The 144,179-nt window shown below is 42.5% G+C and overlaps 4 protein-coding genes across 7 annotated transcripts in view; 3 read left to right on the forward strand and 1 right to left on the reverse strand.

Moving 5' to 3' along the window:
* The window catches only part of ism2b (isthmin 2b), a 14,109-nt gene extending 9,759 nt beyond the window's left edge, over nt 1–4,350 (forward strand). The window contains exons 4-6 of the mRNA XM_079525788.1: nt 2,735–2,872; nt 3,123–3,194; nt 3,615–4,350. Coding sequence (XP_079381914.1) covers nt 2,735–2,872; nt 3,123–3,194; nt 3,615–4,132 — 728 coding nt within the window. The 3' untranslated portion in view covers nt 4,133–4,350. The remainder of the gene's footprint in view (nt 1–2,734; nt 2,873–3,122; nt 3,195–3,614) is intronic.
* Nucleotides 4,351–16,066: 11,716 nt separating this feature from the next.
* LOC306940631 (uncharacterized protein) lies at nt 16,067–46,593 on the forward strand. The gene is made up of 30 exons (XM_079525730.1): nt 16,067–16,382; nt 16,479–16,556; nt 20,480–20,561; nt 20,746–20,819; nt 22,675–22,761; nt 23,716–23,854; nt 24,400–24,513; nt 24,609–24,771; nt 25,775–25,837; nt 27,540–27,612; nt 29,314–29,398; nt 29,517–29,630; nt 30,669–30,757; nt 31,463–31,529; nt 32,153–32,295; nt 33,866–34,075; nt 34,170–34,247; nt 34,781–34,862; nt 35,415–35,488; nt 36,188–36,274; nt 38,266–38,404; nt 39,412–39,525; nt 39,934–40,096; nt 40,598–40,663; nt 41,347–41,419; nt 43,893–43,977; nt 44,146–44,256; nt 44,451–44,539; nt 45,289–45,355; nt 45,813–46,593. Exons 1-30 carry the CDS (start codon nt 16,234–16,236, stop codon nt 45,954–45,956), a joined length of 3,102 nt encoding a protein of 1,033 aa, XP_079381856.1. The 5' UTR covers nt 16,067–16,233; the 3' UTR covers nt 45,957–46,593.
* Nucleotides 46,594–48,561: 1,968 nt separating this feature from the next.
* ccdc85cb (coiled-coil domain containing 85C, b) lies at nt 48,562–112,825 on the forward strand. Of its 2 annotated transcripts, none has more exons than XM_079526952.1 (8): nt 48,562–49,486; nt 50,163–50,703; nt 95,232–95,311; nt 97,483–97,524; nt 101,795–101,899; nt 106,466–106,558; nt 107,756–107,854; nt 109,647–112,825. In XM_079526952.1, the coding sequence occupies exons 1-8, from the start codon at nt 49,295–49,297 to the stop codon at nt 109,734–109,736; spliced, it is 1,242 nt and encodes a 413-aa protein (XP_079383078.1). In that variant the 5' UTR covers nt 48,562–49,294; the 3' UTR covers nt 109,737–112,825. The 2 variants fall into 2 exon arrangements, with proteins under 2 accessions (XP_079383078.1, XP_079383079.1); XM_079526953.1 differs by having other exon boundaries at nt 101,798–101,899.
* Nucleotides 112,826–130,126: 17,301 nt separating this feature from the next.
* The window catches only part of ccnk (cyclin K), a 21,289-nt gene continuing 7,236 nt past the window's right edge, over nt 130,127–144,179 (reverse strand). Inside the window, exons 2-11 of one of the 3 annotated variants that reach the window (XM_079525587.1) lie at nt 142,326–142,561; nt 141,957–142,038; nt 141,710–141,841; nt 140,455–140,560; nt 140,291–140,348; nt 139,054–139,223; nt 136,622–136,848; nt 135,494–135,524; nt 134,583–134,654; nt 130,127–132,099 (exon numbers count right to left, since the gene is read on the reverse strand). In XM_079525587.1, coding sequence (XP_079381713.1) covers nt 131,546–132,099; nt 134,583–134,654; nt 135,494–135,524; nt 136,622–136,848; nt 139,054–139,223; nt 140,291–140,348; nt 140,455–140,560; nt 141,710–141,841; nt 141,957–142,038; nt 142,326–142,561 — 1,668 coding nt within the window. In that variant the 3' untranslated portion in view covers nt 130,127–131,545. Of the gene's footprint in view, nt 132,100–134,582; nt 134,655–135,493; nt 135,525–136,621; nt 136,849–139,053; nt 139,224–140,290; nt 140,349–140,454; nt 140,594–141,709; nt 141,842–141,956; nt 142,039–142,325; nt 142,562–144,179 lie in introns of all 3 variants that reach the window. The other 2 variants (XM_079525586.1, XM_079525585.1) reach the window with 2 other exon arrangements.

Consider the following 144,179-nt stretch of genomic DNA (forward strand, 5'->3'; position numbering starts at 1 on the left):
TTAGCTTGTAGCGAATGAGAATGAAGTGAGGTTGAACGTGGAGAGACAGGCTGACTTGTGGGAGTATGTATGAATGAACTTTTTTGCGAATGAATGGGGGCTCGGGGGAGAGTGAGCTAGCAATGTTCACCTCCTGCCTTCCGTGCTTATAGCTGAAGTATCGCTACGCTGGATTGTTCAATTTGGTAGATTTAGCTTCCTCAGGCCTGGTCTGGTAACACAATACAGCAAATTGACTGCATCTGGCCACTTTTAGAAGAATTTAATGTTTTTCATTGATCGTGATACAGAAGAGAGGTTTTAAATGGAAAGTCTCGGTGTGAAGTTAGGTCATTGATGAATTGTATGATGGAAGGGACAGGAATGTTTGAGGGTAAGAGAGAGAGACAGACAGACAGACAGACAGACAGACAGACAGACAGACAGACAGACAGACACAGAGGACAACAGAGTGGCTCGGTAGCATAGGGGCTGTCCTGAGTGAGTCTGCCGATGCCAGGCCAGAGGGGCAATGCGAGCACTCGACCGTCAGCGCATTGTGGGCTTCAGGCACTTTGAAGTAGACAGTGGTCGCGGAGGCCTGCCTTTTGAAGATGGGCCCGTTGCGCTCGCTAATGGCAGCGAGAGGCCGGCACTGTTCTCTGGGACAAAACAGCCCACTGCTTGTGGACAATTAGAGGGCAGATTGGGAACATAGAATGACAGGGCCCATTCGACTGGCCTTTTATCTATCCCAGGCAACCCCCCTAGCCCAACACCCGTGCCCCGCCAACCCCCCTCCCCCCCCAAACCCAGACCCCGGCAGCCCTCGCTGCCCTCCACGGCTCGGCCCTTTGAGCCAGGGCCTGGCATAATTGATGGCTTTAGCATTTATTTATTTACGTTTCTCCTCTGATTTCCTCTGGGGGCTGTATGGCAAGTGAATGGATAGACCTTATTGGGTGGCAGTGACAGAGAAAGAGAATAGGAAAAGAGAGGAATGAGAGGATAAATGAATTAAGACTGGGGTAACTGAGGTAAAAACCCTTTTTTTGTGATATTTCAACATCTTTTCGAATGCTTCCATTCAAGGTTTTTTATGCGCAAATACACATACAAACTGGTTGATAGAAACCACACAGAGAGCGAGGAGGAGAGAGAGAGATTGAGTGATTGCATTGAGAGAGACAGAGGGTTGTGGGGCGTTGTGCTGGTCATGGCTCAAAACCTATGGAGAAGATGTAGTCTTTCAGAGGAGTAGGCCTATTCATCTAAACCTATGGAGAAGCTGTAGTCTTTCAGAGGAGTAGGCCTATTCATCTAAACCTATGGAGAAGCTGTAGTCTTTCAGAGGAGTAGGCCTATTCATCAAAGAGGCTGTTTTTTTAGTGACTCACCTGTAAATTACACACATTCAGCCTGCCCATTGATTTTGTTGATTCCCTTTTTGCATGTTGGACTAATAGCACACAGCTGTGTCGTGTGAAAACCATGCTACTGTAGTTCAAGACATGCAGGCTTTCCTAAATCCATGTGAACTATATTAGAACAGACTCACATAAAGCTCGACTGTATAAGTGAAGTGGATGTGTGGACTAGCCGGCAAAAGGGCAACAATGCCTCTTAAGTGGTCAGATCTAAAGATTCGGTGAGCATAAATCAACGATGCCCGCATGGGCCTTTCCTGTAATTACGGCTCTCCTGGGACGCTGTTCCCGTGTGGTCGAATGGCGAGCTGGCAGCGCCCACATAGGCGAAATGAGCGTTCGCCGTTCGCTACACCCAAGCTGGTATTTCTGCACCCACCTCGCCTTTAATCCAGAACAACTTGTTTTCAGTATCATTAACACCATGAGGAAACGTGGTGGCGTGGGTGGATCAACTCCCCCCCCCCCCCCCCCCTCTCTCTCTAATTTGACAGAATCTCGCTTCAAAACACCATGGCTTTGCATGAGAATAGTTATAACAGGAGAAAATTGGCTGCTATATCGACTTGGGCAGACTAGAAATGAATGCTTATTCTGGATTAGGGAGGTTCAAGAATATACTGTATGCTCAAACCCACAACCAGTGTCTGCAAATTATCCTTCAGCTGAAATAAGTTGTTTTACTTAGTTTTTTTTTTCACACGCATGCACATACGCGTACACGCGTACACGCACGCACGCACGCACGCACGCACGCACGCACGCACGCACGCACGCACGCACGCACGCACGCACGCACGCACGCACGCACACACACACACACACACACACACACACACACACACACACACACACACACAAATCTCAACCAGCCCTTTGAGCCTGTTATTTTCCTCTTCCTTAGTAGCTCGTTAAACGCATGTGGTGAACGAGAATCAAATGTTGCCCATGACCGCAAACATATCACTGTGCCCCTGCCTTTTTCTATCCTAGCCCTTGGGGGCTATTTCTGCTTTATTTGTGACTGTACTGTAAAGTGATGGTAGACAAGTACAGCGATGCAGATGCTGATGCTTAATGCGCGCGTGTGTGTCAAGTGGGAGATATGGACGATGCTGCCAGGACGCTGCAGTGCAGCTAGCAAGAAAGGAATTTCACAATTAGTTTTCTTAATTAGATTAGATTTCCAAGCTCTTTCTGTTTTTCTCTTTTTCTTTATAACAATCTTTAGTCATTTTCAGAGTTAAATTAACCGGATTTTACAGTGTAGGACTGTGGGCTGAGTTTGAGGGACGGGCCGTCCTCATGAACTGCCTCTTCTCCCACAGATAAGGAGACAGATGAGTGGACCACCTGGTCTCCCTGCTCGGTCACCTGTGGACACGGCGAGAGGAAGAGGACAAAGTCCTGCGGCTACTCCTGCACTCTGACAGAGGCCTCCAAATGTGACCTGGAACCGTGTCCAGGTGAGATACCATTCACACTTTGCCTGGACTCCGGCCTGGTTCCATATATGTATTATGATAGGACCATAATTCTCCATAGGTCCATATCTCCATACCTGTACGTCCATAGATCTGGGTCCCTGTACTGTAGATCTTCATCTAGATCTCTATTGACTTTTGCTCTAGCCATCTTCATTAATGCAACTCATACAGGAAAAAAGAGTAGGCATGTACCTGTTATGTGTGTTAAATATGTGACTCTTCTTTGTAGATGATGGCAACACTGTGGTGGTGGAACCTTTCCCCTTCGAGAAGGAGAACGGCACAGAACCATTTGGCACAGGTCAGTTGAAAGCGAATACCTTACTATTCCTTACCCAGTGATGTGTGCACCCAAACTATATGCAGACTTTTGGGTTAAGTGCTCGGTAATATGCTTAGCTGCGTTTTTCTGCCGTTTTTCAGAAAAGCGCGCCCAGTCTGCAACGACCTTAAGAGTATAATTATTCTATGTATAAAACTCTTATATAGCATACAAATTAAAGTCAGGTTGAACTTATTCCGGTGGTAGAATTACCAACATATTTCTTAAGCTACTTCTGAGCTAACTTGATTGCTAGCACATGTCTCTATGATGCCACTATACACACACAGACCTCTAGGCATCTCTCTCTAGACGTATTATCCAAGAGGAAACTATATAGTATTTTCTAGCATGATAGACACCTCTAACGCCACTTCGTCTGACATGCTACCCTTCCAGATGTGGACAGCTGTGAGAAATGGCTGAACTGTAAGAGTGAGTTCCTCCAGAGGTACCTCCACCAGGTCGTATCTGAGCTCCCCGGCTGTCCCTGCTCCTACCCCTCTGAGGCGGCCTACACCGTGGTCAGTGTTTTCGACGACACCCACGACCGGACCTTCCGGTGGCGCGACGACAGTGGCCCCAAGGCGCGGCTGGACATCTACAAGCCGTCGGCTCGCAGCTGCCTAAGGTCGGCACTCTCCAGCGACTCGTCCACGCTGGCAGCGCAGCACTGCTGCTACGACGACCGCGGGAGGCTGATCACGCGGGGGAAGGGCGCGGGCACGCCCAACCTCATCAGCACCGAGTTCTCACCCGAGCTGCACTTCAAAGTGGACGTGCTTCCCTGGATCCTGTGCAAGGGGGACTGGAGCCGCTTCCACGCGGTGCGGCCGCCCAACAACGGGCTGACGTGCCCGGAGAACCCCCACGAAGACGTGTTCATGAACGAGCTGGAAGAAGCCAGGGAGTACTGAGGGACCGCAGCCAAAACTTACCACTTCAACCTAGCGAGACAGTGGCCCAATCCTAACTTGAGAAGGTAGTGCCTACCTTCGAGAAAGAAAAAGAAACGTCATATTATGTCTACATCTTGCATCCGCCGTGGACAGCACGTTGATGTCTCAGACAGAGCCTCTGAGTCAGAGGTCATGGAGGAGATGTATGGTTGTCTCAAGTTAGGATTCGGCACAGCATCCTGACATCAGACTTAACTGAACTGAATTACATGAATGGAAACTAATGCAGTATTCTCCCAATGCTTTCCAAGCTGTTATACATCCAGCATGACATAGAGCTGTCTATTTTTTTTATTCTGTACACTCTCGTGTGTACGTGTACGCGTGATGTCTACCTGCTGGCTTTGTTATTGGTGATCTGGAGTTTAGTGGGTTAATAATCGCAACATGTGGAAATCATCTTGATCCTGCTTCCGTACAGATTAGGAAACACATGATTAAGTGGCTAGTTATACTGATAGAGATAAGAAAGAATGGGCAGAGTCCAACTAATTAAGAATCTTAACTATGCTGCTAATAATAAATGAACATACTTCAGGTTTGAAAGATACTAAGGGTGATGCTTTGAAAATACACGCCTACATTTTATAGGGAGGATATCTGTCCTGTACCACAGTAAACTACAGTGTTAGTTTATCTCGGAGATTGTAAAAACAACTGAGTTAAGTGAACACTTTAGATTTGACTGTGTTTACAGAAATGGATAAATGAAAAGTTCCCATTTGGTCTCGCATGCAGGCACATTAATGTATTTCAGTTAATGTACAGTGTGGGGACTCGATTCCTTTGGGTCATGTTAAAAAGGATCTTCAAGCTAATGTGTCGAGGATGTGGAACGGCGGCAGCTTGAAGATCTGTTTTTGTCAGAAATTCACATTGTTGTACGAGTGCGTATAAATTAAGCATAAGACTACTATCATATTTCTGTACTGCCAAGAGATATGAATCAGATTATTGGTACCTGCGTCCATCTGGCCTATACTTAGTATCTGCAGTGTAAAATTATAGGCCAAAATGGTCCTAAACTGAGCATTATTGTGTTTCATGGATGTTTCTCCACAACGTTCTCAGGGGGACGGACTGACCATGATGATAAAAATCTGTCCACTTACCTCCGACAGGGGTGTGCCATATTGGACCCTTGTACTAAGTGTGTGTGTGTATTTGGGTAGTGATTGACAGAAGGGCGTGGAACGTGTAAAGCAGATTGAGATGAACAATGAACACCATACAGCAGTCACTGAATTAACGGAATAATGCTTTTGTGCGGTTTTGACAAGCAACTCAACTCTTGATACAATTATTATATCTCTGTTGTTGTTTTTTTTGGTTAAGAAAAAAGGAGTTTCTGCTGTCAAGACTGCAGCTTGAAGTCTATATGAGCATAGGCATGGTGCTGGAATGGATAGAACCGACCATTCCAGTTCAGATTAACGTTCTTGACTGGAACTTTCAGAAGTTCATAATCGTCCTGGTCCTAGGGAGTCGGGACCTTTAGTATAGAGCTGATTCTTACCTAACCTACCAGGAAGTTTGCATTCACACCTGTCATTATAGGTGCCTAATTAGCAGTGGTGGGAAAAGTACTCAAATGTTTTACTTAAGTAAAAGTATCAATACTGTAATACAGAAATACGCTTGTCCGGAATACAAAATGTACTGTGCAAAAGTATTGTCATCAAAATGTACTTCTCCTACAAGCTCACAATGCGGCGATGCATTGTGAGCTTGTAGATCTGCTATTTTCAAATGGCCGAAATGTATATAGGGGCTGAAGTGGTTAATGTATGTTTTGTAATAAAGTATTCAAAATCTACAAAGTAACTAGTAACTAAAGTTTTCAAATAAATGTAGTGTAGTAAAAGTACAATAATGTGCCTCTGAGGTGTATAGTGGAGTAGAAGTAAAAATACTGGAAATTGGAAATACTCTGATTAATTTACTGTAAGTAAAGTACAAATACCTCAAACAATTTAAATGTACTTGGTTACGTTCCACCACTGCTAGTAATTCGGGACTATTTAGACGTGTTATACCAGGTGAATGCAACATGGTAAGATGGAAAACCACTAGGACTGGTCCCTGTGTCCCAGAGTTGGAAATTATTGCTATAGGTGGTGTTCCAATGGCTGATATTGAATGTACATCAAAATGGTGTCCCTATTGGAATGTCATCATAGGTGAAATGTTCCAATTTCTTTATTTTATTTTACAAAATGGCAAAAAAAACAATACTAGCGCATTCTGGGCGGGAACCCCTTTTGGTGTTTTACCCCCTCAGGCCGGGAACCCATTTTTGGGTTCTGTACAGTATGTACAGTATTCAAAAATGTAAGTTTTTCAGAAAACTTAGGTCAGGATATAGAGGCGTTTTTTAGAATCTGCCTCAGGCCTAAATGGGCTAGTACATCTATAATAAGCTCACAGCACATGCGTTTTTTGCTATTTTTAGCAAAGTATATCAAAGCTTAGTAGGTTAATGACATTGACCTGGAGGGGAGCACTGCTATAATGCAGTGGTTTAATGACATTGACATGGAGGGGAGCACTGCTATAATGCAGTGGTTTTCAATCTTTTTCATATCAAGGCCCATTATTTATTTGGCATTTGAACCACAGAGCACCATTTGAGCCTCTCGGACCCAAAACGTTGAATATTTTGTTGTCGTTGATCAAAATAACAATTCTTCTACATTCTCTAATTGTGCAGACTTCTTGTAAATTAAGTAACGCAGATGTTTAACAAGAATGCTATTTTCAAAATATATTTATACATTTGAAAACTTGTGTAATTGGACATTCTACATAATGAGTACTTTTGGTACTTTAATTAAGTACATTTTGATGCCACAGACCTTTTTTAAAACTTGTAAGGGGCGACTCACACCTTTAAAACATTGATGCATGCGTGTTGTATGAATGTTGTAAGTGTCATGGCCGCCCCAATGCATTTCCAATGGAAGTCACATGGTTTGATACAACATTTTGGACTACAAGCTGTGTTTCGACTGCCCCTCTCCCCCTCATACAACACAAATGTTGTGTCAAACCATGTGACTCCCATTGGAAATGCATTGAGAGCTTACAACAAGCATACATCTCATACAACAAGCATACATCAATCTGTTGTGACCGTGTGAGTCACCCCTAACAGGGTATTTCTACATTGCAGTATTGATACTTTTACTCAACTAATTAATGTGAGTATACTTTTTCCACCACTGCAAAAGGAATCATTTGAGTCAGGTTCCAGGTGTATTACTGAAGCATTCCTTCCCTCCTGGTACAAATACTATGACGAAAAATGTTCCTCGACTACCTTTTTTCACTGACGAAAGCTAAATGGGAAACTTAATTGAAAACTAAGATGTGACCACTAAAACTAAGACTAAATATATCGACAATTTCGTCAACAAATAAAAACTAGACTAAAATGTTAGGAAGGGACTAGTGGATAAGAGATCCAGTAGGTCATTTTACACTTGGTTGCATGCTGAAAATAGCTGATACTACATGCTCACAACGTGTCGCAGTCACTACGGCGGCATCAAGGCCCGCCAAAATACATTTTAGACGACTAAATTAACTGTAGATTTGGTCGACTAAAACTAGACTAACACTAAAACACTCCAGGTGACTAAAATGTGACTAAAAACTAAATGAAAACTATTCAAATCAAGAGACTATGACTAAAACTAAAATCAAAATGTGCTGTCAAAATCAACAGTGGTCTCACGCACACTGTCCCTACATGAAACAATAAGGTTCATTCCATCCAGACATTGGCTTACAGTACATTCAATGGCAGCCATCTGAGAATACTACGCTACTTCAGGATTAGCCCACTCTGTCTGTTCCACAAAGTATTAATTTAACTCTGCAATGGGTAAAGCTTTTTGCACTTTCAGAGATAAATTAACACTCCAGATTCTACTGTGTAATCAATGGATGTTGTTTGTGCTGTTTGTTTTTTTGTTTGTTTGTTTGTTTGTTTGTTTTTTTACTCCAAACCTCTTTCAGGAATTTCTATTTTGGGATGTATGTATGCAAATGCGCACTTAATAATACATTATGAAACCACCAATCTTAAAAGAAGGCACTTTATTTAAGGTATATTGTGTGTATACATACAGTATATATACTGCATATATAGCCTATACAGTATATACAGTATGTATGTGTGTGTGTATATACACACACACACACACACACACACACACACACACACACACACACACTCACACACACACACACACACACACACACACACACACACACACACACACACACACACACGCGCACACACACACACACACACACACACACACAGGTATATATATCAGAAGACATATATGAATATGTACTCATGTTTGCCATTTGTTGATGATATAGTGTCGTGGCGAAAGGACAAGATAACTTGCCAGGAATGCTGCATTGTTCAAGTGCGTATTATCAAGTGTTCTGTTACAAAAAGCATGTTCTTTTTTTGTGATTTCTGAACCTAGTATTACATATATGGTCTTGTACAGTATTTATTTGTCAGTTCTTTGTTTATTTTTTAAAGTTTTGCTGAAGCTTTGAAATGACTCTACTCAACATGGTGCACTACTCGGACTGAGAAATGCGGGCGCTCGACGACAAAAGGGAAACCGCTGGCCTCACATTACATCAAAACATCAAAATCAAGTGTCTGTATTTCACTCTTACATTGTATTTCAGTGCTCTGTGAATATGATGTTGCAATTATGATGAAGAAATATATAAAGACTTTGCATTGATTGCCTTGCTCATTTTTACCGTGTCATTATTCGTGGCTCATACTGCATTTATTATATTCATATGTCACACATCATGTCCACCCCACAGACGAGCTCAACTGACTGACTTTAGATGTCTTTGTTTTGACTCTCAAGAGTCATGATACCCATAACCATAACAATCTACACATCAGCAGGTGATCTTACTACCATAGAGCAGGGGTTCTCAACCCGTGGGTCGCGACCCCTTGGGGGGTCGCCAAATTATTTTAGGGGGTCCCCAAATTATTTTTTTTAAATTTTATTTTCACGATTTTTCAAAAATAGCAGACCTACAAGCTCGTAGCGCGCCACTCGGTGGCGCGCTATGAGCTTGTAGATCTGCTATTTTTCAATAGCTAAATTATAACAATGCTTAAAACACCAAAAGGGGTTCCCGCCCAAAATGGTTTAAGGTTATTGTAGCAGTCAATTTATATTGGGGGTCGAGAGGGGGCGGGGCGGGGGTCCCGAGACATTGCCAAAGCATTTCCGGGGGTCCCCGGCCAAAAACGTTGAGAACCCCTGCCATAGAGAACCTTAGTATTATTTGTCCACCGATCTGGATGAACAATACTTCCAGGCCCCCTCAGTAAGTTCTGAATCTACAAGCATGAGAGCACTGACTGTGCACGACAGAGAGAGGACAGCCAGGGGTTATTTCACATTCCCAGCCAAAGTGTTCTGTCCAGCAACCATATTGAAAACCAAGAATGTAAAACCATCAAAAGCTGTTTTCTGTATGTAACATACTTTATACGTCTTTGCCCACGTCTTTGATAATATTAATCACATATAAAATACATCATCAACTCTTTTTAATCTCTATTTGATGTGTTTATTTATTCATTTTTCCTTTTTTTTTTATCTACATGACCTTTTCTGCCATCAAAAGACCTTTGTAAAGGTAGTAATCGATTAGGTGTCATGGCACATTTGTGATGACAGTGCATGTATGAACTATGTGCAAATGTTGTTGTGGTTTTATTGAACCACCCAATGAATCAACAGCATCAAGCGCTTCCCTCATTTGTTCTGTGTTACTGATGGAGTGCTCTTGGCATAACATCATATTGGGTCTATGTCTGCTGTTCAAAAGCACCATTAACCATATCTATCAGACATGTCAGGAGAAGCTTTTCTCAAACCATGAGTCATCATTCCAAAAAACGGGTCCCGGGCCAACTCCTGCATGGTGAGTTACATGACCGACACAACTTTGATGAGCATAGATCCCTCAGCAAGATCACTCATCTCGGTCCCAGGTGAAAAAACATAATAATAATAATAATAATAACATTTGAAGATACAGAGCTGGCTCGGAGTCTCTTTGTATTCAGATTCCAACTGAATGTATGCATGATACCAAACAGAGAACCAGAGTATTTTCTAATCAACTCTAAGTGTACAGGCTTGTACATCTGGTATTTATTTCTTTTTGAGTGGTGCAACCACTCCTATAGACAGCTATGTGTGTGTGTGTGTCTGTGTCCGAGCACGAAAATGTGTCTGAGCACGAAAATGTGTCCGAGCACGAAAATAGCGTTATAGCCTGTGTTCACCACCAAGTGTCACTGTTGCACAGCCTAACACACAGACACACACATGCCAGGGAGGAGGGATTGTACAGTACAGTACAGTACAGTACAGTACAGTACAGTACAGTACAGTACAGTACAGTACAGTACAGTACAGTACAGTACAGTACAGTACAGTACAGTACAGTACAGCACCACTCACTTCAGTTTTCTTCTTTTTTTTAAGATTTGTTTTTGGCTTTTTGCCTTTATTATTGTTATTAGTGAAGATAGACAGGAAAGTGAGGGAAGGGAGAGAAGGGGAGAGACATGTAGAAAAGGTCGTCATGAACTGGACTCGAACACACAACACACGTCAGGCCAGACAGAGCCTATATGTGGCATGCGCCTGGACCACTAGGCCAGCGGGCACCCCCGTGCATCTGCTATTTCTTAATTGTCTTTTTTTTTATCTTGAAAGTGTGAGAACTACTGATTTAGGAGGCATTTATAGAATCGGAATCAGGTCTTAATGGGTTACGGTGTGAAGACTGGCAGTCAGGCCGTGTTTGTCCCCAGTGATTCAATCTAGTTTACATCCACCATCCGTGTTGTTGTCTGTCTCTGGCTGCTCTGGTTTTCTAGGCTGTTCTGCACATATAATCGCAGTGATGTCTGAGGGTATACTCTTACAAGAGGATTAAATAACATCAAGATTAAAGGTTCAAGGGTCAGGGTAATGCAAATCCACAGGCTTAGGTAATCCAAATACCCCTCTTAAATACTCTAATTCCTGTAGGTCATGATGACGCCCATTCTGCTCTCAATGACCCCATAGAGAGAAAGGGAAAAAACCCAGACCTATACCTATTTCCATTTTTCCGAACATTAGGTCAGAATTGGGACGCAGGTGGGACAGAGTAAACTCATCGCTTGTGCATGCATAATTAAAGCTGAGCAGAAACATCCGTCTAACGAACACACGTAGGCATCCGTGTGCACGACCACAATGATAAAGCATTCAGCGCGTCTACTGTAGTTCTGTAGCGATTCAGAAGTGGACTACATATGAGTGCTGGGTGGAAGGCAGCCAGACACATGTTGACCACATTGCTGCTGCAGCATAACAGATAAATAACCGCAGATGTGTAGCCTGCACCCAAAGGCCTGCGCACGACAGAAAGGAGAGGGGAGAGTGAGTGAGAGGGGAGGCTGAGAAACAGGAGAGAAGAAAGAACATAAAATAGACAGGAGAGGTTTCAGGGCTGACCTGAATTCTTGAATTGAAGAGTTGTTTGGAAAATAGATTTGAAAACTGGATGGATACATCTGGCAGGGCATGCCACAACATGCCACAGAATGTTTTATTCATCATCATTGCTTATACAAGCCAAAAACACAGATGTAAAATGTGACCCACAAGACATTATACTGTATTTAAAATACATTATTAGGTAAGAAGATACAAAATATGGTACAGGGAAAAATAAATAGTGAACATGGCATCCTAAACCCTTGTTCTGAAGTGACAGATGTGCATTGTAACAGCGGGTTAGTGAGGCGCTAAGATGTGTGTATGAAGCAGTGGCGTATCCAGGAATTACGTTTTGGGCAGGCAAGATCATGTGTTAATTGTCGTCTCCCCGTGCACAATCGTAGGCAGCACTAAAGGTTTTCAAAGAGATATACCTGCCAGACGAGTAGGATACAAAGGCTGAAAGGCATGCATTTATATTCCAATGGGTGATTGAGGGTCGCGCTCTACCGCAACGGCCAATCAGCTGTCCATTAATAGTTCTCAGGTCTTGTTTTTGTCTTCTTTTTTTCTCATTTTGGCCAGGCCAGAAATGGATTTGGACAGGCGGACGCCTGCCCTCGCCTTATTGTAGATACACCTCTGGTATGAAGGACTATATGCTTGTGTGTGTATGAGTGCAAACACCTGTGTGTGAACTGTTGGGACTAAAGAAGGTTAGCCAATGGAATACAACCACCCTAAGGACTATAGCAGTATCAAATAGTAGAAAACCACTAGACCGGTACTGCACAATATGTAAACAGAGCTGCTACCTTTAAACACATCTTGTATACTATTTAAATAGTCTTGAGAAGAAATGCTGCTATTTGTCCCAAAGTGACTAAAAGAAAGATAGCTGGTATTTGTTTCAAAGTACTTTATACCCTGTATATCATGTATAATGATGCAATGTAACATAGCTGTGTTTACAAAATGCTGTACCCCCTCCAACTGTATATACTTTCCCCATTTTCAACTGTTTTTATTATATTTTGACACTTCCTTTGGCAATGTAAACGTATGTTTTCTCATGCCAATAAAGTTCCACTGAATTGTTTGCGTGTGCGTGTGCGTGTGCGTGTGTGTGTGTGTGTGTGTGTGTGTGTGTGTGTGTGTGTGTGTGTGCGCGTGCATGTGTTTCTCTGTGTGTGGTGTGATGTGTTCCTGCCTTTAGTTGTAGTGCTGGTGGCCTGGGCTGTGTGCCATCTCTCGTGGTTACAGATCTGTTTACTCTTGTAGGCTCGGCTGGCAGGAACATGAGATTTCCTCTGGGTGTGCTGTGGCTGGTCGACGGGCAAAACAGCATCATGGCTCTCAGCCACTCCCTATACCGTGACCGTGTCCCTGTACCACACGCTGTCTGTGACCAGGGCTGGAAAGTAACTAAGTACATTGACTCAAGTGGGCCTACTGTTAAGAAGTTAAGAACAGTTTCTTCTGTACTTTTCTTTACTGGAGTATTTCCATTTTTTATACTACACGATTTTACTCCAATACATATAGCAACATTTTTACTTTTTACTCCACTACAATTATTTGACAGCTTTAGTTACTTTGCAGATTTAGATTACTACTAGTGTTATAGATTACCCATGTCACACTGCCAATCCGACCAATATGTCTGAGTCATATAGCGTTGGAGTCTTTGTCAGAGTACCCGTCTGTCTGTGTTCCTTTTGTGCCCATATCTGTTTCTGTCTGTCTACCTGTGTCCCTTTGTTGCACACATATGGAAATCCCTGATGTCATTATTAAGGTTAGACAACTGCACTCAACTCACCACACACATGGGCATGCCCCTTTTGTGCCCATATATGGAGCTGACTGATTTCTTTGCGGCTGATGCCATGAGGACACATTGAGGTTAGACAACACTCTCCATATTTGGGCGTGGCTGCATAGGTAACTCCTTATATGGTTATGGCTAAGTCAGAGTGAAGTCAGGGGTCCGCCGGCCGGCCCTTTTATTAGTCCATTTATTTTATCAATTAGTAAAACATGCATTAACCACTTAAGCCGATTTTGAACTTTGGCTATTCAGAAATAGCTGATCTACAAGCTCACAAGTATGTTTATTTTGTGGTATATATTGTTACTTCACTTGGGTAGGCTACTACTTGCACTGCTGACTGTGACTCTATCCTCCGCTGTGGATCACATAGTGGAGTGGAACATTAAAGGGCTGTGAGCACACAGGCACACAAACACACAATGGGTCAATGTGTTCAGTCAAAAGCCACTCACTGTTATTGTGCTTCTGTCTGTGCACGCACTCAGGTGCACACGCACCCCTAATGTGCTGTACATAAAGAAAGATGTGTGTGCATGCACACACACAACTCACTCGTGTCGTTAAACACACATGCAATAAGGGTACAGTGGTACACACAAACATAACATGAGACAAACCCACACCCACATACAAACATAAACTCTTCTTACACACACACACACACACACACACACACACACACACACACACACACACACTTCAGTCTTGAGTCTTGCTCAAGGACACCTCGACACTAACTCATGGGGAGCCCAGGATCGAGCTGGGGGCCTCATGGTTCCCATCCAGCCGGTCGATATATGAATCTAAGATACATGTCATTATGCCATTTATTTGTAGTGATATTAATCCAGATACTTTAAACTCATGAGTATGCCTCATTGCCTCACTCTGTCATGAGCCTATAATGACCCATGCAGGCCTTATTGTACTGCCTCCTCACTGTCACAGACTGAGACTCAAGCACAACGTATTTTAGGAACCAACAACAAGAACAGTGAGTGAGCACAATAAAGCCTGGCCATCAATATCCTCAGACAAGTCTGAATATCTGAAATTCCTCAAAGGAATGAGATTATAACATCTTTTTTGTTTGTTATTGTTTGCCCATGTTCAGTGGGAGTCTTATAATTTTTTTTCTCTTTCTCTGTTGATAATGTAGGCCTAATCACAAGAGCAGCCAGCAAAAACAATACCTTTGGACATGAGAGGAGCCCTAGTGCAGTGCAGAGCCGGGCAGCCTACAACTGAGAAGGCAGACAGCCAGCCATAACAACATCAAACAGCATGCAGCCTGCAGCGCTTACACAGAGCCAAGACCCTGGACCAAAAATATGATATGTCCTGTGTCTTGAAGATAAGAATGCAGACAAGCTTGAAGGTTATATTGGAAGCAATATGTGCAGGTATGAAGCACTCACAAAATTGAGTCACAGTCACTGGTTCATTAATCCGAGTTCCCAAAAGTTTTCGAGAAGTGTAGGCAGGGATAAAATATGACATCTACCGCCTATGTGATGATAGGCCTAATGCATTTTGTGACTCAGCTGAAAGGTGGAACCCTGCAGCAGGACTGCTATAATTGACATTCGAACGACATTCAAAAGCACATCATTGTGGCATTTGGGATAGTAACTTATCACATGTGACTTTCGGTTCTAAATCGGCAGTTTTGAAACACGGGTAGACTAAAAGATCTGTACAATTTTAAGAACTGGTACAGATCGAGGGATCACCTTTGGGATATAATAATAACTCGTCATCATGTGAAGTGATGGTTCTCTAAAGTCTAAACGACAGTTTGTAAACATTGGTATAGTAGATATCGTGACTTTGGAAATTTTAAGAACTGGTACAGAGCACCCCCTGCTGGTCACCCTGCCCACGTACATCTGTAAAGGGACAGGATAAACTGAGGATAAGATAAGTTCCGTGGGCACTAGAGTGGGCCACCGGCTCCATGTAAAATTGGCTAAAATATGGCTTCCTGGTTTGCTTGTGGGTAGGCCATTGGATTTTAATATGGGAATCATCTGACAATGCGCAATGAGGTGTGTTTGTAATCATCATATTCGGATAATATCCTAGAAAAATACATTCTATCGCAGGCCCCAGCGAGGATCGAACTCGCGACCCCTGGTTTACAAGACCAGTGCTCTAACCACTGAGCTATGGAGCCAATGTTGCGCCATTATGAGATTGCATGGCGATTAATCAGATTATCCGACCGAGGCTATGTCCATTGAATTTTGATTGATTGATTGAAGTATTTATTAACAGTTTGCAGAATTACAGTACATATTTCAAGCACAACTCAATACAAAAACTGTCAACTGTGAGTGGACGATCCAATAAAGCATTACACTTGTTTACAAGAGGGTCCACCTTGTTCAATGCATCAAAGTAGAAAGGAGAATGACTTCCTCAAACTTCTGAATGCGTATGCGCCATAGGTATGCGCCTAGAGACCCATGCCCTATATTTATGGGCGGCGGTCAACTTGGTTCAACTCGCCTTCCGTGTTTATGCGAGAACTTATGACCCTATGCTGTGTGAACTCAGCTTCAGATCACTAGAAAGCAGCGCCTTGCTCCTTGTTGTGTCGTAAAGCTGACCCTCTCTACTTCAGAGTAATTTTACCGTATTGTAGGTTGACAGACATGGAGTTTTTCCCTCTAGTTTCGTCCTTTTGCTGTTATGCACTTTTGTTTGTGTCTGTTTTTATTTTAGTGGCATTTATCCGGCTTTGTTGTCTTATCAAGTACAGTCATTGGAAGTATGATCACATTCCTGGACCCCCGAGAGACAGGTGATGTTAAAGTTAGGAACATTTTTTGCTCGTTTGTTCTCACTTCTCACTGTATAATAATTGTATTCACATGTACATTTATTTGTCCCTGAACAGTTTTTTCCTCGGACATATACCATCAGTAATGAGGGCGACGACAGTAAGGGGAAATTTGCACGCACAATTCTTGGAATGGTGAGAAATGTCTTAATGAACATCCAGTTTTCAGTTGCAATATATCACCTTAAACATAAAGTAAACATGCAGAGGTCACCTAGGGTGCGCGACATGAAAACGCTAAGGTGGTGCTATGGTTTTATTTTAAATATATGAACATGTTATACCAATATATGGCAAGTATATGCATCATATAGCCTATGCTGCATATATAAGCCATATTCAGGTTCATATATGTGCATATAGGAAATATATGTCTATGCAATTTTTATTTCCATGTGTGTGGGGGGGGGGGGGGGGGGGGGGTGTCAACTAGGTCGGGAGGGATTACTGTGAGGAGAACTTATTGATTAATTGACTGATTGATTGAATACTTTATTAGACAGAAATGTAAACAGCAACAGAGTACCGTCAAACACTTGGTCTTAATTAATTTTCAAAAAGGCTAAATCGGTATTAGTGGGCACCGTCTACAGACCGCCTGACCAACATGGGTTCTATGATATACTTGAGGGGTGCTTAGCTGGGGAGGAATGTGTAGAGAAAATCCTGATTGGCGACTACAATACAGACATGCAACGTAAGGAAGCACCTGTGTTTCAGTCATTCAGTAAGTTCTGTGATCTACATAGTGTCAGTCAGCTAATTACCCAACCCACTAGAGAGTGTGATTCTACTCAAACTGTCATTGATCTCATTCTGTCCTCGGACAAATCCAGAATCTCCAAGAAAGGGGTTATTGTATGTGGGCTTAGTGATCATTTTATGATATTCTGTACCCGCAAAATACAAAAACTTAAGACCGGCTGCCACAAAACAGTCATATCAAGGGACCTCAAAACCTACTCTAGTGAGGTCTTTAACCAAGTATTGGAGAGTCTGGATTGGTCCGATGAGCTTAAAAGCACACTTGTCGAAGTAGCTTGGCTTGGCTTCAAAACCAAATATACATCAGTACTGAACAACATGGCTCCTTTGAGAACCACCAGGGGCAAAACCCGCTCGGAACCATGGATGAATTCGGACATACTGGCTGCAATGAAAGCCAGAGACAAAAAATGCTCTGAATTTCTAAAATGCAAGTCAAAGCTAGCCAAGCGCTTCGACAGTGTTCGCCAATCTCGTTTGAACAACCTAAATACCCAACGAATCAAGCTAAGAAACAGTGTAACTGCCATGACCAAATCAGCTAAAAGTAACTTCATCAATGATAAAGCACAGGAAAACAAAAACAATCCTCGTGAGCTCTGGAAGCTACTAAACTGCGCTCAGAAACTAAAAACCAGGTTTTCAAACATAAACATCAAATCGGACAACACTCTCATCACTGACAACCTTGATGTGGCCAACTGCTTGAATATCTTCTTTACAAACATAGCAACAACTCTGGTTAACAAACTGCCCTCCCACTCTGGGCTCTTTGGTGTAGAGCACATTACAACCTTCTACAGAAACCTAGGTGTTTGTAAAGACGATTTTAAACTAGTTATGGTAACAACTGATGAGGTAATTAAGAAACTGAGTGCCCTCCAACCCCACAAGGCCACAGGCCATGACAATATTCCCTCCAAATTTCTCAGAGACTCAGCCATCTCTATAGCTCCAATCATCACCCACATAGTAAACCTCTCCATCAAACAGGGACAGGTCCCCCAAGATTTCAAACTGGCCAAAGTAACCCCCTTGCACAAGAAAGGGAGTAAATTAGACCCCGGCAACTACCGCCCTATTTCTATTCTTAGCTCCATCTCGAAAGTGATGGAAAAAATAGTCTATGAACAGGTTGAAAAGTATCTTGCCACTAATAAATTAATGTACGAGTTCCAATCTGGCTTCAGAACGTCCCACTCCACTGACACATGCCTTCTCTATTTGAGCGACCACATCAAACATGAGGTGGATGCTGGCAAATACTGCGGCATGGTCATGCTGGACCTCCAAAAGGCTTTTGACACTGTGAACCACTCCATACTGGTTAACAAGCTAAAGGCAATTGGTTTCGATAGCACATCAGTGAGCTGGATGCAATCCTACCTGGAGGGGAGAGAACAGATGGTGGAGGTGAATGGAACACTGTCCCCCCCCCTCCCAGTGAGCTGTGGCGTTCCACAAGGGAGCATACTAGGACCATTACTGTTCCTAATATATGTTAACGACATGACTTCAGCTTGTGACTGCAACTTGTTCCTGTTCGCAGATGACTCGGCACTGCTGGTCTCGGACAGGGACAAACTGCAGGTTGAAAAGGCCCTCAGCTCTGAACTCGGTAGAATCTGCACCTGGCTCGCTGATAACAAACTATCTTTACACCTGGGAAAAACTGAATCCATTCTCTTTGGCTCTAATAGTAATCTCAGCAAGGCAAATGGCTTCTTGGTTAGAGTGGGTGACAATGTTATCACACGTAAAGATGAAATTACCTACCTAGGTTCCATCCTGGAGGCTAATCTTTCCGGTGATAAAATGGCCACCAACGTAATCAAAAAGGTCAACCATAGAACAAGATTCCTTTACAGGATCTCCTCACTGGTCAACAAAAACACCTTGAAGACCTTAACAGGAGCCCTTGTACAGGGTTTCTTTGACTATGCATGCACCTCCTGGTACCACAGCACCTCAAAGGCCCTTAAAACCAGGCTCCAGACTTCCCAAAACAAACTGGTCAGGCTCCTACTTGACCTCGCCCCCCGAACCCACCTCACCCCTGCCCACTTCGACAGGCTGGAATGGCTTAGGGTCGACGACAGAGTACAGCATCTTGCAATGGGTCTGGTCCACAAGATTCGATACACCACCAAGATACCCATGTACCTGTCTAGATACTTCCTTAATGTTAACGAAGTCCACACCCACAACACCAGAGGGAGTGCAACGAACCATGTACAACCCAGATTCGGCACAAACAAGGGACTAAATTCTTTTCGCTCCTATGCCACCAAAATGTGGAACGCCCTACCAACTGTCATTAAGACATGCGAATCCCTTGACTCCTTCAAAACCGCTCTCAAAGGGCACCTACGGACGGCTGCAATTCGAAACTGGCCCCTGTAAAATCTGAATCCCTCAAACACGAACGCAAGGACAACAAAGAGACGGTCGCGGCCACACAGCCAACTCAAGGTATGGCCACTGAGCCGACTTGGGGACCCAACGCAAGGACAACACAAGAGACGGTCACGGCCACACAGCCAACTCAAGGTACGGCCACGGAGCCGACTTGGGGACCCAACGCAGCTCCTCCAAGGAAAACAAACAAATTAACGGAGCTGAACGTGAATCCCCCCCACCGCCCACCCCTTTTTTTCCCTCACTGTATATGTTTCTTTTCCCTTTTTACCTCCTTTATGCTGAATTCCTGTTCTGTCTATAGAAGTGTCTATTTGTACGTCTCTAAATGTTTTGATGATTTGATCATGGTGGACCCTATTGGAAACAAGTGTAATGCTTAATTGGGTCGTCCACTCACAGTTAACAGCCTTTGTATTGAGTTTGTGCTTGAAATGTACTGTAATTCTGCAAACTGTTAATACATTCTTCAATCAATCAATCAATCAATCAAAGTCTAAAAGGATAGCATAGAACAACAACAACTTGTTTCCATTCGGGTCCTACATGTATTCAATTCAAAACAAAATTCAATATTACCACAAAATATAAAACACTTTTGTGCAGAGTGGAAGAAAAAATAAGGGGGTGTAAAGAGGAGGGTGAAAGGTTTGTGGTTAGACCTTAGCCCTGGTCCAGTGCTTACAGCGAGTAGAGCGAGAGAGAGACTCGCTCTACTCGCTGTAAGCACTGGACCAGGGCTAGTTAGACCTCTGGTATGGATTTGCAGGAATTGCAAAAACGGGGCCCATTAATCACATAATTTCATACTAGATCACCACCAATCCTGGTGGAAAGTCAAAAAACTTTGATGACATGCTGCTCTCTACATACAGGACTCAGAGCTATGGACCAGTGTACAGGATCAACATGTTGAATACTGTCATGCTGGGTGTGAGCTGTCCAGAGGCGACCAAGGTAAACACCTGGGCTTAAAGTATGAACGAGGGACCTGCTGAGTGCTGGCACATGAAAAGCAAACATCAATGCTAGTGTACTGTCATGTACAGGTTAACCCAATTTGTCATAACAATGTGTCAAAAAAAGAAAAAGAAGAAAGTTATTCTTTGGATTGGCCCTCTGTTATTGTTCTTTGTTGCAGGAAATCCTCATGTCCTCAAAGTACCCCAAAGATAAGATGGTCTACCAGAAGGCGTTCGGTCTGTTTGGGCAGAGGTACAGTAATTCACTAGTCCAGGAACTCCTGTTAGGACATGATATGATATTGTAATTTATTGTCAGTTCACACTGAAATTTGGCCAGGAGCCATGTATGCAGAAACACATTTGACATAGCACAAAGAACAAAACAATATTACATACATAAAGACATGAAGACAAGAACAATGTTCACCACTCAACTAACCCCTGGCTACAACTCCTGATTAAGTGTCAAAGTCGATTGGTAGGACAGCCTCTTTGAAGTATTACAATATGAAGAGCAGTGTCAAATATAACAACAAATAATTTCCTTAGTTTGTCTATATTTTGTCTTTCAACCATATAAAGAAAAGAAATTGCCAAATCTTCTTAAAATCTTGTCTTTTCAGTGCTTCTACCTTGAATCCCAATTATTTTGTCTCAGGGTAAAACCTGTAAATAACCTTTTCATCCAAGGCACCCCTGAGTTACATTGTTACTTTATATAATTTTACATTTATTACAATTTACAATTTAGGCATTTAGCAGACGCTCTTAATCCAGAGCGACTTACATTAGGCAAGAACAAAAGTATGGGAATACATCACATATAAAATGCATTTATCAAGAAACATGCGTAAGCTAAGAACGTAACTAGAACATATCTATATAATGCTATACATATGTACTATGATGTGCTATGACTACATACAATGCAATTATTGTGCTGTCTACATGACATGCTATAAGTCTGTTTCAAATGCTATCTAAGTCTAAAAAGTGCTATCTAAGGGGGTAGGATAAGTGCTATGGGCCATGATGGAGTCTGAAAAGGTGGGTCTTCAGACTACGGCGGAAGATTGGGAGTGATGCTGCAGTTCTGATTGCAACGGGGAGTGCATTCCACAGTTTTGGGGCCAGAAGGGAGAAGAGTTTGGGACGTGTGGAGCGTTGTCCCGGCGTTTTTAGTGAGGGTACTTCCAGCTTTCCTGCGTTGGCTGATCTGAGTGCGCGGGAGGGTTTGTAGGGTTCAATCATGCTTGCAAGATATGGGGGAGCCATACCTTTGGTTGCTTTGAATGCCAGCATCAGAGTTTTGTATTCTGTGCGGGCAGCGACTGGGAGCCAGTGCAGGGAGTCATATTGCTGTACGTAAATATGTAAATCTTTCTCCCTAAGATACAGTGTGTGTCACGAGGAAAATTCAATAGTAGTTTCCAGCATGACAAATTGAAAATAACTCCATACTTGTCTAACCACCACCTGAACCTTTAGTGGTTAAACTGAAGTGATATTGATTAATTCCAAATATTAGCAAAGTATCCTGAGGCACCCCTGGACTTGCGTCACGGCACCCTAGGCTGCCACGGCGGGGAGGTGGGCGCTTTTCAGACAGGGCATTAGTCCGACAATCATCCGCATGTCGGACTAGCGTCTGCTCCCATGCTTGCGGTTATGGTTAGGTCGTTAGGAGATGAGGTGGGTTGTCATTTGTCGGACCTACGTCTAGTTCAGACTTGTCTGAACTAGACGTAGGTACTGCACCCGTACTGCACCCGCCACGGCGCCCACTTTGAGAACCAGTGCTGTGGAGTGAGTCAGCTGGGCGAGGTTCACTGTAATCCTTTCCATTATGCCCTGGTTGTGGGCAGGGAGGACAACATTGTTTAGATAGCGGAAGTATGTCAAAATGATTGAAACATCTGATATAGTTTAGACCTATCTTTTATTTTCCATGGGAAAGTAGCTTAGCTAGGGTGCTCACTGGCACGCACGCACGCACGCACGCACGCACGCACGCACGCACACACACACACACACACACACACACACACACACACACACACACACTCATTTCCCTATCTAGAGCCTGACTATTATCTCTCCACAAGGTTCCTTGGCAGTGGATTGCTTACAACACAGAACCATGACCAATGGTACAAACAGCGGCGCATGATCGACCCTGCCTTCAGCAGCCTGTAAGACATCTCTGCAATTCATTTTTTTTGTAATAATAATAATAATAATAATAAAACATCTCTGCCATTCACAGCTGTTAACAGTACAGGGAACAAGAGTGGTAAGACTTGCACAACTACAAAACGTTTAAGGATGACTCCTTAGACAGACTAGAAAAATACAGTGAATTCTTTATTTTTTACATGCTCTCACACAAAAGTGTGCAGTATTATGAAGGCTTCATTGTGTGGGTAACCAGTTCATTACAGTAAAATTGTCTGTTTGAAGTTTTTTACATTTATGATGTGGTGTACAACTTTAATAATTGCAGTAATGGTTGACTGTAACAATAATAACAATAGAAATATTTGTATGGCACTTCTCAAAAGCAGAATTACAAAGTTCTTCATGCAATAAATAAAATACACACATATAATTCAAATAGGAAGATGAACCATTACAAAACTTGTATTTTAAGAAGGGATTTAAAACATGCACCTCTCGGTGGGCCCCTGGCTTAGCAGTCCAGGCGCGTACCACAGCACATTCATTTGTAGTCCTATCTTGCGCTCGGTGGCTAAACCACTTCTGACACTAACTTTTGGGGCAGCGGTGGCCGAACAGTTTGCGGAGCGGTCTTGTTATCGGAAGGTCGCCAGTTCGAATCCCCGGACCGGCACGTTAAAATTACCACCACTGAAGTGCCCTTGAGCAAGGCATTGAACCCCTACCATTAAATGTTCTATGAGCAGGGTCTGGCTGTAAACAAGCATCTCGAGCTTAGTCCATTCACCCTGGGTAAACAAAGAACTTTGCTTTACTTTGCTTACCATTTGTATCTTAGAAGAAAGACTGGATGGGGCAGCAGTGGCCTAAAGGTTAGAGGAGCGCCCTTGTTGCCGAAATGTTGCCACAACATACTGTATACGAATGTGCACTGAGCTAATTGCTGCTTGCTTTTTTTCTCCTTGTAGATACCTTAGAGGTTTGACAGGCACCTTCAATGACACCTCAGAGAAGTTCATGAATAAACTTGAAGAAGCTGCAGATAGCAAAATAGAAGTCAACATGCTCCACCTACTCAACGGTGTTACACTTGACATTATTACCAGGGTAAGGTGCCCTTAGTGGTCCTGACATATACTTTTTGACAGCATCTATATCGCAACAGTTTTTAAGACAAACATTTAAACAGTGCACATCAGATTACCTTCATGGCATAGAGTAGACTATACATTTGTAGACTTATGCAGGTACATGCTTTTCTTCAGTTTACCAACTTAAAGCACCATTTCTTGATACGCACTCCCAATGTAAAAAGGGAATTGCAACAAGAACAGAACTGTTTCAATTCGGCCGCACTTTATTGCCCCTGAGACACTTCCTCCCAATATTTCACTGTTGATGTGCCATTGAGCAAGGCATGGAACCTCCAACTGCTCCAGTGGAGCTACTCAGTGGCCAACAGTATGCTATAAGACTAGTTAGGTGTACTGGCCAGCTCCCATGTTTATTGTGTGTTTATGCAGAGCGTGGAAATTGAAATTAAGCTACCTCCCTGGGTAAATACAGTAAAAACATAAAAGAAGAAATAGGGTGTGAGAAGACTGACGACGGTTAAATTCCTTTATGTGTGGCCTCTATTGTTTGAAATGAAGGTTGCATTTGGGGTGGATTTAGACCTGCTGAGGAAAGCTGAGTCACCATTACCCAAATCCATTGAGCTCTGCCTGAAGGGGATGGTTGTATCTATCCGATCTATACTTTTTCAGGTATGCATTCATGGCACATTTACCTAAGATGAATTGAAAAGATTAGATAATCCATGTATCAGTGTACCATATTCATGAGTTTGAGTCCTTTCCAGTACAACCCAAAGAACTGGGCATTTGTCAATGAGGTGAAGCAGGCATGCAAGTTTCTGCGGACCACAGGAGCAAAGTGGATTAACGACAGAAAGGTTGCCGTGCACAGTGGTGAAGATGTGCCCAAGGACATCCTCACACAGATCATTAAATCTGCTGGCAAAGGTTGCACATCTTTAATAATTTACAATAAACATTAAGGCTGGGAAATATATCTGTTACCGGTATATCAATATTGTGATATGAGACTGGGATTCTACATTCTACATTCTACAATGTCTACATTGATGTAGGCATATTTATTTGGTCAAATATATCATTATATTATCCTATATTACATTTCCCACAATTGCACACGCACAATTGCTCACATTTTTGTACCCATCCTATATGTGCACAATCATTTTATTTTTACGGGTGGCGCTAGATGTGAGCATGCCAAAGGCGTGTGTGAACCACTAGTTTATTATATTTTGTCCATATCGCCAAGTCCTAGTAACAAGTGTGCAGTTCATGCTATTGCTGGATTCGTACATCTAATTTTGGTATTATTCAATGTTGTCAAATTAATATAGGTTAAATATTAGATATACGTATTATATACGTATTAAATTAAGTTTTAATTTCAGCATTTATATTACTTGAACCAATTCAAACGGCAATTCCGTAACTTTTATGTCTTTCATGTTATGTGTATTAGTTAGTTTGTTGGAATACCCAATTTAGAAGAGACTGGAAGTAGTACAGACGTGCTTTAATCACCATCACAAAAAGACAGGAGCTCCAACACAGATGACAACCAAATCTGTTTGTTACTGGCAACCTTTTATACTCAGTTGAGGCAATTAGTTTCGACTCCACCATGTGAAGGGGTAGATTAACAAATAATACAAATACATAAATACAAGAACTCTCATAAAATATATTAAAACTCCCTGAACTACACCACTAATGATATGTCTCAAACATGAAAGGAGAAATTGTGCTTTGACCTTCATGCAATCAATACATCTTGTCGTCAACCAGTAGTGGTCCTATATCTGAACACAGGATCTGCATTTCTCAATAGAAGAACAGAGAGACCAACTCATAGATTGGTCAAAATAACATTTTATTCACTAAAAAGGTTATGGATTGCAGCTTTAACTCACTTTATTTGTCATTACAGAGGAAACCACGAAAGAGGATGACGAAGTGATGGTGGACAACTTTATGACTTTCTTCATTGCGGGTGAGTTTGATTGATATGATTGATTGAAGTATTTATTAACAGAATTACAGTACATTTCAAGCACAACTCGATACAAACACGACCCAATAAAGCATTACACTTGTTTACAAGAGGGTCCACCTTGTTCAATTCATCAAAACATTTAGAGACGTATAAATATACACTTCTATTTAGCCAAAGAACAGAACAGGAATTCATCATAATGGAGGTAAAAAGGGAAAAGAAACATATACAGTGAGGGGGAAAAGGGGTGGATGGGGGGGGTTTTGAAGGAGTCAAGGGATTCGCATGTCTTAATGACTGTTTGTAGGGCGTTCCACTTTTTGGTGGCATAGGAGCGAAAAGAATTTAGTCCCTTGTTTGTGCCGAATCTGGGTTGCACATGGTTTGTTGAACTCTTTCTGGTGTTGTGGGTGTGGACTTCATTGACATGTACATGGGTATCTTGGTGGTGTATCGAATCTTGTGGACCATACCCATTGCAAGATGCTGTACTCTGTCGTCAACACTAAGCCATTCCAGCTTGTCAAAGTGGGCAGGTGTGAGGTGGGTTCGGGGGGTGAGGCCCAGTAGAAGCCTGACCAGTTTGTTTGGGGAAGTCCGGAGCCTTGTTTTAAGGGCCTTTTGAGGTGATGTGGTACCAAGGTGCATGCATAGTCGAAGAAACCTTGTACTAGGGCTCCTTTTAGGGTCTTAAAGGTGTTTTTGTTGACCAGTGAGGAGATCCTGTGTAGGAATCTTGTTCTTTGGTTGATTTTTTGATTACGTTGGTGGCCATTTTATCACCGGAAAGATTTGCCTCCAGGATGGAACCTAGGTAGGTAATTTCATCTTTTCGTGTGATAATATTGTCACCCACTCTAACCGAGAAGCCATCTGCCTTGCTGAGATTACTATTTGATCCAAAAAGAATGGATTCAGTTTTTCCCAGGTGTAAAGACAGTTTGTTATCAGCGAGCCAGGTGCAGATTCTACCGAGTTCAGAGCTGAGGGCATTTTCAATCTGCAGTTTGTTCCTGTCCGAGACCAGCAGTGCTGAGTCATCTGCGAACAGGAACAAGTTGCAGTCACAAGCTGATGTCATGTCGTTTACATATATTAGGAACAGTAAAGGCCCTAGTATGCTTATGCTTTCTTGTGGAATGCCACAGCTCACTGGGAGGGGGGGGGGGGGGGGGCAGTGTTCCGTTCACCTCCACCATCTGTTCTCTCCCCTCCAGGTAGGATCGCATCCAGCTCACTGATGTGCTATGAAAACCAATTGCTTTTAGCTTGTTAACCAGTATGGAGCGGTTCATGGTGTCAAGGTCCAGCATGACCATGACACAGTATTTACCAGCATCCACCTCGTGTTTGATGTGGTCACTCAAATAGAGGAGGCATGTGTCAGTGGAGTGGGATGTTCTGAAGCCGGATTGAAATTCGTACATTAATTGCTCACACCGACCAACTCATTGGAGGCAATGTAGGGTTCAGTGTCTTGCCCAAGGACACTTGTGGACATGTGGACAGGAGGAGCCGGGATTTGAACCGCCGACCTGCTCTACCTCCTGAGCCACAGCCGACCTGGTTATTCAATCCAATATACCATTTTGGAATCTTTGGACAATTTCCGCCTATAATGCGCCACCCTCAAAATCACCAGGTAGCTAGTGTTTGTCTTACGTTACCGATTCAAGTATTAATATTTAATCTTTTTTAGGGCAAGAAACAACTGCTAATCAACTTGGCTTTTGCATCATGGAGCTAGGAAGACACCCTGACATACTAGAGAAGTAAGACATGATAAGAGGCTAAATGTATTCATTTAAGTTCTATCCACTAGACTGTAGTGACGAGAGGGTGCTTGTGTTCACTTGCTCAACTGTGACATGCACAGACTTTATTATGACGTCTACTGTGAAGCTAGCATAAAATAACCTGGAAAAATATCTGTAAGTAATGTCAACCATTTCCTCAAGTACCATAGGTATACTCGTGTATCTAATGTGCGGCTGAGCATAGACATGGTAACGCCCCACCTGCCTCTGATTGGCCTACCGACAATGCCCGTCTTGACTGTCCACTGAGGTGGATATAGCTGCGCTGGATAGTCTGATCTCTGCTGCGAGGTGGTGGAAAATAATACAAGTATACGGTATCGGTATTATACAAGAGAACTGCCTGTAACTTGTACGTTTTATTTTTGTAGAATAGGCAAACTAATATTGTTTATGCTGTTTGCTTTGATTGAATGATTGATTGTACGCCGTGTAATTATTGTGTAATTTCTTTGTATGTGTAAACGTGAAACATTATTGTCCCTTCACCTTTTTAGTATAATATTAGTTATAATTAGATTAATACACGATAATCAACACTAACACTTTATTTAGAAGTACACACCCAAATCAAATCATAGTACATAGTACATCGTACACGTGTGTTCAATCAATTATTCAATCAAAGAAAACGGCAATATTAGTTTGGCTCTTCTACAAAAATGTGTTTGTAAAAGTTAGTTAAAATTAAGGCTGCATTCTGTCTGTTTTGGGTGTAATTGAGGTCATAAAACCTAAAAGAAAAACGAAAAATAACTAATTTACGTCACAAAATCTTTAAGAAGAGTGCATTTCATGGCCACCACAGAAATATATGATTGCAATAATACACTATAGGATTCACATGTGCTTAAAGGGGAATACCACTCATTTTCAACATTTTACTATGTCATTAATATACCTTAGAGTAACATTATGTAACATTATGAAGTACATCTTTGGGATGTCACTGAGTTGAACTTCATAATGATACTGATATTTTTCAGACTGCCAGTTCTAGGCATCACAGAATGGGGGGACTTTTTTTTATTATTTCCTCTAAGGTATATTAATGACATAGTAAAATGTTGAAAATGGGTGGAACTTTTCAAAACAGGCTACCTCAGGCATACAGTATTGCGTTAAACAAATATTATAGCATTATTTCAAACATTTCCTGCAGATATTTCAATGTTCTCTTATGCTAGCAACACAGAGTGGAAATGTTAAGTTGCTGTCTTTAGTTGAAAACATGAACACTAACACTCTCTGGTGGATAGAAATTACATTGCCCATTAACTTTCTTTCCCTTTGAAATGTCATATTGCAATTGCAGCAGTATACCTGGATTAGGTTACAAAAGAGTTTCATGCCTTGACAGTTTGTTTAGTAGACAATGTGTCACTCCCTGGAATAATTTGTTTCGGCTGTCAACGTTTTTTATTATATGAGTTTAGTGCTCAACATTAAAATGGACTCTCACTAGATAAACATAAATGATAATACAAATGTATGCTTTGCCGCACAACACTTTTGCTTGACAGAAATGTGTTTTTTATTGTATTTTTTTCAACTGGACACTGTTGAAAATACAGTTTTGGTACATTTCGGTTAAGTGATAGTCATGTAACAGAGTATAAATTAGAGTAAGCCATTACCTATTACCTGATTTCTCAGAGCAAAGAAAGAGGTGGATGATGTTATCGGAATGAAGCGGGAGATTGCCTATGAGGACCTGGGCAAACTAACCTACCTTTCACAGGTACAGTACATATCAGAGTTACAAATGCTTTCCTCTAAAAATAGAACAATTTCATTGCCTGTTCTAGCTCAAGCATGGCTTTCTCTTAGGATTTCTCTCCTTACAATTTCCCCATCAGGTACTAAAAGAAACTCTCAGACTATATCCCACAGCTCCAATCACATCTCGTGCCATAATGGAAGACATCGTCATCAATGGAATAACCATTCCTGGAGGCGCCGCGTGTGCCTTCGTGAGTCTCTTAGCTACAAATGTTGTCCTGTAAAGCAACATGTCTTCAGCTGAAGGTTTAAGGAAGCTAAAATGGGTATCTGATTTTATTTAGCTTTTTCATAATTTCTTTAAGACCGTGACAGAACTTGAAACAAAAAATAACAAGAAAACAATACAAATACCCCTCCAAAATAAATAAATAAATAAAAAGAGAAAAAACAAGCAAGGACAAAATCATGTAAAGACAAACAACGAACAGAACGGTATACGTATGCATGCATACTGCAATACATGCTGTACACAAAACTTATACGCACACATACTGTACGCACACCCAAACAAGCAAGATACAAGGTTTGCATTGCACATCTCAACCCAAAACGACGCATCACTGGCTCACTCACTCAGTCCACACCATGCAGCACATGACAGAATACATCAGTGGTTCCCAAAGTGGGGTCCAGGGACCCCCTGGGGTCCTTGAGGAGTCCCAGGGGGTCCCCAGCTAAATATTGGAACCAGATAGACCATTACGGGTCTGTAACTGGGTCCATTTGGTTCCATTTGTACACTCTCAGAGTTAAATTAACATTGATCTTACAATATAAATTGAGGGTCCCAGAGATAGAAATGCCATTAAATGGGGGTCCGTAGCCTATTGCATGTCAAACTGGGGGTTCTTGAAATTAAACGGGTTGAGAATCACTGCTAGAGCCGTAAAAATCTTCTCTTATGGGGGTCCCTGGCATATCTCTTCAAATGGGGGTCCGTGGGCTAATAAGTGTCAATTTGGGGGTCCTTGACATGAAAAAGTTTGGGAACCACTGGAATACATTACATTGATGTGCCGCCCTGGTCTCCTCAACTATCAATACCCAAAGAGGATTGAGACCCCAGACCAGCCTGGGGTTTTAGAGAGTTTGACAGATTTTAGAGAATCCCTGTCATAAAGAATGGTGCTGGGTGCCTGGGTTCTTGGAAGGCATATATAGTATAGTGTATATATAGTGATTTAAATTTCATAGAAAGATGTCAACTTTTCCCATGACATTCACAGTTCAGTTCCTATGTGGCCCAGAGACTGGAACAACATTTTGAGGACCCATTGAGGTTTGATCCGGACAGATTCCACCCAGATGTTCCCAAGTAAGTCACTAACAATGACATTTTTTACATGGTAATAAATGTAACCACTTATTTTATACTTTGTCTTACAAGGGTGTTGTGTGGTGAAAATAGCCATAATAATACAGATGGCAGATGGTACAGGTAAAATACAGTCTGGGTGAAAACAATCCCTCACTACCATCCAAACCATTCCATTTCTGAATCATGGCAACGCTGCTTTGATTCAGAAATTGAATGGTTTCAATTTGGCTTTCAATTTGGCTAGGCACTCCAAAAAACACAAAGTTTGCGGGTGGGAAACTTTGTGTCGCTGCATTAGCCAGTCCTACTGATCCTACTGAAATGATGATGAAATGAAATGATTACTATATTTACCCAGGGTATCTGGGCTAAGCTTAAGAACTTGTTTCCAGCCAGGCCCTGCTCATAGAACATTTCATCGTAGTGGTTCAATGCCTTGTTCAAGGGCACTTCAGCGGTGGTAATTTTAACGTGTCGGACCGCTGATTCGAACTGGCGACCTTCCGGTATCAAGACCGCTCCGCAATCCGTTCGGCCACCGCTGCCACAACTACTGGCACATGTGGTAAAAAGAAGACCTGAGGCCAAGGATTTACAGTGCACACACTGTAAATTCCTCAATGATGATTGAAGTTTTATCTTTGCATACACCCCCATATCACTTTATTGTGTAATAACAAGTTGTGTCATCTGTTTTACAAGGCCTTACTACTGCTACTATCCCTTTTCTCTGGGAGCACGATCATGTGTGGGACAGAATTTTGCTCAGGTATGGACGCGGATGCACACACACACACAGATGCACACGTGCACACACATAAATTGTGTTCGTTTTAGTTAGTTTTGCTTTGCTCATTTTCGTTTTTGAGGGGCGTACAGGTTTAATGTTTGTTTTAAAAACGCCATTGACAATGGAGGGAAGATTTACGTCAGGTTGTCCCTAACACAAACATTAAATGCCATTAACAATAAAGATAATTTAATGTTTGTTTTGTTACCGTTTGTTTTACATCACCTAATCATAGCAACATGAGTTAGACTTTAATATATTAGAGCCCCTCACTTTATACGGGTGTGATTTTTTGTTTAGTTTCAGTTTCATGTGTTCAGGGCTACTTGTGCTACTTAATTATATTGATATGAACAATTGCAGACCATTGCCACAAGCTGCAACCTCTCTGTAATGACAAATTCCACCTTGTGATTTACCTAAGTAACTCGGACTGGTCCACCATGCTTGAAGAAAAGCTGTGTGACTGAGATGTTGCCAAACATTATGTGAAAGCCTTTTGTAACCGTTACTGTCAACATATTTTTTTTTGTTTTTGTTTAACCCTGACTCATACATCCACACGCATCATTGATCAGTCTGGTGTTGGTGTGTGCTTTCAGATGGAGGCCAAGCTTGTGATGGCAAAACTGCTGCAGAGGTTTGACTTCACCCTGGTTCCTGGACAGTCCTTTGACATCCAGGACCAGGGCACTCTCAGGCCTAAGAGCGGAGTAGAATGCGTCATCAGTCACAGAAAGGACTAGATCACTGGTTCTCAACCTTTTCAGGCCGTGACCCACCCAAAATAATCATATTTGAACTGGGGATCCTCCACCCTGATAAGCACTTGGAACGTAGGCATTACATTTTCGGTTCCACAGATAAATATTGTGGAAATAGCAGATCTAAAAAGGTCTTGAAAGCCCCGACCTACAGGTTGAGATCCCCTGGATTAGATCACTGATCCCAGCTAACATGTTTGTAACCAAATGTACAATTATGGGTCTGTAACTTGGAGAATGTAATGTACAAATGGAATAAAATTCTATTTGTATCCTCCCAGAGTCAGTTAAACACTCAGGAATTTAGTAAATTGGGTCCCGCAGAATATACAAAATGTTATCAAACACACACACACACACACACACACACACACACATCAGGAAACAAACATTAACACTTAAGTCTGAATATGAATGTTGATTGAGAATTTGAGAGGTGGTGGTGGTGACCTTTGCTTCATTATCAGTGCTTGCTTAATGCTTATGTATATTATGTAACATGTTTTTATATTGCTAAATTCAATTGGTCTTTGACTCTTTAATAGACCCATAAAAGCTTGAAATATAACTTGATATGCACAGATGACCTATGGATAAGATGGCAGGGATTGCATTTTTGTTTTGTTTGACACAATAAATGTTAAAATAAAATACTTGTTTATCCTGATCTGTGTTTTTCCGTGAGCACACATACATATTTTCCATTATATAGCTTCTTCATCCGGCTTCTTCCATGTCATGTTTACTGCTGTTTTCAGTAATTTGAACACCAATATTGAAATAGTTTTATTATTTGATTGCGATATTATTAATAATACGGAGCCAATAAGGAGGAACGATCATGATACACCTGACCAGTGTTGGGCAGTAAACAAGTTACTAGTACTGTAATATTATTACTTTACCCATTAGAGAGTAAGTACCGGTAAGTAAGGTATTACTTTGCCAAAACAGTAATATTATACAATATTACTTTGTAAGAAAAAAGCACATATTACATATTACTTTTTTGTTTTGTTGGCTGCCGTTTGAAAACATTTAATTTAAAAGGTTGAGAGATTGCTGCATTATTTTATAACCTTTTTGGCAGATTGGTGACTCTTCTTAATATTATTATTCAAAACAATTGGATTCAGTTCTAAAAGAAACTGACTAAACAGATTGTGTTGTTGTTGTACATCCACTTTTGGGGTGGGAGGGCGCTAAAGTAATATGCAATATTATATAATATGTAATATTATATTAGTCTTGATTCCAAGTAATAAGTAATATAATATTATTACTTTTTTAAGGAGTAATATGTAATAAGTAACATAAAACTCTCTTGAGTAATATTGCCCAACACTGCACCTGACCCACTGACCCAGCCAGGCCAGCACAACACCACCAATACTAGACTAAATTTGACTGGACAAGTTTGAGTGAGTTACCACACTTAGACCACAAGATGGCGCTTGCAGTTCGCAGAGGAATCTGAAACGATCGACTCCTCTGCTATTCCTTTCACCTTTGCCATACCTTGATAGTTTTAATCTATTGTTGTATACTAAGCAAGCACGTACGTTGCTCATGTTGTGTCAGGAGATCATCTTCCTGTTCTTCTTTTGACACTATGGGTATTTTAAATCTCATTTCGTGCTTTTGCGGATATGCACTTTTGTTTGTGTCTGTTTTTATTTTCGTGGCATTTATCCGGCTTTGTTTTCTTATAAAACACAGTCATTGGAAGTATGATCACATACCAGGACCACCAAGAGACAGGTAGGCTAGACGTGTATTGTTCTCGCCTTCTTGCTACACAATACAATACAGTAATCATTTTATTTACGTATGTAATACAATTCTCCCTGAACAGTTTTCTCCTCGGACATACGCCAACTATTGTGAGGGAAACGAAAAGCGGCAGAGTACTACACGACAAATTCCTGGAATGGTGAGAACTAATTTTAAAATACCGAGCTTAATTGACTCTTGTCAAATGTCACGTTATCCGTTGTATTGGTATTAATTAATGTGCGTAATTCTGATCCCTGCTCAAAATGTTTATCATAAACCTAACCTAACAAACATAGGCCTAAATTAAAATGGTGTCATTCTTTAGTGCCGGATTTGTGCTGAATTGTGCCGTAAATTTCATAATTTGCTGCTGGTATCAATTTTGAGATATAGCCTATTTGAAGTTTATGTGATGGTAGTTTAATTGTGCCCCCTCTCGGCCAGGCTCCGTAATATAATAATGACAGTCATTAACATGCATTGTACGCGTACACAACATAACAATTTATATAAAAATATCAAAATAGCACAATTGTTGTCTCAATGGCACAAATTAGAGAACAAAAAGAAAATCCAGCACAAAATGTGTGCTTGAAATGTACTGTAATTCTGCAAACTGTTAATACATATTTCACCAATCAATCAATCAATCAATCAAACAATCAATCACATAATCTCTGCTCTCTATAGGTCTCAGATATATGGACCAGTGTGCAGGGTCAATGGTTTGAATGCTGTTTTCCTGCTTGTGACCTGTCCAGAGGCTACCAAGGTAAATAAAACCTTGTTGTGACCTGTCCAGACAGAGGCTAACAAGGTAAATAAAACCTTGTTGTGACCTGTCCAGACAGAGGCTACCGAGGTAAATAAAACCTTGTTGTGACCTGTCCAGAGGTTACTGAGGTAAATACAAACTTGGCACTGAATTTGCATTGGATTACATAATTTATGAGTGACCTGCTGCTAACACATGAAAAGCAAACACTGATGTTTTGCTAAAGTGTACTAAACATACATACATGATACAACAGGATTATCAATCATATTTCTTTTGTTGTTATTTGTATGTAAATCAAAATTTGTCCAGTCTCTCAGGGGGGAGTCCGGGGGACTGGGAGAGGGTGGGTGGGTTACTTATTATTGTTCATTGCTGTAGTTTCTTATTTATTTACTGACATTGAATTTGATGATTGCCTTCTTGTTATTGGTATTAGCCTTTATTTGATGTACATTGATGTATACTGAATAAAATCATTTTAATATAATGTTTCAAAGGCCAAAAACAGTCTTTGGATTGGCCCTCTTTTATTGTTCTTTGTTGCAGGAAATCCTCATGTCCTCAAAGCACCCAAAAGATAAGATGGTATACCAGCGGCTGTTCAGTCTGTTTGGGCAGAGGTACAGTAATTTACTAGTCCAGGAACTCTCAAAGGTTAAGACAGCCTTGTTGAAGTATTACAAATAGCACAATTTGAAGAGCAGTGCTGGAACTATCTAAAAAGTTAAGTCTTAAAAAGACAATAGCACCTGCCGAAACGTTGGTTTCTTCACTCTGCGTCCTAATAAATAATCGGCACTTTGGCTATCAGTGTGTGCGGCCACGCTTTTGTCTTTTTAAGACTTAACTGTTTCTGCCGTGAGCTGGCACCACTATTAAGACTGGTGTGCGTATAGCATCCTCCTGCAGTGTTGGAACTATCACACATAAATACTTTCCTTAGTTTGTCTTTAAACCGTGTGAGGAAAATAGATGGCAGAATCTTCTCATTTATCTTTTCAGTACTTCTCCTTGTATCCAAATCTATGCTCCGTCACACTACGCAGAATAAATCAGGCTTTACCCTTGACTCTGATCACTATAGTGCTACTGTACATAGAGTGATTCCTGGGTGGGGTCCTGGTCACTATGCCCTGACTGTGGACACTGGGCGGGGAGGGCAACGTTTTAATTGTGTACTAGAGGTGGTTTAGACAACAATGTCATAAATATTGTTGTTACACCACTTATGTTACATGGTGTTAGGCAGGTTTGTAGTCATGGCGCGGGCGATAAGAGTTTCTCTGCCTCAGAGCCTAACTATCATATCTCTCCACAAGGTTCCTTGGCAGTGGCCTGGTCACATCACAGAACCATGACCAATGGTACAAACAGCGACGCATTATGGACCCTGCCTTCAGCAGCCTGTAAGACATCTCTGCAATTCACTTAGTTCTGGATACATGAAAGTAATGTTTGTAAATGATCTTAAAGATGGGGTGCCGTGATTTTTGTACTTTTTCTGTTTTGTATGTAATGTATCTATGGATACAACCCCAGGTGTGGTTAGAATATTGAACTATGTCTTCCCTGTGTATTTTTTGGTTTCTTCCTGAAAGCTGAAAGCCTTGAGTCAAAAGGCCCAATTGAAATACACCAGATATATTGAAACTAGCTCCTCGCCACTCGCCCTACACACTTCCACTTGGTTTGAGCATAGATATATAAATAATAGAGATGGCCCTGGGATTCCCCTCCCATCCAGTGCCGTCTCTATGATTTATATATCTATGCTCAAACCAAGTGGAAGTGTGTAGGGCGAGTGGCGAGGAGCTAGTTTCAAAAAGGGGGATTGTGACATTACAATATCATCCCCCTAACCCCTCCCCCTTTATCATGCAACAGCTGTGTATGCGGCTTCAGTTCAGGTGGATCACCACCCACCTGAAAACCAGGCATACTTAATGAACTGGTGGGTGTGGCCACATAAAAACATAATTGTAACACTTTCTGTACACTTAATCCTTCTCCTGTGTCCTAGTATAATCATAGTACCTGATGATAATGTTTTAGGGGGGAAACAAATCACGGCATTACATCTTTAATGGAAGATATCTGCTAGTCTTCCACTTCACAATGAGGTGCTACAATCTGTCTAGACCAGTTCATTACATAACAGTGAAATTGTCTGTTGCAATGACAGTGTTTACTGCAATGTTCAGGTGTAACAATTGCAGTAATGTGTCTTGAGTGTACAGGGTTTGATGAGGGCCCAGTTAGGGCCGGGCCTTACTTTTCGGTCCTGATGAGAACTCTGGTGTGGCAGCGGGGGCAGTGTCTTGAGTGTACAGGGTTTGATGAGGGCCCAGTTAGGGCCGGGCCTTAATTTTCGGTCCTGATGAGAACTCTAGTGTGGCAGCGGGGGTCAGATCACTCATAGCATCTCTGAGGATAGAATTCTGGATGAGCAGGACATGTGCAGCATTTTGTACAAAACGGGCCACTCCTGAAGACTTTGGAAGGCAATCTTAGCCAATCAGTGTAGAATCTGAGATATCCAACAGGCTCGTCTTGATCACATGACTACAGAGATCATGTATACCGATTTGCATGAGATTTGGATGAAATCTGTGCGACTAACATAAGCAATGTGTTTTGCAGAAATTGGCCTCATGGTGGCGCTATAACCGGGAGATGTGGAGGGATGCAGGGAAAATGTTTTTCCATGGCCTCTAGGGAGTGCGCATACAAAGTTGTACACAGATCGATGCAGTTATAGATAAAAACAGGAATTGCCCTGTTATAGCGCCACCATGAGGCTGGTTTGGAAAATAAATTGTGGCATGTCGTCCTCAGCCTAGTGGAAATGTGCGTGTATAATTTCACGGAAATTGCACACTGTGTTTGTGATTTGTGGCATTTTGTTCGAAACGGACCAATCATGTGAGCTTTGGAAGCGAATCTTAGCCAATCAGGAAGGAAGATGGGAAATGGTGCAGATCCGTGTTGATCACATGACTATGGAGATAGTGTATACCGAATTGTGTGATGTATGGATAAAATGTGTACGAGTAATCTACAGAAATGTGTTTTGCCTAAATCGGCCTCATGGTGGCGCTATAACAGGCCGTTGAGGAATATTTGGGGCAGAGGTTCGTTGTTGGCATCCAGAGAGTGTGTGTGCAAAGTTTGGCATGGATCGGGCCAACGGTGCCGGAGATTAGCTGGTAACAGACGGACGGAAGGAAGGAAGGACGGACGGACGCACACACACACACACACACACACACACACACACACACACGGACGGAGTGCAAAACATACTCTCTCCCCATGCCTTCGGCCTGGTGGAGAAAATAATAATAATAATAATAAAAACATAAGAATGATGCTGAGCTATTGCTGTTTTTTTTCCTAGATACCTTAGAGGTTTGACAGGCACCTTCAATGACACGGCAGAGAGGTTCATGGATAAACTTGAGGAAGTTGCAGATGGCAAAACAGAAGTCAAGATGCTACATCTAATCAACGGTGTTACCCTTGATGTTATTACTAAGGTAAGGTGCCACATGTATATAATCGACACATACTGTATATAATAGGGATTAAACAATATACCAATTTGCGGTATACCATGGTATTCAAACAGCCACGTTATTTCATGGCAGGGAATCTAGCAAACCTCCTTCAGTTACTACAGCACTCATCTGCGCGGTATTGTCATTGGGAGTTTGTCAGTATCAGAAAATATCACCGCAATTGGTTGTTTTACTAGTGGCTTACAGTTTGCAATAATTCCATCAATTTTCATTGATCAAAACATTTCCTATAGACTATAGAGCAACAATCTGACAATATTGGTAGAGGGCGCTAAATCCACGGGTTCGTGTACTTTTTTATTTAAATTCTAATCCCCATAGGGGGGTTTTAGGTCGCCTCATATAAGAACTGTGTTTGAAAAATAAAGACTATCAAATATGACTAACTGACTGTCGTAAATGATACAGAGACACCCGATAATATCACTGAGACAGTTTGTTTATTTTTGGACCACAATTGTTATATGAGGCGATTTTAACCCATTTTGGACACCTTTTGGTGTTAGCATTATGTTATGCTTTAGCTATTGAAAAATAGCAGATCTACAAGCTCATAGCGCGCCACCGAGTGGCGTGCTACGAGCTTGTAGGTCTGCTATTTTTGAAAAATCGAAGAACGACTGACATAGAAACATAGCTTTTTCAGAAAACTGTCAGGATGTAGAAGACATTTTTAGAATCTGATCTCAGGTCAAAATGGGTTAAGATGACCCCATGTTATTCTCCGATAGAGAAAAACTGCTGCGAACCCCTAGGGAACAGGGCATTAGCGAGTGACGTCAGGACTTCGGCGCTCTATTACATAATGCCATAATGCCAAATTATACTTCATCCTATGATCCTTTCAACAAGCGTCACTGTACAGTAATTTAAACGTGTTATGACGACGCTCACTCGAGGATGTAATTTTGGAGTCGTACAATGAATAATAAATTCCTTTATGTGTGCTCATGAAAAAAATTAAGGTTGCGTTTGGGGTGGATTTAGACCTGCTGAAGAAAGCTGAGTCACCATTCCCCAAAGCTATCGAGATGTGCCTCAGCGGAATGGTTTACTATCTCCGAGACATGTTTTTTCAGGTATGCATTCACGGTACATTTACAGTTGGGTGCCACCGATATTGTCCCTTATCATTTGACCCATTTAGGCCTGACCTCAACATTTTAAAAAATCCTTATAATAAATATTTTCACGATTTTTCAAAAATAGCAGACCTACAAGCTCATAGCGCGCCACTCGGTGGCGCGCTATCAGCTTGTAGATCTGCTATTTTTCAATAGCTAAATTATAACATAGTTTAAAACACCAAAAGGGGTTCCCGCCCAAAATGGGTTAACTGTCCTTTTGCACAGATCACGCAAACCTCAGCAAAAAGAAAAGGACAATATCGATGGCCTCCAACTGTACCTGAGGTTAATGGCAAAGATAATCATTTATCAGTGTACCATATTCATGAGTTTGAACCCTAAAACTGTGGCCCTTTCCAGTACAACCCAAAGAACTGGGCATTTGTCAATGAGGTGAAGCAGGCATGCCAGTTACTGCGGACAACAGGAGCAAAGTGGATTAACGACAGAAAGGTCGCCATAGACAGTGGTGAAGATGTGCCCAAGGACATCCTCACACAGATCATTAAAACTGCTGGCAAAGGTTGCACATCTTTAATAATTTACATGCAGTACTTCCACATGAAATTAAACATGTTTTTCTTAAATAGCATTATTTTACAACCACGGGCCTAGTGATAAGTCTACATTGGATTGTTATGACATTATAGCTGATAATGAAATCCTCTATGGAGGAAATGGATGGGATTTATACTTCCGTAAACTCGCTACCTCGCCCATTAAAGCTGCAATCCTTAACTTTTATGTAAGACTCCTAACCGGGCATCGAACCCGGGTCTCCTGTACGAGTGCTGAAATTGTAACTGTTGCGCTATAACAGAAAGCAACTTCATGCAATACCTCTTGTCAACCACTAGTGGTCCTACCTGACCACAGGATCTACATTTCTCAATAGAAGAGCAGGGAGACCACCTCTAACCTCTGAACTTGGAGTTGGTATTAACCAAACAGATTGGTCGAAAATTAACATTGTATTCACTAAAGACATGGGTTGCAGCTTATCTCACTTTGTTTTTCATTACAGAGGAAAGCATGGATAAAGAGGATGAAGAACTGATGTTGGACAACTTTGTGACATTCTTCATTGCAGGTGAGTCTATAATATTATAATATGGAATTATCACATAGCAATGATGTGAGCTGTAGGTGCAGTTTTTGCTATTTTTGAAAATATTTGAAAATTGTATATATATTTTTTTCTTTCTTCAAAAAATGGCAGTGACTTGGAGGTAGATCGGCCACCATGGAACTGAAACGTTCCTGGCTTGATCCCAAGCTCCTCCTTGTTTCATGTTTATATTCTTGAGCAAAACAATGCACCCGGGCCGCCTGCTGGCCAAGTGGTCCAGGCGCATGCCACATATAGGCTATGGCCTGACAGCGCGTTGCGTGTTCGAGTCCCGTTCATGACGACCTTTGCTGCATGTCTCTCCCCTTCTCTCTCTCTCCCTCTTACCTGTCTATCTTCACTTGATTCTAACAATAAAAACAGAAAAGCCAAAAACAAATCTTTAAAATAAATATTTAAAAAATGCACCCCTAGCTTGCAGTTTGTGGCCAACTCCGTCGTTTGTGTGTGAACGTGTAGAACAATGTAAAGTGCTTTGGGTTCTATATTAGTTGACTTCAAATGCACTATATAAATGCATTTACAATTTGAAATCTTTTGACTATTTTCACCTACAGCATAATGACATCCCTAAAATAGGGTTAGGGTTCGCAAGTGTTAGTCTAATATTATTAATTAAAGTATTACGATTTCATATTTTTCAGGACAAGAAACAACTGCTAATCAACTTGGCTTTTGCATCATGGAGCTAGGTAGACATCCTGACATACTAGACAAGTAAGAAATAATAATTGAAATGTATTGGCGCGATGTTTAATTTCTGACAGCCACATTCCAATCCCTCCTGCCTGCTCGCTCGCTCCTTCTGCATATGTCATGTTGTATGTAGATGCTGCTGTATTTCTCATACAGTATATGAGCTGTTTGACATGCATTCTATCTCCCACCATGTACAACAAACAGCACAATTGTAAAAAAGTAAATGTCAACTCATTATTTAATTTGTTCTTTCAGTAGCTTTGATCATTGTTACTAAGAATTATATAAATTATATATGCACTTCAGTAACTCTACAGTCTAATCAAGTAGGACACGTTCACTCTCACCTGTTCAACACATGCATGCAGGCACGTAATGTTTACATCTTAGGATATGAACATGCAGATCAAAGTTTTGTCAGCTCTAAAACATTCCTTTGACGTCTTTGAGCAAGGCACAGCTTTTTTTCTAGACCCCATCTCCCAGTCAGCATAATTAAGGTCTTCGATCCCATAGCCCGAAGAGACGGTCAACACTTCTGGCGGTGACTGCTGTGAGTGTAGATTAGAACATTGAGTTTTATATAGAACAGATGGACCCGCCCCCACCCGCCGCTCACAGCGCATGCAAGTCTGCTGCCAGTTTTTTATACATTTTATAAATATATTAATTAATAAAACAGAAAAAAATCACATGACATGAAAAAGGAAAAAAAAGGAAAAGAAAACAGACAAAACACAACAAGCAGTTAAAACTAAACAACACCCCTCTACATTCCTATATGATTATATAGTGAATATAGTGAATTGCAATGTATATCGACATATACTTATTACAAGGCCTCTCCATCTTTTAAAAGCACATGCTGTGTTCATCTCTGTTTTGTATCTTTTCAGGTTGTTGATCTGATTGCACTGGATTGCTAGACAGGATTCCATTCCAGTGTATGAGAGTTTTCATAACAGGCTTGTTTGTTATACTGACACCATGCCCATTAAAACAATATGTTCCATGAAAATTCAGACTGAGTGTCAGGCTAATAGTGAGTAAGTAAGTAAATTTAATTTATAAAGCACCTTTAGAAACAATGTTACAAGGTGCTGAAGAATATAGTATAAACAATCAAAGTTAAAAAACAGGGAAAATAGCACAATAGTGTAATATTACAGTAAAGCAAGGATTAAACAAAACAAAAATATGTTTTTAACATTCTCTTAAAGCCGTCGACTGACTCAGCATTTTTTTATAGCCAAGGGTAGGGCATTCCATAGTGTAGGAGCAACCACTGCGAAGGCCCTTTGTTTTGAGCTTGGTCCCGGGTATTTCCAGTAGGCCTTTGTTAGAGGACCTGAGAGGTCTCACATTGGTCTTAGGGGGCAGTAGATCAATAATATACTGTGGGGACAGCCCAAGTAAAGCTTTATAAGTCATTAAAAGTATTGTGGCCTTAATTGGTAGCCAGTGCAGTGCGGCTAATACTGGAGTTATGTGTTTGATTGATTGATTGAAGAATTTATTAACAGTTTGCAGAATTACAGTACATTTCAAGCACAAACTCAATACAAAGGCTGTTAACTGTGAGTGGACGACCCAATTAAGCATTACACTTGTTTCCAACAGGGTCCACCATGTTCAAATCATCAAAACATTTAGAGACGTACAAATAGACACTTCTATAGACAGAACAGGAATTCATCAAAAAAGAGGTAAAAAGGGAAAATAAATATATACAGTGAGGGGAAAGAAGGGGGGGGCGGGGGGGGATTCAGATTTTACGGGGGCCAGTTTCGAATTGCAGCCATCCGTAGGTGCCCTTTGAGAGCGGTTTTGAAGGAGTCAAGGGATTCGCATGTCTTAATGACAGTTGGTAGGGCGTTCCACATTTTGGTGGCATAGGAGCGAAAAGAATTTAGTCCCTTGTTTGTGCCGAATCTGGGTTGTACATGGTTCGTTGCACTCCCTCTGGTGTTGTGGGTGTGGACTTCGTTAACATTAAGGAAGTATCTAGACAGGTACATGGGTATCTGTGCCCTGCGGTTGGTGTTAGTGAGGATTCTGGCTGCATTGTTTTGTACTAATTGAAGTCGGGATAATGACGAACAGCTCAGAGTGGTGTAGAGACCCTTACAATAGTCCAGACGGGAAGATGTGAATGCGTGCATGATTTTTTTCCAGGTCTTGAGGTGAGAGAATTTACTTAATTTGGCAATGTTGTTGAGTCATGTAACAGAGTATTATATTAAGTTCACCCCGTACAATAAGACTGTGTAGTCTTTTTCATGTCATATGGTTTGTTTGGTATATTGCCAAATTTGCCATGGTTGCGTAGTAAGTTTGGGTTGCTATCACTGCTAAAACTGCTGTCATGACATCATGTGCAACTCCATATATTACTGACTGGGAAGGGGAGTGGGGGTGGGGGTCTGTATTACCGAATGATGCCTGCCAAATTAAGGACACCAGGATGTGGTTTAATTGTGTCATTTCTCAGAGTAAAGAAAGAGGTGGATGATGTTATCGGAATGAAGCATGAGATTACCTACGATGACCTGGGCAAACTGACCTACCTCTCACAGGTACATATCACAAATGTACCACCTATACTCTCCCCTTCGTTCCTCGGTTCCTCTAATAATAGCACTAGTTCATTACCTGTTCTATTTATAATCAATGAAGAGCATGCCTTGCACGTCTCAGGATTTGAAGCAATAATTGCCTCACGTCTGTTCCTTACAACTCCCCAGGTACTAAAAGAAACTCTCAGACTATATCCCACGGCTCCAGGGACATCTCGTGACATAATGGAAGACATTGTCATCAATGGAATAACCATTCCTGGAGGTGTCACCTGCTTTGTGAGTCTCTTATCCATGAATGCTTGTTCCTGTAAAGCAGTATGCATTCAACGGAACGAAGGTTATTGAAGCTAAATGGGTCACTACTGGGCACAGGCCTCTTTCTGATGGGTTCACTTGGAATGCGACTGAATTAAATACCGTCATTTAAATTATATAGAAAGGTGTCAAATTGATTTCCCTGAAATTTACAGTTCAGTTCCTATGTGGCCGGGAGAATGGAACATTTTTTCAAGGATTCACTGACGTTTGATCCGGACAGATTCCACCCAGATGCTCCCAAGTAAGCCACTAGCAATGCTACCAATTAAGCCCTATTTTATACTTTCTATTACAATTGTTTTGTGAACAAAATAGACAATCTACAGTATAAACTCACATCACATTGCGATGCAACACATTGTGAGCTAGACTGTCTATTTTTGCAATTATTTGATGTTTTTGAACATTTACCTATAATGACATACATAAAATATAGATGGGAGATTGAATGTGTTTTTGTTTTTTTTTGCGCTTTTTATCATTATGCCAATTATTTATTATTATTTCCTCCCCACACACATTTATGTGTGTTGTAACTGCTGTTGTATAATCCTACTGACCTACCAGTGAGGGCCCCCCACCAGATTACGTGCAGTAATAATTATCATCCTCCCTGCCCCGAACACGGGCCAGCTGTGTTCGTTTTAGACACTCGATAAAGCCAGATGCACCATGGTGGATTTGAACACCCAAACTCCATGGTGGTTTGATTGATTGATTGATTGAAGTATTTATTAACAGTATGCAGAATAGGTACATTTCAAACGAAAGCACAACTCAACAGCAGCTACTTTAATATTGCGCCACGCGAGCACCTCTAGATTGAAAGCGTGATACAGCTCTAGCCTTGGAACAAGACTGTCATATATTCCTTTTTGAGATAGTATCCTTCTATACACCCCCATATCACTATGTGTCACTTTAGGTAAAAACGCACTGTATGACAATTATTATTATTATTATTATTAATTGTTTTATCTGTTTTACAAGGCCTTACTACTGCTACTATCCCTTTGCTCTGGGACCACGATCTTGTCTGGGACAGAATTTTGCACAGGTGTGGACTCAGGCACACACACACACACACACACACACACACACACACACACACACACACACACACACACACACACACACACATACACACACACACAATACACACACACACACACAATACACACACACACACACACACACACACATTACCGTACTATACTATATTAGAGGGTATGCGCATGCATAAAGTGAATGGGAAATCGATAGCAAAATGAGTTTAATGTCATTTAACGTCGTTTAATGCAATCAGACAGGACTTTTCTGTTTGGATGTATGGGCTATCAAGGCCAGAAATGTATTTGTTTTTTTTTTGCCACTCAGTAGACGTTCCCGCATAACTTACGGGTATGATGATGATGTCATGCGCATACCCTCTATTGAGAATGTAAAAAGTTTGGGTTTTGTGGTGTGCAAAAGCTTTTAAACAGTTTCATGTTGTTGGTGGTGTGTGCTTTCAGATGGAGGCCAAGCTGGTGATGGCAAAACTGCTGCAGAGATTTGACTTCACCCTGGTTCCTGGACAGTCCTTCGACATCCTGGACAACGGCACCCTCAGGCCTAAGAGTGGAGTAATGTGCACCATCAGTCACAGAAAGGACTAGATCACCGGTTCACAGTAGAATGGGGTCTGGGGACCCCCAGCAGTCCTTAACCCATTTTGGCCTGATTTTCATGATATTTCAAAAATAGTAGATCTACAAGCTCAAGCTCGTAGCGCACCACCGAGTGGCGCGCTACGAGCTTGTAGATCTGCTATTTTTCAATAGCTAAACTTGCTAAAGTATAACATAATGCTTAGTTAAAACACCAAAAGGGGTTCCCGCCCAGGATGGGTTAAAGGGGGTTTCAGGGCGTCTCCTTTTAAATGATTTACAGTTAGTAACCAAATAAATGGACACTATGAGATACATGTATGAGCCTACTTATCAAATGGGGTGTCCTAGAAATTGAAAAGGTTGAGAATAACTGCTGTAGTGGAATGCAGGTGTTGTCTCTGTAGTGAGTGGGACAGGCTGTGAAAGGATCTTGGAACTAAAGCACACGTGTATACAGTACTGTCCATTTACTGTAATAATCTGGCACGCTTTGTATTTGCTGTTTTCCTGAGAAGAATGTTTTGCTATTTGCACACTGCACAATAAGGCTGGTTTAAAAAGGTTGAGAATCACTGGCCCAAATTAAAGTCATAGCATTAAGCCTCATTTATACATCATAGTAGTATTGATTGATTGATTGATTGATTACTTTATTGAAAAATACATTTCAAAAGGATAGAGTCACAAGAAAGCCGTTAGGCTTGTTTCCGTTGTGGTCCTCTTGGGGAAAGGGGAAGGGGAGCAACAATACAATACAGACAAAAACAAAAAAAAACCTTTGTATTTTGCCAGGAGACAAAAAAACAAACATAAAACAAAAACACAAAACACAAAACAGAACAAATAAACCTGACCAATAAAACTGGATTTCTTTTCTTTTTTTTCCATTTGTACTATCTATTCTACACTAAAAAAGTCAGTATACTTAATTAAAAATTAGGACATGTTATCAGCCAACCATCTTTTGAATGTGGATTTAAAGTTTTCAAAGGAACTGATCACCTTGAGGCTGGAAGGCTGGAAGGCAAGCCATTCCACTGAACTATTAGTATGAGTATTAGTATGTATCGCTTGTAGGGATATGGGACAATAATCGTTATTATTTATCGTTAGTACTCTGTACTGTACTCTGTACTATTTTTAGCAAACGTTACCCATAGGGATGCTGGGGATTCAAGTGCTTAACCAAAGGACCATTTTAAGTTTCAAGCATAATTATGTTGATCATTGCGATAATATCGTTGATGATCGCAATTATTTTTGCGACAATAATCGTGACATGTTGATCCTGATCCTGTCAGTAACTCAGTTTATGGACAGTTAACATTGTATTCAACAATAACATGAGAATTAACATGGTGTAAATGTAGATTAGTATTTATGGCTGCCCCCATCAGGAACCAAACGCAAACAGTCGATGCAAACTGAGAATTCGAGAGGTGGTGATTTTTACTTCACTATCAGTGCATTTTGCTTACTTATGTATAATAACAAAGCAAAAAGCATAATAAAAGCAAATCTTGAACATAACATTTTCATACCTGATAAAATAACTATCAGGGTAACTAAACTAACATATGCACAGATGAACCTTGTACAAGACTGCAGAGAATTAACACGTGCGTGCGCTCACACACACACACACACACGCGTACACACGTGCACGCACACACACACACACAGACACAGACACACGCACGCGTGCGGTGTGTGCGTGTGTATCCCCTCTGTGTTTTCAATTAGCACATTTGCCCTTTACCCATGTTAACTCTCTTCATATTTTGAATTATAGCTACTTCTTTTATGAATATTGAATAATGATACTAATACAGTCTTGCACAGTGCACACAACAACTGGATGACAACTTGACAAGTGTGTAAAACCCTATGATAAAACCCGAGTTTCTTTAGTGAGTTTCCGAAGTCACACCACAAGATGGCGCTTGCACTTCGCATAGGAATCTGGCTTTGCCATCCATTTGATAACTTGACATTTTGTTGAATCATGTTTGTATTGTGAATACAGCAAGGTAGGGCAAGTAATGGAAAGACTCACAAATCAAATAACACCGTTCTCTAGCTGTCTCAGGGTTTGTTTTGCTGTGCTTTTTGTTTTGTTTTGCAATAAACCATTTTAAATATGAATCTGGAATGCTATCCCCGCCCGGGTTGGAATTGGAAAACGAATGTGCTATGTTTATTGTTATTTTGGTATATTTTAAGTGCATATGGCCTACATTACATATGATATCTACTAATAAGTGTTATCACGTATTATAATGAAATAGGCTACTATACGCTATTAGTAGAGTAGAGTCGCTGTTGCTTTAAGTGGGCCGAACCACTGCGTTGTGGTGGTTCTGTATCGAGTGGAATAGTAAGAGAGTGGCGACACGCTTTGATCTCGCCGCAAAGCGGGTGCCTATGGGCTATAGTTCCAGACATTGGAACTATCCCACTGAGATAGATAGAGCACTTCCGCGTTCCATTTGTTACGATGGGTGTCGCCACTCTCTTACTAGATTACTCTGGGTTCTGTGTACCTGCTGCTGAGCACTCCTCTACGTCTTGATTGGACGTCTGGGCTGGAATCCTCTTGAATGATTTCAAACCACAGTGTGTTCGCAGGAGGAGGAGGAGGGAGCTGTTGGCTTGAAGGACTGAATCCTTTTACTAGTCCACCACCACCAGACGGTTAAAGAGGCTTATCCAGCATGGTCGATCGTACAGGCGTTCTGGTGTTTTATGCTGCTGGTGGTGTAGTGTTTAATTTTAAACAAGCCCTTTTTTATGTAGAATAAAGATTTAATTTTTTACACAGGCCTACAGGTTGCTGCTGTGTTCTATTTTCTCGTCATTTGAACGGAGGAATGCCAAGCGAAGACATGCATAGGAGGACGATGATAGGAGCACTGAACATTGGTGTTGACAGGTCTCTGGGCGAGGAGGAACCATGAGCTGATTGGAAACACCTTCAGATTTTTATCGGTATATAAAAAAACATTCGCATTTTCTTACTACTGTCGGGATGTGAATACTATGTAATACTATTTTCTGAACACATCTTTTGAAACGGAATTTTGCTTTTGATCAAATATCAGTGTGTGTGAGTGTGCGCTCCGCCAGCCAATGCACGGGGTTGCCATAACACCACATAAATATTTGGGTTTTCACTAAAGGCCCCTATAGTGTGGCGGGGTAGGTCTTTAAAACCCCGGACAATCAATGTATTCGTATTGTTTCAATTCCGCAATTGAGGCTTGGTTAAACGAGGCTTTATATAGTTAATTACTTGACTACTTTGAGGAACTGAATAGCGCAGGATAGCGCAGATCAGGGGAGTCATGGCTAAAAGCCCGTCCGAGGGACCCAGAGATGACTTGGGCAAGCTGGCTGACGAGGACCTCCTGCGGTGCAGCAAAGAGGACCTGGTCAGGACGTTACGGAGGGTCGACGGCGAGAAGATGAACCTGATGATCGAGCACGGGAACATGATGAAGGACGTCAACCGGCGGATGCAGGTGCACCTGCACGAGGTACACATGACAACAGTTTTAGAATAGTTTTCTTCAGGGGTTTGTTTTTTTATATAGAAACTGGAACAGTTGAATGATAGAATGCAAGACATCACAGTGTTTTCCCTGGCTAGTATGCACTATGCAGTAACATGATTGAAATATTATTTCACAAAGTACGATTAAGCCTATGATGTTGACAGTGAAATGTAATGCATTGAAAGTTCAATATTGAGAATAGTTGTTTTGATATAATATTCACAGTAGGCTATATATATATCACAGTGGTTCACAACCTGTGGGTCCCGACATGATTTATTTTTGGGAGGGGGGTCCCCCAGATGTCAGTAAAGTGACAATTTAAGGACTTTCCCCCTTTAATCTTAACCCGCTCATGATTGTTGAACAATGTTGCATATTTCTTACATTTCGTACATTTCAGCAAAGTAAAGTTTGTGTGTTCCTGATAACCAACATTCCACATTAGAGGGCATCACATAATGAGATTTGTAGTTGAGTGATTTCTGAACCATAAAGAGAGACCAAAGTAATTTCAGACATTGTTGACATTTGAGTGGCTGGAATTGTGACAATCCTGAAAAGATTCCACAACTTCACATCAACCCTCGTGGAAAAAGATGAAAATATCTTGCTAATCATTGATCTGAATTTTATTTGTATAATTGTTGGCCATTAGATCCGGAACCTGAAGGAGATCAACCAGAAGCTCCAGGACGACAATCACGAGCTCCGCGAGCTCTGCTGCTTCCTGGACGACGACCGGCAGAAGGGCAAGAAGCTGTCCCGGGAGTGGCAGCGCTTCGGCCGCTTCACGGCCAGCGCCATGTGGAAGGAGGTGGGCAACTACATGCTGAAGCTCAAGGAGCTGGAGGCCAACCAGGAGGTGGTGGTGCGGGAGAACTCTGAGCTGAAGGAGATCGTCCTGATGCTGGACGAGGAGAGGAGCGGCGCCGGGTCGCGGAGCTCCATAGACAGTCAGTCCAGCCTGAGCAACCTGAACGGGGGCACCGGCACCGTCAGGGACGTCGGGGACGGTAGTAGCACCTCGAGCACTGGCAGCGGCGGCAGCCCCGACCACCACAATCACAGCCACGGCCACACGCACAACAAGCCCGGTGTGGAGAGCGGTAAGCTGGGCACCATGACGAGGAGGTCCATGGATGATCTGTCGACGCCTCAGAGTCACCACCACAGGAGCATCCCTAATGGACTCAATGGTAAGTTCACATACTTACTTGTTGACAGTGCAGATATCTTAACACCTGTAGGCCCAATAGGCCACGGCCAGTGATCGTAACTTTGTTATGCATTATTAGGCCACAGACCCCCATAAGACGCGCCCCATGTTCAAGGACACCTGGGGGTCCACTGTGGTATGAAGACATGCGATGCAGGTCCCATATACTCGCATCCATGCACACAGGCACAGTCTCGGCTGGTGGCCCAGGTGTGACATTTGAAATCGACACGTTTGTTTATCTCATGTTGAGTTCGAAATGTCAGTTGAAGATGATTGGCAGGAGAGATTTGGCACACTGGAATGTTGTCTGGCGACTGGTCTGGAAGTAATGCTTACACACACACCGTGTTGCATTGCAACATTTATAAAACGCATTTACTAATGACTAATAAGTGAGTGCGTTTATAAACAAAAGCTTTCAGTGTAGTTGCTGCTGCTGCTGCTGCCCTGCCCTGTGTGAGATGTCAGATACATACAGTGAGGTTGGCCTTTTGTTTTGTGGTTATACACTGGTAAATCTTTTCCATTCTTTGGAATTCAGCTCATTGCTTAAAGAACAACTTTATCCATTTTCAACCTATCTTATCTTCATATAATTGGTCCTCACTAATGCTCATTATAATATGATACCATTTTTGTCTACTCACTCTGAGTCACGGAGGAGGGCTGTAGACTGTTCAGAAACCCGCCTACCAGTGACATCATCGAAATCTATTCGTGGAAAGTTAGCATGCTATAATGGAAGCCATTGTTCTCACGTTAATACAAATAAAAAATAATTTTATAATAAACCTGCCTAATGATGATGTCACTGGTAGTGGTAGGTGGGTTTCTGAAGTGACCGCAGCCATCCTCTGAGACACAGACCAACTAGGAAAATTGACCGACTGCATGTTATTGTTTTGTCAAGCTGACAATTCTATAAACCCACACCAACAAATGAGTTTCTGGTAGCACATATACGTGTAGCAGAGTTTTGAGCTTGTAGATCAGCTATTTTGCAATTTTTTAAAAACCCTACCTACTATAATGACCACAATAGGGATGCCACTTTGAAAGTGGCTAACAAAACATTGGCTGCATAATTGCCAATAACCATGTAAAAAAATACTGATACTGTATGTTAAACACTGTGCATAAGGATGCTAAACGCACACCAGTCTTAAATAGTGGTGCCAGCTCACGGCAGAAACATCTAAAAAGATAAGTCTCCAAAGCCATTATATTGGTCTGGCTCTACAGTACACACACACACACACACACACACACACACACACACACACACACACACACACACACAGAGAGAAACATGCTCGATGCCTAATATCCTGGTCATTGGTCATAGATGAAGATCGTACAGTAGGCCGGCCCGTGATGAAAACAAACACCATATGCTGATGAAAATAAATGCTACGGATTAGAGTGAGGTCTCAGCTTATCCTCAGTCACCACTAAGTCTTGATTGGGGTGCTTATGACACACACACACACACACACACACACACACACACACACACACACACACACACACACACACACACACACACACACACACACACACACACACACACAAGCATGCTTAAGTGGCCTTGTCAATACCTCACTCGCCAAATCAGAGGAATCTGTTGTGATTTAGGTCACTGCTCTTGCGGTTCTTCAGGAAGAGGGCTTATCTTAATTAGTTTTAGATGGGCTCAGAGAAATTGATTTTTGGAGTTGTCCAATGATTATTGTCTTTGTCTTCGGCTGTGGAGGAGCACGAAGGGCACACGAGCCATGTGTCATTTAAAAGAATTGTATGCACTGCACGGGACCAGAAATCAATGTCCCTGTTTCAGAAGAGAGAGAGAGAGAGAGAGAGAGAGATGAAAACGCTGCAATGGAACAGGAATCTAGCACTCTAAGCCTCAGATTAGCCAGCACATGGACCAATAACTCACCATGATCTGTTGGGTAGGGTGGGAAATAAATAATTCCATGTCATCATGCTAGCAAAACCTCTCATAGGTGGAAGATTTTTACAGTTTGGCTCTGCAAGAGGCTAGCCAACTATGATGAGAGGTTCTCTGTGTGTGTGCCTGCCTGCCTGGAGCTGCTCTGGGGCATCTGTGGCAATTTCTGGGCAGCGTTTGGGGAATATACATAAGCAATATTGTGCATGTAGTGCCCCATCACCTCTCTAATCGGCTAGTTGTCTAGACTAGAGGTGTCTTTTTTGTGACATTGTGTGTCCCTGAAACTCTAGCTCTTGATGTTCAATCATTGTCAACATTCAGATGGATGCTGTGAATGCACGCAGCTGGCAAAGGAAAAGCCCCATTCTCTTGAGATTGGGTTCATTTTGAGGACAAACTACACTGAGACTGATGCCATATATGCCTCCCCAGAAAACACACGCTTTAGCATGAGCAAACACTTTCTGCAGGGGGAATAAGCTTAGCTGGCAAATTGCAACTAACAACTAAAGGACAAAAGAGACTTAAGTGAGTGCACAGGTTGGGCAAACTATGAATACAGTATTACCACAGCACTGTAAGGACACCCACAAACTCCAAATCAAACCATTGCCACCACCATTGCCTCACTCTTGAGTTTTTGGTGAGCGTTTTATTTGTCTGCCATGACTGCCAACTTGTGTGTGGAATTCTGTAGGCCAGGCTCCTGCTAGATTGTTCTCACAGGCCCTAATAAAGTCCCAACCCTCCATATTATTGGTCACCAGAGGCTGTAACAAATAAAAGCATAAACTGAACTTTATTCATTGAACCACTCAAGCCCTATTCCAAAATGTGCAAAAAGCATGCAACTCATTTCAACGTGGCGCTTTGCGAGCGTAGGGGCTCCTACTTCTGCTGGGGTGACTCAGGTTTTATACAGAAGCGGTCCTACAGTATGTGGGGTCGAGAAGACTGGCTACACGGCAGCCCAAATGCCAGTGATTCCCCTGGGTATTTAGCAGACATACTCAAGAATCGCCATTCGAGTGCTAAATGAACAGCATCTGTGTGTGGGGGGGGGGGGGGGGGGTAAAATAAAGGCACCAGGCTGTTTGTGATCTGTGGTTTTAATTTCTACTGTATAAACGTCTCCTCACACCTGTAATTCAATGCTTCATTTTTATCGACCATCCTTTTTAGACGGATACACATCCCACCCACACTTTGTTTTTCTTCCCAAAAACGTCCATCTTCCAAGTTCCATGCCCCCCCCCACACACACACACACACACACACATAAGCACACTCAAAGGGAGAGGGATGTTATGCTGAGCTTAACAAAAGACCCTCAAAGTGGCTTGGTAGTGTTTGGGGGAGTGACTGAAATGGTGGTAGGGGGTTGGCTGGGAGGTTGGGGGGCCGTATATTGTGTCAGGAGGAGGTTGGGGGGCCGTTATATTGTGCCAGGAGGAGGTTGGGGTTTGGACACATCGCGCTGCACTCTCTTTAATTTAATTTGTTGTGCGTTGACACTGTTGACCCCGCCTTGCCACACCCCAGCATTTCCGTCCATTGGGCTATGCACGTGTGTTTGCTCATACAGTATGTAATGCTATTGTACGATCTGCCCAGCGTGACTTTAACAAGTGACTCAACACAGCGCATAAAGCACACAGAGCACTGCTGTTTTTAATAAGCTACATTAGTTCTTTCTCTCTCGTTCTGTTTCCAGATGTCTCAATGTCTGCATTCACTTTCGGTGGTCCTGGAACCCGATTCCAGTCAAAAGACCCACTGAAATACGATGCTGTCACAGAGGCTTCACTTGCCCTGTAGAGAGAACTGACATCTGGTGTGGCTTGGCCTGAGTATAGCAAGGATATATGATCAGACTAAGTTGCAACTGACTTTTCACATGAAGGGGGAAAATGTCTATTATATCCTATAGTTTAGGAGTGCTGTACCCACTGTGAATCAAACAGTAAACCCACTTTAGCAGCTATATTTAAGATGGAGTGACAATGACCCCACGACCATCACTGTACAATTTGTGAATGAACTACGAGTTGAGAAGCACCATTTCAGATGAGTAACTGGCCTAACGTGCTGCTTTGACATAATGTAAGACAGATGAGCTGATAAGACTCTCTGTTTAAAAAAAAGAAGAAAAAAACGCCTGTTGACCTTAAACAGACCTCACACATTCCCCTGCCTTCTAACTGCCAGAAGCCACAGAGGACTGGACGGACAATGTTTCTGCACTGAGGTGTTTGAAATATGCAGCCCGTTCCGCAAAGATTCCTTTCATTCCTTTTGGGGGAAACAAACAAAATAAGCAGAAAAAAAAAATCTGACCTGGAATAACCATATTTTGCCACTCGTATTGCTTTGGAACAAAAAGAAACAGGGCTGGGACGCATTTGTTCTCCAACCAATTTTTATAAGTCGTGTTTCTCAAGCTGTGGGTTGAGATTCTAAACTTTAAACAAGGCTTTCTATTTTGGTTGTGGACAATAAACAACTTTGGCAGGGTAATGCTGTGTTTGTCATAATGAGCCACTCTTGACTTTATGGTTAATACTTGTTTTAGAAACTGTGTGGAATTTGCATGTTCTCCCCGTGTCCCCTAGGGTAGGTAGTGGTACCCTCACAAAAAACATGCAGTAATCCTGGTCTCTATACTGCCTCCCCCTGGCCTGTCGGGGCACCTGTTGAAGGGGAAAGGAAGTGGTTGGAAATAACGTGTTCCTTCCATGCGCTACGTCCAACCGGGGAAACTCCCCCCTGTCAGGTGAAAAGAAGTGGCTTGGACTCCTCATGCATAGAAGGAAGCATGAGGTCAGTCCATTGCTCTCCCCAGGTTGGCAGAGGGAGTGTAGCGCCCAGGATTACATTACATTACATTACAATTGACACTGGCTGGAAAAAATAAATAAAACTATAGGCACCAGCAAAAGTCTGAGTTTAATAGAACTTAAATTAACTCATCATCATCATAACATTTTCAGGATGTTACTATGTAGAATGATTACATACATGCATTATACACTGGGCTATGTTTTGGCGCAACAGAACAAAGTCCAGTATCTTGATAATGAAACAGCCGTGAATAAATTAAAACTTCTATAATCCTTGAATCCTATAATGTAATAAATCAACCTTGATGGCACAATTGAGGCTGTAACACATAAGCATGTACAGCCATATAATATCGCAGTCCAGCTGTCCTGTCTGTCATATTTGGGTATAATCCAAATAAGAGGAAAGGAACTATTTACTGTAGGAATGTTGTAGTTAATCTACCCTGCTCACATGAGCTGGTGTGTGTACTGTACTGTATGTATGTCTACTAGCAGCTATAGCTTCAGGAAAACCACAAATGTTCTCGCGGGGATAGAATGCTGGTGGCATTTTGAAGCTCTCTTTTCAAAATGGCTATTTTAGGATTAGGGCATATAGTTTTCAGGTTAGAAATGGGGTTAGGCTAGTCAGGGTGAGAGTTATGGGAATGAAATTAGTCAATGGAAAGACCAGCATTAATGCGTCTGTCCATGTAAACATGCACGTGCATGCATGCCACAGGCCAGAGAGTAGTCCAATGCGGTCCTACAGTGACTTTTGTTGAACACAGGAGACCCTGGGCTAAAATGACACTGATGGATAGCTCATACAGTACCCCCCCCCCCCCCCCCCCCCCTTCCTCTGTCCTATATTATTTTTCTGACTGCGTTACCATGGAGTCTGTCGTTGATATGCAATTCGATGCAATCTCCCTTGGAAAGAAACCAGAGATATGTGTGATGCACAGAACAGAAGAATGAGGTTTAGGGCTTTAGTGTGACACGGGTTAACCATGAATTGGATCTCTATGATATTTTGTTATGACATCAAAGGAAAGGGCTCACAATGACCTTGTGAGAATTGTGCCATGTCCCAGTGTGGGTTCCTACATTTAGTCACTCTGTTGAATCAGCCCATAAATCCAACCGCGTAGGCACAAATTGGGCTCAAATTAGTCCCAATTAGACTGACTGAGAAGTCATAAAATAGAGTCTGTTTTAACGCTGTGACCTTTACACTTTAGTAGCAGTTTTATTGGCTGTGTGCGACGTGCGTACATGTAGTTTGTAGGCCTATGAGGTGCCACAGTGACCCCCCCCCACCACCACCACCAAATATGGGGTGGGGAGTTTCACCTTCATAGTGCAACTATGGAAATGTTTGTTTTGTTGTTGCTAACATTAGTCAGTAAGTTGGTTCAAAATCGCGGCTTATTTTCATTTGGAGCCCAGGAAAATCTTCTATGTTCCGTCTTGGAAGACCGTGATTTATCAATATCGCTTACGCCCCGCTTAAACAAACAACTAATCAAACACAGCCAGGCAGCCAAAACTCAGCCTTGGGTTACTCCGTGTTGGCAGTGTTCACAGTTCAAAGGAAACCAGCGGATCAACAGCACAATGCTGCTTTCCTCTCCGCTGTGGTGGAGTCGGTGTCAGCGGGCCAGCGGGGCTAAAAAAGGGCTTCTATCAGGAATAGGATGTTTCTCTTGCTGATATCCTGTTAGTGAACACAATTGAAACAGTCTGTGTCTACGTCCTAAGGCGCTTGCTGGCTTAGTTTTCATAGACGGAACCGTTTGCCCTTCAGTTAGTTTTGAAAGTTAGTCATAAAACCTCTCACAAAGACCTGAATGAAACAATTTAAATGGGAAAGTTAACTTTCACCAACTTCTGACATGAGGCAGACGTACTTTGTTTCAAATGTCTTTATTGTGAAGCATTAATACAGAGATTCCTTTTTGCAAAGTCGCACACAAGGCAGACATTTTAAATGGCTTATATCAGCAAAAAGGTTTTGCTGACATAATTCTGCCATCTAATTTCTTCCGTCTTTGGAGGAAACCCTGGAAATCCAGTTCATGTTGAATGGATATAGTGACTGAGCTGTATCAGGTATTGTGTTGAGAGTTTCCCCAGGGGTGTGGCTGGGATGGGATGGCCTGCCTCTGTTTGTGTTTCTCTTTAACACTTTCTGGGTTGTGTTTCCCAGCACCCTGTCTGCCTCCTTGTGAGTCCAGGCCTGGCTGACTGATAATCCAGATAACGCACGCACGCATGCACACACACACACACGCGCAAACACACACGCACACACACAGGACTGCTTTAGAGAGACAGCCACAGGGGTAACTCTTAGCTGTGTATTGTCAATGAAAAGCCAGCCTGTCAGGACGCCCCACATTCCTGGAGAAAACAAATGCAAAAATGGGTCTCTTCGTTTAGTGCAGCCGCAGGAAAACAAATGCATGGAGAGAGAAAGAGGAAATGGAACAAAGTGAAGGGGACTACCCCCACCATACCCATCCCTCTCGGACTACTCTCTCTCTCTCCCACTATCCGTTCATCATTTCCTTCCTCACAGTTTCCTTTCGTTCCGTCCTTACTCTCTTGGAGACGAGCAGGCTTATCTTCCCCTTTTCCTCCACCTCTCTCCGTCTCTGCCTCTGTCTGCTCCCATCACTGTTGTGTGGTCGTCCATCTCTCTCCATCCACCCCCTCCATCGTTCCCTCTCTCCATCCTGTCTGATCTGCTGTCCGTTCGTGTTCGTTCCCAGTAGCGCACCGCTTGTCCCGACAGAATGCGGTTATACTGTAGATTCTGGCCTGACCGTACACTGTAAAATATAAACGCTTTGCTCCTTTAAGATTGTCACAGCAATAATTTGCAGTCTTTTTAGAATTCCAGCATGCTATATTTGATGGTATATCGGTACCCAAATGTATTAGTTGATCCATAAAGCAACAAACTGCATTTCTTTCTATAGTTAACTAAGCATGTATAACCTATGCTGCTCCACTTTAGTCAGTGCAGAGTTTATGTTGACCTAGATGTTATAATGTACTCCATGTACTACTGGAGGTGATCACTGCATGGTGAGAGTTGGATAGAACACAGCTTGTGCAGTGGTAATCCGTAGCTGTGCTGTACTGCATGTATGCTGGCAGCTAATTCTATACAAGCTCTTTTGTTTTTTTCTTCTATGGGCTGCATAGAAATGTTGTCTATCATGTCAGTCAAAGGATGTAGGGTCTAGCATGTTATTCAAAGGATCTAGGGACTCTGGCAGTTTGAGTCCTTTTCCCCCCCTCTCTTGTCTCTGTGTGTTTCTCTTTGCCTATATATCTTGTCTGCCTGTCGCCCTCCCTGCCCTCCCCCCCTCTCTAAATGCATGCCATTCTTCTGATCACTGGGCAGTGGGCTGCTGCTAAAAGGGGCTGGGTCCCTCGGTCGCCCCGGCAACGACAATGATCAGTCAGGCAGCCGAGTGCACGGCACCCAGGCTCGGCCTCAGAGTCACTGATGCGGAGGGAAGTAGAGGATGGATGGGGGCTGGAGGGTAGGGTTTTGGGCATGGTCGGCCTGCATGGCGGGTGACCCGTGCACAATGATGCCAGCCACAGTGAGGTCAACTGTGCATGCGAGTGACCGCATGTTAGTGCGTGATGTATGTGTTGTACTGCTTGCTGTCCCCAAATAACATTAACGTGTGTTGTTATTATTATTATTATTACTATTATTATTTCAATGATGTCATTGAGCACCTTTCCTTCTCTTCTGTCTCCCCTGTGAATACTTCCCATGAAAGCCGTGTGGTTCACATTGAATACGGGTACAAATTAAGTTCACGAACGCAAGATAAAAGATAGTGAAGTTAATTAAATGTGGTTGCAGGAGAGACAGCCTGTGGCGTTATTGAAAGACGTTAGAGGTGGCCTACGATTGCATGTATGCAATTTCCAACCCACCTCCAGTATGCACTGTCGGCACGCCCTGCCCGTCCTTACCATAACCACCTCTAGCCTGGCTAATAAGCCAGACCGAATCAGCCGTTGGCAAAAACAAAATTGCCTGCCAGCGGATTGCGGTCTGGAGAGGCTCAATTGTACGCCCATTTCCTACACCAGAGACCTGGTGTGGCCAATCGGGACACGGTATGCAATATGGGCGGGCTTTGGTACAGTGACGTTCAATTGCGTCAAAGAGAAAATGTTTGAACCCGCCCCCCTGGAAACAAGATCCATACACAGCATCTCCAGACTCAAATACCACACAACAGTGTGATTTGAGTCTGGCTTATTAGCCAGGCTAAACCACCTCCAGTATGCACGCCCTCCCCGTCCTTACCATAACTTTAATCACAGCAACCCACCTCCAGTATGCACGCCCTCCCCGTCCTTACCAACTGTCCCCTACTGTAACCAACATTAGTTAATAACCTAAATGTAACCAAAACAACATGCTTCCCCCTACTGAGAATTGAAAGAATCAAAGAGCACTTTGATCACAAAGTCAAACCGCTGACACTACAACACACCATCGCACCCAATACATATTTGGCCTCTAATGTCTTATCTAAACTGAATCAGCTATAAGCTATAGATTGGCCCCCGACCAATCAAATGACGTAGGGGACCAGGCACCGGGCCTCTGGAGGTTTTTCAATAACTTAATAAGTTAAATAAGTCCAGACACCGCCCGGTCCAGAGTGTCTCTCGTGTTGTCCTCTGTTCTGAACCTGGACTTTGCTGACCATACAAGATTTTGATAAGAGTGGCACAGCAAGCCTGGCAGCTACCTTATTGATCTACAGTATGTCATTTATGAGATGCAAATAGTTGATGAAGAAGCAAAAGGTGTGTGTGTGTGTACGCACTGAGGGACTGCTGTGTTAGTCAGTTTTACCAAGGGGCAAGATGACAAAAACCTCGACCCCACTCTGTAAATTTCAGCATCAGCAATCTGATTCTGTCTGCACGACACGACCTTCACCAGGTGGACAGTGTCCTCCCAGGGGTCGCCAGAAGTCAGCAACTCCTCGACCGACGTCCTCTTCAGCAGCTCCTCTCGAGGCCTAGATAGGGGCGAGGGCTCATCTGGACCTTTCTGCCCGTCAGCTGTTTCCCTTTTGGTCATCACTATCATCGGAGACCGGAGTCAGCATGTGGCTGCTTCACCCTGGCTGCATTTTAGACGGCACAGTCTGTCAGCTGTCCCCGACTCCCCGACCTTGACTCCAACTGATATCCATTATAGTTTTCTCTGACACTCGGAGTATTTAAAAATATGGGTTGGAAGGTCCAAATGCTTCTAGTTTGAGTTCATGCTTTGCATGGCTGAAAGGTTTGAAAAATGGGGATGCTCCAGGGTCAAAGAGCAGGGTTCTTTTTTTTCTGTGGGAATGGTGCATTTCATTCTCTTTGAAAAGTCGATGTGTCTGTAGAAAGGTTGTGCGGCACATACAGCTTTGTTAAATACTGTGATTAGTTGACATTTTGGATCAGGCTCGATCGACGCCAAGTCCAGATGGTCACAAGTTCACAAACCAAACCAGAGGTCAAACGTAACCACTGGGCCACTAAAGCACAAGCGGCACAGGAGAAAAGAATGTGAACTATGACTTGCTTGCTGCCCCTCCCAGTTAGATGGATGAGATAATGTGTTTGAGTTTGTGCAGCGATCGGAACATCTGGAGTGAGTTGTCCGAGCCTGAACGCTGTTGCTCCATCTTTTGGGAAGTGTTTTCGGAGCGGTTTTAGGTAACCTTGCTCCACTTTACTGACAACTAATTTCCTTTTGCAGGCCAGGCCCAGTGCCGTCGTCTCTCCCCTCTGTCCATTGCCAAGTCTGGACTGGGAGACTTTGGGGAGGAGGAGGGGGGGGGGGGCATGTTTCAGTTTTGCCTTGGGCTGGGCCTCGATGCAGACCTTTTCTCGTCTAAAGTTTTTGTGTTACTGGAAAAGCCTGGGGAGAAAAAGCCAGCCGTGTGCTGATTCAGCTGGGAAGAGGGGGGGGATTCTGTGTACTTGTGCGTAGTAGTACAGCACACGTAGTGTGTGTGTGTGTGTGTGTGTGTGTGTGTGTGTGTGTGTGTGTGTGCGCGGGAGAGTGATATCAGAGTGTGGGAATGTCAAAGAAATTGTGGCTCTGTGAAAAAAAATCTGCAGGTCCAGATTGAGACGTGCGTGCTAGAGTTTTGCTTTGGTTGGCGGAGTGGGGAGGGGGGGGGGGGGGGGGGGGGAGTAGAGGGCAGGGGTACATCTTTAGTGGTCTGCTGGGGTCTTCTTCATTACAGTGAAGGAGGTTAGGAGTTTGGGGGGTCAAGCTGAGGACCTCCACCCCCCCCCCCCCCCCCAACCCCTGCACCACTCTTAGCATCAAGAATGCTGTGGCCATCTGTCTACTACTGTTGTCCGAATCCAAGTTGTGCATTTGTGTCGCGTGACTGTGTGTGTGTGTGTGTGTCTGTGTGTGTGTGTGTGTGTGTGTGTGTGTGTGTGAGCGAGAGAGGGAAGGAGGGAGGGAGAGAAATGCCCATTCAGTCCCTCTGAACAGAATAGATCGGTTGGGGGTCTTTCTATATAATGGAAGCCGTGAGTATTGACTGCATAGCAAATGACAAAATTAAAGTTTGCGAGGGGGGTGTTGGGTTATTCATGCTGTTCATTATTCAGCTGAGAAAAACCCTCCCCTCAGCATTTCACAACCTACATACAGCTGTAGGCATTTTGGGTGATATTCTTTAAAACTGCAATCCCAACTCATCTCCTACTCTCTAATACCAGGGATTCAAACAAGCGTTGAAATGTCTAATGTAGCCATAGCCGAGAGCTTGTTTGGGAAGGCGAGATTATGAAAGTTATTTTTGTTTTCATTTCAGTTAATTTGGATAATTTCATAGTTATTTTTTTTAGCTGTTTGGGGATGGACTTCCAAAAATGTGGGGCCCGCTTTTGCAAATTGACCGGAAAGTAAACAGTAACAGTTGCCAGGGGAACCCTGGTGGACTGAGGACTTTGTCTGCTCCATTGCCTGATCATCAGTTAGTCAGTCCGAAGCCTGGTTTACTTTATTTATACTTTATCGTTCAGCGACGACAATAGCCGGTCGGCGCCGGCGGTCTACAAGCCCACAACGTGGCTCGATTGTGAGCTTGAAGATCAGCTGTTCTTAGCGAGCTACACCCTCGCACAACCAATTATATATCAAGTAAGCGTTCCAGTCATCTGTCTGAGAGGTATTAGAAGTCTTTCAGACTGCTGTCTGAGAGGTATTAGAAGTCTTCCAGACTGCTGCCAGCTCTATCTGGTGCTGCTCTGGGACTATATTAGACACAGAGCCATACAAAAGGTCTTATCAAGGCACTGTAATCCATGTAGTGTTGGGAGACGTGTCTGTGTTTGTGTGTGTGTGTGTGTGTGTGTGTGTGTGTGTGTGTGTGTGTGTGTGTGTGTGTGTGTGTGCGTGAGCGTGTGTGTGCGTTCTTGTGAGCATGTTTGTTTGCACTTGATGCAGCCTACCAACGCGAGGCTAAGTTTGCGTGTCATGTCCACAAATGTCCCCCTCTATCTCTGTTGGGAATGAGGTGAGCTCTCAGTAGTCAATAGACGCCACGGTATGTGAAAGGATATTGCATTTTGTGTCCCTGTTCTGGGGGGCGAACGTCCGTCATAAATGAGGGATCTACAAGCTCACAAGATGTGCTATTTTCGGTGAAGATAATTGGGAGCATACCTGGTATGTAGAGCCCCTGGGGGACCCTAGTCAACCAAGGGGTTGACTAGGGTTTAAATGGGGTTTTTTAAGTCACGGTTCTGCTCAATTTTGTTACAGTAAGGATAAAAAAACTCAAGTCTTATGCTTCTCTGTTCTGCAAATATCAACCATTTATGATTAAATGCATGCAAAAAAATGCAATACCACTGCAAACGTCCAACTTCTCCAATAAATGAAATGATAATGGAAAAAAAGATGCGATTGTGAGCTTGTAGATCTGCTACTTGTCAACATGTGACAAAGTAGACATCGGGCGTAATTTGTCCTATTTGGCAACAATTTGTGCTCTTGTTACAACAACAGAGGAAGACAAGTGCATAAGATGAAAGCAGTGTTTTGGTGGTAACGGGTCAAACTCATTTGAAACGGCATCACACAAATCTGTGAATATCACTGCTGTTAGGGGGGGGGTGGGGGGAGAACAAGCGTGATGTAAACTAAACACAGCTCCCTTTGACATTTACAGCCTTTTGCTGGTAATTCAGATCAGAACAGAGAAATAATAATAATAAATACCATTTCTGTGCATATAGTGCTCTCCAGTCTTTCTGTTCCGTGTGGGAGCTCAGCACTATACTGTACTGTACACTGCAGTGCTGAAAGCCAGAGAGATGTCATGGCAATAAGCATCTTGAACCTTGACATGCACCAATGTTTATGACACTGGTTGTACAAAGTACACGGTAGACATTCACCAACTTCGAAGTGTGTGAGTTACCGTAGTTCAGTTTATATGACACACAGTGACAATCTGGCACCTCTTCCAAACTCCAATAAAACATAGAAACGGTTTTAAGGCCACCACATCCCACTTTAAGGCCACCACATCCCACTTTAATACCCGTGCTTGACTGTAAATGATATCGGCTGATCAAAATCATATCATATCTCTCTCTCAGGTATGCACTGATGATGAGCGTTTGATCCCTCTGATGTGACTGCATGGCCATTGTAAAGTGCTTAGGTGACGGCCAATAACATGAAAATGCAGGCTCACAGAAAAGGGGAGCTTTTCTGAATGATCTGAGAAACTGATGCAGAGACTTTAACCCATTTTGACCTGAGATCAGATTCTAAAAATGTCTTCTACATCCCGACAGTTTTCTGAAAAAGCTATGTTTCTATGTCAGTGGTTCTTTGATTTAAAAAAAATAGCAGATCTACAAGCTTGTAGCGCGCCACTCGGTGGCGCGCTATGAGCTTGTTGATCTGCTATTTTTCAATAGCTAAAACACAACATAATGCTAACACCAAAAGGGGTTCCCGCCCAAAATTGGTTAAAAGAGGGAGAGCGAGAGCACTCGTAGAAATGTATTCTGTCATTTCATTTGCAATGTACTCTACTGTACTCCCAACATTGCAGCGCTAGACTGCAGTCATGGCAGCTAATGCTCCTCGGCTCGTACTGGTTGAGCGCCATGGGACGTCCACGCGGCATGCATTTTATTTTGAAGTTAACTTGTGCCTCCCCCCTACAGCCCCCCGTCTTTAACCACTATCGGAGACAGCCATGGGTTTTAGCAGAAGCACAGATCATGTCTGGTCACACGCAGGCTGCCGCTGCTTGTCTCTGGAGCCACTCTGTCTTGCCACAGCGTTGGCTTTTAAGCGCAATGTGATAGATTGATGGATGGAGGATGGAAGTGAGCGATGTTGAAAGAGCGCAAAGAAGGATTTGGTTCATGGGAGTTTTGAAGCGCGCGCATGCATGGTATCCATTAAAGGGGATGACACAAGGCAGAGAATGGAAGAGATGGAATCTTTATAGTAGTTTGTTTGCTTTAAAGCTGCGATCCGTAACTTTGTGTTGATGATCTACCTGGGAGTAAGAGCCGTGTCTCCGCTCTTCCAAGAAGGCAGCTATTGCACTATAAGCTTCAGACAGCGTTTGTCAACCAGTAGGTGTACTAACCCAGTGGTTCTCAAACCTTTTCATGCCAAGGACCCCCAAATTGACACTAATTAGCCCGCGTACCCACATTTGAAAAGATGTGCCTTTGGGCGGGAACCCCTTTTGGTGTTTTAAACATTATGTTATAATTTAGCTATTGAAAAAAGCAGATCTACAAGCTCATAGCGCGCCACGAGCTTGTAGGTCTGCTATTTTTGAAAAATCGTGAAAATGTGGCGCAAATCCTGACAAACTGTCAGGATTTAGAAGACATTTTATAAATTTCGACGTCAGGCCTAAATTAAAGTTAACCACTTAAACCCTACTGTATGTACTTCGTTGACCAGGGTATCCTAGGGCTCTGCACTTGCTCTGCTTGTTTTTCTTTCCCTCCATGCCAAATCTTTTAGCTGAAATGAGCCGATAAGCTTGCAACGCATTGAAGATTTGGCTATTTTTGCCAAACGTTTGCGGCCACAGATCAGGGACACCACGGTATTCATGGGGTTTAAGATGTTATTCGTCAACATTTTTTGATTGCAACTTTAAATGTGCTGCAAGTGATATTTCTTTGTTTATTCTTAAAGTTAAAGCTCTATATTCAGATTCCAGTAATTCCAGTAATCATTGCTATTGTTTGTTCAGTATCCCCATCATCTCCACAGCTCTTTAATAAACAAAGTCCATTTTCACGTGTGTTCAAATTTTCATCTAATTAGGAAGGAGAGAAAAGTATCCCACAAAAAAGATTTATCATCTTCTAGATCTAGGGCCCGATTCATCAAGCAATATGTATGTGCCCAGCATTTCTCAACATATGCTACCTCATTGGGCACACTTTCGCTCTCATTTTGTCGTGGTATTCATTTATAATAGGCCACTGTAGGCTACTGTATATTGATCATCATAAAAAATTAGCTATTGCCGTTGCCGTGATATGCACAGATGAAGGCAGGTATGCCACGTTTGATGAATGGCACGAGAGATTGTGCGTACCGAAAAGTCACACTCCTTTAGTCTCTTTATTTACTTGGTGAATCGGGCCCCAAATGTTTGTCTTCTCATTTAGTTTCCCGACCTAAAAGTAATTTTCTGTTAACTAAAAAACTACAGAGATGGGGAAACCCCTGTTACAGCAATGATTGCAATGGGAATTAACACGTATGTTAAGGGTGGAGTTGCAGCACATAAGAAAATATTGAGTCAAACTAGCAAAAAAATAGAGATGCAGAGATAAAATACTAAAGATTACTGCCAAAAACATTTCTCCAAACCAACACCCCCCCCCCCCCCCCACACACACACACACACACACCCGTTGGGGTGGGGATTTCCAACTCTGAGTATGGTATAAGGGTAAAATGGCCACCTCGGAATCCAGGAAATAGGAATATGGTCAATCAGAGTTTCTCTGAGTATGTGGGACATACTACATCGCCATAGATCTAGCCTGAGTTGGGTATCAGATAAAGTCCCTTATTCACCCTCAGAGGGAATCAGCCTCTGCTCACTCACATGCTGAAGGAAGATGACACTCTGACAGCCAATTATATAGCCGGCTCATCTCTCGGCTCTGCGGCACAATTGCCTCCCTCTTGATGCCGCTTTGCTCAGCTTCTGTTTTTTCTTTTTTTTCTAGTTTTTTTTTTAGAGGGAGTTCAGCAAACGAACATAGAGTCCATCTATTTGCAAATGGATGAAAAGCTGTACCGCATTACTTGAAGGGTTGCTTTTTCTTGAAGTGTTGGTTATAAGTTGTCAAACACACTCCAAGCTGTAAGTCATGAGAGTCTGAGAATATTTGGGTCAGCCACCTATTACCAATGTTTTGACCAATATTTTGTCAAAAACATTTCTTTCCTCATCAATTTGGACAAAAAAAATGGAAAAGGAAGACAAATGTAGGTCCAATTAAAGTTTCTATTTCAGAAAATGTATTTTAACATAGTGACATTTTACATTCAACTTAAATAACTAAACATGTTGCCTTAAATTCTTTCTTTTAAAGTCTTTCCTTCAAACCTTTGTGGCCAGTCCTAGTATAAGACTAGCCATGGCGTTACAATAATCAATAAGTCTTTCAGCCCACCTGTGATTTGCCTCACACTAACTCAGTGTGTATTTAAGAACCAGACTGGCAGTGAAGCAACTTTGATGAATTCTCCCTCTCTCTCTCTCTCTCTCTCTGTCTCTGTCTCAGGGTGAACACCCATTGATGTTCCAGCACTACTGAGTCTCTCTCTCTCTCTCTCTCTCTCTCTCTGAGGCATGGCCTTGAGTCTGGTGGGGTTTCCATCAAAATGATTTGAATAGACGGATCCAGTAGGATCTCGGCCTGCTGCTCTTTTAAAATCCACGGCACGTAGTTCTGCGTCTGATATGCACCGTGTGAAACCAAGAACTCACTCTCTCTCTCTTAAGAGGGTTTAAGGGAGTGGGGCAGAGGTGGCGTACACACAGAGGGTATCGCCCTTGTATAAGTATGCGACAGGGCGTCCCGTAAGAGGCAATTAAAGGAAGTACTGTAGTGGTGGGTGCACGCCAGGAGATAACCGGATAGTACGTAGGCCATATAACTCCATCGTCCCCGGTGCGATTCTGGATATCGACAAAAGATCACTTAGTATCAATATTTTTTTGACTTAATACGGTACCTCAGTATCAATATTGTGATGATATTGTTGTGCCAATGACACTATTGGAGCTTTCATAAAATATTATACACTGAGATGTTTGATAGATAATTACTAATGCCTATAGCCTATATTTTGCCATATCACAATATTAGGATCCCAGATGATATCTATTCTCATATCACAATATCAAAATGATATCACTATTTTGCACAGCTGTAATTCCACTCTAGACCCAGCTGTAGCGTTTCTTTCTCTTCTGTCTCCTGTGACCCTATTGTCCTGTCTTAATAATGGAGAAAAAACGGACTAAAGTATCATCTTAGAAACATAATATTAAGAGAGGCACAGACAGTTAAAGTGTCAACTAGAAAGCCGGAAGGCTCAAGGTTGGACACTCAGGAGTCCAGGAATGACTGAGTCACTTGTTGCTATATGTATTCTACATTATTATTTTTTGCCAAAAATAGCCGATCTACAAGCCCACAAGTCACAGCGTCTCGCAGCACAAGGCGTTGTGGGATTGTAGAAAAGGGATGTGAGGGTTAAAGTCAAAAGTTTTTCTCTAGTCCTTCCTTGTTATGGAGTGTGCTCTCCTGGCTGCGTGCCAGCCAGGAGTCTCTCTCTCTGTATCTCTTTCTGTGTAGTGTGTATTGCTGCCTCTCTCTAGTCTCTATCCAGCCTTTGACAAGTTTCTCCTGTCACTTTTCGTTCTTTCTTCACTGTGTGACTTCTGAAACCAGTTGAGTCTTGCAGAAGAAGAGCGTGCAAGCAGAGCTGCATGGGTCTCCCTGCCAAAGGCGGCTTGGGTGCAATGGCATCCTTTGGTTTGGTAAAAAAAATAAAACAAACGTGGGCAGGGCCATGCAGCCTCAGTGAAAGCTGAGGTATCTGTATTGTATACTTGTTGTTGGGCCTGGTTTGATTCAGACTACCGCACTGAGCACTACAGTGAATACAGGTGCAAGGAAATTACAATTTGCAACTCTTGATTCAATGCACAAAAGGAAATATACTGTATATATATATATATATATATATATATATATATATATATATATATATATATATATATATAAATATAAATAATATTTAAATACAATACATGCGGGAATTGTTAGATTTGCATAGTCAAATTTAATAATAGTTTATTATGGTTTCCTATAAAGATTGTTCGGGATCAAAACGATGTCATTGGTTTGCTTGGGTTTCTTTTTGGAAAGTTATGGTTGAGAGAATGAGCTTGTGGTCCATCGTAAACGTCATGTAAAATGAACGCGGCGGCAGCTGCGTCCGTTCCTATTGTGTTGACTTTGACTTTAACGCGGTGTGGTTAACCAGACGCATGGAAAGGGTGACAGATGGAGTTGATATGGAGCCCACCGTCGGCTGCCGTCATCTGGTGGCGATGTTGGGGGGAGTGTGCAAAGGAAGGAGGGAGGAGGAGAAGGGTGGTGAGGAGACGAGGAAAGCAGCGAGAGAGAGAGAGATTGAGGAGGATAGAAGGGAAAAGTGGAGGGAGTGGGGAACAGAGAATGAGAAGGAAGGATGAAGTGAACTAACAAAGGTGACTACAATGCAGACTTCAAATTTTAATTTGGCCAATCGGGCAAAAGTTAGATTAGGAAAACATTTCCTAAGACTCTCATCCTGTGTTGACAGATTGATTTATTAAAAGGCAAGAATGTTGAGAACCGACAATTTCATATAATGAAAATGTAACATTTGTGTAGAGTAGCTTGCAAGATTCCGAAACCCTCGTTGTGTTCTCCCGATGACTCGGCTGGTTTCCGTTAGGCCTATCTCACAGCCCGCTTTCCACGCCCACTTCCGGTAAATAGTGGTGTCTTTAACATGAGCATTTACACGTTTTTTTCTCTGGAGAATCTAAGTACATTTTCTAATGTAAAAATGTGACAGACCAATATTATTATGAAGCAAACAAGATGGTAAATCACGTCGAACAGATAGAACAAACCTTACCTTGAGAAAACAAAAGTTGTAGACTTCTTAAATTACCTCTGTTAACATGAAGCGTCTATGGAGTGACGTCACGCTATCACCACTAACCCCGAAAGGGGGCGTATTTAGGGGGGCGGGGAAATTCTGTGAGATAGGCTTATAGGGGCAAAAGCGGTTAAAAACGTGGGTATTATATTCCTAAAAAATAATAATAATGGAGTTGAGACTCCTTTGGTCCAGCCATTCCTGGGACATGTGAGAATGGTCCAGCGGAAAAAGAAGGGTGTCTGGGATTTTTCTCTATCACTCTATAGAGCGTCGCAGTCCCGCCTCCTACCCTGGACCAGGAAATGAAACCCAATGCATTTTTCCCATAGACATTTCTTAAAGTATTTATTTAAAGACGGTTACGCCGCGGACAAAGCCAACTCGAGTCGTGACAACTCATGACAACACAAACAATATTTTGGACCAAACAAATAATTACAAAGAAGAAAAACAACATAAAGTGTTGTAACCTGCCGTTTTTCTTCTTCTTTCTAATTATTTGTTTGGTCCAAAATATTGTTTGTGTTGTCATGAGTTGTCACGACTCGAGTTGGCTTTGTCCGCGGCGTAACCGTCTTTAAATAAATACTTTAAGAAATGTCTATGAGGAAAATGCATTGGGTTTCATTTCCTGGTCCAGGGTAGGAGGCGGGACTGCGACGCTCTATAACTAAACACCTGCCTATAGAAAAAGAAAACAGGCATGTGGGCAGGGAAACAAACCTACCTTCTATGATGTCACTGAGCATCATGAAGGTACTGAAAGGACCCACCCACCTCAGACAAATCAGCAAAATTATGAAATTTTTAAAAAAATATCTAATTGTCTGGGTGAAAATCACCCGTGTTTAGTGTTCTAGTAATGCAACGTCTTATAAGCAAGTCGTCTTCGCCAAAGTTCAACTTCCTTTCGTTACTAGATTCCCAGTTAGTGGCCCATCAGAATGCAAAGTCGGCAGAGTGGATAGAAGAGGCAGGATGAGAGGAGGCTGTGAGGAAGAGGAGACAGGATGAGAGGAGGCTGTGAGGAAGAGGAGACAGGATGAGCGATATAGCATTAGCCAGCGAGTCGGACCCAGCTGGAGACTGGCCATCCCAGAATCAGAGTCACGTGTAGTCGTGTACAGAGGCACAGGAATACTATACATCCTGGCTGTGAGCATTTTAGTCAATAGCAATTGAACCCATTGAGCCAAAGCTCTACAGAATGCCTTTTAAGCAAATCCATGCATGGTTGTGAGATTCAAAAAATGGGATTGATTTGTGTGATTCCATGACATATTGTTTCATAACGCGTCTAAAATAAAGATGTTCATCCTCTTTCTTTACCCAGCTAGCAGCTGGGTAAAGCGTAACCATTAATTTCCCTCTGTAACGTGGCAGATAGCTTGTCGGTTTACAATAGGGCTGTATAGCTATCGGATATTTTCTTACCGATTATCCTATTGATTACTTTATCAATTAATCGATTAACCCTTGAGCCCTATTTCATTTTTCAAGATGTCAAACATTTAGAAAATTGCGGATCAAGCTCCAGAACAAGCTCACAACTCGTTGTGCTATTTTGTTTTTCTGTTTTGGGGGGGAGACCCTTACGGGTCATTTGGTTTAATTTTACGCTCTCAATAAATGATTGTTAAACATTTGCATTACTTAATCTACAAAATGATGCCAGAGAATGTCAAATAATTGTTATTTTGAGTTATGGTACCAACATCAATACAGTATGGAATTGTGGGAAAGAAATCCAACGGTAACAAAATATTTTGTCGTTTTGGGTCAGAGAGTCTGTCATCAAATGGTCTGTGGCTCAAATGCCAAATAAATAATGGGCCTTGATATGAGAGGTTGAAAACCTCTGATCTATAATGATTGGTATTGGATCAATAAAAGATTATTTTACTAATTGATTGAATTGAATTGTTCGATTAACTGTTGCACGCCTAATAGTGTACAATGAAAACGTATGTAACGTTGACTGTTATTATTATAGACTTAAATATGAGAAATAAGATGTATGTAGTTGTGATTAGTTAAGGCGTTTAGCTCTTAACCCATTCTGGGCGGGAACCCCTTTTGGTGTTAGCATTACGTTATGCTTTAGCTATTGAAAAATAGCAGATCTACAAGCTCATAGCTTGTAGGTCTGCTATTTTTGAAAAATCGAAGAACCACTGACATAGAAATATAGCTTTTTCAGAAAACTGAGGATGTAGAAGACATTTTTAGAATCTGATCTCAGGTCAAAATGGGTTAATATAGACTTAAATATGAGACATCAGATGTATGTAGTTGTGATTAGTTAAGGCGTTTAGCTCTTAATGGCCCTTGGGTGTGGCCCCTCGTGTTAAATTCCTTCTGCGCAGAGCAATAAGAGTGACACTGACAGGAACTTGGACGAGAGGTGCTGAAAACAGCATATTATTGTCATTATGTCTGTCGCAACAAAAACACAGAGGCAAGTTTCATAAATTCTGCGTCTGTGTGTTTGAGCATGTTGCTTTGCTGAACTAGCGGTCATGTGTGCAAAGATGGGAGCACTCCGAAGAATGTACAAATGGAACCCAATAGACTCCAATTGGGTTCCATGTGTACACTCTTCTTCTTCTGCAGGTCACCTGTAGTGGAAAGTTGCCTGTTCAGTTAAGTATTATTTGGGATATGGATGATTACCTACAGTAGTTTGATTCTGTGAGATGTGTCACAGGCTTTGTGATGGATAATGGGTTGCATTACGCTAGAATTAGTGCTGCAGAAATATAATTATGAAGGTATGCAGACTGGGTGTTGACGATGCTTATAAAGCCTCCAAGATTCAGCCAACCACAGAAAGACAATGTGCTGTGTGTTTAGTTTAACAGCCTTTAATGTATAATTTAAAAACCTTGAATTTGCTGGTCATCCAGAACGCTTCTTCCCGGTCATCCTGTTGTACAGAACGCTGCTCCTTAGGTTATAGCCAGGAGGAGAGCCGAGGAGGACATAATCCTTTTGTAACTGTCGTACACTGGTTGCGTGCATAGACGGATTAACACTCAAGGAGGCCCCTGGGCAATTATATTGTAGCCCCCCCCCCCCCCCCCACACACACACACACACACACACCCAGCCGGCCCCACGCTACCCACAACGGGCACGCCAACGCGTTACTGTGTCGATTTTATTATACAGGATTTATTTGCATGTATAAAATGAAAATACAAAATCTTAAAAATCCTGTTGCTGTAATATAAGTCCCTATGACATACTAGCGCCATGTCCAGCAGGTGTACTTGTCTTGTACATCACGACTGGTGATGTACTTGCCGCCTCATGGTGCTACAGAAACAGGACATGGGCTCCTGACCTACAGTATGTGGGCCTCATGGCTCAGAAACCATTGGTTCCCAAGGGTACATGCGACTCCGAGCCTGTGCGTAGCCATAGGTCCTCAGACAGGAAGAAGTGTGACTCTGGAACGTCCTGCCTGAGGAGCTCGGACTTGCTAAATCGCCACAAAAAGTACAGAAGGCAGAGGTTTAAGGCAGGTGTGGAATTTATTCATATCAATTTCAAGCTAAAGGTGCATCGCGTTCAGTTATCTTCAGGTTTACACACACACACTTTCATCTTGAGCACTGTCTACACCAGACCTCCGGTTGGTCGCCACTGCCTCCTTTCTCTCTCCCCGGCTCCATTGGTGATTAACTGTTGACCTCACCTGCCCCTCTCTGCCATGGGACTGTAATTATGTTCCAGTGAGTCACAGTGGCCACCTGGTCACCACTGGCCCGTACCCATCCCTGTCAGTCACCACTAATGTGTTCTGACGCACAGACTCCCACGGGACGGGCCAGCTCAGCCGCAGACGAGGGAGGCCACAACGTCTCTGACCTGACTCTGAGGGAAAACAATGAATTAATAAATAACACGGAAGTCGGATGGGGCTGTAAGATGTTATTCTTGCCTTGAGTATGCAATTTCAAATATGTCTGCCGGTTGAGCTGCACTTGATGTAGTTCTGCTGATGCTGGAAAAGAGCCTCCACTTGAAGGTGAATGCATCACTTGTAAGATGAGATAAGCATTTCTTGCATTTGACTGGCTGTAAAAATCACACAGTCAGAAATATTGGGCACATCAGCTGTGATTGTAAAGCAAATGTCAATGTTTGATTATGTTTTGCTTGTGTACTGAAAGAAATTTAGATGATCTTGATTGAATTGATTGAATACTTTATTAGCAAGTTTGGAAACAGTATGGCCGTATAGTTACAAAAGCTATTCTAAAACTCAAACGATAACACAAAAAGCTTGTTTCCATTGTGGTCCATTGTACTCAATTCATGGGAGACATCAAATTTCTCTTTTGGGTCTCAAACTAAAAGGTTTGTGAACCACTGCTCTAGGGCCAAGATGGAAGGGGATAAAAGTCCAATTATAAGTCCAATTATAATTTGAGGACAGCCATGTTTTTTGATGAGGTTTGGCGCATGGTAGTAAATGGCAGCAAATCGAAATTATTCACACTTGAGCACTACTTGTTTAGGCTTCCAGAACACTTGGCTGAGTGTTTTATCTCGTCAGGACCAGCGTGGTTTGTGGGCCTACCACTGCACAGCGTTGTCATTGGTCCCACTTCCCACTTATCTCTCATATACACATGGTAAATGGTGCATTTATATAGCGCCTTTATCCAAGGCGCTTTACATAGATTGTGCATCAATTCACCCATTCACACACGCATTCATACACTGATGGCGGCAGAAACCATACAAGGCGCTATCCAGCACATCGGGAGCAATTTGGGGTTCAGTGTCTTGCTCAAGGACACTTCGACACTAACTCTGGGGGAGCCCGGGTTCGAACAGGCAACCTTGCGGTTGCCATCCAGCCACTCTACCCCTGAGCCACCGCCGCCGCCGCTGCCACATGATCCGATTTTTCTTTTAAGCGTGGCACCACTTCACTAGGGTTGACCGGCTTGAGCCCACATTATGTCCTGCAATGACAGCCAATAGTGTAATTGGATCTCACCATAATAGTATACAATTTACATATGGTGGCTGAAAATAAGATGAACAATATAGCCTATTGTTCATTGAGCCAGGTTGGGTACATCTGAACTACTGCGTTGAACATTTGGTTCATCCACCATGAAACTGACATATTTTCTTTTCCGACCATGTCCGATTAACCCATTAAGACCGGGAAAGCATCTCTGTAATTTTAGATTTTAGCACTGGCTATTCAGAAATAGCAGATGTTGCTACAAGCTCATCGTGCCGCGCTGAAGGTATATTTGTAGAATCGGCCTCTGGTCTTACCATCTTAATGGGTTAAAACATAGTAGTCCGTCCGTAGTCAAACACAGCTACGCTTTTGACATACAAACCTCAAGTATTCTTTGCAACACCAACTATTCCATTTTCTCGACAGTTTTGGAACTTTGGAATGTGATGACAGGAGCATGTATCCCATAACTTGGAGCAAGTTCTAAACTTTCCAGTAAAAACACAAAATCAGCTTGTTTTATAAGTTCAGTAACAATGTTCCATGTCCCAGTCATCCAAAATTGATGCCTCTACAAACAGGCCGTTTTTTAAAAACCTGCCTTAGGAGGCTCGCTGATTGACTATCAGGACTTATCAAGTCTCACTGTGTCTATGGATCTGGCCTGCTGTATAACTGACAGTCTTGCATCACCAAGGGAGATGGTACGTGTCACTTGGCCGTGAGACGATGGGGTGTGAAGGAGGTCTTATATAATGAAATGACCGGTTGATGAGATTCCATTAGGTTTTATGAGGCCTGTGTGTGCAGCATGTACACGTGTGTTGCTAGAGTGCTACTGTATTCTTCATCAGATTGATTTAGGGCAGGTTAACCATCTGGCTATAAAGCCTCTCATCTCACTTGCTAATGGAATTTGTCCCCATCACTCTCCCCTTGGTGTGCGTGTGTGCGTGTGTGCGTGTGTGTGTGTGTGTGCTGTGTGCTTTTGTGTGTGTATATACATGCACGTGTGGTTACTGTCTCTCCTGTATACAAGCAACACTAATAAACCTAATGGCTTTGAAGTCAAATGGGGGGGGCTATACCTCATAAACGGAGGGGGCCTTTTGCTACTGTTGTGGGTTTATGTCATTAGAACCCTATGATATATCACTATACTGTCGAACAATATTTGAAACCCTTCCCTACTTGCACTAGTCTCTGTGTGAAATACGCTGCCATAATCCACGTAATCATCCAGTGATATCAATTATAATGCTGTATAATTATAGCTTGTTTGACAGATCAGATGAAGACTGATCATAAATGTCTGTCGACTGTATTTTAGGGTGGGAACAGGGACTGTATTTTAGGGTGGGAACAGGGAAGATGTATTTTAGGGTGGGAACAGGGAAGACTGACTGTATTTTAGGGTGGGAACAGGGAAGATGTATTTTAGGGTGGGAACAGGGAAGACTGTATTTTAGGGTGGGAACGGGGAAGATTGACTGTATTTTAGGGTGGGAACAGGGAAGATGTATTTTAGGGTGGGAACAGGGAAGACTGTATTTTAGGGTGGGAACAGGGAAGATGTATTTTAGGGTGGGAACAGGGAAGATGTATTTTAGGGTGGGAACAGGGAAGATGTATTTTAGGGTGGGAACAGGGAAGATTGACTGTATTTTAGGGTGGGAACAGGGAAGATGTATTTTAGGGTGGGAACAGGGAAGATGTATGTTAGGGTGGGAACAGGGAAGATTGACTGTATTTTAGGGTGGGAACAGGGAAGATGTATTTTAGGGTGGGAACAGGGAAGATGTATGTTAGGGTGGGAACAGGGAAGATTGACTGTATTTTAGGGTGGGAACAGGGAAGATGTATTTTAGGGTGGGAACAGGGAAGATGTATTTTAGGGTGGGAACAGGGAAGATGTATTTTAGGGTGGGAACAGGGAAGATTGACTGTATTTTAGGGTGGGAACAGGGAAGATCTTTTTTTTCACAGCAGTGCTTGTTATAGCGATGTATTAGTCCCAATTAAATGTTCAGGGGTGTGATTTATCATTGCCATGATGAGGGCGGAGCAATGTTGACTTTAAATTAAGCCATTAAAACTGATTATGTCATTTTACATTTCTGCATTTTGGATATTCAGTCCATGCAGAGAAAGATTTGAAAAGTACATTTTTCATTTCACATGTAACAATAGAGAAACAAGAAATTTGTCAAGTGAAAGAAGCACTGTCTCCGTTGTGTTCTTGTCTCCGTTGTGCTCTCCCCCTCATATTAGTATTATTATTATTTTAGTAACGTGTATGTTTGTGTCACAACCTCGCGCCTCGCAGCCTTTGTGTGCGTTCGTTTCCGACGTTCTGTGCGGGGGTTCAATGACTGTGTTTTGTTGTGTTTTGGGGCTTAACCCGCCACGCATGTCTGGAGCCATGGGTAATTTTTAACCTGCAACACGGGTGAGTCTTAACCGGCCACCCAGGTCTGACTAACGAGATGTCTGGTTTATGGGCAGTCCCCATCATCACATGATCCCCAGTTTGATTCCTGCTGGGGGCCTGTTTTCACCACTTCCTATCTGATGTCAGATTGTGTCTTTCGACTATCTCACATTATGCTTGGCTCTAGTTTCAATCCCTCTGCCTTTGTGCATGCCTCTGAATGTCTGTCCTCACATACGAGACACGTGAGAGTTTTTTTTAATCATCTTATCAGGCTTCTTTAGTGCTGAAGTAGAGTCAAATGAGCCGGATAAATGGTACAAGATGAGACACCCCGGTAGCACTTTGGCAGCAGGAGACGCTTTGAGAAGAGCCTATAGCTGCTCTGGGTGCAGCCCGTCTGTCAACAAATGCAGGCATGGCTAGGTACTATGGGCTGTCGGCATGTCAGGACGCGAATGGTATTGTTTGGTCTTCACTTTATTGTAAAATGGTGGGGAAGTATCGCAGATTCGCAGCTTGTGGAAAAATGTTATCTCTATCACTTCGACTTTTGCGCACACACCAGACACACCACACAGGTATGGGTGGGGGGGTCACACTTAAAAACGAATGCATGCCTGCATAATATTGCAAACGAGGGCACGCTCTTGTTTCTCTGTGTGTGTGTGAGTGTGAGTGTGAGTGTGAGTGTGAGTGTGTGTGTCACACCAACAGCATTGGATATACAGTAGCGCTCAGACTGTTCTGTCTCACGACCAGGGATGAGTGTCTAGACTCTGGGCTCAGAGCCGAAGACATGGGCCACTTCTCCTCAGCCAAGTGATTACCAGAGGGTATTTCAGTATTAACCCATTTAGACCTGAGCACGGTGCTATAAAATGTCTTCTAAATCCTGTTCCAGGGACCCCCCCCAGAAGCAAAGATGCGAGTTAAAAATGTTCGCTCTGAAAGAATATATTCAAAGATTTGCGCCACATTTTCATGATTTTTCAAAAATAGCAGACGTAGCGCTGCACTCGGTGCCGCGCTATGAGCTTATAGATCTGGTATTTTTCAATAGCTTAAAACACCAAAAGGGTTTCCCGCCCAGAATGGGTTAAAGGGGAATACCACTCATTTTCAACATTTTACTATGTCATTTATATACCTTAGAGGAGTGTGGAAATGATAAAAAAGTCCCCCCATTCTGTGTTGCCTAGAACTGGAGGTCTGGAATGCAAAGTACATCTTTGTGATGTCACTGAGATGTACTTCGTAATGTAAAATGTTGAAAATGAGTGGTATTCCCCTTTAAGTTCACGCATGAAGGTTAAAATATCTGTAGAAAAATAACTAAAATATATTTTTTCGAGATTTACATGATTTATAGTTGCCATATTAACCCATTAAATAAAATCTAAAATTACACGGATGCTTTCTCGGTTGTAATGCATTAATGTGACTTGTATCCACATTGTCCACGGTTCGAATCCCGGCTCCTCCTGGCTACATGTCGAAGTGTCCTTGGGCAAGACACTGAACCCCAAATTGCTCCCGATGTGCTGGTTGGTACCTTGCATGGCTTCCGCCGCAATCGGTGTATGCATGTGTGTGTGAATGGGTGAATGTAATGCACAATCTATGTAAAGCGCCTTGGATAAAGGTGCTATATAAATGCACCATTTACCATTTGTACTATCCGTACTGTACAGTACAGTATGTGATTTGCCCACATTACATTTACACCTATTATCTAAAAGACGTCTAGTCTCCGGTAGCCAGATATAAGTCATGCTCACGATGATTCCTCTTAACTGAATGTACTTTTTAACCATCCTTCCTGTCTGTCATTAAGCCTCTATAATAGGAGCGTAATAGAATTCCCATGGCCATTATGTCTGTTTATGTCCTGTCTGCACTGTATCTTTGTCTCTCTGACTCTCCGTCTATTCCTCCGTCTCTCCCTCTCCCCCACCTCCTCTCCTGTAATGGCCTTTTCATCCTGACCAGTGGGGAGTATCGCGACGTCGCCCCGACTTAATCCATTGAGACCTGGAACGCATACATGTCGCGTTTAACCACATTAACCATTAACCCATTTTGGGCGGGCCGGGAACCCCTTTTGGTGTTTTAAACATTATGTTATAATTTAGCTATTGAAAAATAGCAGATCTACAAGCTCATAGCGCGCCACCGAGTGGCGCGCTATGAACTTGTAGGTCTGCTATTTTTGAAAAATCGTTAAAATGTGCCTCAAATCTTTCCGAAAATTGTCATGATTTAGATTTTTTTTTTTTTTTAATTTCGACGTCGGGCCTGAATGGGTTAACTTCACCACGTCTCTTGGACATAGTTGCAGAGGCCAGTCAAAGGGTGCAGAACCCTTCGGTCCGACACAAATCCAATTTTAGCTGCAGTGGAGTGAGATAAGTGTCCGAGAACTTGTCTGAACCACTCTTACATAAGACACCCCCCCCACCCACCCTTTGTAGCAATTACTCTGCCAGTAGCTCTCAAAATGTCTCTTTCATGTCCGCCGTCATTGGTCAAAGCACTGCCTGGCTTTGACGAATGGAGAGGCTATTTATTTACACAAGCTACCCCTCATTTTCCACCAGTATTTGCCTCCGACAATTATACATATTGGTACCTTTTGTCTTTGGCTAATGTATTTATAGTGGAAAACATATTATGGTAGAATATTATGAAGGGTTATCCAGTTATGTATTTGTGTTTGGGCTGTCCTCGTGATTGTCCCAGGTGATGCGTGGGTGTTTGATGTGCAGTCACCCGTATCCTGGATAAAACAGGTCTGTCAAACCCTTGTCTGCACATGTCTTTGTCAACTCACCCTGCTCACTCTTATTCTGGATCTCTGTTTTGCTTTCTCTGACTGGACTCTCTGGATTTGCATCAGAACGAACTTGGAGATCAATTCATTTTGTACATAAAGCAGAAATAAAACGACTAGATGATGTCACTGGAAAATAAAGGTCTGTTTTGTGGTGCTTGTGGGGGAGAAAAAGCCGTACTTTCTCGCATAGCAACCACTTTGCGTCAGATCCCGCGCCGTTGATGGGATTTGCAGAGGCACATAATAGAGGGGTTTGAGTGTATGCTTTACGGAGGAACATACTATGTGTTTACCGCCTAGCTCCCTAACAGAGTTGACTCTCGCTTGCATAAGCACAGCACTTGCCAGCTCAGCAGTCCGTCAGCCAGACTTAAAAGCAATGGAGCGCCATGCAGATTTATGCAGATGATGTTGCCATGGGGTTTGCAGTGGTTGAAACCGTGGCGACGAGAGGGTGGAGGAATGAGGTTAAATAGCGCCATGGGCTCCGGGAGGAAGCACTCTACCCACAATGCCCTGCAGTGTTTGTTTAGCCACATAGGTTGTGGGTTGTCTGAGGTAAGGGGGGGACTCTTTCTTAAGCCTCTCTCCAGCGAGTATTCCAGAGGCACTGTGTGGGATACTGTCTTAAGGACATCCAGACATCTAGGCGATGGGTCTTATGTAGGTAGTGTGGGTGATTTGTTTTAAAAACGTGATCAAGGGGGTTTAACGTAAAATAGCTGTTATGCCTTACATTTTCACAAATATTTTGGCTATAGTTAAGAAGGGCAGGAATTAACTCACTAACAAGTTAAATGACTATAATTTCCCCTAACAAAAGTGAGTTTCATCCCACCAACAACTCATCGCCCTGGAAACGGTGATACAGTTATGATACTGCAACGTGTTCAAACAAAAAGGATCACAGACGCTTTGCTGTAAAGCCATGTTTGAGCTTTGTCATACTGTTGTTTAAAAAAAGAAAAAGAAGGAGTTAGGCTGTACACAATGTAACGGTCCCACAGTAGAAGGAGTTAGGCTGTACACAATGTAACGGTCCCACAGTAGTTAGGCTGTACACAATGTAACGGTCCCACAGTAGAAGGAGGTTAGGCTGTACACAATGTAACGGTCCCACAGTAGAAGGAGTTTAGGCTGTACACAATGTAACGGTCCCACAGTAGAAGGAGGTTAGGCTGTACACAATGTAAAGGTCCCACAGTAGAAGGAGGTTAGGCTGTACACAATGTAACGGTCCCACAGTAGTTTGCCACTGTATCTTTAGGCTGTACACAATGTAATGGTCCCACAGTAGTTTGCCCCTGTATCTTTCTATGCAAGCAGAAATCTCTTTCTGGTTGAGAGGAATGTTGTGACACATCTCTGAATCAATCAGGAGTTATGACCATTATGACCTTCTGTGTCATGGAGAATGAATGTCATTGAATGTGAGATAATGAAAATGCATCAGGAATGCTTGGAATTGGAAAAAATACTGCAACTGAACAGGCTAGAAGTCTTATGAGTTAACCCATTTTGGGCGGGAACCCCTTTTGGTGTTGAAAAATAGCAGATCTACAAGCTCATAGCGCGCCACCGAGTGGCGCGCTACGAGCTTGTAGGTCTGCTATTTTTGAAAAATCGAAGAATGACTGACATAAACATTTTCAGAAAACTGTCAGGATGTAGAAGACATTTTTAGAATCTGATCTCAGGTCAAAATGGGTTAAACCAGTAGCAATTGGGATTCAAACCTTTTATTTATTTATTCTTCCATCTGTGTGGGTGTCTTTAACAGATTCACTAAAATCGTAGTAGGCTCTGGCTTGTTAAGCCATCTTAGTGCTCTAGTCATGCAAGGTGCCATTAGAATCAGACCTGTGTGACCCAGTTTGCGTCCTGTCCTGACCTACTGGTTAAGAAACCCGGCCATAGCTTGTTTGTCTGCTGAGCACTGCAGTGCACAATGTCTCAGAATTCCCATCTCTGTGTAAAGAACAAAACAAAATGAACAAGGCCTAGAATAGCATCGCCCCACCTGCTTGACCCCATTTTCATGAAGCTCGAATCTCTTTATCCACCTTCGACCTGGCTGGCGTGCCCTGTTCCGGGCATGTAATATATAGGCCAACCTTTTCAAACTAGAGTGAAAGTCAAAATGTCTGCAACATCAGTCCTCGTCTCATCATCTGTTCTGGGAGCAGGCGGATCTTGTACAGAATCAGCCATTGGTATCCATTAGCACAGTGTACCACAAACTACTACCATACACCCTAAAATAAATGGAAATTCCCTTTGTTTAATAACTTAAACCTTATGTAGCCTACTGTGTTGACCAGGGTCCCCCAGGGGTCCATACTTCTTCCTCTCCTTTTTTTCCTTCGGAATCACATGTCTCACAACCAATCTACAAGCTCACACTTGTGATAAATGTACCATAATGGAAACAAACCACCAAGGCTTTTTTTTTGTGTGGCTTTCGCCTTTATTTTATATTTTTATGGAAGGACAGACAGTAGGCTGACATGAAATGGGGAGAGAGATGGGCGGAAGACATGCAGTAAAGGCCGTCGGGATCGGGAGTCGAACCCGCGGCACACTGCCAGACTGGGTTACCAGCCAAGGTGCCTGGACCGCTAAGCCACGGCCCAGGCCTCCACCAAGGCTTTTTGTGTCATCCTTTTTAGAATAGTTTTTGTACTGTTCTGCTGTACTATTTTCAAATATTTTCAAATAGAATTACCGCAAATCTTACAACTATGGTGGCGGTAGCTGAGCTATTGCTCCTGCCGTTAAATCAGCCGATCTGCTATTTTCAACGAATGTTTGCCCATTTTAGCAGAATGTTCACCTATTATGATGAATAGGATCTCTATAGGGTTCATGTAGTCAAAGAGGATACCAGCACTAGTACCGGTAAGCATTTTCACATTTTGTAGTTGGAGAGGTCATGTGGGACTGTTTGATGCATCGCGGGCAACTGTTAACGTCTATTGTCTGGTAACTGAAGTCTGGGTATCGATCCGTCTGTCTCACAGCATCCTCTGAGACAATGAGAGAGAGAGAGAGAGAGGAAATGGAGGTGCAGGGAAGAGAGAGAAGCATAGTTTATTAATAGCGCGTCCAGCAGACACTAACATAGACATGTCTTGTTGGTATCACACACCCCATCCAGCCCAGTGAAGCACTTTTTTCCCCGCTGTCTCCTCCACTACTTGTCACCACCCTCACAGGTCAGCTGCTGATCGCTGTGTGTGCCCAAAGGGGAGGGTGGGGGGTTATTTTCACTTTATGAGAAAATGCATACGCACACACAAGTTGCTTGCGTACAGTATGTGTGCCAGTGATTTATAATGCCGTAAAACTGAAATGGTGAACAAATTTGAAGGTCACAGTCACACATGACGACTAGACCACATCTGGAGCTAATGGCCAGTGGCTTTAATCTTTTGATTAGGGCAATCTGGGAACCTGTTAGGGTTTAATACTATGATGCTGTCAATCCTGGAGTGGGGCGTTGCATTTGGTCATCATCCCTTATTCCCTTATTACGCCATGTGTCATACATTTACAGTGAGAGAAAAAAGAAAGATTTGTAATATTTGAGAGTGAGGCTTGCTAAATGGATTATTGGCATCGGGTTTGGTGGTGTGCTGTCAAACCCAATTATTATTTGTTTTGATGAATTGAAAATGGAAGACCCTGATGTAAACGTGTCTTATAGTGCTTTTTCTGGTTTAGATCCCGCTGCAGTGGTGTCCGATCCGGACTTAACCGAAATTTCGAACCCAATGATATCCGGTTTGTAAAGCCAGATATCACTGAGAACATTTGGGTTGTAAGGCCAAATATCCTGTCTCGTCCGGAAGGCAATGGAGTCTCTCGTGAGGAGCATAGCAAATGCTGCTAGCTCCCTAAACCTCGGATTCTTCTTATATATGGTTCACTAGATGCGTGTCATGATGGCGATGCCAACCAACTGAGTACGCAGTACGTATCACCATGACGATGCCAGGCGTGTATATCCATATATGAGGTTTCTACATTAGTCTGTCAGCTTACTGGATATTGTTGTTGTCGCCATACATGATGGAGCTATAGGTTGTCTCCATATATGGAGCTCAAACATGACTGGCGGGTATTTATCTTGCATGAAAATAATCACACCTGTGTGAACCGAGTGGTGCAACTCTGAAACGTACAGACCCACAGGAACGCGCCCAGGGTGGCGGGCCCTGTGTCCACTCCGAACCGTTAGAGAAACGGTTAGAAATGTTACCGTGTGGGGGTCCCCGGAACATCCCCCTGGGCGGAATGCGCCCAGGGGGCCGGGCCGGTTCTAGCGAGCCGCCCTGTATCCGAAATGGTTGAGAAATGACAGAGTTACTGTGTGGGGGTCCCCAGGGGGTCCCTCTACAGTACTGTCACTGTACTATACTGTCACACCCGAAATCATCATGTATACAGTTAATATGTGACACACAGTGACACTTGGTGGTGAAAACGCTATTTTCGTGCTCGGACAGACCCAGCCAGCCATCCAGCCAGCCAGCCAGGGACCCAGGGACACACATAGGTCCGCAATGGACTCAAAAACATCCAGTTATATAATGGCCAGCAAATACTCTTCTTTGAACTCATATTGTTCCTCACCTTCCTAACCCTAAGGAATGTGGTGTTGCGTAACAGGCAACTGGAGGCATGCAGCTAGTGTAAGATTTTTTCATACAAAAAAAGTAAACACGTTTTAGTATCTGTAGACGTGTTTTTAGCCCCTCCTATATACAGGTTTAATGTTTGTCTAGACAAACATTAACAACGCCATTAACAATGAACAGAGTTTAATGTTTCTTTTGTCTGTCACTGAGCAAATCCGCATATGATGTCGCGATGATGTAAGAGGATAAGGGTTGGTAAAGCGCCCCTCACTTCACACAGGTGTGATTTTTACACACGGTCCCCACTACTCTCATTTTCACTGCAGGGCAAAAAGGGCCTTTCACAGAGTTGACCAAATATTTAGATCACTCGATTAAACAAACTTCGTCTGAGCCTGACCACTTGCTGACAACAAAGTGAATTATGCCACACAGGGTCTATCGTTTCACATAAATGGGATAAGTGCATGTAAACCCCAGCTAGGAACATTTCTGAGCTCCGCGAACCTGGTGAGCTCTGTTTGGCTCTGCAGCTCTGCCATACAAATGTAGCTAATGATTAAAAACTGCTCACGTGGTCTCTCTCACTCACTCACTCACTCTCTCTCACACACACACACACACACACACACACACACACACACACACACCCCTTTGAAGTATAATCCATTTGACCCTTTCTCTTTTATACTTGTCACTCCTGGGATAATGCTGTGCAGTAAAGCATTGCTGATGTCATGTGTGTGTGTGTGTACACATACATTAGATGTGGTTGTAACAGACATGCACACACAAAGGCTCACAATCTGTGTGTACTGTAACATGTGTACTTCATCATTCCATTCACTGGAAAAGCAAACCAACTTTCACACATTTTTAAACATGCCCCCACATCTTTGCCCACGCACGCACGCACGCACGCACACACGCACGCACAGATAGCTCGGGCAGGGAGGTGAGGCGTTCTCTCGCTCTCAGAGCAAGTGCCATGTTCTGTCAGACGGGGTTAGCTCCCCTGCAGCTGACGAGACAGACTAGGCTTTGAAGCCCTTCCAGGGGCCTGTGGTTTACGTGCGCGGGTTGCCAGGTTCTGCCATCCCCCTCATTAATGCAGCATGGGTGCCCACTTAACTTGTTCCTCTCTGATTCCCCAGTTGACTCTCCCTACATGCCTATGTGACCGAGCAGCAGGCAGCAGAGCTGTGCGCACACATGCACGCACGCACGCAGGCGCACACGCACACTTCCTAACGAATATGGTGCCATGTAGGCACCATATTCGTTCGTAGGTAACATACATGCAGACACATGGTTTGACATGTTTGCATGCATTCCTGTACACAACCACACACACAAACACAGACATGCACCGGTGAGGTTGCACCGTAGCATGCAGTGACATACACAGAGTAGATACACTTGAAACCTGGTACACAAACCCTTTATTATTCCTGTATGGGGGGGGGGGGGGGGGGGGTGTTGTGTGTGTGTGTGTGTGTGTCAACAACCTGCACACTGCCGTCTGCATCACCACCCTCCTCTACAGCTGTGGAGCATGGACCACATACAGCCGTCACATCAAGGCCCTGGAGCGCTTCCATATTGGATGCCTTCAGTGCATCCTGGGCCTCACCTGGCGTGATCGTGTGCCTCACACTGAGATTTCTGGCGAAAACAAACTGCCGGAGGTATGGAGGCTACAATCGCCCAGCACCAACTGCGCTGGTTTGGACATGTGATCCGGAATGCCTCGAGTCCGACTTACCCCGCAGAGTGCTGTGTGGCCAGTTACACCATGGCCGGCGGCCTGGCAGGGGGGCCGAAGAAGAGGTACAAGGACCAGATGAAGACGTCACTGAAGAAGTGCAGGATTAGACCTGAGGACCTTGAGGCTGCTGCTGCACTGAATGAACTCACTGTCTGGAGGAGGACAGGACTGCCAGAAGACGGCAACAGAGGCAGCAGAGACACACGAGGAACACACCCATGACCCATGCCAGTACTACTACCATCACTACAACCTACATTACAGCTACATGACTGCCAGTACTGTACCACTACAACCTACACATACATTACATGCCCTACCTGCAGTAGAACATGTGGCTCCAGGGTAGGACTCCATAGCCACCTAAGAATGCACCGTTAAGGACATAAGTGGAGTAGTGGACGTCATCATTGGATTCGATGGAAACCATAATGAATGGTGTGCGTGTCCGTGTGTGTGTCCGTGCGTGTCCGTGTGTGTGTGTGTGTCCGTGTGTGTCTGTGCACACTTTGTTTGCACCAGGCACTGACGAGGTTTCTCTGACAACGGCAGCTATGGAGCTGCAATCAAATGCTTCCTATCAGTAAAACCACATCAGATCCTTTCCTCACCTGACTTCTTCTGAATGCATGCCTCTTTTCTCTAAGCAATATATGTTTACTTTAATCTGTTACATTTCTCCTCACTGTCTTTCTCCCACTCTCTCTCCCTGCTGTGTAAAGCCTTATTTATACTCTTTCGTCGTACGACGGTTGTGCTGTGAGCTTGTAGGTCTGCTGTTTTGGAGGATTTTGTAAATCAGACTATTCTTAAAGCTGTCCCTCAACCAATGCTTCTTTCAGAGATAGGAATTCCTGTTGCATGTACAGTGTGCGACCCCACCCTCCCATCATACTGCATGGTGCAGTTCCAGTCTTCCAGTATGTTCTCTGAAAAGTTGTTCTAATTCTCTTTGATGAAGACTTTATTGTCTGACGGAGGGACTTTCTGTAGCCAGAGGTCAGATTGCATGGAATGTACTGCTTGCTAGCTTGGCTGCTGACGGAGAGAGGGAGGGAGAGAGAGAGAGACGTTTAGAGATTGTTTAGACTGTTTCTCCTCTTTCTTCAACATCTTGAGGTAATTGACCCAACCTCCTGCTTTGAGAACACACACACTCACTCACACGCATACACACACGCACACCCAGGCATGTGCACACACACACACACACACTAGGTATAAACACACTTAGTACCATTCTCTTGCATGCATGCATGCATGCATGCATGCACGCACACACACACACACACACACACACACACACACATGCACGCATGAAATAGAGTCACACATGGGTTTCAAAATCCCCACCCTGCGCCTCTCAGTTTCTTTCTCTCTCTCACACACACACACTCACACACACACACTCTCACACACACACACACACACAGCGCTTACACAGCCCCCACGCACAACCCACACACGCGCACACCCTGACTTATGCATGCTGCACATAACATGCTCATTCACACACATCACTGAGAGAATATCCATGTCTTGGTGCTGAAACGCTGCAGAACATCTGTAAAGGGGAGATGAAAGCTTTTAAGCCAGGCCAGGAAAAATAAAGCGCAGAGCCGTTTGAACGCACCACCGGCCTCTCAACAAGCATGAGCTCCCACTCCAAAACCATCAGGGGATTCCAAAGCCACGTCCTTTATAAACCATACACAACATCTTCAGTCTTCAGTGCTCTCTCTGAGAGATTACAAATGGAACAAAAACGGACCCTTGAAGTAGATATGCTTAATTTCCGAGTGTGCAGAGTAGAGTTGGAGGGCAGACGGAAGACCCTGCCCCACAGGCAGGGGGGTCCGCTCTGTGCAGGAGTCCGTCAGGCCAACTACCGGAGCTTAGCTTTTTTTATGTTTATTTATTTGAGCACATCAATTTACAGTATACACATACATGTGCTTGTATCATTACATTGTAACGTCCCTGTGCTTTAAAAATAAATAAAAATAAACCACCTACATTCAATACATTCAACGATAAGTACAAAACAGGCTAACAGAAGCGGACAAACGATAGACAGAAAAAAAATGAAATAAAAATAAATAAATAGAAAATGAAAATAACTAAATATGATTAAAAGAAATTGATCATTGGTTATTTTTGTATTAGTTAATCAGAGCAGTTCATCAGCTATAGCAAATCACAACATGCATTTGATACAATTAACCAGCTAAGCAGAGACTCATTAATTCAGAGCAGAAAGCAGCTTTACATAGACCCATCAAGCCTTCCCTTCCATTCGTTGAAAACTATTAAACAGCTATTCAGAGACATATTAGCTAAGGGCAACTGATGGTAGGTGGTCGAGTAGAGGTTTCCATATTTTGGTAAAAAATGTCTTCAGAGAGACATTTGGTTCCATTTGTACACTTGGTTACAAATATATAAATGAACAGAGGATTTTACTCGGTACTCTCTCACCAAAGCTGCTTTGATATAGTCTACTCTGCATGGAAAAGCTTGATTCTTATACTGAGTTAGGCTCCCTTTACTGTATGGGGGTGGTCATAGCTTGAGGATGGTCGTATAGCTATATGCGTAGTAATACTGCCTGATAATCAGAAGGTCACCAGTTCGCCTCCTGGCCTGCCCAGCATACTGTACATTTTGAAGTGTCCCCTATAAGACACCTAGACCCTATAACGGCTCTCCTCAAGTGCCTCTGAGCCGCCTTCAGCTGGGTGAAGCTGAAACTGAATCTCCCATGGAATACATTCCTCTAAATACCTTCTTTGGCTAAAGTTAGAAAAGCTCAACTATGTCATTTTGAGACAAGCCAGTCAGAAGCGTGCTGAGCTCTGAAGTAGCGGTATACACATCACCACAGAAAAATACTACTGTACGGAAGTAGTGAGTAGTGAGTTTTAAACTTGTAGTTGCTGAGTTGTATGCGTGAAATGAATGGAGATTGTGCTACTGTGTGCCCTATTTCTTACCTAAAGTGTATCCTTTACAAACAAGCTGCCAGAGATGAGCATGGAGTGTCTGTTTACCTCCTCCCGATCTGGAACAGCTACTCGCTTTGATCTGCCTGGACCACCGCAGCTCACACTGGAGCACAGCTCACCTATTTACGAGGGTGCCAACCATGACACGTGCAGTACACACTCAATTTAGTTCATTTTTGCAAATGTGTGTGCTGTGAACATTCGCTCGATGCGACTTAAATTGGGAGAAATGGGGACGGGGGGGACGGGGACGGGGACGGGTTATAATTGGCTACTCTAAATTTAGAAGAGAGGACAACTAAATTATGTTTTGGTCAGTTTGAGGTCTTACGGTTATTGCCATGGTGTGGGCATCTGGTGAGACTGATAAGCCTTGCCCCGGTCTTGTGCAGTGCCCCCCAACACACACACACACACACACACACACACACACACACACACCACCCCATGCTGGGAGTGGTGGTATTAAAGGTAATGTAAGGGCAGGGTTGGAAACTGGGGTAATGGAAGATGTAAGTTGAAAAGTTTAAGAAAGTGAGAAGAGGTCGAAGAGTAGAACGTGTTGGTGGCAGAAAAGGACAAGAGCGGCAGAGAGAGAAATTTCAAAGTCTTGTTAAGAAGGTAGCAATGGGCAGTGTGGGTGGGGCGAGATAGAAGTAGAGGAGATGAAATGGGAGTAATAAAAAGGTTAAGCAGAGCTCACACTAGAGTAGATTTAAAATTCTAACCGATTTTTAAACCTCACACTTGAGGAGAATCGACACATTCTCGAGGTTGAAGGTAGTTTGCATCTTGTGCATAAGAGTAAATAAAAAAAATTGTTCGGCTTCAGACAATAATGGTAATAATACTATAGGGAAAAATGTGTACAAAAAAAGAGTCTGTAGTTTTATACTAATTGGATAATAAAAATATAATATGCGTATATACGCCATCAGACAGCAATAGCTGCCACTGTACCATATATATATACACACACATTTTAGTTAGGAACAGTCAAGTGTTTAAAGGTGCATAAAAAGAGGACTAAGTACAATTATTATTTTTTTCTGAGCAAAAAATGCAGAGTCGTCTTTATAATCTCAAATATGCACACAACCAGTGGCGGCTCCTGCCAAATCTTCCAGGCAGGGGGGAGGGGGAAGGGGGGACTGTTGCGATGATGGATATAATTCATTAGTCCAGGGTTTTTTGTCCCCCAACTATGAATCTCGTATCAAATGAGTCTGTCCACACTGATATGAAAATGAATTAGATTTTCATAATAAACACACCAGGTTTGTTTTTTTTACTCTTGTAGCACTTTGGTATTTGCTTCAAAATGTAAAGTGTGTTATAAATAAAATGTTTTTTTTATTTTTATGTATTGTTGTGCTGTGGGTACGCTGCAGACGGAGAGGAGAGTGACTAGTGTGGAAGTGGGTCACAGTGGCCCTGACGTGATATGAAGTGACACGGGCGCTGGGAGAGAGGGACGGGCCCACGCCACTGTCTGTCTGTGACTCTGCGTCATGTTTTGTCTCGCTCGGCCGCACGCACGCGCGTGCACACACACACACACACACACACACACACACACACACACACACACACACACACACACACACACACACACGCATGCCTACACAGTGTACTCTGTATTCACAGTGCGATCCGTGCAAAACGTGCGCATCATGTGCACAGACTGCACACAGTCCCACACACTCTTTCGCGTGCACACGTCACCTCATTTCATTGGATAAACAACACTTGCACAGTGGTAAAAATAGCTCACCAGATTGTGCGAGGACAAGGTTCCCCCTTCTATCTTTCTCATCCCCCCCTCTCTCTCTCCTTTCTTTGGGGATGATGTATACTGAATTGAAAATATCTACTTTTTGCATGCACAATAAAGTAGATTTATAGGTTTACATAAAAACACAATAGAAGCAACAATAAAAAGGAGCACCAAGAAGTACTCGACGGTGAGGTATGATTTAGGGTCAAATAGATAATTATAAAATGCTGTGTGCTACACTGGCAGACTGGCTTCAAAAAGTGACTGATTCATTTATTTTATGGCAACGGGGACAATTTTCCTCCCCCTTTGCCAATGGGATTCTGTATGTTTCCCTTGAGGGCAGTAGCTGAAAGTGCTGATTTAAGAGGGATGGCTGCAATCGTCTGCTTTACCACGGTGATAGGTCAGTCAGGGTTTGTTTGCAGCCTGTAATTGTACGTCCCTCGACACTGAGGAGGTAGTACCAGGAACCAGGATGCAATGTTAAAAGTGAAGTGACTGTACTTTAGTTTAAATTAGGGATTGGTGTTCTCTCTTTAAAGAGCATTAGCTGACCTCAACATTCCTTAGTTCCTGCATAGCAGGAAGAGTCTTTTCTGGGCGTTTTTGTAGACGCATTAGTTGGGCATAGTTAATGTGCCCCCCAGCCCCATGTGTCTGTGTAGTCATTTGTTTCTGTCGTGCTTCCCTGTTGAGAGTGTGCATACAGTACATTGGTGTATTGACCACCACTTTTGAAATTGAAAACCACTTAATCACATGATGTTATGAAGTGATTTAACATCCATCTCTCACTCCCTCGGAGTCAATCCTGACACATCAACAGCTTGAAGGAATGCAAAAGGAGATAGGGTAGTGTCTGGAGAAAACTGTCGCCACATATTGCTCAGAGCGGTTGGATATCCTCTTGTTTGGTCCAACGCAGGCATTCGCTGGACTGTTGGTGGTGTAAAAGGTGTAAAACTTGAGTCATTTTCATTCTCTTCCGGATCTAGAGCACTCCTTTTTTTTTTTTTTAATTGGCTGATATGGTGCTGAGAGGAACTTCATATGATTTGTGGGATTGAGGATTCCCCACCTCTTGGAGCAATATGGAATAATAAGTACACCAAGAAATATTTCCACAACTCCTTTCCCACTCATAAAGCAGTGGTGGATGTTTCTCTTCACTTGCTTTCTCTCTCCGTCAGTCTGAGTGTATATAGACCTGTCGGTTCTCTGTCGGACCACGGTGAGGAACCTTCATTCTTAATCGGCTTGAGGTCTGGCTGCAGGTCAGTCCAACAGATTGATCCAGATTAGAGGGTCACAGGACAGGGAGAGAGGATTATCAGCCCGGGTCACTGAATCTCTCCCTCCATCTACAGTATAGCTGGCCAGAACAATCATCTCTTTGCAGCCCAGAGCCCACTGTCCAGCACTGTGTCTGCCACAGCTCCCCTCCTCTCTTGAGGTCTGACGGAAAATGTGGACCCACTGGCGCTGTAGGCTGGACAAATTGTCCGAAGTTGCCACACTTTAATCGGCTTTAATTTACAATTAAAGTCTGGTCCATAGAAAGTGTATTATCCCTGATCCTGCATCAGCTTGGTGAGATCTGCATTCACGGAACTGCAGGGCCAGGGTGTATTATCCCTGATCCTGCATCAGCTTGGTGAGATCTGCATTCACGGAACTGCAGGGCCAGGGTGTAACTACCATAGTGCCCAGGACTGATCCTGCATCAGCTTGGTGAGATCTGCATTCACGGAACTGCAGGGCCAGGGTGTAACTAACATAGTGCCCGGAACTGATTGTGTATCAATGAGAGAGTCTAATCCAGGCTGGCCCTTGTGAGTGACCGATAATGTGAAATGGTGGCGGTGCTGCAGAATAGCACCCCCTGGCTACAGCATATGGAATAACTAGGTTCTAGGCTAATGAATGGAGCGGCCCGTTATACTGGTTTGAGTCAGTTATGTAATAAGTAAACAAATTGTTTTGGTGTTTCAAGTCTGTGTGTGTGTGTGTGTGTGTGTGTGTGTGTGTGTGTGTGTGTGTGTGTGTGTGTGTGTGTGTGTGTGTGTGTGTGTGTGTGTGTGTGTGTGTGTGTGTGTGTGTGTGTGTGTGTGTGTGTGTGTGTGTGTGTGTGTGTGTGTGTGTGTGTGTGTGTGTGTGTGTGTGTGTGTGTGTGTGTGTGTGTGTGTGTGTGTGTGTGTGTGTGGGGGGGGGGTGGGGGGGGGGTGGGGGGGGGGTGGGGGGGGGGTGGGGGGGGGGGGGGCAGGCATTGAGAGTGCACGCGCTTGGACTGGTGTGTGTTTGAGTGACTGTTTCAGTCCATCTCTGTTTCTTTTTTCTTTGCATGTGTGATATTTCTACAGGCAGCAACTTCACCTCTGTATCATCCAACCAACCAGACACCCTTCAAACTGTCTCCCCAATCACGCCTCTATCTCTGCACTTTAATGTACAATAACAAAACGGTGTGCCCCAAGGTGGGTGGGTGGGTGGGGTGTGTGTGTGTGTGTGTGTGCGTGCGTGTGCGTGCGTGTCTGACAAGCTGTCTGCAGTTCCTCTGGATACACTTCTGCTTTGATCTCGTAAATTAAACGTGCTTCTTTTAGAGAACTCTGTGCTCTCCAGCACGGTGAAATCGCGCCTCCGTGTTCTCCCAGGCACGTCCCCCGATCAGGGGCGATTAACTACATGGCAATGGGCCCCGGTGCAGATATCTTGTGTAGGCCCCCTAAAATAGTTTTGTGGCTGCGGGGCTGTATATCTGTAGGACTGCAGGGCTGCAGGCTATCAGAAATGACGGAGTTTGGACAGATGGAAAAAACTTTAGTTAAACTTGCAGAGTGACAGATTACTGAGATTACTTTACCTGGGTTACATCTTCTGATAGTGCTGACATGACATAATAATCCCACCTAGTGTTTCATTAGCGTGACGGAACGTGACAGAATAGGCTACAGCTGAGCTTGTTGTGCTGCTGACAGGCAGCGCTGCATAAACATATGCAGTAACACACACCTTGAAACAAGGCAGGTGGTAAACATACCAAGTGGTGATGTCACTGTTATGCAACACGGAAGTAGTATGGACTTGAAGCCGTTTATAAACCAGTCAGTCAGTGACATCACTGACGAATCCTTGGTGTTACTCTTCCTGCGACCGATAGCCCCTGAAACCAGGCTTTCACCGTCGTCCTGACTCTTTTTTTTCCTCTTCTTCCCCGTTCATGGGCCCCTTTTGGGGGGGGGCGCTGGGACCCGGTGCATCGCACCGGTTGCACCGTCGATATTTACGCCACTGTCCCCGATCTGACCTCGCCAAAGTTGATTCAAGTTCATCATGTTGTGTGCCCCCTTTGAATATGCATAATGTCATATCAAACATTTGACCTAGAAAGTAGTTATATACTGTAAAAAGTATGGCTTTTACTATCCATGGAGACATCCACTCTTAGGTGACACAAACGGTAGGACTGGGCGATACGGACAAAATCTAATAGACTTTTGACCAACTACCTCAATATCGATCTCATTTACACAATGAGATTCATGACATTGATCCAGATTTCATTTGTGAGGATTTTTTGACCCAATCCAGCCATGTTGGGTGGTATTGTGATTCATAAAAGGTGGCAGCGTTTATAACGTGCAATTGATCTATGTCAGTGTTGCTGTGTGGCTTTACATTGCTGTAAATAATAGCCACATGATTCTGTGGCTGAAATGATCACACAATGCTCAGAAAGAAATGACCTTTAGCTGAAACACCTGCAAACTACTGCACATATTTTACATGGCAGACTTTGATGTATGGTTGACTGGAGTGTGCTTTCATAACGGGTTCTTCAAAGAGCATGTCAACCGTCTTCTGAGTGCTGTGGGGTCATTTTGCTCCATCGGTCCCGTCTGACTGTATTACCCTTCATGGTCTTTAAAATCCTAATCTCTCTCTCTCTCTCTCTCTCTCTCCCCCAGATTCCTCTTCCAACTACATCAGACAGCTGGAGACAAAAGTGCGCATTCTAGAGGATGACAACAATAAGCTTCTCTCTCAGGTGAGGTCATGTGGCGGACATGCATTGCATTCACCAGCACATACAGTAGTAGCACTCATAGACTGTGTAATTCAGTAGCGTTAAACATCCACAATATCAGTGCATGAGTTGCCAAGACATTCAATAAACCATCAAGACAAAAGAATAAAGCCTGTCCCAACGCTCTGTATATCTACTCTCGTACCGCCCACTCTTCACAGCGTAGAGGCGTCATCATCGGCAAACACATAATATGATACAATGGCGACGGCTACGAGAGCCAACGGTCTCTCTGAAACCATAGATATATATAAACACTAGATGGCTCAAGGCGGAGTTTCTGACGTCGTTCACCCGGCAGCCATCTTACTTCGGGGATACAGTACAGTATGTTCAATGGCAGCTCAAACAGAAACAGTCATAACTCGCTCAAATCTTGACGGATTTACAAACGGGTTGGTTTATTACAAACGTTGTCAACGTGGCTATGATTCAGGACGCTTATCTGCTTAATTTATGTTTTTTATATGAACGTCGTATAAAAGCATATAAGTATGCGGACGTCTCTGACGTTTATAACAAACCAAACCGTTTGAAAATCGGTTGAAAATTGAGCAAGTTATGGTCATTTAAGAGTACATGCCCCATAGACACAATGTTATGTGTCCCGAGGTAAGATGGCCGCCACGTAACGACGTCGCTCTCCATTGGCCAACAGCGCGGGTGAGCTATCTAGTGTTTATATATATCTATGTCTGAAACTGCCTCTTCTTCATAGCGGGGCTGCGTACTGTATGTTTATCCGATGTTTAATTCATGGGGAGCCAGTAAGCTTCAGTAAGGAGCCGTAACGTTGGACCCCGGGGCGGATTGTCAGAGCGGCGCTGAGAGGAGGACGAGGAGAGGAGAGACAAAATGAGTAAAGCGTAAAGCGACAAGTTACAGCGGAGGTTGTGGGAATGGAGGAGAGAAGGTGACACTTCCAGTTCACCCGGAGGTCACGCCTTGGCTTGAGGTGTTGTTTGTATATGGAGTATGAACGATGATCATTTCATTGACAAGGTTCCCTATTTAGGTTGTGATTTATTTGGCCTCTTTGAAATGTATTCATACGTTTATATTATGAGAGTATAAATACTGAGTTAGAAACGGAGGTTGTACCTCAACTATGGGATTTCACAGTGGAATGCTGATCCCAAAATGCAGTATATCAAAAACGGGAATCAAAATCCCCAAAACAGAACATCCCAAATTTCAAGTCAATGGTGGACGCAGTACGGCGAACGTAGCCAATTAGTCTGGAAGTACTCACATTTCATATGTTTTATTAATGGCACAACAAGACGCTCGGTTCGGCCAAGAGCCTTCATCAGGGCAATAACATCACATACTGTAGATTCAACTCAATTTGAAGTATATAATATGTGCTAGAATTGTCTCTTGTACAGTAACTATTTGAAAATATTGTTTTCATTACTCTTGAGTCTTATGTGACTGAACTGCTATCAACTCAGATGCAGTTACATGGATTAGTGTTAGTAAGCCTTTGTATCTCTTTCATTATGCTTTTTTTTTGCCCAATTATCGCTTGGCAGATCCATGACCCTGTGAGTAGGCAAAAGTGCATGTGGGCGGGCACCACTGACACGAAACCCCAGTGATCCGAGAGTAATTATCTCCAAAGTGCTGCAATTAGGAGCTACACCTTGTCTTATAGTGCTTTAATGTCAGGTATCTAATATTAGCCACAGTTTGAGATGACACTGCTTTTAAAATCATAGCTTGACTGAATATTTATTTTTGAATAACTTTGGTAGGCAGGCACCGGAAAGCCAGCTGTGATTTCCAGCAGTGTGGTACACTTAAAATGATTAGCAGCTCCAAGCTGGGAATGGCACACTCCATAAGATGATATTTGAAAAAGTCTGTGTAGTGCAAAGGTGTTACAGAGAGGCATCTTTAAAATAATACAACTTAAACTCTGACCTCCAGTAGTGTACTTTTATTTTATTTTATTTACAGTAACTTAAGAGAGCTTTGCCTCAAACTATCAAGTGTTACACATGCATACTGTCATCCACAATGTTTTCCTTTTCAGCAACGTTTTGCTCATGTCACGGTCTGGGTAACCAGTAATGGATAATAAGTCCAATAACAGACCAACACACAACAACATGTTTCTCTCTCCACAGGCTTATAGCCGGTATAGCTTATCACAGATACCATCCAAGAAGGTAACTCTCTCCTGTGTATGCCACTGATCTTCTGACTTTTCTTGGGACGCCATACTCTGCTGAGCTCAATGGGACCTGCCTCTTCTTTTCCTTGTTCTGTTAGTCTGTATGTCTTTCCGGTGATGGGACTTTCACAGCTGTTATAGCTTGCCGCAAGAAGACACGGACGGTGTTTTTTAATCCACTGCTAGCATGCAAAATAAACAAATGCACAAGGGTGGCACCGGCTGTGTGTGGCCTCGTCCTGGCACGGTGCCTTCTATTTGTTCCCAGCGCTGTTCTGCAGAGCACAGCACAGCGGGGCGGCTTGGTGCAAGGTAGCTTGTAGGTGAATGAATGCTACATTGTGCTTTGGTGCATGAGCGGCACTCGCTTGTCCAGGCTTGTCAGGACGTCTGGTGTGCTGAATAATTGAAGGTACTTGGGGGGCGATAGGTAGATCCCAGCATCCATTATGCATGGCGGACAACTGGCACGACGGTGTGTAATTGAAGAATGTAGGAATTTATGAAATATTTATGAATGTTATCTCGTCATTTTTGTCATTCAGAAATGTTATGTTGTCTGACTTGTTCAGGGCAAGACTTGAAATGAAGTTATCAGAGCCTGCTCTGGTTCATTTAATTGGGTCATACAAATGGTGAATGTGTTAGAATACTATTACTGTAGTGTGATATGATGTGTACGTTGCACAGAAATACAATTTTACCTTTTATGCGGAAGATTATTCCCACGTCACTGTTATGCAACAGCCTGCTTACTGGGGCGTCTCAGTACTCAGGTGGTTTACAACGGATTATCATGCCTCAGTGGACCTATATATTACCTAACAGCCCACGTGGTGGAACTGGCCTTCCGGGGAAGCCTGTGTTGACCATGAAGGAAACAATAGCAGTTTATCAGACAAATGTTGACCCTGCATACCAGGCAGCTCGTCTGATTGGTTACAAAAAAATCATAAAAGGGACTATGGACAAAATGATAAACACATGGCCGTGAACACAGGGTGTGTGAAGTGTGTTGAAATGTGTAGCACTTGGTGTGCCAGCTCTATGGTACTCTATCATCAACAAGAGGGTGCTCGGCATGACTCACATAAGTTAATGATTTATATGACCGATTACCTCCCATCCCTTTACTGAAGCCACATTGACCTTGCTGAAACTAGATCTTAAAATGGCGAGGGACAGATGAACAATGACTGAATTATTGACTAAGGTACAGTATCGGATGAAGTGAGAAACGTATTTGAACATGGATCTCTGCTGCTTGATGTATCATTTGTTACAGATTTTACACAGATCCCCCTTTCTTTGGTGGCGAGCCAAACTGTAAAATACAGAAGTACAATTCATAAAGGACTGGAGGGCTCGTGAGACATACTTTACCTGTAAGCTCCAAACGTTTATCCAACAAACACACTACACTATATCACATTATGTCTCTTAAACGACTTAAAAGGAACATACCACTGGTCTGGCATGTTTACCCATGTTGACTATAACTCACCATATACTTGACATGAATTCACAACATTCTCCAAAAGCATAATGTATGTTTGTTTGATTTCTGAGGAAGCGATTGGACTCCAGTAATTTCACTACAGTATGAAACATCAACTTGCAGAGATCCTCTACTTACAACAACATACTAAATTTCACTCTGCTCGGTATGCTGTGTTGAAAAGTCTAGCCAAAAATGGTCCCTGGAGATACGTAAGATTCATTTACGGGGGGGGGGGGGGGGGGGGGGAGGTTATTGTCCATGACATAAGTGTTTATAGCTAGTATAAATGGTTTGTGATGAGAAGCCCAATGTATTCTTTGTTGTATCACCATGTGATGGCTAACGGTTAGCCGCGGCGCTAACCTACTTGGCTAAGCGCGCTGTGACCGCGAACGCCGGCCCTTTAATGCCACCAGACAGGCGGTTCACGGGGAGAGTAGCACCCGTATATACTGTACTATAGAGCGTCGCAGTCCCGCCCCCTACCATGGCCCAGGAAATGATTCTCCGTTCATTTTCCTCATAGGCATTTCAGAAAGTATTTATTTAAAGACGTTTACGCCGCGGACAAAGCCAACTCCAGTCGTGACAAACAAACACAACATTTTGGGCCGAACAAATAATTACAAAGAAGAAAAACAACAACAAAAAGTGTTGTAACCTGCCGTTTCCTTCTTCTTTCTAATTATTTGTTCGGCCCGAAACATTGTGTTTGTTGTCATGATTTGTCACAACTCGAGTTGGCTTTGTACGAGGCTTAAAAGGTCTTTAAATAAATACTTTTTGAAATGTCTGAGGAAAATGAACGGGAATAATTTAGTTTCATGACGACGTGAGACCCAGAAGTGAATTCCCCGTTCATTTTCTCCATAGGCTTTTCAAAAAGTATTTATTTAAAGACGTTTACGCCGCGGACAAAGCCAACTCGAGTCGTGACAAATCATGACAACAAACACAACATTTTGGGCCGAACAAATAATTACAAAGAAGAAAAACAACAGAAAAAAGTGTTGTAACCTACCGTTTCCTTCTTCTTTCTAATTATTTGTTCGGCCCGAAAAATTGTGTTTGTTGTCATGATTTGTCACAACTCGAGTTGGCTTTGTACGAGGCTTAAAAGGTCTTTAAATAAATACTTTATGAAATGTCTATGAGGAAAATGCATTGGGATTTATTTCCTGGGCCTGGCGTCGTCATGAAAGGGGGCTGGACTGCGGTGCTCTATAGGGCGGCTGTCCAGTATGGGACTACCTCTACCCCACCCACAGTTCATCAAATCATGGCTGTCCAGTATGGGACTACCTCTACCCCACAGTCCATCAAACCATGGCTGTCCAGAAGGTGCTGAAGAAGTGCCCTCGACTCGTTTGTCACGGCCGCATCCCCGAACCCCTCATAACTCAGACAGGAAATGGTGTGTGACGTCCACGGCTCCTTCCTGTCAGCGCCCAGAACATTGTGATGGATGGATGGATGGAGGGGCCGCGTGCTTTAGCCATGAGGAGAGCAGAGGGCCAACTGCCAGCCTGTCTGGCAGACAAATAACACTGTTTGTCTCCATCAGTGTCCAAGGTCAGCTCAGGAAGTTAGCAGACAAGTTTGGCCAGGAGTGGCTGTTTGTTTAGTAGTGGGAGGCGTTTTTAAAAAGTCTCAATTAGTAGCTGATGGCAAGGTTGTAAAGACAGACAGTCCTGGCATGATTTTGTAACGCAGTTTTGTTTTGGTTTTCTATGTTGTCTACTGTGTTTCAACCAGTGATAGCCTCAGCAAATTGCCTTTTAATTCCCTAGACTGAGAAAAAAAATATGACATCATAAAATTATTATTATGCTTTCACATGCTATCCGCTGGGTGAACTTAATCTTGTGATGCTATTGTTTGCACACACACGTACAGTAACAGACCATGTAGTGTGTTAAACCTGACGACAAAACCCAAGCTGCCTGCAGAAAGAACACAGTGATTGAATCAAATCATTGCAGCCTGATTTATACTTAAATATTAAGCATATAGCTGGTGAGAAGATGTATCGGGAACGCTAAAGAAAAGATCAGTGAAGGGCCAACGGAAGGATGAGAAAAGGTTAGGGCGGAACAATGGGAGAAGCAATCGAAGCAGTGACGTGTGCAAAGGCAGGGGGCAACGTTGTAGCGTTTAGACTACAGTACCTCACACACAGACACACACACACACACACACACCCACCCACAGATCTCATTGGGTTATTTATAGCCCAATCTCTTCCGGGCATCACGTGTGCTTGTCACGCGTGCATAGCAGCCCACGCGCACAGCGCGCGCTAGTACGTGACATGAGAAATGTCATAAGGATCGGCGCGCGGTGTTGCTGTGTCACTGCCTATACGGGAGGGAGCGAGGCTACATGCTGCCCCCCCAGGGACACCACGCGTTCTTCTGCCTGCAAATAAGGCTGGATCTCAGGGACACTGTCAACTGAATTCAGTCCATGACCTCACGACGTGATAACAGTCCAGCGCGGTGCAATTGAATTAGCTCGATGGAGTTCAACGACCCCCAAATTAATATGTATTTGGCCATTGATGTGTGTGTGTGTGTGTGTGTGTGTGTGTGTGTGTGTGGTGTGTGTGTGTGTGTGTGTGTGTGTGCGTGCATGTGCGAGCGCGCATGTGAGAGAGCACATGTGCTTGTGTATGAGATCATCCCTTGAAAGGGAGTTAGCCATTATCACACACAATATATGTGTAATATATCCTGTATTTAAACTACACTTTTTGTGTACTCAGCAGTGTAACACAGGCGACCTGCGTGCCCTGAGGAAGGGGACGACCCTCTACCATTCAGAGTCCCAGCTGTCCTCTCTGCCCCAACGCCAGGACAGCATGCACATGGTGAGACATGTCGGCGTGCACGTCCACACACACACACACACACACACACACATCACACACACGCCATCATTAACAGCACAGCTCCAAGTTCGGCTAGTTTCGCAATTATAGGGCTGAAGTGAACACGCACACACACTCTAATGGTTATGCATCAATGATGAGCACCTGGGATGTTGTTCTGCCTACTGTAGGCATCCTCTTCTATAATAGTCAGGTCAAGTTGTAACCATAGTGGCAAAAAGCAAAGCCCGGTCACTACCGACAAACACGCTGGCAGTGTGTTTTGTGATAAAAGTGTTTCCATATACTGCAACGCATGTTTTCATCTTTTTTTTTAAAACGTCATTTTGATTTCAGTTTTCACATCATATTATACATATCATATTAAACAACTGTTCTGTTTCCTTGCAGCTGTATGTAATACTTGGAAAATGCTAACGCACAATTGCACATACATGCAAGCTCATGCGCAGATACACTGTTGCATGTAAACAAACAGAGACAGATGTTTATACACATGCACCATGGCTATGTCAACACACACACACACACACACACACACTACAACAGTAGCCAGGAGTTCATAGGGCGCAGCTGTGCTTCCCCCCCGGCTTGTGCACAGTGGAATCAAGTCAAGTCGGTTCTAATTCACTTTATTTCTAACTCTCCAATTACACCTCCACAGGCTGCCAGCCAGGCTCTCTGTCTCTCCTACGCACGGCAGGAAGTCTAGTGACACGCACACACGCACAGACAGAGACGGAACGAGAAGGCGAGGGAGAGATACGGGAGAAAGACTTAAGGGTTAGTGGGTGGGTAGAGGAGCAGGGATGAAGAGGAGAGAGACAGCGATGGGAGGAGAGGGGGGGCGGGGGGACGTATAAGGGCACAAAAGAAGGGCGAGAAATTGAAGGAGACAGAAGAGCGAGAGAAAGAGTAACTAAAGCCAGAGAGAGAAATTGAAAGCGTGTGAGTCTCCGCTTCTCTTCCTCCAGGCTTATGGCCCTCCCTAGCCCCCGGAGCCCGTTTGAACTGAATCCCACTATGAAAGTAATTATCCTCTCGGATCCACGGACACCCCTGACCCTGCCCGCGTCCGGGGAGGAGAGGCCGGGTAATTGTTTTCTGACTTGTTTAAAGGAGGTGATGCCACCGCCCGGAGGACTCGCTCGCCTCCTCCACAAGTAAATCAATATTGTGTTTTTTAATCACAGGCCTGGCCCACGCAACGTCGTAAGCCCAGAGAGTCAAACACTCCTGCGCTAAAGCGTGTTCAGATCGTTCACCGTTTCCGATGAGGCTTGTGAACTTTGACCGTGCGCGGTGTGGGGTGTGGGTCTGTTCAACGTGGAGGGCGTTTAAGCCTCAGTTATACTTGGTTGCGTGCCAGTGTTGTGCTCAGTAAAATAGCACCTCTGCAAGCTCACAACGCACCACGAATGTGACCCGTCGTGAGCTTGCATATCTGCTGTTTACGACATGCAACACCAGTGTGCAACTAAGTATAAATCAGGTTTTATGCTCCGTGCTCGCCTCCCTGCTTCCAACGTCATCCGTCACTGTGATTCACGAGTGCAACGCGGGGGTTGCGACATGGACTTTGCAGAACGTCCTGTTCCTTCATCAGAGCTAGTGGCAACCGAACAGTTGATTAAAGATGATGATTTATATTGAAAGGTACATCTACAGTGCATGCCATGACATTCTGTTGTTGGCAAACCAGTCTTGTATGTGTTTAATACAGACAGCTTTGATTTTCCAGCTTTGATGCTGACATTTTGACTAAAATGGTAAAAAAAAAAAGAGAGAGAAGAGAACATCATGTTTTTTTCAAGGAGATAAAATGTGAGCTTCGAAATGTATTCCTGTGTGATTTAACTGGAATTTGTGGGTAATTTGTCTAATATGGACTATTGATTCATTTTATTGACAGCCAAGATTATAAAAACACAATTTAGTGGGTTTGGTTAACAAATGTACGTTCATAGGTTCGGTATTTGTAGTATAATTATTTCAAGTTCTATCAATTATGGTCCATGGATGAAATATTCCTTGAGTTGGCAAATTAATTCCATATACAATACAAATATTAGCTGTCTCTTGCAGATTCTATTTGATCTCTCAGGATGATTAGAAACCAATGCACTTCCTCCGGCTCTGACCCATTTGCTGTCCCCATGGAAACCGGTTCATGATTATGGGATGTGTGATGATTGATCGGCTGCTTTCTGATGTGGCCTGAGTTCATGCATGCATGAGAGATGGCCCTTGTTGAGAGAGGGAGAGAGGGAGAGATCAACAAACAAACCGAGCCGCCTGCTTGATGCTCATAAACACTCAAGTTTTGACAATGTTTACCTCTTTGAAGGTCTAAATCGGGGTCCATTTTATTCAGGGGAGGGGACACCATCCCCCACATTGTACTGCGTACGTAGCCTGGAGCCGTCCGAATGCTTGTTCTGTACATCACAGGCCACACCAGGAATAAACTGGAAATCCTGTCGTCTGTTGCTCGTGGGACTGTTTGCATAGAGTTTCAAATCATCAGACGGGCCGGCAGCGATTTACATACTTTTACTCCAAGTTCAGTAACTCACACAGCTTGCTGGAGACTCACTGCTGTAATTTAGATACATGCTGTGTGTGCTCATATTTAACGAAGGGCTTGGTGGTCAGGTAGATACATGCTGTGTGTGCTCATATTTAACGAAGGGCTTGGTGGTCAGGTAAGCTGTGTGTGCTCATATTTAACAAAGGGCTTGGTGGTCATATCAGGTAAATTGTTGGTTATGACCCGTTCATTTTCTCTGACATCCACCAGGATGTCTACATCAGCAAGGTTGGGTGGAAACTGCCCCCCCCCCCCCTCCCCCTCCTGCTGCCCCTTACTCTATGTTAACTCTATTTTTACAGCGGTTTGAAAAGGTTATCAGCTGTTTACTGATAATAAGGAAACAGTGACTGGACAAGGTGTAGACAGGCTATAATCATAAATATCTTGTGGGTTACTACAATAACGTATGGCCCACTATGTGGTGTTTGGGTGAATAGCAAGTTGGCAAAGGTCCAGCACATTTGACTCTGAGTATCATTAGTTCTTTTCCACAGTGTTATTGGACCGGATGGGTCCAGACTAGGCCCTAGAACTGGGACCTGCATGGGTCTGTGTGGGAGGCGGACCAAGTGCATGGCTAGTGAGCAGACAGAATTGAGGGCAGGCTAACGGAGCCATGAAACTGTGTCTAATGCACAGTCCTGATGCCAGGTCACCCTGAATGGAGCCATTGTACGTGCCCCCCACCCCAAGTTCTCTGTGTACCTCCAACAGAGAGCCACTGTCTGTCTGGAACTCACCAGGGAACGGGTGTTGAGATGAGGCACCCCCTCCTCCCCGGGGTCCATTGATGGGCTCACTGCTTCCATCGCAACAGGTTAAATCACACAGAACTGGTGGCACGTCGCGTAATAAACGTGAAACTAGAAAACTAGAAAGACACTCCGAGAGATGCTATGCCTGCGCCACATGCTCTGTTAAGTGTCAGTCTAACCCTTGTGGCCCTTGTGTAAGCGTGGGCATACACTTTGACCTTGGTGCTGTGACCTTGACCTTTGGCAGATTTGGGGAAACAAACTGAACAGTAAAGGTCCTGACCTACTTACTCAAATTTTAGGTTTTTAATTCAGATTAAAATTGTACAAGTTATGGCTGTAACAGACAAACAGACAACAAGCAAACAAACAAACAAACGGGGGCGATTACATCCGTGGGGTGGGGTGGGGTGGGGTTCTTGTGTTGTAAACATGAGGAGAAAAGGACAATTGTGTTGGGTTTGATGGAAGAACTGTGGTGTATATAGCAGTGGTTCCCAGACTTTTTCATGTCAAGGACCCCCAAATTGACACTAATTGGGCCGCAGACCCATTTGAAGAGATATTCATTTTTACGGCTCTAGCAGTGATTCTCAATCCGTTTAATTTCAAGGACCCACAGTTTGACATTTCTATCTCTGAGAGCCCAATTTATATTGTAAAATCAATGTTAATTTAACACTAATTTGTAAATATTTGTTAATTTGTACACTCTCAGAGTTACAGACCCATAAGGGTCCATTTGGTTCCAAACTATCCTTTAAATGTTTTTGTTTTTTTGGGCTTTCACCTTTATTTTATATATTTTATGGAGGGACAGACAGTAGGCTGACAGGAAATGGGGAAAGAGATGGGGGGGGAAGACATTTACGGCAGTAAAGGCCGTCGGGATCGGGAGTCGAACCTGCGGCACACTGCCAGACTGGATTACCAGCCAAGGTGCCTGGACCATTGAGCCATGGCCCAGGCCTTCCAAACTATCCTTTAGCAGGCGACCCCCTGGAACTTCCCTTTGGGAACCACTGGTATATAGAGACTGTTTCATCGTGACGCGTGTCTGTCTGTCTCTGCATACTTTCTCATGAATAACTTACCATGCCTATAAAAAAAACACATCCTGATGCTGACATTATCTCTCTCTCTCTCTCTCTCTCTCTCTCTCTGTGTCTCTCTACCTCTGTCTCTCTCTCTGCTCAGGGCACAGGGCGGCTGCCCACCAGTGAGTCCTCTCCTGCCACAGGTTACCTGTCCTGTGTCCAGAAGCCTGAGGCAGTGGTGCACGCCATGAAGGTATGATCATGGGAAGGAGAGATTTGAGAGCCCTATACTTCAAGTGGTGTGTGTGTGTGTGTGTGTGTGTGTGGGGGCTTCAAAATATACACACAGTATCAGAGTAAAAGTATGGAACCTTTTCAAAAAGAGTCGATCTACAAGCTTACAAGAGGCTGACAGCCGATCTGCAAGTTCACGGTCACAACACTAATTTTTGAAAAGCTGCAGTGCAAAGTAACTATTAAGTAAATTACATTTGCCTCTTATATAGTGGAGCAGAAGTGTTAATTATCAAAAATTGGAGTGAAGTAAATGTACTTCAAGAGTACAGACAGTACTTGTGTAAATGTCCATCACTGATCATTACCATTCTGTTGCTAACTACTATATGGTCGCATGCTCACTGCACCTCTCTATTTAAGGGGTAACCGGAATGCTCGCCTTAAAACACGCTCACCCTCATTTTTTCCCTCCGACCTCACGGCGAGAGACTCGGTGGGGAGGTTCTTGTATTCTTGTATATTTGTTTTACTGAGAATAGGGTTAGAAATAAGTTTAGGGTTAGGCATAGTATTACTGGGGTTAAATTTAGGAATAGGGTTAGATTTTGGCACTGTTTTACTGAGGTTAGGGTTAGGAATAAGGTTATATTTAACCGTTTAAGCATAGTTTAAATGGGTTACGTTTAGGAATACCAGACTGAACAGTTGCGCCGACTGTACAACTGTGTTTTAAGGCGAGCATTCCACTATTCATTTAAGGTTGTCCACTACAGTTTGCCATTTGCCTCACCATAATGACCCTTAATGTCTACCCTGTACAGTGCAGTCACATACTCATACCTGAACTTTGAACTTCTATGGGAATTTTCAGTGCAACGGGTTGAGAACAGTTATTATACACATTATAATGATGTAGTCTTCACATCGCTCATGTCCAGTGACATAAACACTGTGTTTTATATTTCTCAATATGTACAAAACGTTATTTTAGACACTGAAATATGTCTAATATATCTTTTACACATTATTTGTCAAAATGTATTTACCGGTCCACCGAATTTTTTATATTTTGAAACGGGTTTGAGGTTATGCACATTACTTACTTTCTGTCCACCGAATTTTGTATATTTTGAAACATGTTTGAGGTTACATGTTAGATGTGTCGATGAGTGACTACAAATCCTAATCCTGGTTTGTGTGTCTCCATGGTCAGGTGCTAGAGGTCCACGAGAAGATGGACAAGCAGGTTCCTGAGGACTATGAGGAGGATCTCAGTGAGAAGGAGAAAGCCATCGTTCGGGAGATGTGCAACGTAAGTACAGACCTCAGCCTCCCCTAGTTTTAATTCTCTTGTCTCCTAAGCTTTCCTAAGCTGTTCTTCTTTTATTTATTTTTCTTCAGATGCTTTCAAAGCATATCTTTGACACAGTTGCCAATGGTTAAAGAAAATATGAAAAGCCATCCTTAGTACTGTAGGTGTAACGCCATGACAAGTGCCACTGGAAAGTGAGGGGGAAAGGACCTAGTCGGGGCATACGAAATGGGTGGATGGATGGATGAATTATTTGATTTTGTTGTTGAACTAAATGTACTTGATGGCATCAATCCAATGCAAAAAGAGCTACATAAATAATGCAAAATAAAAATTGTTAGCAGCATACAGTAGGTACCAATAATACAAACTGTAGGAAAAGTGAATGTACCCCCCCCCCCCCCCCCTCTCTCCAGCTGAGAGGGGAGGGGTATAGGTGGGGAAAACTATGACTGTTGTAATTATTGAAAACTGGTCTCAATTGCTCGATTAACCGAAGAGGCCATAGATGGAATAATCGCAAAGAAAATAATCTACCGTTGCAGCCTTAGAGAATTTGGTCAGGTGTCCTCGACAATTATGAGTTCAGGTAATCGGCATACTGTAAATAACACTTTGAAGACCTCTGCTGTCTTGTGTCAGGAATGCGCTGTTTCATGAAGAAGGCTACGAAGTCACATTCAGCTCTGCAAGTCTGTAGGTCGATCTGTCCTTCGTTCAAATCAGATTACAGGCACTTTTTGAGGTCACCATCGTTTAATAAGGAAGCCACGTTTGGGGCAGGCAAGGAACAACACTTGTGGTAGCAGTGGTCTGTAAGCCCCCCACACACCCAAACCACTTGTGCCGCTGAGGGAGCTGTAATTGGAGGTCCTACTAACGAGAAGCTAGTAGTTGAGCTGTCAGAGCAATTACACTGAAGAGGCAGGGAAAAGAGCACCCTCCTCCTCCCCCTCTATACAACCCCTTCCTCCATTCTTTTCCCCCTCCATCCACCCACTCCCCTCCTCTGTCCCTCTGTCATCTCTGTGGTGCTGAAAGGGACCGGTCCCTGGATAAAAGGTTTACTGATTAGAGAGAAAGAGAGAGAGAGAAAGGGAGAGAGAGATGGGCTATCAGGAGGTATGCAACAGGCCTGGAATCTCTGGAGCACGCCACAATGGCACCTCTGTAATATCACTGGGGTCTCCCCTGGGGCCCCACTTCTTTCACAGAGACCTTCGTGCACGGAGGCCAGAGGACAGAGTCCTTTTCTTTTTATAGCATTTGTTCCACTTTATTTAGATAGGACAGTGTAGAGAGACGGGAAACCTAGGGCAGAGAGAGGGGGGGGTATGCGAGTCACGATCATGGGAATCTGATTCAAACTTTGAGTCTTTGCGATTCACAAGGTATACACATGGTCAGTGTATTCAGGGCCGTGTTAACATCAGAATGGGCCCTAGGCAGGGCCGTGTTAACATCAGAATGGGCCCTAGGCAAAGCCCCATCTTTGGCCTTTTACAAGTTTGGATCGTTAAACTGCAGTTTACAGCAGCATAATTACAGACAGACACAGTGTTAACTGATTGAGCCACCAGGCACCCCAGAGCTCTGTCTTAGCTTAAAGTAAAAACAAAACAAAAAAACATTAAGTATTTCTGTCTTGGAGAAGATACTTTTTTTTCTGCCTGACTTTATTATTTTTGGTCTTATTCTCATCTACTGTATTTCACCACCCTTCACTCTCCATCTATATCTCTCTCTCTCTCTCTCTCTCTCTCTCTCTCTCTCTCTCTCCTCCTGGCCGCAGGTGGTGTGGAGAAAGCTCGGTGATGCAGCGGGATCAAAGCCATCCATAAGACAGCACCTCTCCGGGAACCAGTTCAAAGGGCCTCTGTAGCACGGCAACCAGAGAGAGGGGAGCAGGATCTATTTACCAGAGTCCACCTCATATTACTGCCTACACTACCCAACATGCCATGCTCTCCATACAGCCCACAACACCCAGCAGCACTCCTTCACACTGCACATTTAAGACTGGACAAGATAAAGAGCCAGGAATCCATACCACTCTACATAAATACACCTTTCTTTTGAACGGAAAAAGTGTTGACAATTGGCAGCTAGTTTCACTGATTTGCCACTTTCATCATTTGATTTTGGGGGTCTTTGGGCTACAGAATGATAATCTCTCCAACAGTCAGAGAAACCCATCATACATAAGCTATGAATACACAGATATACTGTAGTCCTTAAGATTCTAGCTATCATGTTACTTTAAGCTAGCGCTGTTCCATGATCTCATCCGTATAACTCATGAGGCCAGTGGGTCTCTCATGTTAAGGCAACACTGTGGCGATGTCAGAGAAGGTTTTCATAGCGTTCCTCCTATTAGACAACCTAGCCCTTCTGCCACCCACCTCGCCCCCTAGTGGTCAATGAGTATAACTAGCATTAGCATTGGAAAGTGTTAACTAAAGTGGAACCCACTGTGACCCTAGCGCCTTTTGCTCATGAGACGAGTCTATTAATACTGCAGGTGAGAGATCACTGTTAACTTGTGTATATTATGTATAAAACCATAGCACTACTTTGATGTTATTGTTGATTTTACTCATCTATTTTGTATTCTAGCGTGGCCATGTGATCAAAATATGTTTAGTTTGAAAAGCACATACACAACCGGACCATGAACAGGGTTTCTATGTTTTTGTTTTGTTTTTTTCCTGTTTTGTAATGACATCTTTTGCTTGATTTTCAAATGACTTTAATACAAATTGTCTTTCTCTTTGTAAACTACAAATCATGGTCATCCCAAACTAAACCATCTCGATGAGACATTAGGGACAGTTTTTTTGTGTTTCCGTTCATGAATCGTCAAATTAACTAAAACTGTATGCTGTGTGCATGCTCGACAATCATGTTCTCAGGTTGGGAGGGATACAGCTTTACCTTCGCCCATCTGTGACTGGATTTGTGTGTGTGTGTGTGTGTGTGCGTGTGTGCGTGTGTGTGTGCATGTGTGTGCGTGTGTGTGTGTGTGTATTACTATTCTTGTGAGGATCAAATGTCCCCACGGGTATACTATAATTTGAGAAATGGACATTGGCAGGACCATCCTGGTCATCACAAGATAAGTGGTTGTTTTATGGTTAAAGTGGATTTTTAGAATTGGGTTTACAATTACAAAAATATCAGACTTTTAGAGGTTAGGTTTAGGGTTTGGGGTATGATTTCATTCACATGATTGATCACTTTTTCCTTGCACTTTTTGACCATGTTTTGTTTTCATCACTTTATTAGTCAAAAATGTAAACGGCACGGAAGTATGTTCTAAAAGGATAACACAAAATGTCCTGGGGACTTGTTTCCATTGTGGGTTAAGACTTTTCCCTGTTTTAGTGTTGGGCAATGTCACACACTGGAAGATTGCGGATCTACAGGACTGGCGTCACAAGACTGCATGTTGCAATTGTGAGGTCTTGTAGATCTATTTTTCGAGTTTCAATGCTGTCCTAAAATGATGTCACGAGTATAGTAATACAAACGTGTGTGCGTGCGTGTGTGTGTGTGTGTGTGTGTGTGCGCTTAACAGTGGTCATGGAACTGTAGTGTCTGCCTGTGTTTTCTCTCTTAAATCCTGGTTAGAACACGGTTGCAGACCGCAGGAAGACATTTGCTGCATCCATACGCAATGGGTCCGAAACTTTCTCATAATTCTTCCTGTCTAGTTCATTTTAGTTATAAAATGATTGTTCATTTTAGTCATAAATAGTGGTTAAACCACTTTAACCGCTATTTTAGGCACGCCATTAAAATCTTTTCAAAAATGGCAGATCTACAGTAGATCTGTTATATTTGAATAGCAGAAGTATGAAATGGGGCTTAAGTGAATAATAGTAAATTGGATTTTAGTAAAATTGGATATTTTGTTTTTATTACAAATTCAAGTGTAATCATTTTTAATGATGCCACGTTATGGATCCAGCAGCTGTGTTTCAGCAGGGCATGTTTATGAAAGATTCATATTTCTGTTTGTTTATAAAAATGTGCGAGATATGTCTTCCCTTAGATGTCTTCGGGAGAATAAACTAACATTCTAAATGTATATTCCTTGATGTCAAAATGAACAAGTACTGTTAGTCAAAAGTATTTATTGTCCGTTTCAAATAGCGATTGGGAGGGCTAATACCTCATTTATAGTCCATTGCATGACTGGCAGTTGCCAAAAGAATACATTCTCTTTGGCAAGCGACGCCAACGTGCAATAGTGTATAAATCAAGCTTAATTGGGCTGTTTGGGGGGAGGGGGGTGCTAATTAATTGATGGTTTAAAGCTCTCCCATTTCCTGTTTAAGTTGTTCCAAATTAGAACATTTTTGTGAGGCTGCCTTCCAGCCTAACTCCCTCAAATAGTGGGTCTAAAAAGCTAAAAGTACACAATACATATCCTGGGAGTTAATTTAAAGGGATAGTTCATTCCCAGAATTACTTTATAGATTACTCGCCCCCATGGAAACTTGAATTCATGGATATTCTTTTTTGTTTTTGTCACATTCCTAAGCTATAAATCATTGGCTTAGGAATGCAACAAAAACTATATCCATGAATTTCATTCATGGGGTGAGTAATCGATAGAAAAATTATTGGTGAACTTAACTATCCTCTGAGAGTGTACAAATGTTACCAAATGGGGGTCCATTTGGTAACATTTGTACACTCTTGGAGTTGCGAAATGATAAATTAACAATGAGGATGTTATTGTGTATGGGTTGTCAAAGTGTCCTTTTTTTCTAGGAACTGATTTGAAGCCATGATACAAATGTTTGATTACTTTAAATGGCATTTGATTTGAGATGTGCCACATTTTTTTCTGCATGTTTTGATTTGGAACCTGTTTTATTTTTTTTAAATGTCTCTAGTACATTTTGTTTTTCTGTATATGTATGAAAACCAGGATACAGAATCCTAGAATCTACAGCATAAATGTCAATTGAGTACCACAGACGAATAACAGTCTAAGTCCACACTATTGATCCATAATATATAAATGATAGATAAGGGTTCAGGACAACAAGGCCTTTTCGTGGAGGGGTCAGTCTGAAATTTGGACTTAGACTGTTTTTCGTCTGTGGTACTCAATTCCTGTAGTAACTAGAATGACTGTGTCACTTCTTTTTGACAAGAATCACTGATATCGGATGGATATTGGTCTGTGAAAATAATTAAAACATGAAATATGCCACTTTTAGCAAAGAAAAAAACAAATTGGGAGAAAATAATAAACAGTTGTTTATGATATATTGAAGTGCTGTCTTTCAATAACTAACCATGATCAGACCATGCTACTGACCATGATACTGACATGATAATGACAAAGCAAAGTTCTTTGTTTACCCAGGGTGAATGGACTAAGCTCGACGAACATGCCACTTACATTGATACTGGCATGCTACTGACCATAATGACATGCTACGACCATGACAATGCTAATGCCATGCCACTGACATTGATACTGGCATGCTACTGACCATGACAATAATAATATGCTACTGACCATGATACTGTTTTCAACGACAATATGTAGTTTTTTGTGGTTTTCGACGATAAACATTCAGCTGCAATGCATTGTCAATGGTCAAACTTTGTCACACTACTAGTCCTACATACTTACACCTAGAAACCCCATTCAAACTTGAAAATGTTCATCTTACGGTGGACATATTTCCCTGAAAATGAATCTTTGAAATGAGAATGCATTGGGCGTTTAAGTTAAATAACTCAGAAACTACAAAACATTTCAAAGTGAAAGGTTCCAGCATGTGTCTCCACAGTAAGCTGAATAATAAAAAGTGTGAATGGAGTTTCTAGGTGAAAGCGTTTTTTTTTTTTATCTCTCACACTTAAAGACTGTAGGCTACGGGAGACGCAGATCACTGTTAATGATTCTGAAATCAATAGGAAGAACTTTTAATGATTTTGAGAGTTCAAGGTTTAAGTTAAATCTTGTTATCTAAAATGCGGAATGCCTAGCCCAAACATTTAGACTCGTAGAAAAAAAGGCAAAAATCACTCCGAGACCATGGGCCATCGTCTCGGAGTGATTTTCGTCTTTTTTACAAATCTTCAAAAATGATGAAGAACGGCATGCTATAGTATGCCGTCCGATATGGGCTATAGCCCATTGTCATAAATGATGAAAAACGAGGATTTGAAAAATCCTCCTCGAAAAGACAAAAATCACTCCGAGACCATGGGCTATAGCCCATCGTCTCGGAGTCATTTTCAGCTTTTTTTCAAATCCTCAAAAATTATGCAAAACGGCATGCTATAGTATGCCGTTCGAGACCATGGGCTATAGCCCATCGTCTCGGAGTGATTTTCGTCTTTTTTTCAAATCCTCAAAAATGATGAAAAACGGCATGCTATAGTATGCCGTTCGAGACCATGGGCTATAGCCCATCGTCTCGGAGTGATTTTCGTCTTTTTTTCAAATCCTCAAAAATGATGAAAAACGGCATGCTATAGTATGCCGTCCGATATGGGCTATAGCCCATGGTCATAAATGATGAAAAACGAGGATTTGAAAAAAAGACAAAAATCACTCCAAGACCATGGGCTATAGCCCATCGTCTCAGAGTGATTTTCGTCTTTTTTTCAAATCCTCAAAAATGATGGAAAACGGCATGCTATAGTATGCCGTTCGAGACCATGGGCTATAGCCCATCGTCTCGGAGTGATTTTCGTCTTTTTTCAAATCCTCAAAAATGATGCAAAACGGCATGCTATAGTATGCCGTTCGAGACCATGGGCTATATCCCATCGTCTCGGAGTGATTTTCGTATTTTTTTCAAATCCTCAAAAATGATGAAAAACAGCATGCTATAGTATGCCGTTCGAGACCATGGGCTATATCCCATCGTCTCGGAGTGATTTTCGTATTTTTTTCAAATCCTCAAAAATGATGAAAAACAGCATGCTATAGTATGCCGTTCGAGACCATGGGCTATAGCCCATCGTCTCGGAGTGATTTTCGTCTTTTTTTCAAATCCTCAAAAATGATGAAAAACGGCATGCTATAGTATGCCGTCCGATATGGGCTATAGCCCATGGTCATAAATGATGAAAAACGAGGATTTGAAAAAAAGACAAAAATCACTCCGAGACCATGGGCTATAGCCCATCGTCTCGGAGTCATTTTCAGCTTTTTTTCAAATCCTCAAAAATTATGCAAAACGGCATGCTATAGTGTGCCGTTCGAGACCATGGGCTATAGCCCATGGTCTCGGAGTGATTTTCGTCTTTTTTTCAAATCCTCAAAAATGATGGAAAACGGCATGCTATAGTATGCCGTTCGAGACCATGGGCTATAGCCCATCGTCTCGGAGTGATTTTCGTCTTTTTTTCATATCCTCAAAAATGATGCAAAACGGCATGCTATAGTATGCCGTTCGAGACCATGGGCTATAGCCCATCGTCTCGGAGTGATTTTCGTCTTTTTTTCAAATCCTCAAAAATGATGGAAAACGGCATGCTATAGTATGCCGTTCGAGACCATGGGCTATAGCCCATGGTCTCGGAGTGATTTTCGTCTTTTTTTCAAATCCTCAAAAATGATGAAAAACGGCATGCTATAGTATGCCGTTCGAGACCATGGGCTATAGCCCATCGTCTCGGAGTGATTTTCGTCTTTTTTCAAATCCTCAAAAATGATGCAAAACGGCATGCTATAGTATGCCGTTCGAGACCATGGGCTATAGCCCATCGTCTCGGAGTGATTTTCGTCTTTTTTTCAAATCCTCAAAAATGATGGAAAACGGCATACTATAGTATGCCGTTCGAGACCATGGGCTATAGCCCATCGTCTCGGAGTGATTTTCGTCTTTTTTTCAAATCCTCAAAAATGATGAAAAACGGCATGCTATAGTATGCCGTTCGAGACCATGGGCTATAGCCCATCGTCTCGGAGTGATTTTCGTCTTTTTTTCAAATCCTCAAAAATGATGAAAAACGGCATGCTATAGTATGCCGTCCGATATGGGCTATAGCCCATGGTCATAAATGATGAAAAACGAGGATTTGAAAAAAAGACAAAAATCACTCCGAAACCATGGGCTATAGCCCATCGTCTCGGAGTCATTTTCAGCTTTTTTTCAAATCCTCAAAAATGATGCAAAACGGCATGCTATAGTATGCCGTTCGAGACCATGGGCTATAGCCCATCGTCTCGGAGTGATTTTCGTCTTTTTTTCAAATCCTCAAAAATGATGGAAAACGGCATGCTATAGTATGCCGTTCGAGACCATGGGCTATAGCCCATGGTCTCGGAGTGATTTTCGTCTTTTTTCAAATCCTCAAAAATGATGCAAAACGGCATGCTATAGTATGCCGTTCGAGACCATGGGCTATAGCCCATCGTCTCGGAGTGATTTTCGTCTTTTTTTCAAATCCTCAAAAATGATGAAAAACGGCATGCTATAGTATGCCGTTCGAGACCATGGGCTATAGCCCATCGTCTCGGAGTGATTTTCGTCTTTTTTCAAATCCTCAAAAATGATGCAAAACGGCATGCTATAGTATGCCGTTTGAGACCATGGGCTATAGCCCATCGTCTCGGAGTGATTTTCGTCTTTTTTTCAAATCCTCAAAAATGATGGAAAACGGCATGCTATAGTATGCCGTTCGAGACCATGGGCTATAGCCCATCGTCTCGGAGTGATTTTCGTCTTTTATTCAAATCCTCAAAAATGATGAAAAACGGCATGCTATAGTATGCCGTTCGAGACCATGGGCTATAGCCCATCGTCTCGGAGTGATTTTCGTCTTTTTTTCAAATCCTCAAAAATGATGAAAAACGGCATGCTATAGTATGCCGTCCGATATGGGCTATAGCCCATGGTCATAAATGATGAAAAACGAGGATTTGAAAAAAAGACAAAAATCACTCCGAGACCATGGGCTATAGCCCATCGTCTCGGAGTCATTTTCAGCTTTTTTTCAAATCCTCAAAAATGATGCAAAACGGCATGCTATAGTAAGCCGTTCGAGACCATGGGCTATAGCCCATCGTCTCGGAGTGATTTTCGTCTTTTTTTCAAATCCTCAAAAATGATGAAAAACGGCATGCTATACTATGCCGTTCGAGACCATGGGCTATAGCCCATCGTCTCGGAGTGATTTTCGTCTTTTTTTCAAATCCTCAAAAATGATGAAAAACGGCATGCTATAGTATGCCGTCCGATATGGGCTATAGCCCATGGTCATAAATGATGAAAAACGAGGATTTGAAAAAAAGACAAAAATCACTCCGAGACCATGGGCTATAGCCCATCGTCTCGGAGTCATTTTCAGCTTTTTTTCAAATCCTCAAAAATTATGCAAAACGGCATGCTATAGTGTGCCGTTCGAGACCATGGGCTATAGCCCATCGTCTCGGGGTGATTTTCGTCTTTTTTTCAAATCCTCAAAAATGATGGAAAACGGCATGCTATAGTATGCCGTTCGAGACCATGGGCTATAGCCCATCGTCTCGGAGTGATTTTCGTCTTTTTTCAAATCCTCAAAAATGATGCAAAACGGCATGCTATAGTATGCCGTTCGAGACCATGGGCTATAGCCCATCGTCTCGGAGTGATTTTCATCTTTTTTTCAAATCCTCAAAAATGATGGAAAACGGCATGCTATAGTATGCCGTTCGAGACCATGGGCTATAGCCCATCGTCTCGGAGTGATTTTCGTCTTTTTTTCAAATCCTAAAAAATGATGAAAAACGGCATGCTATAGTATGCCGTTCGAGACCATGGGCTATAGCCCATCGTCTCGGAGTGATTTTCGTCTTTTTTTCAAATCCTCAAAAATGATGCAAAACGGCATGCTATAGTATGCCGTTCGAGACCATGGGCTATAGCCCATCGTCTCGGAGTGATTTTCGTCTTTTTTTCAAATCCTCAAAAATGATGAAAAACGGCATGCTATAGTATGCCGTTCGAGACCATGGGCTATAGCCCATCGTCTCGGAGTGATTTTCGTCTTTTTTCAAATCCTCAAAAATGATGCAAAACGGCATGCTATAGTATGCCGTTTGAGACCATGGGCTATAGCCCATCGTCTCGGAGTGATTTTCGTCTTTTTTTCAAATCCTCAAAAATGATGGAAAACGGCATGCTATAGTATGCCGTTCGAGACCATGGGCTATAGCCCATCGTCTCGGAGTGATTTTCGTCTTTTTTTCAAATCCTCAAAAATGATGAAAAACGGCATGCTATAGTATGCCGTTCGAGACCATGGGCTATAGCCCATCGTCTCGGAGTGATTTTCGTCTTTTTTTCAAATCCTCAAAAATGATGCAAAACGGCATGCTATAGTATGCCGTTCGAGACCATGGGCTATAGCCCATCGTCTCGGAGTGATTTTCGTCTTTTTTTCAAATCCTCAAAAATGATGAAAAACGGCATGCTATAGTATGCCGTTCGAGACCATGGGCTATAGCCCATCGTCTCGGAGTGATTTTCGTCTTTTTTTCAAATCCTCAAAAATGATGAAAAACGGCATGCTATAGTATGACGTCCGATATGGGCTATAGCCCATGGTCATAAATGATGAAAAACGAGGATTTGAAAAAAAGACAAAAATCACTCCAAGACCATGGGCTATAGCCCATCGTCTCGGAGTGATTTTCGTCTTTTTTTCAAATCCTCAAAAATGATGGAAAACGGCATGCTATAGTATGCCGTTCGAGACCATGGGCTATAGCCCATCGTCTCGGAGTGATTTTCGTCTTTTTTCAAATCCTCAAAAATGATGCAAAACGGCATGCTATAGTATGCCGTTCGAGACCATGGGCTATAGCCCATCGTCTCGGAGTGATTTTCGTCTTTTTTTCAAATCCTCAAAAATGATGGAAAACGGCATGCTATAGTATGCCGTTCGAGACCATGGGCTATAGCCCATCGTCTCGGAGTGATTTTCGTCTTTTTTTCAAATCCTCAAAAATGATGCAAAACGGCATGCTATAGTATGCCGTTCGAGACCATGGGCTATAGCCCATCGTCTCGGAGTGATTTTCGTCTTTTTTTCAAATCCTCAAAAATGATGAAAAACGGCATGCTATAGTATGCCGTTCGAGACCATGGGCTATAGCCCATCGTCTCGGAGTGATTTTCGTCTTTTTTTCAAATCCTCAAAAATGATGAAAAACGGCATGCTATAGTATGCCGTCCGATATGGGCTATAGCCCATGGTCATAAATGATGAAAAACGAGGATTTGAAAAAAAGACAAAAATCACTCCAAGACCATGGGCTATAGCCCATCGTCTCGGAGTGATTTTCGTCTTTTTTTCAAATCCTCAAAAATGATGCAAAACGGCATGCTATAGTATGCCGTTCGAGACCATGGGCTATAGCCCATCGTCTCGGAGTGATTTTCGTCTTTTTTTCAAATCCTCAAAAATGATGGAAAACGGCATGCTATAGTATGCCGTTCGAGACCATGGGCTATAGCCCATCGTCTCGGAGTGATTTTCGTCTTTTTTTCAAATCCTCAAAAATGATGAAAAACGGCATGCTATAGTATGCCATTCGAGACCATGGGCTATATCCCATCGTCTCGGAGTGATTTTCGTATTTTTTTCAAATCCTCAAAAATGATGAAAAACAGCATGCTATAGTATGCCGTTCGAGACCATGGGCTATAGCCCATGGTCATAAATGATGAAAAACGAGGATTTGAAAAAAAGACAAAAATCACTCCAAGACCATGGGCTATAGCCCATCGTCTCGGAGTGATTTTCGTCTTTTTTTCAAATCCTCAAAAATGATGAAAAACGGCATGCTATAGTATGCCGTTCGATATGGGCTATAGCCCATGGTCATAAATGATGAAAAACGAGGATTTGAAAAAAAGACAAAAATCACTCCAAGACCATGGGCTATAGCCCATCGTCTCGGAGTGATTTTCGTCTTTTTTTCAAATCCTCGTTTTCGTCTTTTTTTCAAATCCTCAAAAATGATGAAAAACGGCATGCTAAAACTATGAAACATTTCAAAGATTCCTTTTCAGGCAAACCTGTCCATCGTAAGATTAACCTAAATAGGTTTGAATGGGGTTTATAGGTGTAAGTATGTAGGACTAGTAACATGCCAAAGTTTGTGCTATTGCCATTGAGAATGCATTGGGTGTTTAAGTTAAATAACTCAGAAACTACAAAACATTTCAAAGTAAAAAGTTCCAGCATGTGTCTCCACAGTAAGCTGAATAATAAAAAGTGTGAATGGAGTTTCTAGGTGAAAGTGCTTTTTTGACGTGCCAATGTCTGCCATTGAGCCCCATTGTAAATGTCTCAAATTTGAAAGCACTATATTTCTAAAACTATGCAACATTTCAAAGATTCCATTTCAGGCAAACATGTCCACCGTAAGATGAACCTAAGTAGGCTAAAATGGGGTTGCTAGGTGTAAGTATGTAGGACTAGTAGCATGCCAAAGTTTGTGCTATTGCCATAGAGAATGCATTGGGCGTTTAAGTTAAATAACTCAGAAACTACAAAACATTTCAAAGTAAAAAGTTCCAGCATGTGTCTCCACAGTAAGCTGAATAATAAAAAGTGTGAATGGAGTTTCTAGGTGAAAGTGATTTTTTGACGTGCCAATGTCTGCCATTGAGCCCCATTGTAAATGTCTCAAATTTGAAAGCACTATATTTCTAAAACTATGAAACATTTCAAAGATTCCTTTTCAGGCAAACATGTCCACCGTAAGATGAACCTAAGTAGGCTAGAATGGGGTTGCTAGGTGTAAGTATGTAGGACTAGTAGCATGCCAAAGTTCGTGCTATTGCCATAGAGAATACATTGGGCGTTTAAGTTAAATAACTCAGTAACTACAAAACATTTCAAAGTAAAAAGTTCCAGCATGTGTCTCCACAGTAAGCTGAATAATAAAAAGTGTGAATGGAGTTTCTAGGTGAAAGTGCTTTTTTGACGTGCCAATGTCTGCCATTGAGCCCCATTGTAAATGTCTCAAATTTGAAAGCACTATATTTCTAAAACTATGCAACATTTCAAAGATTCCTTTTCAGGCAAACATGTCCACCGTAAGATGAACCTAAGTAGGCTAGAATGGGGTTGCTAGGTGTAAGTATGTAGGACTAGTAGCATGCCAAAGTTTGTGCTATTGCCATAGAGAATACATTGGGCGTTTAAGTTAAATAACTCAGTAACTACAAAACATTTCAAAGTAAAAAGTTCCAGCATGTGTCTCCACAGTAAACTGAATAATAAAAAGTGTGAATGGAGTTTCTAGGTGAAAGTGCTTCTTTGAAGTGCCAATGTCTGCCATTGAGCCCCATTGTAAATGTCTCAAATTTGAAAGCACTATATTTCTAAAACTATGAAACATTTCAAAGATTCCATTTCAGGCAAACATGTCCACCGTAAGATGAACCTAAGTAGGCTAAAATGGGGTTGCTAGGTGTAAGTATGTAGGACTAGTAGCATGCCAAAGTTTGTGCTATTGCCATAGAGAATGCATTGGGCGTTTAAGTTAAATAACTCAGAAACTACAAAACATTTCAAAGTAAAAAGTTCCAGCATGTGTCTCCACAGTAAGCTGAATAATAAAAAGTGTGAATGGAGTTTCTAGGTGAAAGTGATTTTTTGACGTGCCAATGTCTGCCATTGAGCCCCATTGTAAATGTCTCAAATTTGAAAGCACTATATTTCTAAAACTATGAAACATTTCAAAGATTCCTTTTCAGGCAAACATGTCCACCGTAAGATGAACCTAAGTAGGCTAGAATGGGGTTGCTAGGTGTAAGTATGTAGGACTAGTAGCATGCCAAAGTTCGTGCTATTGCCATAGAGAATACATTGGGCGTTTAAGTTAAATAACTCAGTAACTACAAAACATTTCAAAGTAAAAAGTTCCAGCATGTGTCTCCACAGTAAGCTGAATAATAAAAAGTGTGAATGGAGTTTCTAGGTGAAAGTGCTTTTTTGACGTGCCAATGTCTGCCATTGAGCCCCATTGTAAATGTCTCAAATTTGAAAGCACTATATTTCTAAAACTATGCAACATTTCAAAGATTCCTTTTCAGGCAAACATGTCCACCGTAAGATGAACCTAAGTAGGCTAGAATGGGGTTGCTAGGTGTAAGTATGTAGGACTAGTAGCATGCCAAAGTTTGTGCTATTGCCATAGAGAATACATTGGGCGTTTAAGTTAAATAACTCAGTAACTACAAAACATTTCAAAGTAAAAAGTTCCAGCATGTGTCTCCACAGTAAACTGAATAATAAAAAGTGTGAATGGAGTTTCTAGGTGAAAGTGCTTCTTTGAAGTGCCAATGTCTGCCATTGAGCCCCATTGTAAATGTCTCAAATTTGAAAGCACTATATTTCTAAAACTATGAAACATTTCAAAGATTCCTTTTCAGGCAAACATGTACACCGTAAGATGAAACTAAGTAGGTTAGAATGGGGTTGCTAGGTGTAAGTATGTAGGACTAGTAGCATGCCAAAGTTTGTGCTATTGCCATAGAGAATACATTGGGCGTTTAAGTTAAATAACTCAGTAACTACAAAACATTTCAAAGTAAAAACTTCCACCATGTGTCTCCACAGTAAGCTGAATAATAAAAAGTGTGAATGGAGTTTCTAGGTGAAAGTGCTTTTTTGAAGTGCCAATGTCTGCCATTGAGCCCCATTGTAAATGTCTCAAATTTGAAAGCACTATATTTCTAAAACTATGAAACATTTCAAAGATTCCTTTTCAGGCAAACATGTCCACCGTAAGATGAACCTAAGTAGGCTAGAATGGGGTTGCTAGGTGTAAGTATGTAGGACTAGTAGCATGCCAAAGTTCGTGCTATTGCCATAGAGAATACATTGGGCGTTTAAGTTAAATAACTCAGTAACTACAAAACATTTCAAAGTAAAAAGTTCCAGCATGTGTCTCCACAGTAAGCTGAATAATAAAAAGTGTGAATGGAGTTTCTAGGTGAAAGTGCTTTTTTGACGTGCCAATGTCTGCCATTGAGCCCCATTGTAAATGTCTCAAATTTGAAAGCACTATATTTCTAAAACTATGCAACATTTCAAAGATTCCTTTTCAGGCAAACATGTCCACCGTAAGATGAACCTAAGTAGGCTAGAATGGGGTTGCTAGGTGTAAGTATGTAGGACTAGTAGCATGCCAAAGTTTGTGCTATTGCCATAGAGAATACATTGGGCGTTTAAGTTAAATAACTCAGTAACTACAAAACATTTCAAAGTAAAAAGTTCCAGCATGTGTCTCCACAGTAAACTGAATAATAAAAAGTGTGAATGGAGTTTCTAGGTGAAAGTGCTTCTTTGAAGTGCCAATGTCTGCCATTGAGCCCCATTGTAAATGTCTCAAATTTGAAAGCACTATATTTCTAAAACTATGAAACATTTCAAAGATTCCTTTTCAGGCAAACATGTACACCGTAAGATGAAACTAAGTAGGTTAGAATGGGGTTGCTAGGTGTAAGTATGTAGGACTAGTAGCATGCCAAAGTTTGTGCTATTGCCATAGAGAATACATTGGGCGTTTAAGTTAAATAACTCAGTAACTACAAAACATTTCAAAGTAAAAACTTCCACCATGTGTCTCCACAGTAAGCTGAATAATAAAAAGTGTGAATGGAGTTTCTAGGTGAAAGTGCTTTTTTGAAGTGCCAATGTCTGCCATTGAGCCCCATTGTAAATGTCTCAAATTTGAAAACACTATATTTCTAAAACTATGAAACATTTCAAAGATTCCTTTTCAGGCAAACATGTCCACCGTAAGATGAACCTAAGTAGGCTAGAATGGGGTTGCTAGGTGTAAGTATGTAGGACTAGTAGCATGCCAAAGTTTGTGCTATTGCCATAGAGAATACATTGGGCGTTTAAGTTAAATAACTCAGTAACTACAAAAAAATTCAAAGTAAAAAGTTCCAGCATGTGTCTCCACAGTAAGCTGAATAATAAAAAGTGTGAATGGAGTTTCTAGGTGAAAGTGCTTTTTTGACGTGCCAATGTCTGCCATTGAGCCCCATTGTAAATGTCTCAAATTTGAAAGCACTATATTTCTAAAACTATGAAACATTTCAAAGATTCCTATTCAGGCAAACATGTCCACCGTAAGATGAACCTAAGTAGGCTAGAATGGGGTTGCTAGGTGTAAGTATGTAGGACTAGTAGCATGCCAAAGTTTGTGCTATTGCCATAGAGAATACATTGGGCGTTTAAGTTAAATAACTCAGTAACTACAAAACATTTCAAAGTAAAAAGTTCCAGCATGTGTCTCCACAGTAAGCTGAATAATAAAAAGTGTGAATGGAGTTTCTAGGTGAAAGTGCTTTTTTGACGTGCCAATGTCTGCCATTGAGCCCCATTGTAAATGTCTCAAATTTGAAAGCACTATATTTCTAAAACTATGAAACATTTCAAAGATTCCTTTTCAGGCAAACATGTCCACCGTAAGATGAACCTAAGTAGGCTAGAATGGGGTTGCTAGGTGTAAGTATGTAGGACTAGTAGCATGCCAAAGTTTGTGCTATTGCCATAGAGAATACATTGGGCGTTTAAGTTAAATAACTCAGTAACTACAAAACATTTCAAAGTAAAAAGTTCCACCATGTGTCTCCACAGTAAACTGAATAATAAAAAGTGTGAATGGAGTTTCTAGGTGAAAGTGCTTTTTTGAAGTGCCAATGTCTGCCATTGAGCCCCATTGTAAATGTCTCAAATTTGAAAGCACTATATTTCTAAAACTATGAAACATTTCAAAGATTCCTTTTCAGGCAAACATGTCCACCGTAAGATGAAACTAAGTAGGTTAGAATGGGGTTGCTAGGTGTAAGTATGTAGGACTAGTAGCATGCCAAAGTTTGTGCTATTGCCATAGAGAATACATTGGGCGTTTAAGTTAAATAACTCAGTAACTACAAAACATTTCAAAGTAAAAAGTTCCAGCATGTGTCTCCACAGTAAGATAAATAATAAAAAGTGTGAATGGAGTTTCTAGGTGAAAGTGCTTTTTTGACGTGCCAATGTCTGCCATTGAGCCCCATTGTAAATGTCTCAAATTTGAAAGCACTATATTTCTAAAACTATGAAACATTTCAAAGATTCCTTTTCAGGCAAACATGTCCACCGTAAGATGAACCTAAGTAGGCTAGAATGGGGTTGCTAGGTGTAAGTATGTAGGACTAGTAGCATGCCAAAGTTTGTGCTATTGCCATAGAGAATACATTGGGCGTTTAAGTTAAATAACTCAGTAACTACAAAACATTTCAAAGTAAAAAGTTCCACCATGTGTCTCCACAGTAAACTGAATAATAAAAAGTGTGAATGGAGTTTCTAGGTGAACGTGCTTTTTTGAAGTGCCAATGTCTGCCATTGAGCCCCATTGTAAATGTCTCAAATTTGAAAGCACTATATTTCTAAAACTATGAAACATTTCAAAGATTCCTTTTCAGGCAAACATGTCCACCGTAAGATGAAACTAAGTAGGTTAGAATGGGGTTGCTAGGTGTAAGTATGTAGGACTAGTAGCATGCCAAAGTTTGTGCTATTGCCATAGAGAATACATTGGGCGTTTAAGTTAAATAACTCAGTAACTACAAAACATTTCAAAGTAAAAAGTTCCAGCATGTGTCTCCACAGTAAGCTGAATAATAAAAACTGTGAATGGAGTTTCTAGGTGAAAGTGATTTTTTGAAGTGCCAATGTCTGCCATTGAGCCCCATTGTAAATGTCTCAAATTTGAAAGCACTATATTTCTAAAACTATGAAACATTTCAAAGATTCCTTTTCAGGCAAACATGTCCACCGTAAGATGAACCTAAGTAGGCTAGAATGGGGTTGCTAGGTGTAAGTATGTAGGACTAGTAGCATGCCAAAGTTTGTGCTATTGCCATAGAGAATACATTGGGCGTTTAAGTTAAATAACTCAGTAACTACAAAACATTTCAAAGTAAAAAGTTCCAGCATGTGTCTCCACAGTAAGCTGAATAATAAAAAGTGTGAATGGAGTTTCTAGGTGAAAGTGCTTTTTTGAAGTGCCAATGTCTGCCATTGAGCCCCATTGTAAATGTCTCAAATTTGAAAGCACTATATTTCTAAAACTATGAAACATTTCAAAGATTCCTTTTCAGGCAAACATGTCCACCGTAAGATGAACCTAAGTAGGCTAGAATGGGGTTGCTAGGTGTACGTATGTAGGACTAGTAGCATGCCAAAGTTTGTGCTATTGCCATAGAGAATACATTGGGCGTTTAAGTTAAATAACTCAGTAACTACAAAACATTTCAAAGTAAAAAGTTCCAGCATGTGTCTCCACAGTAAGCTGAATAATAAAAAGTGTGAATGGAGTTTCTAGGTGAAAGTGCTTTTTTGACGTGCCAATGTCTGCCATTGAGCCCCATTGTAAATGTCTCAAATTTGAAAGCACTATATTTCTAAAACTATGAAACATTTCAAAGATTCCTTTTCAGGCAAACATGTCCACCGTAAGATGAACCTAAGTAGGCTAGAATGGGGTTGCTAGGTGTAAGTATGTAGGACTAGTAGCATGCCAAAGTTTGTGCTATTGCCATAGAGAATACATTGGGCGTTTAAGTTAAATAACTCAGTAACTACAAAACATTTCAAAGTAAAAAGTTCCAGCATGTGTCTCCACAGTAAGCTGAATAATAAAAAGTGTGAATGGAGTTTCTAGGTGAAAGTGCTTTTTTGACGTGCCAATGTCTGCCATTGAGCCCCATTGTAAATGTCTCAAATTTGAAAGCACTATATTTCTAAAACTATGAAACATTTCAAAGATTCCTTTTCAGGCAAACATGTCCACCGTAAGATTAACCTAAGTAGGCTAGAATGGGGTTGCTAGGTGTAAGTATGTAGGACTAGTAGCATGCCAAAGTTTGTGCTATTGCCATAGAGAATACATTGGGCGTTTAAGTTAAATAACTCAGTAACTACAAAACATTTCAAAGTAAAAAGTTCCAGCATGTGTCTCCACAGTAAGCTGAATAATAAAAAGTGTGAATGGAGTTTCTAGGTGAAAGTGCTTTTTTGACGTGCCAATGTCTGCCATTGAGCCCCATTGTAAATGTCTCAAATTTGAAAGCACTATATTTCTAAAACTATGAAACATTTCAAAGATTCCTTTTCAGGCAAACATGTCCACTGTAAGATGAACCTAAGTAGGCTAGAATGGGGTTGCTAGGTGTAAGTATGTAGGACTAGTAGCATGCCAAAGTTTGTGCTATTGCCATAGAGAATACATTGGGCGTTTAAGTTAAATAACTCAGTAACTACAAAACATTTCAAAGTAAAAAGTTCCAGCATGTGTCTCCACAGTAAGCTGAATAATAAAAAGTGTGAATGGAGTTTCTAGGTGAAAGTGCTTTTTTGACGTGCCAATGTCTGCCATTGAGCCCCATTGCGGACGGCATAGTATGCCGTCCGATATGGGCTATAGCCCATGGTCATAAATGATGAAAAACGAGGATTTAAAAAAAGACAAAAATCACTCCCGGAGTGATTATCGTCTTTTTTTCAAATCCTCAAAAATGATGGAAAACGGTATGCTATAGTATGCCGTTCGAGACCATGGGCTAAAGCCCATCGTCTCGGAGTGATTTTCGTCTTTTTTTCAAATCCTCAAAAATGATGCAAAACGGCATGCTATACTATGCCGTTCGAGACCATGGGCTACAGCCCATCGTCTCGGAGTGATTTTCGTCTTTTTTTCAAATCCTCAAAAATGATGAAAAACGGCATGCTATAGTATGCCGTTCGAGACCATGGGCTATAGCCCATCGTCTCGGAGTGATTTTCGTCTTTTTTTCAAATCCTCAAAAATGATGAAAAACGGCATGCTATAGTATGCCGTCCGATATGGGCTATAGCCCATGGTCATAAATGATGAAAAACGAGGATTTGAAAAAAAGTCAAAAATCACTCCGAGACCATGGGCTATAGCCCATCGTCTCGGAGTCATTTTCGTATTTTTTTCAAATCCTCAAAAATGATGCAAAACGGCATGCTATACTACAGTATGCCGTTCGAGACCATGGGCTATAGCCCATCGTCTCGGAGTGATTTTCGTCTTTTTTTCAAATCCTCAAAAATGATGGAAAACGGCATGCTATAGTATGCCGTCCGATATGGGCTATAGCCCATGGTCATAAATGATGAAAAACGAGGATTTGAAAAAAAGACAAAAATCACTCCGAGACCATGGGCTATAGCCCATTGTCTCAGAGTCATTTTCGTCTTTTTTTCAAATCCTCAAAAATGATGCAAAACGGCATGCTATACTATGCCGTTCGAGACCATGGGCTATAGCCCATCGTCTCGGAGTCATTTTCGTCTTTTTTTCAAATCCTCAAAAATGATGAAAAACGGCATGCTATACTATGCCGTTCGAGACCATGGGCTACAGCAAAATCGTCTCGGAGTGATTTTCGTCTTTTTTTCAAATCCTCAAAAATGATGAAAAACGGCATGCTATAGTATGCCGTTCGAGACCATGGGCTATAGCCCATCGTCTCGGAGTGATTTTCGTTTTTTTTTTCAAATCCTCAAAAATGATGAAAAACGGCATGCTATAGTATGCCGTCCGATATGGGCTATCGCCCATGGTCATAAATGATGAAAAACGAGGATTTGAAAAAAAAGTCAAAAATCACTCCGAGACCATGGGCTATAGCCCATCGTCTCGGAGTCATTTTCGTCTTTTTTTCAAATCCTCAAAAATGATGCAAAACGGCATGCTATACTATGCCGTTCGAGACCATGGGCTATAGCCCATCGTCTCAAAAATCCGCTGCTCAGCCAGACAAAAATCACTCCGAGACCATGGGCTATAGAATGGGGTTGCTAGGTGTAAGTATGTAGGACTAGTAGCATGCCAAAGTTTGTGCTATTGCCATAGAGAATACATTGGGTGTTTAAGTTAAATAACTCAGTAACTACAAAACATTTCAAAGTAAAAAATTCCAGCATGTGTCTCCACAGTAAGCTGAATAATAAAAACTGTGAATGGAGTTTCTAGGTGAAAGTGCTTTTTTGAAGTGCCAATGTCTGCCATTGAGCCCCATTGTAAATGTCTCAAATTTGAAAGCACTATATTTCTAAAACTATGAAATATTTCAAAGATTCCTTTCCAGGCAAACATGTCCACCGTAAGATGAACCTAACTAGGCTAGAATGGGGTTGCTAGGTGTAAGTATGTAGGACTAGTAGCATGCCAAAGTTTGTGCTATTGCCATAGAGAATACATTGGGCGTTTAAGTTAAATAACTCAGTAACTACAAAACATTTCAAAGTAAAAAGTTCCAGCATGTGTCTCCACAGTAAGCTGAATAATAAAAAGTGTGAATGGAGTTTCTAGGTGAAAGTGCTTTTTTGACGTGCCAATGTCTGCCATTGAGCCCCATTGTAAATGTCTCATATTTGAAAGCACTATATTTCTAAAACTATGAAACATTTCAAAGATTCCTTTCCAGGCAAACATGTCCACCGTAAGATGAACCTAACTAGGCTAGAATGGGGTTGCTAGGTGTAAGTATGTAGGACTAGTAGCATGCCAAAGTTTGTTATGAAAACAGGTATGGACAAGGTTTCCTTGAAATGGCCAGGGTTCATGGCCATATACAGCCATATGGCCATATACACGCTGACTAGACATGTCACAATGAGTGACCATATATAGGGGACATTCCCGTATTTGGGGATTGGTGAGTGACCGGGATTGTGAGTTAGGTGTCAAAAAACGCAAAGTTTCATAGTTAACTGCGACCTTTGGTCGCAACAATAAAATGTCATGAGTATTGAGCACACTAAAATTAGCCTTTAAGAGCATGGCGCAAATTTTAAACTTGAACCAGTCCTCTATAGTTTGTCACCCTCTGAATATCTGACCTCACCGTAGCTTTGTCTGGCTGAGCAGCGGTCATACTCTCCAAATGTCTAACTAACCAAAGCAGCCCCCTTCTAAAAAAAACTATATAATGCATCTATATTAGTTATAAGTGTATGAATTATATGATGTAGGAGGCTATTAGGACCACTAAAAACTGTCATATTACTACTGCAATTTATTTTGGGTTGGGCCTTTTTTTGGCTTAGATTGACTGGCCTAACAGTGCCATGGTACTGGACATGCAAAAGAAATGGGGCATCATCTAAGGCAGAAGTAGGAGGGAACCTAAAAGAAAAAAACCCTGACAAACCTAAATAAGTCCGATCTATCCTACACACAGATGACTCGATTCAAAGTAGGAAAAGCAGGTCTTTATTTTCCCAAGGGCCAGTTAAAACACAAAAACAAAGTCGTGTGCAGGGTTATAATCATCCGTTAAAGAAAAGCCTTGGTAAGGCACATACGTATATAAACTCTTCATAAAGATCCTCATACCAGATATGTACAAATATACCGTGGACTTGTCCAGTGTTATAGACGTGGGTGGTTGACTACAGTTTTCTGGTTTGGGAACAAACTGTCTGCCAGGCAGATTCACTCAAAACGTGTTAACATGACTGTAAACCCTTTTCACAGAATTAAAGTAACACAACTATGAGAAAGACCATATACAGCAAGTTTCTTTTAATACATATTCCACCATCTTGGGAATTCATCACAGCCTGATACAGACAACGAAGCTCTTACTGAGGAGGAGTGAAGATTCTGTGGACAGGACTCCAGGTAGACTGAGTCAAGGACATGGTCAAAACAACACACACAATGGAACTTGAAATAGCTAGGGGTTTTTACTCTCCTTTGAAAATGGAGGGCGAGTATGTCATGTAAAAAGTAAAACTAAAAGAAAACGAATGTAGCCCCTCCTAACTTAATTAATGAGCGACTTCTAGACAGATGTCCACTGTGCCGAAATTAAAGCACAGTGACAGAATGTTCGATGCATTTGATTTCAGTGCACGGATTTCGGGTTTACCAGAAAGAAAAGCAGACAGTGGACAGTGTTATTACTGTACACCATAGAAGTGGAAGTATCATGTAGGCGTTGTACCGTGAACTAGCCGCTATACACTGAAGAGTAATCACTGCACACACACGTACCGCCACGTTCTGGTTCTGCTAACAATACCGTCCACTTCCGTTTTCCGACCAGTTAAAGGAGAATTCCGGGGTAGCCGTTTTCTTACCGTAATCTGACGTTAATATATCCAATAACGAGCGAGTGGTGTGTGAAATATTACGAAACATCCAGAGCGCAGCGCAGCGCAGCTCCGACCGGGCGCGCTGGGTCTTAGGCAAAACTTAACTTAATCACTTATTTATTTACTTATTTAGATCGCTCAAAAAAAATAATCTTTCATAATGACCAAAGACATATAGACGTCTTTTGTCCCAACGTGGCTTCAGTAACAGGGCGATGTAGCCTTGTTAAAGACCCAGCGTACCCGGTTGGGGTACACGTTTGACGCGTTATTGGATAACGTCAGATTACGGTAAGAAAACGGCTACACCGGGATTCTCCTTTAACACAAGCGTTCAAGCTATTCTAGAGATGAGCAATCTCTCCCATGTTTGTACCAGGACAACACAAGTTCATGTCATCCAAGTTGTTTTGGGTCCGCGGGGAGCATTAAAATCCTCAGTTGTGATTCTCTGCACCAGCCTCGGTTTGGAGGCTGCTCTTCCTTTCCGTCTTCTCGTTACTTCGATCGACATTTTCATCTCATCCAGCCACTGCGGTTCATTTGCATGCCGGGGGGAGGAGGCAGGGGCTGCGACTGTCCTGGGGGCACGGGGGGCGGAGGGGGATAGTCATACCCAGCAGGGAGACCAATTCCTGGAGGGGGCCCGTGGCCGGGAGGAGGGTACTCAGGGTAGCTGTGGTTGTAGCCTGGTGGCGGGTAGCCATGCTGGGCCATGCTGTGCGGAGGGTAAGAAGAAGGAGGGGGCGGGGGGCCCGGGGGCGGCGCAGCGGGCGGCGGGTAAGCGTGGTGGTGGTAGGCCGGCATCGGGGGCGCGTAGCTGGGTGGCATGGGGGCGTACGACGGGCCCTCCGTCTTCATCAGCGACTGGAGGCTCTGGAAGCCCTCGCCGGACATGTAGGAGCTGGTGGTGGACATGGTGGGCAGGACGTAGCTGGAGGGCGGGGGCGGTGGAGGCCGGTGGGGGAGGGGAGGGGGCTGGTGAGGGGGAGGGGCGTGTGGGGGAGGCGGGGCTGATTCCACTCCCAGGTCGGCCTCTGCAGGCGGAGCCGGCTGGGGAGCTTTGCGTTCTGATGAGTGAGGGGAAGAGACAGAGAGAGAGCACTTGTGTTAGAGCAGTGATCCCCAAACAATAGGTCAAGATTCAGGTTCGGTTAGTGAGTAAATAAAATAATGTAAAAAATTTACACGGAAATCCATTAATTTAAAAACCTTTTAATAGATCTGCAGGCTCATAAACGCAATACATTGCAAGCGTGTAGATCAGCATTTTTCACCGTTTCTGAAATAGGGCTGTATGTCTTTTTGGAAATTTGGGTCCTGGGTGTGTCACCGCGACACTCTGTTCTTTAGTTATTGAATAGCAGTTGAATATAGTTTGTTCTCGACAAAAATATAATTTTTTATAAATCCTTTTAACACTAGTTCGGACCAGGTTGGATTTGTTTAGACAACGTAATTTCCAAGTGTACTCTTCTTTTAGTAGGGCAGTTCTCCCCAGGTTGACAAAATCGTGGGATGTTTTTTTGTTTTTAATTAGAAAATAATGGCGGTTATGAACTCAATACTGCAGTATGCCTTACACAACCACGGTATGGCAGTAGTGTTATGAACCACGGTATGGCAGTAGTGTTATGAACCACGGTATGGCAGTAGTGTTATGAACAACCACGGTATGGCAGTAGTGTTATGAACAACTGACAGTATACCTTACAACCACGGTATGGCAGTAGTGTTATGAACAACTGACAGTATACCTTACAACCACGGTATGGCAGTAGTGTTATGAACAACTGACAGTATACCTTACAACCACGGTATGTCAGTAGTGTTATGAACAACTGACACAACCACGGTATGGCAGTAGTGTTATGAACAACTGACAGTATACCTTACAACCACGGTATGGCAGTAGTGTTATGAACAACTGACAGTATACCTTACAACCACGGTATGGCAGTAGTGTTATGAACAACTGACAGTATACCTTACAACCACGGTATGGCAGTAGTGTTATGAACAACTGACAGTATACCTTACAACCACGGTATGTCAGTAGTGTTATGAACAACTGACACAACCACGGTATGGCAGTAGTGTTATGAACAACTGACAGTATGACAACACCACCACGGTATGTCAGTAGTGTTATGAACAACTGACACAACCACGGTATAGCAGTAGTGTTATGAACAACTGACAGTATGACAACAACACCAATTCATGCAGACACGCTGTCTGCCTTGACATTGGAGTGAGACTGCCTCCTAGTGGCCACGCAGGAGGTCTCATCATCAGGCTCAAATGAAAACGCTAATGAGATTGTCTGAGAGTCATTAGCAGTGGAATACTTACTTGAATAGTACTTTACTTGAGTATTTGCATTTCTGGATACTTATGACAAATATTGTACTTTTGACTCCACTACAATTCTAGGAAGGGAAAAAGTATTTTCCTATTAAATCCTATTTCAATTATAGCATGTAGATCGTATAGAATAGTATTTCTTTTTTGAAGATTTCTGAAAAATCTTGAATACAGCAATGCATTGATATTAAAAAGAAAATGTATTTAGTAACCCATTACTTTATCTCTAAGTACAAGTTTGTCACAAGTAATATTTGTCCAGCCGTATCTATACTTTGACTGGGGTGGAGTTCCATGTCATTAGAGAAGGAGTGTACTGTGCACGTGTCAGAAAGTCCAACGTCCAGAGACTTATCGCTGGTTACGCAACAGTCTGAGAGGGCTGAAAACCCAGGGTGGCCGACCTGCTCTCCCTCATCTTTAGTTCCAGACAAGGGACCCGTCCAAGACAGCCGTTTGCGGGAACCCCTTTTGGTGTTTTAAGCATCATGTTATATTTTAGCTATTGAAAAATAGCAGATCTACAAGCTCATAGCGCGGCACCGCACTACGAGCTTGTATATCTGCTTTTTTTGAAAAATCTGTGTCGCAAATCTTTGAATATATATTCTTTCGGAGCAAACATTTTTTTGTCAAATCTTTGCTTCTGGGCCTGGGCCGTGGCTCAGCGGTCCAGGCACCTTGGCTGGTAATCCAGTCTGGCAGTGTGCCGCGGGTTCGACTCCCGATCCCGACGGCCTTTACTGCATGTCTTCCCCCCATCTCTCTCCCCATTTCCTGTCAGCCTACTGTCTGTTCCTCCATGAAAAATATAAAATAAAGGCGAAAGCCACAAAAAAAAAACATTTAAAAAAAAATAGAAAAAAAATCTTTGCTTCTGGGTAAACATATTTTCAGATGTGCCAAATACAGCTAATTCTGGGGGTCCTTGACATGAAAAAGGTTGAGCACCACTGACATGTATGACTGTAATTGTTTTTAAATCGTCATCAGGTCTAAATGGTTTTAACACTGGTGTCCCCGCTTTGGGCATGTCGTTGGGGTGCAGACGTTTATCCGACATAACAAAAGTCCAAAAGTTTATCTGACATACCAAGAGTCAAAAAGTTTATATCTAAGCAGTCACGTTCGATTTTCAACCTCCCGTCCAGAAGGCATCAAAGCAGACAACTGAAGATAAACTCACCAGGGGGAGGCTGGGATGTAGGCAATGGGGGCATGGGACTCTCCAGGCGAGGGATCTTCGAGCCAACTTGTTCTGTCAAATGAGACCATTCAGTGAGACGAGAAAGCTTTAACCCATTTTGGGCGGGAACCCCTTTTGGTGTTTCAAGCATTATGTTATACTAGCAAAAAATAGCAGATCTATAAGCTCATAGCTTATAGATAGTAAGAACTTGTAGGTCTGCTATTTTTGAAAAATCGTGAAAATGTGGCGCAAATCTTTCAATATATATTCTTTCACAGCGAACGTTTTAACTCAAATCTTTGCTTCTGAGAGGTTCCTGGAACAACATATTTCCAGATGGGGGTCGATGGCCAATTACATATCTTTGGGGTCCTTGACATGAAATATTGAGCACCACCGATACAGAAACATAAGGTTTTTCAGAAAATTATCATTTAGAAGACATTTTTTAAATTTCGACATCAGGCCTAAATGGGTTAAGCCAAATGTATACTCCGTGGGACGACGCCGTCGCTTGCCAAAAAGAACGGAGCAGCTTGTAAATCCGTTCCCTTTGGCCAGCGAGTCAGCGACAGCCTTGTGTGACGGCGTATACAGTTGCGGAACAGAGCGGTAGACTTGGATTTTTTATGTTTATAATGTCATAATTTACTGGAGCAGAGGAACCAAATAAAACAAGTCCCGTCACAGCAAACTTTCTTGGCAAGAAATGTGTTTCGGTCACTGCTTCCAGGAACACTCATGTCGCCTCTTCCAAAATTGGCATTGTTACGTTTCTAAATGAATTGTTCTTGGCAGCATTTTGCTAACAGTGCACAAACTTGAGACGTTGAGACTAAACTGAGACATCAAACTTTGAAGCAACAGAATGCAGCATAAGCTGCCTGCAGTTATATCCAACGTCTTACCTGGAGGCTTAGGTTCTTCTTTCGGGGACACCTGAAAAGAGAAGACAAATCAATTAAGTCAATCAATTAGAGAAATTAAATCCCATGTCATATGCAGTGTAGTGGTGAAACAATTGATTTGTCATAAAATGTTAGCCTGGTAAAACATCCCGGTCGCTTGAAAGACATGATAATGTGTAGGGATGCACCGAATATTCGGCCACAGAAAATATTCGGCAGAAAATGGCCGAAAATGCATTTTCGGCCTATTCGGTTTCGGCCCGAAAATATATCACAGAATAATGTATGCAATTAATGCATTCAAAAGTGCAATAAATGTATTATGGACCCATAATAGTGATTATTATTTAAGTAAAGTTTTGCCATAATCATGTCTTTTTCCATAAATCAGGTAGCTTTAAGGTACGGCCATGACAGCAATGGTAGGAAAAAAGATATATAATATTAATCATATTCGGTGTTCGGTTTTCGGCCAAATGTTTCCTATATTCGGTATTCGGTTTCGGCCAATAATTTCCCTTTCGGTGCATCCCTAATAATGTGATGTCTCCCGGTCGTGAATTTGCACAACCGGGATGGTTTAGTGATGCCTCATGTAAAGTTTCCGAATATGTGCAGCTATTTATCATCATAATGTGAATGTTCCTTATTACAACATGGAGTTACTATTAACACCCTGAGCGGCATAAACAGAGGTCTCCATCCTATCAAATAGTAACGCTCGACACTCAGGACGGAGATTAATAAAGGGACTGAACTTTATTGAAATCATAACGGAGCGCCTGTTGGGCAACATTCGATGTCATTTCCGGTTGGGACGTCATCCAAAATGTCCCCCCCACATTTTAGTGGATGAGACCAAAAATCTTAAAACGTGAATAACTCTTGATTTAAATTAATCCGTCCAATTCTAATCAAAGATTATGTTTATGACAGCCCATCGCGGTCCCGTCGCTAGTCGCGTTAGAATTAATCATACCTCCCGTTGTTGTCGACCCCCTCGGGGGTGTTTTGGCTACATCTAGCTACTTCAGCTACATCCAAGATGGCACCTGGTGCATCTTGAAATGTGCTCCGTTGCTGCAAATCGCTGGGCGCTCTGATGTGAGGCGATGTGTGCATACTCACATGTGAGCGTTTGAGCGAGCGCAGGGGGCTGCTGCCCAGGGGCGAGGTCTTCTTTGGTGGAGGGGGAGGTGGGTTGGAGGCCTGGGGCAGGCTTAGTGGGGCCGGGGGGGCAGGAGGAGCTGGCGGCTGGGGTGTTGAGGAGGCCCTCTCCCTCTCCTTCTCCTGGATCTGCTGTGGGATGGGTTTATTGCCCTGGGAGTACAGATCCAGAATCTGATGGCAGATATCTGGACACACACGGACACACACACAGACAAGAAAGGTCACCTTAAATCAGACTGGCTGTGTCTACAAATCAAAGAAGAAAATGGGTCGTTTTCCATCAGGACCCACATTGGACAAATTGGTATCACATTTTGACATTTATTTTCCATCACCAGTCTTTGCTTTTACATTCCATTCTTTTGTTTTTAATGACTTTTCCTACCCTTTCATTAATTCAAAAAAATGGGTTGTAGCAGGGCCTTGAAATACACATCTGACTGGAACACGTCTGCTTGTTAACCCATTTTGGGCGGGAACCCCTTTTGGTGTTAGCATTATGTTATGCTTTAGCTATTGAAAAATAGCAGATCTACAAGCTCATAGCGCGCCACCGAGTGGCGCGCTACGAGCTTGTAGGTCTGCTATTTTTGAAAGATCGAAGAACCACTGACATAGAAACATAGCTTTTTCAGAAAACTGTCAGGACGTAGAAGACATTTTTAGAATCTGATCTCAGGTCAAAATGGGTTAAAAGAGCAATAAACTAAACATAATGGAGCTCAATGTTCAGTGACATCACGGTGAAACGGCCACTTAGGAAAACGACCTTCTCAAATCAGATGAATTGAACACATGGCACAGCAGGTGTTCACATTTAGACGATCATGTCAGTGTCACAGCAGAACAGCAGCATTTTCTGGACTGAGTGAGGCGCGAGGTTTTGAGTTGTGACACACAAACACACACATTACTAAAATAATAAGACTAATATGGGGGAAACCCATGTGAAAACCCTGTCGACATTCTGTAAGCCGTTTACCACAGTGTTCTCAAACATTTTCCTGATGATGTATTCCGCCATTTGAAAATATTTTACGTCGGGGACCCCCATAACAGAACCTTTTTGAAAAGCAGCGTATGTACAGGCTCACAATGCCCACACAGAGTTTCTAGATCAGTTATTTTACGAATAGCCAAAATATTAAACGGATTAAATGTTGAAACTGTTCCTCGTTTTGCTGGGCCGCCCAAAGACTCCTCTGAGTCCGTTTGCAGGAATGTCTTCTAAATAAATAAATAAATAAATCTTACATTCTTATATTTTTCCTCTGTAGTGTTAGCTTGTTATACAACCAATGTTTTTTTTCATTGATGAGTTTATGTTGGTGGTTCTCAAAGTGTGGTCTGGAGACACCCTGTGGTTCGAGTGGGGGATCCAGTTGGTCTCCAGATAAATAAATAAACCAAATGGACCTTTACAGATCTGTAACTCTGAGTGTGTACAAATGGACATGTGTACACTATCAGAGTTATGTTGGCCCGTGACATAATCATACATACCAGGTATTTGTACAATGTACATACCAAATACCTTGAAATTAACACTAATTATGCTAATGACGTGTATACACATCTTTTGAATCAAAACCACGGGGTGCCTTGGACGTGTACTGTATAGAGCGTTGCAGTCCCGCCTCCTACCCTGGACCAGGAAATGAAACCCAATGCATTTTTCCCATAGACATTTCTTAAAGTATTTATTTAAAGACGGTTACGCCGCGGACAAAGCCAACTCGAGTCGTGACAACTCATGACGACACAAACAATATTTTGGACCAAACAAATAATTAGAAAGAAGAAAAAAACGGCAGGTTACAACACTTTTTGTTGTTTTTCTTCTTTGTAATTATTTGTTTGGTCCAAAATATTGTTTGTGTTGTCATGAGTTGTCACGACTCGAGTTGGCTTTGTCCGCGGCGTAACCGTCTTTAAATAAATACTTTAAGAAATGTCTATGAGAATAATGCATTGGGTTTCATTTCCTGGTCCAGGGTAGGGGGCGGGACTGCGACGCTCTATTGGGGTCTTTAGGTCCTTTTTAATGATATCAAACCATATTATATAAATCTTTTTTTGGCCTTTCCTTCTTCAGCGATCCTAGACCGGTTTCGCACATGCGCACTGCCGTTCAATTCCTTGTTTACTGTCCGACAAAAGTTGCTCATAACTCTAAATCTACGGCGCTCTCCATGGTTTTGATCATAACGCTGATGTTCTGTATACATAAGACGAGGTAGCAATGCTTACAAACAGGACGTTTTTAAAAAAAATGGTTGGACCGTTCAGAACAGCAGTGTTATTCGTTTACACTGTAAACGGACACTTTTCATGCTGTGTAAACTTCACAGCATGAAAAGTGTCCACACGTCAAAATGTCCAAAGAATACCTTCCAGGAGCTCCACTGGGACGTCCTGGACAAACTGTTCCCACCAGCGGCGGGACGACTGCTTGGCGGTCCACTCCTGGATGTCGAACTTGCAGAGGCGTCCGGCCAGGTACATGACGGCCACGGCTATGATCTCTGGCTCCCACTGCAGGGACAGCATGGTGCACAGGCTGCCAGGGAGGACAGGTGACATCAAATTAACATCTGCTTCATTTATCTATTCATCTATTTATTTATGTTGCGAGGGGTCAAGCCTTGGACATATTTTGGATCATGATGGTATACATATAGATATAATAGACTGACATTTTCTTTTTCTTCTACATATAGTAGGGTGTACTGTATATAGTTGGGCGGGAACCCCTTTTGGTGTTTTAAACCTTATGTTATAATTTAGCTATTGAAAAATGAGCTTGTAGGTCTGCTATTTTTGAAAAATCGTGAAAATATTTATTTCAGAAAACTGGAGGATTTAGAAGATTTTTTTTAAATTTCAAGGTCAGGCCTAAATGGGTTAAACAAAGTATTAGGCAACATAGTATTGTTGCATAGCATCTTTCATACCATTAATTGCAGTATCGTCCAAAAATTCACATTCTTATTAGTTGAGCTGTGAAGCAATGCAAAACTATTGCAATGAGGTTGTAATGTATTCATAGTTGCACACATGTCTGGCCCCTTTGTCCATTAGAAATGTGCTGTGAGATGCACATGCAACCTCCATCTCTCTCCCCCGGTTTCCTGTCTACATACTATAAATCTATCAATAAAGGCAAAAAGGCCCAAAAATATATACAAAAAAAAAAGTGTAGCGGATGCAAGGCTTGGGTTGTGTGTGTGTGTGTGTGTGTGTGTGTGTGTGTGTGTGTGTGTGTGTGTGTGTGTGTGTGTGTGAATTAATGATTTTATTTACGTGTCTGACTGCCTCTTGCAGCCCATCCCTTATGGGATTATTCAGACACAATTTAGAGTACAATATATTTCCTGTGCCAACACGTAGACACCAAAATATTAAACAAAAGTAAATATCATACAATGTATACATAACATAATCAAGAGGACATTCAAGTAGTCAATTTTGTCGAGATAGAGACTAAAGTGGAGAGAGAGCGAGTGCGTGGGTGCATGAGTGACTGAGTGACTGAGTGACTGAGTGTGTGAGTGTGTGAGTGTGTGAGTGAGTGAGTGAGTGAGTGAGAAGTGGGTGACAGAAAAGGGTCCCACGCCTGTAGCTCACCTGTCATTGACAAAGGTCCAGGCCATCTGCAGTACTTTCTGTACTTTATTCTTGTCACCTTGAACAGTAATAGCAAAGATTACCAAAAAATAATAATAATAATTGTACCAACTCCCATTTACATTAATAAAGTCCACACAGAGACATGGCTTGGAGCCTGGTACCTTTGAGCTGCTTGACATAGCGCAGCAAAAACATGTACGGGTGCTCCACCTGCAGGTCAAACTTGATGGTCTGTAGCAGGATCCGTTCCAACACCATCACCTCTTCCTGCTGACACCGGAACACAGGCAACTCATGCACCTATATTGGTGTACGATAAATAGTAGCATTGTTGGCTTGTATCTATTGGGCATGTACTTTTTAAATAACTACAACTTGCTATGTTTTCAACCGATTTTCAAACGGTTTGGTTTGTTATAAACGTCAGAGATGTCAGCATACTTATATGCTTTTTTATAACATTCATATAAGAAACAACATTAAGCAGATAAGTACCCTAAATCATAGCCACGTTGATAACGTTTTTAATAAACCAAACTGTAAATTGTATTTTTGTTTGAGCTGATCACCAGCTACGACAGAACGTACTGTACTGTAGGACTGTAGCAAGATGGCCGCCGGTGAATGACGCCGGAGACACCGCCTTGCACCATCTAGCCTTTATATATGTCTATGTGAAAACCGAAGGAAGGTTTCTAAACTATAACCATTCTTCCAGCAAACACCCAAAGATCTATTTGGGGCTTAATCATAAATAGCTTCACCCCACAAGCTATTCTTATTCTGTTCCTTATTGCAAAAAGTAATCATTCATAAACTCATCTAATATTTATATTTTGTGTGGACCCTGGACATTCCTGAAAAGTCATGCAGTCGGTAAGTGCATGTCCTACAAATGTCTGGCTATTATATTCTAGCTAACACAAGGCTATACTTACACTGTTCTATACACTGACACCACGCTAGACAGGAACGCCCAAAAACGTTGCATCCGGTTTTAGCCTGGGGTAAGAATTTTCTATGGCTGCCAATGCAACTTGGTCCAATCCTTAATCACATACGGACAAACATCTATGCCGATGCTATCTAACTTGCGGAGGTAGCGTGCCTTGTCAAAGGGCAACAGATCTTTCAACGTATGGCATTGCAAATACGTTTGATAATCGCTACTCTGCTCAATATTGTTTTGAAAATGCCGCAAATTGCATTGCAGTGAACGAGCGCAAATCACAACTTCCCCCGGTGGTGGGCGGAGTCACAGTTTGAGGTGCTGTTTACGCGCCGTGGTGTCAGTGTATATGCCCTGGAACAATTTGGGGTCATAAAAAGGAGCATGTGGGTTCATTACATAGAATGAAATGTGTTCAAAAGTCATCTCAGGTTTGTAGAAACAGACTGATAAAAGAGACACTAGACCTTTGGGTCGTCTCCAAACTGAGCAAACTGTACGTCGTTCAGTAAGCTCCGAGCCGTTTTGATGATGTCTTTACATTTCTTTGGGGTCTCCTCCACTTTCCCTGCCAGGAAGAGGCAGCACGCACCTGTCACCTGTTGGTGGTACAAGTCATATGGTTGATCATACATGTGAAATACACAGCACATAGGACTACTCAATGGCAATGAATAAAATAAAGCAATAGTCATAAAAGTCAACATAACTCACATATCTGGGGAATTGCTTGAAGGAATGGAACATGTAGAAGCGATGAAAGTAGATGATTCCAGTGGCCAGTGTATCATAGTGTCTGGAAATAAAGTCAGGAATTTTACAAAAACAGCACTTTAGGTCAGCACCTCTGACCTTCTTACCCATTATCAACTACATTAACTAGCATTTCTAGCATGTATTGGTAAATATCTGAATCAACCACTTCAAAAATAATATTAATAATGGATTTAGTGGAAATGGCATTTCTCACAATTTGTCACAAATGTGTCCCATTGCAGCACATTGTGATCTGCTACTTTATTCACTATATTTGACATGCCCAAAATAGGGACAGCGGGTGGAATGTGGTTATGGATAACTTACAGGCCAAGTCGGGTCCCCACGTCAAAAATGAAACGGGCCCCCTCTCTCCGGTAACGAGCCTCTGTGCCCGGGTCCAAGCCCTCGGACTGGGACGGGGTGTGGGCCAGGTCCTTCTTGTCCCAGTACCAGCATGGCTTGATGTGCTCTAGAAATGTCTGGCCAGATAGAGACGAGTTCTCCTTGTAGTCCTTCATTGGTTGTGGAGAGGCAACGACGGACGGGCCGGCTGCACTAGACTAACAGATGAAGAAAGAAAAATTAGATGACAAATCTAAATCTAAATTGTTTGCTATGATGAATAGTATAAATATGCCAATCTACAATCTCACAAGCTAACTTTATAGATCTGCTATTTTTGAAAATGTTGAAAGCAACTATATTTCGACTATAATGACATGCCCAGAATAGGGATGGGATGATCATGACAGGTTGGAAGTGTTTACAAAGCATTGCAGAGCGAACACCTCAGAGGACAGGAGTATTAAGGCCAGTTTATGCTTTAAGCAACAAGTGCTGATTGGCATGGTACGCCGCACCATGCCACCACGCTGTGTCTCACGGCATCCTGAGTTTTGAGCGTTCATACTGCCTGCAGCTTGCCGACATTGTCGCCACAAAATATGGATGTAATCTTGTGCATCTCCGTGGCAATGGAGCTTACTTCGTCCTCCCAATCAATCAAGAGTAAAGCAACATGATTCCTTCTTCATCTTGCCCTGAACTCTGTGACTCTACCCAGACCGGTATGGGTGTGATGTCTCCAGGGATCGTCATTCTTTCGACAAACTTAAGTTTTATTGTTATAATGTTGACACTAGTGCTGCTCAGTGGCCTCAACAGATTGAGGCCACAGAGCGTACTCTCATACATGCACACTGTAGGATAAGATATGTGTTAGTTACATATCTAGCGCAGAAAAGAAGACTGAAGAATATAGCAGCTCTTTATCACATTAGTCTACTTGCCAGCCCATAGAGCCCCATTGTGAACCCAGACATGTTGAGTACACCAAGGTTTTATGTTAGAAATGTTGGGTCCCCAGCATGTAGAAACTGCTGGATGCTAACTTGCATATGTTGAGCAATTTTCATAATTGGCATAATGTAACCATACCATTACCAACCTATAGGGCCCAGCAAAATATCCCAAAAGGGGCGTAAACATTTGTCGCTTCCAGCCTGCATCCTTGTTGTGGGGCAAGCAGGACCCTAGAGACACAGATCAATCACTTTGATAGAGTGACATGATGAGCTTGAAGCCTAAACAGTGACTTGCTATTACACTACTTTAATGGTGCAGAATTGCTCGGTTCATACTTGTGCCATAACAGAAGGACTTTTGTTATGGAAATAATATATGTCCATCCGGGTGAATGTATATCTTAGAAGTTTATTCAGAAGAACAGCAACAAGCAAACAACATCTACTAGTCTAGCAGGCTTAGCCTGCATCACTCCAACTTTCTCTCTCAGTACATCTCTCTCTCGTCGTCTCCATCCCACCAGCCTACCTCCGCTTCTCCGTAGGTCCTATTCAGGCCCAGCAGGGTCTCATAACAAACAATAGGTGTGACATGGTCTTTTACATATAGCTTGATCAAAGGGTTGATTGGATTAAGACAGGCTTTTAGGCCAAGGTGTTGTTGCTCACAGACACGACCAGACAGACTAGCATGGAACAATATACTATATAGATAGTCTTCATATTTCCCACAACATTCCCCCATTTCGACAATCTTGTCGATATAGAAATATATTTTGACAATTTGTCGAAATTACAGAAATATGAAATAAAACGAGTTACATATACAGGCATTAAGATTACATACAAACAAATGCATGCCTAAAATCTAAAT

This window comes from Electrona antarctica, assembly GCF_951216825.1.
Source record: "Electrona antarctica genome assembly, chromosome: 17".
NCBI lineage: Eukaryota > Metazoa > Chordata > Actinopteri > Myctophiformes > Myctophidae > Electrona > Electrona antarctica.

Coding starts and splice junctions, on each gene's coding strand:
- LOC306940631 (XM_079525730.1), top strand. CDS start 16,234: ATGGAGTTTTTCCCTCTAGTTTCGTCCTTTTGCTGTTATGCACTTTTG. Junction 36,275..38,265: donor GACCCTGCCTTCAGCAGCCT/GTAAGACATCTC, acceptor TTTTTTTCCTAG/ATACCTTAGAGGTTTGACAG. Junction 40,664..41,346: donor TGTGACATTCTTCATTGCAG/GTGAGTCTATAA, acceptor CATATTTTTCAG/GACAAGAAACAACTGCTAAT.
- ccdc85cb (XM_079526952.1), top strand. CDS start 49,295: ATGGCTAAAAGCCCGTCCGAGGGACCCAGAGATGACTTGGGCAAGCTG. Junction 50,704..95,231: donor CATCCCTAATGGACTCAATG/GTAAGTTCACAT, acceptor TCTCTCCCCCAG/ATTCCTCTTCCAACTACATC. Junction 95,312..97,482: donor ACAATAAGCTTCTCTCTCAG/GTGAGGTCATGT, acceptor CTCTCTCCACAG/GCTTATAGCCGGTATAGCTT.